This window comes from Cryptomeria japonica, chromosome 7 (genome assembly GCF_030272615.1).
Source record: "Cryptomeria japonica chromosome 7, Sugi_1.0, whole genome shotgun sequence".
NCBI lineage: Eukaryota > Viridiplantae > Streptophyta > Pinopsida > Cupressales > Cupressaceae > Cryptomeria > Cryptomeria japonica.
Genome location: NC_081411.1, coordinates 812,672,628 through 812,816,806, shown reverse-complemented (window position 1 = coordinate 812,816,806; position 144,179 = coordinate 812,672,628).

The following is a 144,179-nucleotide window of genomic DNA, read 5'->3' as shown; positions in this document are numbered from 1 at the left end:
TTACTTACGACAAATTGTGTAAGAGAGTACTGATGAGGGATGTTCACTGAAAAGGCTTTATCAGAGCACTTTTTGGAACATCCCGAGAGCAGGGGAATGAAAATACGATTCCTACGCAACAAACGGTTCGAAAATTGCATCTCCCAAACTCAAGTTATGATGAAATGAGTGAAAGAGGAAAATTAGAGTTTTGAAAATAAAGGTACAAGAATGAACGTATATACCTTGAAAGAGACACTTGCATTTGTCACTTTGTTGATTCTAAGTACTGTTCATTGCAGCAGAGCCCACATAGCTATCATCATGCCTTCATGACGACCAAAGCATCCCACGAGGGTTGAGATCCTGCGCCAGGCCGTGATTGACGACAAGCCACTGGACAAGGTGAGTTGACTGAACTTTGACTTTTGATTTTTCGCATGTTTGACTTTTTTGTGATCGTATGCAGCCCTGAAGGTTGACCCTGGGCCCACCCAGGGTGCCATGGTCCCTGTGGGGCGCCCTGGTCCCCTCAGGGCGCCATGGTCCCTGACAGGGCGCCATGGTCCCCAATCAGGGCCTGGCGAAGGGTTTTAGGGCTAGCATACGATGTGCGATAGTTTGCATTTGTGATTTTGATGATCAAGTACTGATTACGGTCATGTTTTTATGTTGCAAGGTCTTCCGTACATGAGAGAGCATACAACGGGACATATTCTTCGCAGTTTGCGAGATCAGATTCCGCGGCTGACTCAGTCAGAGAGAGACACACTATCGATTGTGGGATTGTGGTATGTGATCCTCATGCCAGCTATTCGGTTCCATCCTGTGATGCTGATGGCATTGATGGAGCGATGGGATCCTGACACATGCACTTTTCACCTTCCAGTAGGAGAGTTGACAGTCACACTCGAGGATGTGTACCGTATACTTCGTCTTCCTATCAGAGGAGCGACTGTTACATACGCGACTGATCGGTCAGCGGAGGATCATCAGAGAGAGTAGGTGTATTGCATAGGGAGAGTCATGCCGAGCGAGATGAGAGGTCTCATCATGGTCAGCTGGCTCTTACATCCTACAGGGGAGGTACCCCTTCTGAGATGCCTTATGATAGCCATCATAGCACTAGCCGTCTGCCCTAATGGGCGAGGGACGCACATGCATGGGGGCCTCACATGGTGTATCAGAGCGATGGAGAGACACAGGAGAGTGTATGCTTGGGGTCGGAGTATGCTTGCACATCTCTATCACGACCTTGAGGAGTATGTATTCGGACAGGGTTGCAGTTTGATGACATGCACACTTCTACAGGTGTGGATTTTAGAGCACTTCACATGCACCAGGCCCGTCGGCTTTCCGCTGAGTACAGCGAGCGAGCGACCTAGGGTGTTCACTTATCCACTTACCAGCGAGTGGAGATTTGGAGATTTATTATATTGGAGAGTGATTTTTGACAGACTGACAGCCGAGGTGACAGTGTGGAGACCTTACCTACGGATGCATAGATGGGATGGTATGGAGAGACAGTTAGCATGCCTACAGAGGAACCGCCTACTACGGGGATGATATGCACACATCATAGTCCCTTTCTACTTCGACCAAGTATGGAGGCAGTTCGGGCTAGAGCAGTGTGTTCCAGCCGATGTGCCCATCTATACTCGACACTCACGGGTCCTTCCCAGACCTAGAGCAGTAGCGAGACTGACGATAGATGACATCGAGACTACAGACTTAGAGGGATCTGATCAGGATGTAGTCACTGATTATTTTGCAGAGCCTGGAGCATAGAGGAGGTACATCTCATGGTTTATGAGATCATATCCAGGTCCTATCTTTCCACCAGATCATCCGACAGGCTATCCAGGCCCATGGAGACATGGAGACCAAGACGAGGACCAGGGATCCAGGTCAGAGGAGCCAGAGGAGGGAGAGGTTCATGAGGAGGCGAGAGATCCTGATCCACCTACAGGCGATCAGCCCAGTGCCGAGGAGGAGGAGGAGGATACAGATAGAGAGGAGGACGAGGGAGATGCAGGTGATGATGCAGATGAGGACGAGGATGAGGATGACGAGGAGGAGGATAGAGATGATGAGGAGGAATCAGATGCAGCTCCCCACCATTCAGGAGACGATACCATAGCTCTAGATCCACCTCTTATTCCCCAACAGGGGGAACATGAGGTGATACAAAGACCTGTTCCTAGTACCGTCCAGCCCACACCCATCGTGCACAGATTATTTGAGCAAGGGGAGCCTAGTGGTGCCCAGGCACAGATGCTACCATATCATGATCCCTACTGGCGTGAGGGAGATCCAGGTATAGTAGTTTTATATTGATTGATTAATGTTTTGATGATATAGAATGGTACTAACAAAAATCTGTTCTACTACCACAGCTAATGTGCAGGAATGGCGTTCCCTAATTCAGCAGGCAATGACAGATATTTCCATGATAGCACAGATCCCCAATTCCTCACAGATTGCCTATAGGCCTCAGGGGAACGCGGGTCGGCATGAGGATTTGTTTTTCCCATTCCGAGTACAGGTAGATATATGGAGGGAGAGAGAGAGAGTCCTATCAGAGGACCTCCAGCAGGCGCGACAGAGAGAGAGAGTCCTATCAGAGGACCTCCAGTAGGCGCGATGAGATCTAGCAGCGGCTCAGACCGAGGCTACCACCTATCGCGCGATCCTTATGGATAGGGATCAGGAGGGAGCGTCCAGTCGACACTCTCTAGCCACTAGCCCTAGGGATAGGAGATGATTTTATGATGTAAAAGAGAGGCGACATTTTGGATATACAGTGACCTATATTTGTATACGATCCACACATATATATATATATGTATATATACATGATTCTCTTTTGTCTCAAATGTGTTATCTTTAATGCTTAAAACAATGTATATTTTGTTTTGATTGAATCTAATACATCTGGTAAATGTACATGTATGTTCAGAATTTAATTTCCATGTGATTGATTTCTCAATGCTCCATGATTAAATTGATACATGTGTGACTTAATTAAATATTTAATCAAGTACTACATTGATGATAAGGAAGACATATGCATTAAGTCTAAGAATCATATAACTAATGTGATTTAATTCCGAACTTAAACACAACATGATACGATTCTACTTAACACATAAAGACACTGTATAATATACTAGCATAATGGAATGTAAATCCTTCACAATTTACATAAATGAATTCAAGACAAACTATAAAGTAAGAAGACACGCTTGTCAGGAACGAAGCAATATAGATTAAACAATATAATATTTAATTCTATTTTGCTTTAATCAAGAAACACTAACATATTATCCAATGTTGAAGAATTGAAAAGAAGATAGATGAGGGACGAAGAATTAAGCATAATATCTACGCAAGTGCATAGCATTTATAGGTTCTTTAAGAGGTGTACCATCTACATCCGCTATTTTGTAAGCACCTGATCCATAATCCTCAATAACGATGTATGGTCCAAGCCAATTAGGACTGAATTTTCCCTTTTCTGCAGGTAAGGCATTCACATTGCACTGATTCTCATAGAGGACTAAGTCACCTACTGAGAAGGAACATTGAATAACCTTATCATTATAGCTTCGTTGTAGAGTTTTGTGATACACTTGAATATGCTCAAGAGCATTTATATGCTGTTCATCAAGCATCTAAAGCTGTTGAAGTCGTTGTTCTCTATAAGTGTCATCATCTACTATACCTTTGAGAGAAACCCTAAGTGATGGAATCTCTAGCTCTAAAGGCATAATAGCGTCAGCACCATAAACAAGATTATAAGGAGTAGTTCCCATAGCAATTCGTACACTCGTTCGGTAGGCCCAAAGAGCATAGATGAGCTGGTTACTCCAATCCTTACCATGCTTATTCACGGTTTTACGAAGAATTTGTTCAATTATCTTATTGGATGATTCAGCTTGACCATTTGACTGAGGATAATATGGTGTAGAAAATCGATGTTTGATATGATACTTATCGAGGAATTTCTTCACGTCCTTGTTCTTAAACGATGTCCCATTATCTGAGATTATAGTGGAAGGTATCCCAAATCGAGAAATAATGTTTTCTAGAAGAAATTGACAAATCACTTCAGCAGTAGTAGAGCGAAGGGGAATAGCTTCTACCCACTTCATGAAGTAATCTGTTGCGGTTATAATGAAGGTGTGTCCTTGAGATGAAGGAGGGGAGATTTTTCCAATAAGATCCAAACCCCATGCGGAGAAAGGCCAAGAAGCTACTTGAGAACGAAGTTCTTGGGCAGGAGCATGAATCAGATTATTGTGTTGTTGACATTGATGACATTTTTTAACAAATGAAAAGGAATCCTTCTGCATAGTTTGCTAATAGTATCCCATATGAAGTAATCTATGAACTAAGGATTTGCCCCCAAAATGCCCCCCACAGGAACCTGAATGTGCCTCTTCAAGAGCAACAGGGATTTCCGACTTGTTAAGACAATGAAGGAGAAGACCATCATAACCCCTTCGGTAAAGGACATTAGAAAGAATGATATACCTAGCAGACAGCTTGCGGATTCTAGCCCTAGTGTTCCTATTAGCAGAATCAGGAAAGGTACCCTCGGTCAAATATCTTACGATATGCGAGAACCATTCATCTGAATCTACAAAGTCACAACATGTTACCAAGCTAGAATCATCTACAATAGCTAGAGAAATAAGGTTGTGAATAACAAATTTAAGATCAACCACAGGGTCCTCTAAAGATACAAGAGAAGCCACACATGCCATTGCATCCGCATGTCGATTATCTTTTCGAGGAATGGGTTCCATGGTATAAGAATCAAAATTTTGTAATAAAGAGATAGCAAGGTCTTTATATTGTGATAATTTGTCTTGTTTTGCTTGATACATTCCTGTTACTTGTCTTATAATCAATTGTGAATCTCCATAGATATGTATGTGTTTTATATTCAGAGCTAAGGCTGCTTTTATTCCTGCTATAAGAGCCTCATACTTAGCAATGTTATTGGTACACAGGAAATTTAGATGATAGGATAAGGGAATGGGTTTCTTTGTAGGAGAAACCAGAACAACACCTGCCCCCGATCCCGTACGACACTTAGAGCCATCAAAGTATAACTCCCAAGTTTCATCTTTCTCTATAGAAAGAATGAAGTCGTCAGGAAAGGACTCAGGGTTAGGGAAGGAGAAAGGTGAAGGGGCCTCAACTAAGTGATCGGTCAACGCTTGTCCTTTAATTGCTCTTTGTGAAACAAATTTAAGGTCAAATTCAGTTAACATCATAACCCACTTAGCTAGACGTCCTGATAAATCAGTTTTAGAGAAAAGATTCTTCAAAGGATCAAACTTTACCATGACGTGGACTTCTGAATTTAAAAGATAATGTCTCAATTTCTGAGTCGCAAACACCACGGCCAAGCATTGTCTTTCTATCGTAGAATATCGGGTCTCATAATCGAGTAAGGTACGACTTATGTAATAAACCGGACATTCCTTACCATCTTTATCATGTTGTGCCAACAATGCTGCGAGAGCATGAGAAGAAGTAGCTGTATACAGAAGGAAGGGTTTAGAAGGTTCGGCAGGTTGAAGAATAGGAGGACTAGCCAAATACACTTTTAAATCTTCAAATGCTTGCTGACAATCCTCATTCCATTGAAAAGTGATATCCTTTTTAAGAAGTTGAGTAAAAGGAAAGGTACGATCCGCAAGCTGAGACACAAACCTACGAATAGCTTGAATCTTTCCTTGTAAGCTTTTAAGTTGAGACACATTTCTAGGAGGTGGCATGTTGACAATAGCATCTATTTTCTTAGTATCCACCTCAATCCCACGATGCGAAACTATGAACCCTAATAGTTTTCCACTATCCACACCGAACACACATTTACGGGGATTCCAGCGCATGTGATATTTATGAATTCTTTCAAAGATTTGACGAAGGATTTTAACATGATCCATGCGAAGAAAGGATTTGGCCAAAATATCATCAACATAATCCTCTAAAATCTTATGCATATAATCATGAAAGATAAGGGTCATCGCTCATTGATAAGTTGCACCGGCGTTTTTAAGTCCAAAAGGCATCATTATCCAACAAAACGTACCCCAAGGAGTGGTGAAAGCAGTTTTGAATTGATCTTGAGGGTTAATAAAAATTTGATTGTAGCCTGAAAAACCATCCATGAAGGATAACAAGGCATGTCCTGCCATAGAATCAACTATCATGTCAATGTTTGGAAGAGGGAAATCATCTTTTAAAGAAGCCTTATTTAAATCCTGAAAGTCGGTACACATTCTTATTTTGTTGTCTAGTTTAGCCACAGCGACAATATTTGAAATCCATGGGGAATAGTCAATAGGGCAGATAAATCCTGCCTCCAATAATTTTTCAATCTCAGCCTTAACAAGCAGAGCCACCTTAGGATTCATTTTTCGAATCTTTTGTTTCACGGGCTTAGCATCAGAAACTAAGACAATATTATGAGTAACGATCTTAGGATCTATACCAGGCATGTCAGAATATGCCCAAGCAAAGATCTCAGGGAATTCATGCAATAGTTCTTCATACTGTTTCTGTTCCTCTTCATCCAAACATTTCCCAATTTTAATGACTTTCTCTTTATTGCAAGGATCCATCTTAACATCAGTGGTGTCACTTATGAGAAGATTACTTTATTGAGGAGTATCCTTTAATTGAGGGAATTCTTTCACAATCTCGTCATTATCAATCTCTTTTCCAAAATAGGCTTCAGTGTTCAAACAATAAGGGAGTCCCCTATTGTGATGATAACGAGGAAGAGTGTCATAGGCTCCCAAGAACTCAGCTAAAGCATCATCGGTAGGGAAGACATCCAAAGCACAGGCACACGAAGGATCCCCATCAATATACTCAGGGTGTTGCATTGATAGAGATGTAGAAATAGCATTAACACTAATGCATGGTCTTTTAGAAGCTTTAGTACGTTTGCAGGGATTAAAGCCAAGTCCAAAGGCATAATTGTGAAAATTAGTCTCTAGAGGAACTCTTATCCCTTGTTCATGAGCACCACAACCTTTTCCATGATACCCATGCTTAGCAAAAATGCGAAAACCACGACCATAACGATCAGCCATTTCAGGAAGAGAAGGTGGTTTTTCATAAGACAAAGAATCAAACTCTTCATAATTAGAGATGTGAGGAGAATAAGTTTGAGAGGTGGCCACAAAATTATTACTCATAGATTTAGGTAAGGTTGATTGATTTTTAGTTTCTCCTTTCTTTTCAACTTTAATTTCTCTAGAAGGAACCTTATATTCACCCACAAAGGTAGGATTAAAATCAAGGGATCCCCAATCGTCATCTTCGAGGATCTTCCCAGGATCAAAATCCTTCTTATGTGTAGTTTCAAGTTGAGAAGAATCTTCTCCAAGAGCTCCAGACTCATCCAAAGAATTTTGATCATCGGAGAGCGAGGATTCACCGATAGGTATCTTATTTAAAGATTCATCACTAGATGAGGACGGCTTAGAAGAACCCCCCTTAGAGGTGGATGTTTGCAAACAAGCTTGAAAATTAGTATCACCTATCAAGGTATATGTCTTATTGTTATAAATAAATTTAACTTGTCTATGCAATGTAGAAGGGACAGCTTGCATACTGTGAATCCAAGGTCTCCCCAGTAGCAAGTTGTACGTTAGATTTCCTGACATAACATGGATAGGTGTAGGCAAAGTAACAGGCCCCACTGTGATGGGTAAGGTGATAGTACCTAATGAAGTTTTAGCCACATTATCAAAGCCTCGAATAGGACAAGAGTCCGGTTCAATTAAGGATGTATCCACATTCATCTTATGCAAAAGATTAATGCTACACACATTAAGACCAGAGCCATTATCTACTAGTGTTCGCCTTATAGCAGTGTCTTTCATGATAACCACAATCATCAAGGGATCATATTGATGTTGGATTTCACTAGTAGGCAACTCATCTTGGGTAAACACAATTTGAGCTTTAGGATTCATCACAGAGTTAACCAAAGATGCTATATTACTAGATGTATTCGGTGGAGGAACATTCAAATCTTTCAAGGCATCTTGTAACATTCCATGATGAGCGGAAGAAGTTTGAATCAAATCCCAAAGGGATATCTTAGCAGGGGTAGCTTTAAGTTGTTCTATGAGATCATATTCCTTTCCAAGAACTTGTGAAATACGTGGAGCTTGTGGAAGAACCAGTTGAGGATTCGGAAGGGAAACTGGGATAACAGGAGGAGGACTAGGCTGCCTATTATTTCTGGTATGATAAGTATGGGCAACCGCATGATAACTCTCTCTAGTTATTTGTTTGGCATAATTATAAGGACTTATAGGTTTTCTTCCTTGCATAGTGATGATTGGTTTATTCGGAGTACGAAAGGAATCATGATCATACCCTCCTTGGACAGTAAGGAGAGGTGACTTAGAAACTTGAAAGGTGGGAGAAGGATAAGCTCCTTGGACTTCAAAGAGAGGCTTTTTATGCTCATTCAAGTTTATCATGTTAACTAATTTAGAAGTTTTGTTCTTGTTTAAAGATTTCGATAAAGCCACAAAGTCATCAAGAGCATCATCCAACAAAGCATGATCATATCTATTGAAGGGTTTATCTTTTGATTCAAAAGGAGACATCTCCTCATAGAGGGGATTGGTGAAAACAACCATGTTACTAGATTTAGTGGAAGAGTTGATAGGAATGTACCCTTGAGAGGACTCATTCAACTTATCTTTCTCATCACAACGAAATGGCATAGTAACAAGGTTTATGAGTTTTTGGTAAAATGAAGGTTTGGCATCTTTAGGGTTTAAAAACTCATCTAAAGCTTCATCTAATTCATCTTGGCTATACTCATAATAATCATCGAAATCATGAACATTTTGCAAATAAAAATCCGACATTTTGAAAAGATTACACAAAACTTAAACACCCAATGCAAAGAAACACACTTTGTTTTTTCTTTTTCCTTTTAATGAAAATGAAATGAAAACACACTAAATCTAGATCTAGATCTAACAAATGCAATGCAAAAGGAAGCAATGATAGATTCACATCGGGTTCACCAAAATGTGTGGTGAAAAAAAAGCGAGACTAGGTTAACATGCCCTAATCCTACCTTTTGACACACATTACGGAATACGAAAGAGCCTAGAGATATCGCACAATTGGCTACTTCTTTTGGTGAAAGAGAGAGCCACGGGATATCTATTAGGATTTCTATTCCCTTGTTGAAATTGTAAGATCAAGTAATGCAAGTTCAAACCCTAATCCCAAAATGCAAGTATGAACTAATAACAAGATTGCAGAATTGAGATTAAACAATGAACAACTGTAAATACAAGGATGAAATAAGAATGCAGATGTGTACCCGCAGTCAAAATTGGACTGAAAATGTTCAGGACGGGGGCGCGGGTGCCACTGTCTTGAAAACTGCACCAGAAACTGCTGTTCTGCACTCTGAAACACTGTCGGGAAGCTGTCTGAAAGTTGTCTGTCTGGAGGACCAGGGTGCCCAGCGCCTCTGTCCCAGGGACCAAGGCACCCAGCGCCCCTGTCCTGGCAGGACCAGGGTGCCCAGCGCCCCTATCCCAGTCTTCTGCTCTGCAATTTGATACAGAGTGCTGTCTCGACCTTCTCTCTCCGGATCTGTATCCCGCGGCGTCGTCCGAATCCCGAAACCTGCAATGATATCTGAAAAGGAGTGTATGGGCGGCTATATAGGGTTTTGCCTTAGTCAAACCCCCGCTTCGGTGATTTCCACCTCCACGAATAGCCAAGTTGTTTTGTAAAATGTATTGTGTGTGCAGACCTAGTGTGTGTGCAAGGTCCTAAAATGCAAGAAAGCAAACTAGAGCAACCTAGAAAGTAAACCCTAATTGCTTGTAAATGATAATGTAAATGCTCTAAATCAAGATGCAATGTGATCTAAAGCATGAATAAATGATGTATTGAAGCTTATGTAAAGACATGAAAACAACATGAAATCATACCCAACCCTCAAGGGAGGAGTACAAGCCAATCTTCAGTCGGTAATCTCCTATTGTTCTTCAATGTCTTCCAAGCCCTAAGTGGATGAATGAATTTGATAGATGCTTGATAGAAGGATGTTGTAAGATGTTGAAGTCTTCAAAGATCTACTCTTTCGCTGCATATGAAGTTCCTGAAAACAAAAATCGGATCCTTTCAAATGAAGAAAGAGAGCTCTTATGTATGAAACCCTAGGTCGCAATTTCGTCTTTTGGCCGACCTAGAGATTGAATATCCCGCCAATTTCTTAGGGTTAAGCTTTGTTTTATGATTGGATCGCGCTCCTAAAATTTCGGGAAAAATGTCCGGGACCGTGTGCACTCCGGGCACCACGGTCCCGACAACTTTTCACCAAATTTTCAGGACCGTCATATATGATGATTTTAGAGGGAATCCCGAAGTTACAGGTGATTTCGAGATGTTTTGACCCCCGAAATTAAGCCCCCAAGCTCAGAATAGGGCCTAATTAGGGTTTTTGATTAAGTGATGTATTGGAAGAATAAAATGAAAGGGGCACACTTTAATGAAAGGGCCCAACTTTGTGATGTGGAAAATGGTGAAATAGAACCTTTAGACCTAATTAATTCGATTAATTAAGTGCTAAAGGGGAAATGTAATGCAAAATGCAACTGCGCCAAGGCGGGTGCTAAACTAGGTGTTAAATTGTACTACTTTAGCAAGTGCGTACAATTTATGACGTTACAATAGCAGATCTATAAACCATCTCAAATAATCCAGGTAACGTGTAGAGTACACACTAGCATGATACCAGTCCATAACCTAGATAGGTATCAGACCTATTTTGGGTCCACCACATCAAAGTAGCATCTTCAAGCAATTGAAACATGATCAACGAACATCTTCAACATCTTGGTATCCATCAAGAAGTTGTACCAACACATCCTGTCATAATTCCTCAATGAAAGCTCTATTGGTAAATCCTTAAACCAGTGTCAGTAAGGGTTTACCAGTGTGTATGATAACACCCAATTACCAAGACAATACCAACTAACCACAACATGCTCATGGAGCATATAACATATGAAATCCAATATACTTCACTGATCCAAACATTTCGGAAGTGCCAATCAAATAATCTCTTTTGCCGGTAACACTAGATCTTATACCGGTAACGTGTCTACCAGTGACCAGCCATATCAACCAGTCTAAACATGTCTGTCAATAATAGCTAGTGTTGACATCAATGACAAAAAATTAATGCCACACATAATCAATTCATCCATAATGCCAACGGATGAATGAGGTATTGAAGAAATTCTTGGGTAAGTTTTTTATAGTGTACTTAGATGACATCTTGATTTTCAGTAGGACAAATGAAGAACACATGTTGCATTTGAGATACATTTTGTAGAGGTTGAGAGAGGAAAAGTTGTTGATAAACATTAAAAAGTACAGTTTCATGAGGGAAGGGTTAGTCTATTTGGGATTTGTGATATCTATGGATGGATTGAAGATGGATCCTAAGAAGGTAAGAGAAATTATTGATTGGGCTACACTGGAAAGAATTGGGGATGTAAGATCATTTCATGGATTGGCTAGTTTTTATTAGAAGCTCATTAGAAATTTCAGTTCAATTTGTAGCCCTATAACAAAAACAATGAGAGCAGATAGGAAGGATTTCAAGTGGACATCTAGAGAAAATAAGAGTTTTGAGTTGTTGAAGCCTATGTTGAAAATAAGTGGACAGAGAAACCTATGTTGGCTTTACCAGATTTTAGCAAAGTATTTCAAGTGGATTGTGATGCAAGTGGGAATGTAATTGGAGAAAAATTAAGTCAAGAGGGATGTCGGTAGCTTATTTCAGCAAAAAATTGAATGATGCGAGGAGAAGATATTTTGTGTATGATCAAGAGTTTTATGTAGTAATTCAAGAATTGAAGAAGTGGAGACATTATTTATTGACTAAGGAGTTTGTGTTGTATACCAATCATCAAGCTTTGCAATATTTGAATAGTCAAGGGAAGTTGAATCAAAGACACATGAGATGAGTGGAGTTCTTGTATAAGTATACCTTTGTTCTGAAGCATATAATGATGGTATGATGAAAGAATAAGTATCCAGTAGAATACTGAGAGGGGGGGGAGTGAATCCGTATACTGAAAAACTGATACAAACTCCTAAACTAAAAAATAAACTTATCAATAAATAACTTAGTTGAGATAATATATCAAAGATTACCAACATCAACCAACATCAACCGGTTTGACTGTTATGACAACTTAACAGTAAACAACTTCAATCTTATAAACATAAAAAAATGCTTAAGAATATGTCAACATATTCATCTCCCAATGCTTCCAGTTATCATGCAATATCATAATAGTTAAGTAGTTAATCAAATCAACAAATAAGATCATAACCATAAAAGCACTCACCACTTGACACAAATATTTATATGTGGAAAACCCAAATAGGTAAAAACCATGGTGAGATGAGACTCACAAGGATAGCTATTTGAACTATTCTGAAGTTCTCCTTATTAGGAGCCAAGCCTATTAAAGCTTTTATAATAAGTCCTTTTAAGAACTAATTCTGGTTAGGAATCACTCGGTTAAGGGATTTACAAATATGCCTTGATGAAAAGAACAATACCTTATTAGGAGTAACCTCGCTAGAGGATTTAAGAAGCCAAACTAATAGACCACCTTGTTAAAGGATTTAGAAAGTAACCAAGCTTGTTAGAGATTGATGATCTACAAAAAGGATTAGAAAATCTATTTGATGGTGTTCATGGTGAAAATGGATAACAATAATAACAATATTGAAAGGCTAAATGAATTCAACCACAAAATCCTAGCCTAACAATCAACAAAGATCTACCATAACATATGAAGATTACCTAAGACAATGCAAATCAAATGAAATCACAAAGATTATACCATCACATGTCCAATAGGGTTTGGATCTCCATTCTTCCTATCTCCATTGATCTTGCTTGATATATATTTGCTCTCAGATTTTTATATGCACAAGAGCTCAACAAAGAACGGAATGTGGTTGCAAGTAGGATCATAGTGTAGCAAGTTGCATGAAAGATCATTAGCATGAGTGATTAGATCATTAGGGTTTGACAATGAAGAAAGCATCTTCTTAAATAGAAGACACAATATGAAATGGAGGGTTAAGATTGAGAGGTGTAAAAAGGAGGTCGGCTAGGATTAGAGGGTAGGTAAAGGAAATAATACAATAATGAAAGGGGTAGGTAGTGTATGAATTAAGAATGAATGACATGTGTCATGGGTAGAAAAGGTTAATGAATTAATTAAATAAATAAAGATTTATTTAATTAATAGAAAAAGTAGGATAATTAAATAAATAAATATTTATTTAATTTAGGAAAAGGATAATTTAAATAAATAAATGTATTTATTTAAATGAGAAATAAGGCTAGAAGAGGATAAATGAATTAATTAAATAAATAAGGATTTATTTAATTAATAGAAGAATTAGGCTTAGATAATTAAATAAATAAAATATTTATTTAATTAGACTGGACAATTTTAGGTGTCTACATTTTACCCCTCTTTGAGACAATGCGGCTTGTCGCGTTGTTTCAAAGAAGATAAAATGAACTGATACAGAGTTGCCCCAGAATGGGAATGATATGCCCCCTCGAGAGATTGGATGAAAATGTCTGAAAAGATTGTAGACAATCTCTCGATAAGAAAGAGAGGCTAGAATGGAATGGTCGGATAAAGTGACAGAGTCACGGGATGAAGAAGACTGACTCGGGAAATGAAGGCAAGGGCTAGGGTAGGCTATAAGATAGACCACGGGCAAAAGACATCCTCATTGTCATATACACCCTCACGAGATCACAGTGCAGAGCGAAAAAAGAGCAGCAGCAGTCAGCAGCGATGGCCTTTGTACACAGATTCGACCGCGTTCGCCGATTTCAGAGGCCAGCAGAGGCAGGAGAGTCGGTAAGTACCACCAACTTCCTCGTACTTTGATGCATTTGCTTTTTTGTCATTAATGCATAGTAGGTAGCAATAAATGCGCTAGGAATAGGGTACCAAAAAAATGCAAAAACGTGTAACCGCGTCTGTGTCGGTGCCAGGCGCGTCTGTGTCCGACAGGCGCGTCTGTGTCGGTTCCAGGCGCGTTTACGTCTGGGACCGCATTTGCACTGAATGCGGCCGCGTCTGTGCATGTCAGACGCGTTTATGACCTGTAAGGGCGTTTAGGTTCCAAAATTGCATTTGTGCATGATGTAGGCACGTTTATGTCCAGAAGGCGCGTCTGTGTTTTTTAGGCACGCTTGTGCAGTCAATAGGCGCGTTTGTGAGTTAAAAGCGCGTATATGTCAAAAAATGCAAGGTTTTGGTCTTCTAGGTCAAATCGATAGTTCTGTGATGAACATACGCTGTCGATTGGATAAGCTGCTGAGAGGATACACTCAAGCAGGTCCTCTAGGAAGACTAGGATAGATCAAGGCACTTTGTGATGAACAGTGAGTACCAGGATAGAGTACTTTGTGATGAATAGGGAGTACCCAAAGTATGAGCAGCACTTTGTGATGAACAGGGAGTGCAAATGTGAGTAACACTTTGTGATGAACAGGGAATGTCACACACGTAGTACTTTGTGATGAACAGGGAGCACTACTAAGATAAATAGCAACACTTTGTGATGAACAGTGAGTGTCACTAGGATAGATAACCATATGCATTTAGATAGCAAGTAGCATTTTGTGATAAACAGTGAATGCCACGATAACTGACATGATTCGATTGTTTGACTGCAGGAGTATCTGCCTATGCTAGAGTCACGGGAGAGGTTCCCGTCCACACAAAGATTGCGACCAGAGTTGTCATTTGAGGACCGAGCTGCCATCGAGGAGATGGGGTTGAGACACATATTGTATGTGCCTGAGTTTCGGGCGAACATGGGATTGCTGACTGCGCTGGCGGAGAGATGGCACTCCGAGACTTGCACTTTCCACTTGCCGATGGGGGAGATGACAGTGACCCTCGAGGATGTTTATAGGATTTTGCACATACTGATCAATGGAGAGCTGATCCCATACGATCGAGATGGAGACAGAGAGGCGCTGAGATGGGTATTCCAAGATCCTGGGCTAGAGATGAGAGCAGGGCACGTGGCATGGGATACCATGACCGCTACAGGACTAGCTTTGCCAGCTGTGATCGGAGGAGCTATCAGTGGGTTCTTGTGTCCAGACAGAGCGACACGGGGGTTGGCAGTGGGCTGGGGAGGAGCACTGGAGATATTGGTGACTGAGCACACCAGATATGCATGGGGTCCATGCGTCTTGGCGCATCTATATTATGAGCTGCACCAGTTCGTTTATCATGGATCAGTGGGCTTGGGTTGCGGAGTGACACTGCTACAGGTGTGGGCATATGAGCATCTGCCGATCACATGACCTATACACTTCAGAGGCAGGGGTCACGGATGGAGCTTTGTTCACTTGTACGATATGATCACTTCACAGCCTCGGATTGGCAGGTTAGAGCACTGGAGGCGTGTGATAGATGATATTGACACAGTCATCTGGAGGCCGTACCTAGGGTGCGAGGAGTGGGAGGATGACGCCGTGGAGCTGCCATATACCTTTAGGAGCAGATATCTGATTGGGCGGACGCCCTACATATTGGAGAGGCAGCTTGTGGACAGGGTTGGCAGGCAGTTTGGCAGGATCCAGAGGATGCCACGAGGCTCGGGTATGTATGCCCGTACAGTCAGGGATCAGGCACAGTTCAGGCCATTGTTATCATATGATCAGGTCGTCACACAGCTGGCTGAGATGATGCCACTACCTTGGGATATGTGGCCGAAGGTTGAGGATGCAGGCATGGATGCAGAGTACTCCGCGTATTGGGCAGAGCATCCGTTTCCGCGGTTGACAGATCCGGGAGAGTTGCTGGAGGGAGAGGTTGGAGGGGATGATGATGATGATGGTGGAGGGGATGGAGGCCGAGGCAGACGAAGGCGGAGGGGAGCAGTGGGGGAGAGGAGGGTGGCACCTCAGAGGGAGGGGGGATAGGAGGGACCAGCACAGGTGGTGAGGGGTCGCGGTGGATTGCCCCTGCAGGTACCAGCAGCACAGGGTCCTAGAGGACAGGGACCTAGACAGGGACAGGTGCAGGTACAGGTGCAGGTTCCCAGGCATGTACAGAGATAGGTACTGGTTTAGGCACCGAGATAGGTACAGGGGCAGGCACAGGTATAGGCACCCGCAGAGGGAGAGCCATAAGCTGAGGTTGAGGGTGGAGATCCAGAGGAGGATGAGCTGATTGAGCTCAGGGAGATCTGCCAGGGCCAGGCAGACGAGATCCAGGAGTTGGAGCGGGAGAGGGATCATCTCAGGATCAGGCTCAGGGACACTGAGCGGAAGAGGGATCAGGCTATCTAGCGCTATACTGAGGCTGAGACAGCTCTGAGGGTAGGGAGGCAGGCGGCAGAGGACGCAGGGGCAGGCTACGCATATGTCTTGCGAGCCGGAGAGGAGATTGGTTACTGGAGGGACCTCTACTATGGTGCAGTGCCAGCGGATCAGCGGGCAAGGAGCTTCCATAGACCATCGCGCACAGCGACGGCTACGGGAGGGAGTCGAAGGAGGCAGGCATCTAGTGGTGGGGTCATGGGTCCTCCACCACCACTAGATAGGTAGGGTGATCCTGGAGCGAGTCCTTCTATAGCTCAGCGTCCGTCGAGGCCAGGCGGCTCCGAGGGAGGGAGTTTGTCATAGCCATAGAGGGCTCCCCTTTGTATCAGTATATGTACCATTTTTGTATTGTAGACACCTGCGGGTGATTTTTTTGTAGCCATATGATTCTTTTGACATCATTGTATCATGACACATTTGATTATATATGAGAGATGATTCACCATTTTTGCGGCAGCTATATGCATGTGTACCTATGTGATGAGATGTTCTTATGTGATGCTTATGATATGGATGCAAATATGTATATGATGCAATGCAATATATTTTTTTTCTTTTATGTTTTATATGTGATGCATGATGCAAATGTGAATAAATGTCATGCAGATGAATATGATAATGCAAATGTAAATTATGCTAACATGTGTTGTATGCAGGATGTGATGCAATTGTGATATCTATATGTATGTATGAAATGCTTATATGTGATAATGCAGGTGTAACTATATGAGATGCAAGTGTTTTTGGTGTGTCATTATACTCAGTCATGTGATAGCGGGCTACGCGGACTCGAGAAGGACGATGGAAGTCAATCAAGAAAGGGGGATGGAAGATAGAAGATATGAACGTGAAAGAGTTTCTTGTGCGTTATCATCATTGAGCTTTATTATGGCAAGTAGGTTATGACAATCGAGGCATATGTTCGACCCAGAAAGTCATTGTACCTGTTTGCATGGAGATAAGACAGTCACAAACAAGGAATGCCCCAGTTCACACTAGACTCACAGTGTCCTCATATCCTTGGACAAGTCATAGCATTACTAAGAGACAATCCACAGACAGCAAATGCAAATAGGTGACGATACCCCATCCTCGCCTTTCTAGTCAAAGACATCCTGGAGATAGAATCTCTAGTCAGAGACATCCCAGAAAAGCTAAAAGAGATGTCACCAAAAAGATAAAATCAAAAGAAAACCAAGACTCGACACCAACATCCATTGTAGTCCTCAAGTTTAGTGTCTCTTGTCACTTGTATAAGTCTTATTTGATTGTGGTCACAATGCTTACTTTCACAAAAAGGATAGATAGCACTGAACCATATGTTGTCTGAGTCTGTTGAAAGATTTGATTTGTTGAAGCCCATTGTTGTTGCTGTGTCTCATCTGAAACTGACTGAATCCATGAAACTGATACTTTATTGCAGAGAAGACGAAACTTTATTGCGGATCTGTGATGCAGATGTTGCTTTATTGCGGATTGTGCGTGAATAGACTTGAAGAAAACTGTACTCCTCGAAAAATGCGATGTCCTCAGTTCCACACCCATCACTAGACGTAGGAATTGCCTTAGCCACAGATAGGGTCTGATTTGTTATGGATGGAAAGGGATGTGAAAAGGGAGGTTTATTATGAATGGCTAACCAATCTTAGGTAGATCAATAACAAGCCATGATGGGAATGGGTAAGTTTATTATGGATGAATAGGTTGTGAGTGTGTGCAATGTGAAGGATGAAAGAGAATCCTGAAGGAGAGAGGAGCAAAGTCTCTACACATGGCGCTGGTGACCCAGTTTTCACCATGGTACTTGCCCAGGGCGCCACCAAAGTGGTTTTCACCGTTGGATGAAATTATTTCTCTTTACTTTTCTTTTTTGAATTTTTCAATTTTTTTTTGTGTCACAAGGTGCCTGTTTGCCAGGTTTTCACCAAGTAACGAATTTTTTTTTTTTTTTTTTTTTTGTATTTTTGTATTTTTGAAATTTTTTGATTTTTTTGTATTTTTGAATTAGGATATTCTGATGAGCTATGTGTAGAACTGGTGAAGGTGCATGCTGTTGATAGGATCCTCCAAAGGTTCACCTTCTGTAGTTGAGAGCTGATATGCCCCAGAGCCATATACTGCTGTGATGATGTAAGGACCCAGCCAGTTTGGTTCAAACTTGCCCTTCTTATCTCTGTCTTGCTGATTCTTGGGGTTCTCTCTGAGGACTAAGTCACCTACCTCAAATGTGCAAGGCTTGACTTTGTGATTATAGCTGCAACTCATTTGCTGTTGGTAAGTCTTAAGATGATTAAAAGCAATTTGTCTCCGTTCATCCAACAGTTTTAGTTCTTGTAAGCGAGAGACCCTGTAATCTTCATCGTTGATGATGTTTCTCAAAGAGACCCGTAAAGAAGGTAACTCGACCTCAATAGGCAAGATGGCTTCAGCACCATAGACAAGTGAGTAGGGTGTAGCTCCTATAGGTGTGCGGACACTTGTGTGGTAGGCCCAAAGTACAGGATTGAGTTGGATATGCCAGTTACGGCCAGTGTCGTCGACTGTCTTTTTGAGGATTTTAAGAATTGTTTTATTAGACGCCTCAGCTTGGCCATTACCTTGGGGGTAATATGGTGTGGAGAAACGATGAGAGATATGGAAGCGCTCACAGAGTTCACGAACATCCTGATTTTTGAAGGGACACCCGTTATCAGTGATAATGGAAGTGGGAATACCATGTCGGCAAATGATGTAGTTCAGGATGAAGGTAGCAATTTGTTTCCCAGTGACTTGTGTGAGAGGCACGGCCTCAATCCACTTTGTGAAATACTCTGTAGCTGTAATAATGAATTTATGACCATTGGAAGAAGGAGGGTGAATCTTGCCTATGAGATCGAGTCCCCACTGACAAAAGGGCCAAGGAGACGCAAGTGGTTGTAATTCTTGTGTTGGTGCATGTATTAGGTCTCCATGAATTTGACACTGTTTACATTTCTTGACAAACTGATATGAGTCTTTTTCCATATTGGGCCAGTAATATCCAGTCCTGATGAGTTTCTTGGCCAAGGTAGGACCACTAGTATGCGGACCACATATCCCTTCATGCACTTCATGTAACGCAATCTGAGCTTCGTCGCTTTCTAAACATCTAAGAAGAGTGCCATCTAGACCTCGTCGGTATAGGATATCAGCTAAAATGACATATCGAGAGGATTGACGAATGAAGGTGCGACGTTGGTTGTTTGATAGATTAGGAGGCAAGATATTATCGCGAAGGTATGTGAATATGGAACCATAGAACTGGGATTCGGGACCAACAACGCATATCATTTCAGTAGGAGTGATCTCATATGAAGGAACCAACAGGTTGTCTACCAGGAATTCATAGCAAGTTTCATTTTGAGGTAGGTCAATTAGTGAAGCAATTGTAGCCATGGCATCTGCAGCACGATTCTGCTCTCTTGGTATCTAGTCAAAATCTATCTTTATGAAGTGTTGTTTCAAATCATCTACCAGTTGTTTGTAAGGCATTAGTTTTTCATCTTTTGTTTGGTAATCACCAATTGCTTGACGGATAACCAATTGAGAATCCCCAAAAACACAAAGTTCCTGGATCTTCCACTGAACTGCAATTCTTAATCCAGTTGTTAATGCCTCATATTCCGCTATATTGTTAGTGCAAGGAAATGATAAGCGGTATGATTTTGGTATAGAGTCGCCTTGAGGAGTTATGAAGAGGATACCAGCGCCTGCCCCATGCTGTGTGTATGAGCCGTCAAAGTATAATTGCCATGGCTTTGCATGTGATATTGTTAGAATGGATTCATCTAGAAATTTTGAATTTAGAGGAGCATCATCTATCATGGGAGCATTTGCTAATTGATCCACAATTGCTTGTCCTTTTATTGCTTTTCTGTCCACATACTCAATGTCAAATTCACTCAGGATTATTACCCATTTGGCCAGTCGCCTAGTAAGTGTAGCTTTGTTGAGAAGATATTTTAGTGGATCAATTCTTGCAATCAACTTAGTCTTATGAGTGACCATATAATGGCGTAATTTCTGCGAAGCAAAGACCACAGCGAGACATGCACGCTCGATCGGTGTGTAGTTTAGCTCATATCCCACCAATGTGCGACTGATATAGTATACTGCTTTTTCCTTACCGTCAGCTATTTGTTGTGCTAGGAGTGCCCCCAGTGCTGTCGGAGTAGCTGATATGTATAGTAGCAAAGGCTGATTTGTAACTGGTGGCATTAGAACTGGCGGATTCAAAAGATAATCTTTGAGCGTCTAAAAAGCTTGTTGACAGTTATCATCCCATTTGAATTTGATATTTTTATGTAGCAGGTGTTGAAAAGGATTACACTTATCTGCAAGTTGTGCTATGAATCTTCGTATAGACTGGAGTCTCCCTTGTAAGGATCGAAGTTGACTGATATTTCTGGGTGGCGGCATGTCCAAGATAGCCTTGACTTTTGCTGGATCGGCTTCGATTCCTCTTTTAGACACAATGAATCCTAGGAGCTTCCCAGAGGTTACTCCAAAGACACATTTCTTGGGGTTTAATCTTACCTTGTATTTTTCCAACCTATCAAAGATGACTGAAAGTATGTCCAAATGTGTATCTCTGTCTATTGATTTACCCAAGAGATCATCAACATAATCTTCCACAGTTATGTGCATGAGATCATGAAAGATAGTGGTCATTGCTCTTTGATATGTAGCACCTGCATTTTTTAGCCCAAAGGGCATGACATTCCAACAGAAAGTTCCCCACGAACAAGTGAATGATGTTTTGTGTTGATCTTCGGGTGCAATCCTGATTTGATTATAACCAGAAAACCCATCCATTAAAGATAACATTTCATGACCTGCTGTGAGATCAACAATCAAGTCGATATTTGGTAATGGGAAGTCACCCTTTGGGCAAGCTTTGTTGATGTCTCTGAAATCTGTACATATTCTGATGCTGCGATCTAGTTTGCTGACAGGTACTAAATTAGAGATCCATTCGGGATAATCAATTGGGCATATGAATCCGACATCCAATAATTTCTCCAGCTCTGCTTTGACTAGTAATGCCACTTGTGGATGCATTTTCCTTAATTTCTGTTTCACTGGCTTTGCCCCTGGTTTGACTGTCAAATGATGCATTACCAAATCTGGATCTAGTTTAGGCATATCAGCGTATGACCATGCAAACTTGACTTGTCGTTCTTTGAAGAAGCTTATGAATTTTAATCTTTCGAACTCTGTCAAGGATTGAGCCAGGAATATGTTGTGTGGAATCTCTTCTGTACCAATGTTTGTCTTGATAGTCTCCTCTACCAACATAGATGATTTTTCCTCATATGATGCTGGGAGAATGTCGAGCCTTCCATCTTCGGGTGCCTCAGAGAGGTTTTCGCCCTCAGATACGTCCTTTCTTTTTACTTTTTTGGAGTCAGATAGCGCCACAGTGTGGTTTTTGCCATAAGACCCTTGTTTTGTTCTTATTTTCACATTTTTGTGACTGGAAGGTCCGGCACCCTCACCGAAATATGCCATGTTGTTGAGTTCTATGGTATATCCTGCTTTGTGGTCCCCAGGGGGAAGATCATCTCGTATGCCAAGATAGTCAATAATAGCTTCGTCATTTTGAAATGTGTCAAATTGTGCTGGTCCTTCATAATCCCAGTCAATGAGTTGGTGGTGAACAAGGGGAAGGCTTTTATTGTTTTCGAAGTTTGCAGGGCTAAGAGTGAAGATGTGGTTATATTCGGGTATATCGAGGCAATCGTCGAGGTCATCGATGGCACTCTCCTCATCAGTTTCGATCGTGAGCGAATCCAAATTGTCGTCACTATTAGCGCATTCTGGGACAGGTGTCCTCATCCTATGTGATTTCGACCTAAGACCTTGAAACGGAGACTGTGGGAAATCCTTATGAGTTGTTTCTTGACCAACTCTGAATTTTTTGTAAAATTCCTCTTCTTCTGTGGGTTCATCTGGCTCTCTGAATGTCTCAGTGAGCTCATAGTCACTGGAGGATTTTTCTGAACCCCATTCCCATTCGTTGGAATCTGTGGAATAGTAATCTTCTTGTCGAACTTTGGCACTTTGGTTTGTGATGCCTCTTCTGTCCTTTTAGTGTGGATCTTGGAAGTCAGAAAACCAAGTCCCTTTGAGCGTTCCCTTTTTACAGTCAATTCAGGTTGTAAGGGCTCCATAGTGCCTTCTTTGCGTAACCCAAGAGGGCTTTTTCCATCATACCCAAATTTTTGTAGAATCTTGAAGCCTTTGCCATATTTCTCACAGGGTATATTGATCTAATCTTGTGTGTCCTCTTCAATGTCTTCGTAAAGCATTTTGTATAAATTTTCCTCTTCCAGTTCGCCCCATCTTTGAAAGGTAGTAGGATCCCATTTGAATGCCATGATGGAGATTTGTTTGTTAGGATGTGGCCTTCCATATTCTTTTGGAGAGCTCACAACTTGTCGTAAATACATTGTCTGATTTAGAGTGTATTCTCCCATGCCTTTGTCTTGAAATTTGCCTTTAAGTTCACCTTGTTTTGATGTCGAAGGTTTCAATGACTCAGGGTCAATGTATGCCGAAGAAGGAACAGCTTCACGATTACTGGGAATGATGGTCTTAGTATGTGATCTCAGGTTATTGCAATATATGAACGGATTTGGATCACCGTTGACTGTTACCTCGACTCCATTATGAGGAAACTTAATGCATTGATGATATGTTGATGGGACTGCCCTCATTTCATGAATCCAAGGACGTCCTAGCAATATGTTGTATGTGAGATCTAGATCTAGGACTTGACAAACCACATCCTTTGTGACTGGCCCAATTCTTAGAGGTAGGGTGACTGTGCCCTTGGATGAATGCTCTTCATCATCATAGGCCTTGATGGTGATTTGATTTGTAGAATTCACAGCTTTGTCAGAATATCCCAATTGTTTAATGGTGCTCAATGTACAAATGTTTAAACCAACTCCTCCATCTATCAAGACTTGCTTTATTCGATGTTTGTGTATGAAGGCTTCAATATGTAATGGTGCATTATGTGGCTGACTTACAGATGCATCATCGGCTTCTGTGAATGTAAGGGAATGTGGAATGGAAAGGTATCCCACCATGGCTTGAAACTGGTCCATGTTCAGATCAGTAGGAACGGCGGTGTCTCTCAAGATTTTGTCAAGAATAGCTTTATGTGCGGGAGATATGCGTAATAGCTCAAGGATGGAGATGAGAGCGGGTGTCTTCTCTAACTGTTCTACAAGGTCATACTCTGGTTTGGTTGATGAAGAAGCGGCATTTTTAGTGGAAGCACCTGGCAAAGTAATCTTACCTCGATGGGTTGTAACATGACATTCAGAGGTAGACTCGGACGAAGATCCCACACCTCTTAGAACAATCTTGGGTCTCTGAGGAGGATTCTCATGATTTTTGTTCTTGATAGTAATAGTAGAGATATGATTGTCCATCGAGATGTGGTTGATAGTTGAGTCATAGTTGTAAGGTGCTCTAGTATAGTTGGCTTGATCATCTGTGGCTTTACCTTTTCCTTTGTCATGCTTTGGGAATGGTTCCTTAAACATCTCATGTTCTTGATTAGATGAATGTCCCTCAATCTCAATGTCACCTCTATCAATGAGATCTTGCACAATGTTCTTCAGTCGATGGCAATTTCCTATCTTATGACCCTTGCTCTTATGAAATTCACAATACTCATCGTCATTCCACCAATTCGGCTTAACCTTTGGTTCATATGGAGGAAAATCTGGAACTGTGATCACTTTGTTTGCCACAAGCTTTTTGAAGACTGATTCAAGTGGTTCTCCCAATGGGGTGTACTTCCTTCGTGATCTGGAAGTTGTTTGAGTATATACTTGATTGTTTGTAGAACTTGATCCCGAAAAGACGAATTTGGGTCTTACTGTGTTGGCATCAACAACACCATCATTAACTGTATTCTTGTTCTTATTCCAAAATCTTGGCTTGTCTTTTCCTTTAAAGTCCTCTTTGTTTTCTTTGAATATCTTAATGACTCCTTGTTCAATTAAGACCTTTTCTATTGCTAGGCCCTTTTCAATAACATCCTTGAATGTAGACAAACAAGCTTTCCTGAGATCATAGCCAATATCCTTGTTAACGTTTTGAGTGAACATTTCTACCATTTGTTTCTGTGGAATTTCACAAGAGCATCTGCTAGCTAGATTTCTCCATCTTTGTAAAAATGACGCAAAAGATTCTCCCTCCTTTTGCTTAGTATTGCATAGAGTAGTGACTGAGATATCTGTTTCTATATTGTAGGAGAAATGCTGAATGAATGCCTCTGCTAGATCACCCCATGACTTAATACCGGGAGGTAATTGAGAAAACCATTCCATAGCTTGATCGCCTAAGCTCTGCGGGAACAACCTCATCAAATATGTTTCTTCTGCCGCTACCTCAATGCAAGCTGTGAAAAATTGTCTTATGTGTGCCTTGGGGTTCCTTTTCCTCTATACTTGTCAAATTTTGGTGTCACAAAGTGTGCAGGAAATGGAGGCATTGGGATGCTCTTATCAAATGGATAAGGACATATATCTCTCATAGTGTATGTTGGGTTTTGGTGTACTCATGTCCTCCATTTTCTTTTGTAAATCTCTTATTTGTTGCTCCAAATTACTCTTGGGAGGAGATCTATTTCTTGTAACATACCCCGTGTTTGAAACACCCATTTGAGGAGGAGCTTGTTGCATGTATGGATGATACTGATCGTAGACATGTCCATATGGAGGTCTATATTGATGCGGCATATATGGAGCACTTGGTATAGCTTCATGTTGAGGAACCCCATATCTATTTTGTGCATGTATACCATATTCTATAGGCATGTCATGTTCTATTGTGTTGCCCCCAAATTTGACATGAGGTTTTCTTGTGTCCAAATTTTTAGTATGCCTTTGAATGTCCACTTGTTTTGATTGATCCATAGCTTGAGCATGTGATTGAGCATATCTATCTGCATAAGACTTCCATAATGGTCTTCGAAGGTAAGTATCATATGTTTGAGCATGTGTATGTGGGACTTCTGGTTTTTGAAGCAAAGCTGATGGTGATTCAGGTACCATATGTGGTCCTCTATTTCCTCCACTATTAGGTCTCCTTTGATCCATATTGGAGTGAGGTTGTTGCAAAGGTCTATGTTCCATTATTTGAGACATGTCAAAATCATGAGGTATCTTAGCTCCACTTTGTGCCATCATGTGTAAGAAGTATTGTCTATCCCTCTTCATTATCTCTTCAACCAATCTATTGAAATGAGGATTCATTATGGATTCTTCTATATCTGCTGATTGTATTGAAAAGTTGTCCACATTGTCATTGTGTGTAGCATTGTTGTTTGTAGTGTCTATGTTTTCCACATTTGGAATGTTTCTATAAACATCCATGTCAGGCAATGTAGTGTGCTCAGGATTGAAAAATAAATCATTGTCATACTCATAAGAACTCATGCTTGCAGATTCTTGAGCTTCTTTAGCTTTTCTCCTAGATTTTTGAAGGCGGGTTTCAACCATGAACTAGGTGTTTGACCAAGATGTGAGAGACTAGATGAAAAATGAAAAGAGTATGGAAGACCAAGAGTTGTATGGAATGTAAATGAATCTTGAGGTGTACTTGCAATGTCCAAAGTGTAAGACCAAGTATGTATGTAGTAGAGTAGGTGTGACTTCCAAAGAGAGGATAGTTTCTCTTGATGAGGTAAGCTGACCTTGACTCTAAGTAAGACCAAATGAAACCCAAAGGTAAGAAACCTTGATGAGGGACCACTTAGAAAAGTGTTGTTGTATGTAGTGTGTTAACAAAGTATGATGAGGACAAGCAAGTGACCTTTTGACTCAAGTTTAGACAAGTATGAATATAAAATGAGATGTGAAGCAATGATGGACTATATGAGACCCAAGGACAGGTTGAATGCTAGATGAAACCTGAAGAAACAACCTAGGAAGCTCAAGTATTCCGAAACTAATTTCTTTTGTTTGCTGGACTGTGAAATTTTCAATCCTGAACACAGACGCTTCTGTATACTTCACAGATGCGATTCCCATACACAGACATGTCTCTGTTTGACACAGACACTGTTACAGACACAGACGCTATTCTGCCCTTCACAGACGCGATTCCCAGACACAGACGTGTCTCTGTTTGACATAGACACTGTTACAGACACAGACGCTATTCTGCCCTTCACAGACGTGCTTAGATGACTCAGACGCGGTTAGAACAGACACAGACGTGTTTCTGTAAATTTCGTGCAATTTTTCCAATCTGTGAAGTTGTTTTTGCTATGACCAAATCCGACTGTTTGACTGTTTTTCGTGACAAGAGGACACAATGTTGATGAGGACTCAATGTTTGCAAAATGTTTGCAAGTGTTTAGACTCCAAAATGACTCCAAGAAAAGTGTGTTGTTTGATGTAAAATGTTTTGCATACACTTGAAAACACAAAAGACACAATGTTTTGTTGTTTGGTCTTGAATGTTTTGAATGTTTAAAATAAGTCAAGCACAATTCTTATGGCTGGCCAAGACAATAGTTGTTGATCCCACATAGGGTTTTACCCCCGAGGCTATGCTATTCAGAGCGGATACTTAGATGCTTGACCTCACTGGCTCCACCCTCGGCACTCACTTCTCGGGTCAGCCAAGCATCAGTCCCCATGAAAACTCCCCATGGCGAACTTTGTATCTCTACTAAGAACCGTATGTGTGTGGGCCGCTACCAGAGGTCCGACCTCCTGCCCCAACAACTAGAAGGATTTGGGCCTCTAAAACAAAATGGTGCTAGTAAGGGCATCCGCTCGTGTGGCCATACATGCGGCACTTTCAGCTCTGTAAATACAGAAGGCTCCCAGCTGGTAGGGGTTACGCCCTACAAATGATCAAATAAATTTGATCAAACAGGTTTATGGGGAGACATAGTGTCGGTATGAACTAATCAGCACACGTTATTCATAGTTTTCACCATGAATACATTTGATTATAGTGGCTTGGAAGAAGATGGTTTTTCTTTTGCTACCACTTGGGTTGTTCTCTTCTCACTAGTAGTCCTAATGACCACACGGGAAGACAGGCCCTCTAAAGATTAAACAAAAAGAGCCTATTGCTCAAGACACAAAAGACAATGATTCAATTTTAGTGCACCAATGTAAGTGTTTGCTAATCTATGAAAACAAGGCACACAACAAAATTACAAAACCCTAGCCAAGGCCCTACAACAAAATTTGTTAGTAGTTTGGGTTGTTTCAAATGATCACCCCTTCCTGCAAGAACACAAGTTAGGTAAATTTTAGAAGACCCAAAAAGACTTTGTGAAAAAGGGGCCTTCAACAAAAACATTTTTTTTTGCTCCCAAAACAAGCTGCACAAACTTAGTTAGCTAGATCTGCAGGGGTTAGTCCAAAAATAAACCAGATCTGAAACCCTAAGTGCGAAATCCGAAAAATTGAATCAAAGAAAAAATGAAAAATTTAAAAACAGAAAACACAGACGCAGTTATACCAGACACAGACGCGTCTGTACGACACAGACGCGGTTCTGTGATGCACAGACGTGGCCAAAATACACAGATGCCTTTCTCGGACACAGACGCGGGAAAAAACAGCGCAGACGCGGTTAGGAAACACAGACACCCCTTTCAGAAACCTGCAAAATAAAATTTGGTAGAAACACAGACGTGATTCCCGATCCCGCAGACGCTTCTGAAATTTTGAGACGCGATCCGAACGCTCGCAGACGCGGAAATACCTAAAATGTTGTCGAAAAGTGTTCGATCTGCAACTTCAAAAATGCAAAATCTGCAACAAAAATGTTAAATGCAAAGGGACAAGAGTCCCACCGGGCGTGCCAAAATGTTCATGGTGAAAATGGATAACAATAATAACAATATTGAAAGGCTAAATGAATTCAACCACAAAATCCTAGCCTAACAATCAACAAAGATCCACCATAACATATGAAGATTACCTAAGACAATGCAAATCAAATGAAATCACAAAGATTATACCATCACATGTCCAATAGGGTTTGGATCTCCATTCTTCCTATCTCCATTGATCTTGCTTGATATATATTTGCTCTCAGATTTTTATATGCACAAGAGCTCAACAAAGAACAGAATGTGGTTGCAAGTAGGATCGTAGTGTAGCAAGTTGCATGAAAGATCATTAGCATGAGTGATTAGGTCATTAGGGTTTGACAATGAAGAAAGCATCTTCTTAAATAGAAGACACAATATGAAATGGAGGGTTAAGATTGAGAGGTGTAAAAAGGAGGTCGGCTAGGATTAGAGGGTAGGTAAAGGAAATAATACAATAATGAAAGGGGTAGGTAGTGTATGAATTAAGAGATGAATGACATGTGTCATGGGTAGAAAAGGTTAATGAATTAATTAAATAAATAAAGATTTATTTAATTAATAGAAGAAGTAGGATAATTAAATAAATAAATATTTATTTAATTTAGGAAAAGGATAATTTAAATAAATAAATGTATTTATTTAAATGAGAAATAAGGCTAGAAGAGGATAAATGAATTAATTAAATAAATAAGGATTTATTTAATTAATAGAAGAATTAGGCTTAGATAATTAAATAAATAAAATATTTATTTAATTAGACTGGACAATTTTAGGTGTCTACAGATGGCAACACACACAAGAGCACAAGAAACAAACGTTAGTGTTAGCAACAAAAGATTATCCTAAATAGGCATATCAAGAGAGATATTAAGCATGAAATAGAAAGCATACAAATATAGAATAGATAAACTATACTCCTCGAAATGCTAATCAAGATGCTCATAGTTGCTCCTCCCTTGTTCCCCTCCTCTCCAAGTTCCACATGAGTGTAGCTCTCAGCTTTTAGCACTAGCCATGGATGCCATATGGAGATTCAAGATGGTTGAAAATGATAAACAAATGCTATGCAAGTGGGAGAAATTTTGGGATTTTCAATTAAAATAAAATCATTTATTTCAATTAAATGATGTAATTTTCATTTGGATAGATATTTAAATAAATATTAATTTATTTAAATGTGAATGTGAATTTTGGATTTAAATAAATCTTAATTTATTTACATGAGAAAAAGTAAGATAAAGCATTTAAATGCTTGAAGACTTTGAGGGAAACCATTAAAGGCTTAAGAAGACTCTAGAAGGAAGCCATTAAGTTTGAAAACTTTAAGGGAAATCATTAAAGTCTTAAGAAGACTATAGAAAGAAGCCATTTAGTTTGAAGACTTCAAGGGAAACCATTAAAGGCTTGAGAAGACTCTAGAAGGAAGCCATTAAGTTTGAAGACTTTAAGGGAAACCATTAAAGGTTTCAAGTGGGTGAGGATAAATAGGATTTTAAATAAATAATTTATTTAAAATAGTTGTGCAACTTGCATTTGTAGGAAAATACAAGTGGGTGGAGGATAAAGGTGATTTAAATAAATATTAATTTATTTTAAATGTGAGAGATGGGGTTTTGGGGGATTTAAATAAATATTAATTTATTTAAATGTGAGTGAAGATTTAATTAAACAAATATGATTTATTTATTTAATTAATGGTCTGAATTTGGTTAAGTGAATTAAATCAAATAAATTGAAACATTTATTTAATTAATAGGAGAAGAGGGTTAAGACGAATTAATTAAATATTAATTTAATTAATTATTGATTGATGGTTAAATAATCAAATAAATACTAAATATTCATTTAATTAAGTGGACAAATTTATGTGACTACAAAGATTACTCGGTTAGGGGATTTCAATTTCTATTGTAACTGTTAGAAAACTGTAGACACCCAAAAATGGTCAATGCTTGCGGAATCATACTTTAACATTTGCGCATTGCCTCATTTTAGGTTTTTGCGTCGCATTAACATTTCTCCTATGTCACGCACTTGGTCTTTATCATTTGCGAACATTGAGTCATTCTTCTACATTCCTCAATCATCTCGTCCTCGAATTTGGTCTTGTCGACAACATTATCCAGTCATGATTTGATCGATTTTACTCTGTCACATCAATATGCATATTCATTTGTCATCATTTTGGACATCGTCAATCCTAATTAGGGTTTTGTCCCCCTATCAATCTTATCAATCTTATCATCAATCTTATCATTTTGGACATCGTTAATCCTGATTAGGGTTTTGTCCTCTTATCAATCTTGTCGATTTATCATCAATCCTTCAATCTTGTCATTTTAACGATCGATTTGTCATCGATCGTTGTCATGTTCAATCTTGTCATCTTGCGATCAATTTGTCATTGATCATGGTCATTATCAATCTTGTCATCTTGCAATCTATTTTATCATCGATCCTCGTCCTCTTGTCAATCTTGTCATTTTGCGATCATTTCACTATCAATCATTATCTGTCTCAATTATGTCAATTTGGATCAATTTGTCATTGTTCCTCATCAATTGGCGCATCTATCAATCAAATCATTCTGTCGCATTGGTCCTTTATCAATTCAAAATCATGACATTAATTATCTCTAATCAAGACCTAACTGTCATTTTCGCATTTCTAATTCGTCTTCTAGGGTTTTATGATTTAGTCATTTAACCTAATTTGTCATTTCTTCCTTTAGGATTAAATAAATTACTTATTTATCCTAAGTCTTCTTATTACAATTAAATCTTTATTTAATTGTCTAATTATTCTTCTTTGTGAATTGATTAATAAATGAAAAATTATTAATTAATTCACTAATTCCTAAATCCTATTTTTCATCAATTTCTAATTCCAATTTCCTAATTTGTCATCAATTTCAATTTCCTAATTTTCAAATTTCTAATTCTTTTTTTTCCCTCCTATTTCATCTCCTAATTCTATGGGAGTGGCATTTCAATTTGTCATGAAATTGTCATAATTGATTAATCAATCAATTTTGACATGAAATGTGTCATAATCAATCAATCAAATTGTGCATGGAAAATGCATAATTTGTCATAATTTGTCATATTGATTTGCAATTTCTATTTGAATTGCATCATGCCAATCTTGTCATTTATCCAATTCTTCTATAAATTGGATAATTTTCTTCAATCAACCCCTTCTAATAACCCTTGAATCCCTTCAATTACTTCTTGAAATCCAAATTGCTATCAAACTATCAAATTTTAGTTCTAGTACTCTTGAGCTTTTTGCTTTCAATTGTGAGAGCACTTGTAGGTGAGATCCACAAAATTATTGAAGAGGAAAGAACAACAATGGAGCCGCATGGAAGGAGTATTCAATCTTGAATCTGGTTTGCATAATGTTTTCTTTTGAATGCTTCATTTTCATACCTTCATTGAATGTGCTTTAGAATTAGGTTCATTGCAATGAGTATTTCTTTGATTGAGCTATCATGTCTAATGTTTTGATTTGATATACTTCTGTTTTGATGATTCCTAATTTCTACGCTACATTAACTGGTGAACCCGACGTGAACATGCTTGGATCTAATATCTTTTTGAATGTTTTGTGAAGTTGCAGATTTTTTTTGTGGAGAAATTGCAGATTTTTCTTCGAAGAAAAAAATAGTCATAATCAATTGAAAACGTAAAAAAATGCATGTAGAATTAAAATAAACGATTTCTGGGTTTATTAGATCACGTTGTTATCTTTCCAGATCATTTTACGGTTTGTAATTTGGATAAATATTGAGAAAGTTATGACGTTTTTAATTATGCTGCTGTAAATGGTCAAAATTTTGAAAAAAACAAAATCATGCAACCTTCATCTAGATTAATTTAGCTTGGCAAATTAATCATGCATTCATGCAAATAATTTTTGGTGTTTTTGCTTTCTGTTTTCTATGCTTTGGATTTTGGTACTAATTATTTGTGCAGGATCTTGGCATACGCATGACAAAGACTACAAATCAAACTACTAATATGTGTTATGCAGATTCGATGGTCAAAGACAACAAATCAAACTTCTGACATGTGTTTTGCAGGTTGCCTTGGAGAAACAACCAAATTGTGTGTTTGAGTTTTTTAATTAGGCACTTAGTGATTTATAAATAGGAGGAAATGAACCCTTGTTTGCTTTGATTGTTAAGTATGACATTGGAGTAGGAGAGTATGCTCTCATCCTTCATAGGGTGATCAGAAATCCAGATCTTCGGTACCATACTTGTGTTGTTGATTGTTTGTCTCCATTAGAGGGCCTGCCTTCCCGACCACTTTGCTTTAGCAAGCAAGTGATAATCGTGAGAAGGGGACGACCCAAAGTGAGTACGGCTAGAATTCCTTGGCATTCTAACTCACTATAAAAAAATACCTGATGAGCGAAAGCTTTGAAGGAAGTGTTACGTGGGAATTGCAGTTACTTGGGAAGTGATGCCCCTTGAAACTCTTTCTCATATCAACATCTAAGTAGGGCCTCTTGGTCTAAATCGTGCTTGCACGACTACATTTGTTTGGTATCTTGATGGGCTTAATGTCTCAATCATGCTTGCATGACATCAAGGAGTAATGCTTAACAGAAATCCTTACTACACACCTTGTTTTTAGAGGCCAAAAACCCTTCTAGTTGCTTGAGAAGGACAAATTCGGATACTTGGAAGAGATACTAAGTTCGCCATGGGGAGATTCCATGGGGACTGATGCTTGGCTGCCCTGAGAAGTGAGTGCCGTGGAGGGGAGCCCGTGGGGTCAAGCATCTATGTATTCTCCTTGAATCCCATAATGAGTCTACCTCTCAAGTACCTAATGTCTTTGCCTACCCTAAGGAATGTGGAAATGAGCATGATTGTCTTGAGTCTAAGTTGTAACATCTTGTATTCTTTTATTGTCAAAAGTTGAATGTTATCCCATTTCAAAAGCAAAACACATTGATCAAAACAAGATCAAACACAAGAGACATTCATCCAACAAAAAGTTCAACAAGGTTCAAACACACCTTCAAGCATGGTTATCCAACATTGTTCAAAAACTTGTCTCAACTCTTATGTCACTTACATTTAGGTTCATCCTAGGTTGCATTTTTCAAAGTCATTGTCAAGTATCAAGGTTAGGTTTCACCTAAGTCATACTTCTTTTGCATATCAATAGAAGTCATCCATTTGCATATGTCCTCTTGCATAAGAGTAATATCATTTCATAATTAAACCTTAGGTTTCATCTTAGGTTGACATTGTCATACATTTGCATTTGCATATCCCAAGTCTCTTCATTAAGCCTAAGTCATTATCATATCATATTAAAGTCATTATCATATCATAGCAATTGTCCCTTTGCATATAGTGTCAAAACTAGGTCTTGTCATACTTGAGTAATCCAAATCTTTGATAAACCCTAAGTCATTGTTAAGAAGTCTAGACCTTGTCAATCCTTTGTCCTTTTGTCATCAATATCATTTCGTCAAACCTAGCTTAGTATCCAAGCCTATAGGGGAGACATTGTCATTTTGTCCTTTGTCCATTAAGTCCTTTTGTCCTTTGAGGTCTAGACATCATTTCAATTTCCTAAGGGTCCATCTCTTAGATTTGCATTTAAAAAGTTTGTCAAAATCTTCAAAAAAGTTTGCATTTAGTTACATATCATATATTGTCTTTGAAAAATTCCAAAAAAAATTGCATTTGCATAAGTGACATGCCTGTTGAGACAAGATCAAGATCTAAGAAGATGAGTGAACCAATGTATCAATCCATGGATAACATAGCAAATTCGCAGTTTCAAACTAGTCAAACAATGCAAGTTGAAGGTTCATCAAACACATCTCTACCACCATATGTAATGGTTCAACTTGGACCACCACCATTATATGGACCACTATTTGTACCGATGAAACCAGGAAATGCACCTTTCAATTGGAATCAGTCCAGCTTGCAACAGGAAATACAAACACTGTATGAAGAACCAACTCTATCTCAAGGATGTGATTTAAATCAAGGCATTCACCAAGAAACAAATCCAAATGTCCAACCAGACTCTTCATCAGATTTCGATGTCTCGGATGATGTTGTTATGTACCTTAAGGATCCAAAGTTGACAAAAAAGATGGATAAATTCTTGAATAAGCTCTTTAAGAGGTTCCCACAAAAATATCTTGACATGATGAGTAATGTGACCTCCTCAAGTAAGCAAATTAATGTGCAAAAACAACAAGGCGGTGAGTTGTTAGGTTTCTCTCTGCATCCAAATGAAGAACATGTGCAACAAGAAACCCAACCCACCTTGATGAGTAAACGTGCTTCAAAGGCATTGACAGTGACTATTCCTCAAAAGTCCACATTCAAAATAATAAACAATCCATTGTTTAATGCAACACCTTTAACACCAGATCAAATGAAGGCCACACAAATGTTGATGACAGGTGTCCCTCAACAAGAAGTGATTCCTCGAATACCAAAAAGTGGACCCAAATCTAAGATGCAAGAAAGCTTTATGATTGGAATGTCTGATCTTACAAATGTTCAAATTGCCTTTCCTTCATCCCAAAGCATTAATCCCTTGCCAAAATCCCCCATGCATATCCAAAGTCCAACCCCATGTCAAGAGGATAATTTAGAACATGAAGAAATGAGTCCTAAAGAAGATCAAGATCAAGATCCTAAAACCTTATCATCCCATCCAATTGTTGACCAGGACTCCATCTTCCCAAACACTCACGATGATTCCCCTATTCTTGTCCATCCTATTCAAAGTCCTATAGACACTCCATTCCCTGAGCAAGATCAAGATATCCCAGTCCATTCGATCCCAAAGGATCCCATTCCATTTAATGAGCAAAATGTCCTTTCAAATCCCATTGATATTCCACTTCCTCAGAAAGATCAAGATATCCCTTCCATTCTTTCTGACGATCCCATTGAAAGTCAAGAGCAAAGCATCTTTAAAGAAGATTCCAATGATCTTCCTCCTTGTCAAGATCAAATCATTCCTTCAGATCCTCCACAAGATCCACTTGTTCCTCCATCTCCTTGTCTTAATGCTCCATATACACTCCAAGATCTCATTCCTTTTGATGATCCCATTATTTCTCCCATTCCATCTCTTGAAGAGCCTATCATTGAACCATGTTCACTACACAATCCTAGCCCCCCTCATGATCCTAATCCCCTTCATGATTCTAATGTGCCAGTGCAAGATGTTCATGAACCCTCGACATGCACAATGGGTCCTTCCACTTTGGTGCAATCTGATCCACTTCAAGATCTAATTATTTCTCTCATACCATGTCCACCTCATAATGGACTCGCGTCTTCTTCCCAAAGAAAAGAGTATCCTACAAGTCAAGATATTCATAAAGGCAAAGGAGTAGACCTTCATAAGCAAGAATCCCTTCATGTTAAAGAGTATACTAATGGTCATGGCTATAGAGCTCACACTCAAGGCGTTGGTATCCCTTCAAAGTCAAAATCCAAATGTCCACCTTACCCATCATCGCTTCCATCCATTCTAGGTCCCTATATCCCTCCATCTCCTATGCAACATCAGCAAAGGCACACATCTTGGAGAACCTTCCATCCAACCCACATGCCTCCATATCATTCCCGTCCACACCAACATTCATTCCCTCCTCCAAGCAATTTGGATGCCAAGCATAAAAGTCATAAGTCTAGAAATCCACATGTATTCAAGGATCAACATGTCCAATCTAATCGACATGTCAAAACAAAGAGCAATATGATCTATCAAGAAAAGGAAATATCCAAAAGGCCACAAAAGCCCACTGAGCAAAATCAAGCAAAGTCAAAATATATATGGGTTCCTAAATCCCTTGTGCAAGCAATGCACTCTAAGGAACCACAAAAGTATGAAAAGTCAAAAACCATGTGGATTCCCAAGAAGCTCCTTGAAGCACAAAAAGAAACATCCAACTCGGCATCCAAAATTGTTGTTCCTCCATCAAAACCTTCCAAGTCTATTTCTCCACCACCTTCTTCATCCATTTTGGGCCCTTATGTCCCAAAATCCATAGTCGTTCCTTTATCAAAATCTCAATATCCAAAATACATTTGTCCTCCATCAGTCCATCACTCCTCAAGGTGTGTGCCAATGTCGATCTTGCCTTCATTTCCATCCACTCAAGCCCAATTCTTGCAATACCCTATCCATTATCCAATGCATATTTTCCATCCTTCCATCCCTTTGATCGAATCCTTTGCATAAATCCTTGCCTTAGTCTCATCTCATTTTCCATGTCCTTCTCCTACCAACGTCTTTGAGCATACTTTTAAAGGTCATGGTCCATTTATTTCTAGGCTACTATCCAAACAATAAGACACTTGAGTCCTTCTTCCATCCCCTATCATGTGTCCATCTTCTTCTGAAAAAGTCAAAATACAAAAAAAAAAAATTGAAAAAAGCAAAAATGAAAAAAAAAAAAAAAGACAAAAAAAGACAAAAAAAAGCAAAAAAATAAAAAATAAAGAAAAATAATTCGTCCACTGGTGAAAACCTAGCAAACAGGCGCCTTGGGCAAGTACCATGATGAAATCCTGGCAAACAGGCATCATGCATAATCTATGAACTTCTTGCATACTACACTTGGGGGCAGGTTTCCTCCTTCATATCCTATTGCCCTTCCATTATCCTATCATACCATGTCATTACTCCTCCATTATCTTATTGTCCCTCATGTCCAGTTTCCCTTTCCACCTTTGATCTTGACAAGGCTGACGATCTTCATGAGCATCACGTATCTTGTTTGCAGCTTTTAGTCTATCATAGCTTTTGGTCATTTATCCATTTGCTTATTACACCTTTCATCCATATTCCCTGTCTTATTGCAACTTTCTGCCATTATCCCGTATCCTATCCTGACCTTTAGTCCCTGTCCCTTATCCATTCTTGGTCTTGCTTATCCTATCCATATCTTATCACTATCCATACACTCTTTTTCATTCCTTGATCTTGATCTGACATAAGGACACAAAATTTAAACATGGTTTCAAAAACCTCTTGACATGTCCCTCATGCCATGTTCCTGATTTACATTGTCATATCCAGTCTCTTGTCCCATCACGCAATAGCTCTTGGAAATTGCATCTGCGTTGTCTCCATAATAAAAGGCCTTTGTCTTCCCTCTATCCACCAACATTTCAGCAAGCCTATTTATTCACCTATCATATTCCTTGCCTTGCTAGACACTGGGGGCAAAATTTGAAAAAATCATAAAAAAATCAAAAAAATGTCCTGAAATAATCCAAAAAAATTGAAAAATGTCCTGAAATAATTCATAAAAAATTGAAAAATGTCATGAAAAAGATCATAAAAAAATCAAATAATGTCCTAAAAAAATTCCATAAAAAAATCAAATAATGTCCTGAAAAAATTCCAAAAAAATCATATAAAAGTCCTGAAAAAAACGAACAAAAAAATTGTAAAACTTCAAAAACAAAACAAAACATTTTGCAATAAAGTATTCCCTTTGTGCATAGACAGATCACTGAGCATTCCTCCACTGATTTGCAATCAAACACTGTGCTTTAATGAAATCATGCGTTAATAGATGAACTTTTTCAATCAAACCAGACATTCAAACTGGTCAACATTGTCATATCAATCGAACTTCAGCATCAAAAATCAATTCGTCCTTGGCATACTATCATGGGTCTTATACAGGGTGTGGTATACTCGAAACCAGACTGTGTCCTGTCTTAGACGAGGTACCACATTTTCCTGAAACCAGACAGCATGATCATCCTATCAGCGTGTTCAACTTTTGACAATGAAGATCAAGATGTTTGTTTGATTTGCTTGAATTTGTGAGTCTTATCTTGTCTCTAGTTCTCCCTATTTGTGTGCTTCATGCGTCATACTCTTGACATAGCAATTTGTCATAGAGTTTTGTCTTGACATAGAAATGTGTCATAGAATTTGTCCAAAATTGTCATAAAATTCTTGACATAGAAATGTGTCATAGAATTTGTCATAAAATGTCATAGCAATTTGTCATAAAATCTGTCATAAGCCTCTTTGCATAGCAATTTGTCATAGATATGCTATTATTGATTTGAATTTCTATTCAAATCTCTTTCATACTAATTTGCTCATACAATTGAAAGCAAAAAAGCTCAAGAGTACTAGAAACGAAAGTTTGGTAGAAATTCGAGATTCATGAAGTAATTGAAGGGGTTATTGAAGAAAAATTATCCAATTTATAGAGAAATTGGAGAAGTGACAAGATTGGCATGATGCAATTCAAATGGAAATTGCAAATCAATATGTTAATTATGACAAATTATGCAAATTATGCACTTTCCATGCACAATTTTGATTGATTGATTATGACACATTTCATGTCAAAATTGATTGATTAAATCAATTATGACAATTTCATGACAAATTGAAATGCCACTCCCATAGAATTAGGAGATGAATTAGGAGGGAAAAAGAATTAGAAATTTGAAAATTAGGAATTTGAAATTGATGACAAATTAGGAAATTGGAATTAGAAATTGATGAAAAATAGGATTTAGGAATTAGTGAATTAATTAATAATTTTTCATTTATTAATCAATTCACAAAGAGGAATAATTAGACAATTAAATAAAGATTTAATTGTAATAAGAAGACTTAGGATAAATAAGTAATTTATTTAATCCTAAAGGAAGAAATGGCGAATTAGGTTAAATGATTGAATCATAAAACCCTAGAAGACGAATTAGAAATGCGAAAAATGACAATTAGGTCTTGATTGAAGATAATTAATGTCATGACTTGATTTTGATAAATGACCAATGCGATAAATGATTTGATTGAGAAATACGCCAATTGACATGATTTGATCCAAATTGACACAATTGAGACAGATAATGATTGATAGTGAAATGATGACAAATCGGTCGCAAAATGACAAGATTGACAAAAGGACAAGAATCGACAACAAAATGAATTGCAAGATGACAAGATCGAACATGACAACGATCGATGACAAATCGATCGTAAAACGACAAGATTAAAGGATTGATGATAAATCGACAAGATTGAAAAGAGGACAAAACCCTAATTAGGATTGACGATGTCCAAAATGATGAGATTGATGATAAGATTGATAAAAGAACAATGATTGATAAGAGGACAACGATCGATGACAAATCGATCGCAAGATTGACAGGATTGAAGGATTGATGACAAATGAATACACACATTGATGCAACAGGATAAAATTGATCAAAATCATGACTGGATAATGTTGTCGAGAAGACCAAATTTGAGGACGAGATGATTGAAGAAAGTAGAAGAATGACTCAATGTTTGCAAATGATAAAAATCAAGTGCGTGACATAGGAGAAATGTTAATGCGACGCAAAAACCTAAAATGAGGCAATGCGCAAATGTTAAAGTATGACCTCGCAAGCGTTGACCATTTTTGGGTGTCTACATTTTGCCCCTCTTTGAGACAATGCGATTCTGAGCGTTGTTTCAAAGAACAATAATGAAAATGCCCCAGATAATAACAATGACATATGCATGCCCCCTCGAGGAATTGGCCGGAAACATGCAGAAAAGAGGCCAATTGATCGATAAAAATGACAGGATCGAACGGACCGACAATCGGAGATCGGATGCATGACAGACAATCAATTTAATGTGCACAAGACCGCGACCAACATAAGATGGAGAGGATGCACGTCCATCTATGCAATGACAAAGAGCTATAAATGAGACCAAGAGGGTGAAAATGACTCATTTGCACTAGCTAAAGAGGAGGATTTGTTGCTCTGGACAAGAACACTTGCAGATAGATGGCGAACATTCCAATGGCGGATCACCTTGGAGAACGTGTACGCACATTCAGACGACCGGAGGATGCAGGAGCAGCGGTATGTATCTCGAAAACCCATGTTTTTGATTTCATGAATTTTGATGGCTTACGGGACATTGCGGGACCCACAGAAGAAACCAAAATGGACATCTGCGCTTGTGTCATCTAAACCTGCGCTTGTGTAAGGAGTTCTGCGCTTGTGTAGGAATACACAAGCGCAATTCATCTAACACAGGCGCAAGTGTCTCCAACACAGGCGCAAGTTGTCATAAAAACCCTAGTTTTGAGGTGAAAGTGCATGCAAATGACCTGACAGGGGGGGGGGAGGGTAGGATAGGGTAATGTGGATGAAAAAAACCCTGAATTGATCATGAAAATGAAGAAATGCAACCCGTAGGAGCAAACCCTAAAACTGACAAAATGATGCCCCGATTGTGATACAGAGTCGACAATATCCATTGATCGCACGGGAGAATCGACCGGACTGTTTCATGCTACGACATAGACTCAGGAGCACAGAGAGAGACACATTAGCTGGACTGGGATTGTATTACATCACATATATGCCCGAGATTAGGGCAAACACAGGATTGCTTACCGCATTGGCAGAGCGATGGCATTCGGAGACTTCCTCATTCCATTTGGCGACTGGCGAGGCGACAGTGACTCTAGAGGATGTATGGCGCATCCTCCGCATTCCTATACATGGGGAGATGATAGAGTACGACCCAGTGACAGGGAGAGACGCGTTATGCAGACTGTTTGAGTGTGACGCAGAGGATCTAGACATTGTCGAGAGGGAGATTCGGTGGGAGACTATGGCAGCCGAGTATGAGCAGCGATGTGTGGTGATAGCAGTGGTGATAGCATGTCTTCTGGCAGGTGATAGACGAGGACATGGATTCCCTATTGGTTGGGGAAGAGTATTAGAGCAGATGGTGACAGAGGGGACAGTGTACGCATGGGGACCATGTGTGTTGGCGATGTTGTATTTCCAGCTACATCAGATAGCGTATCAGGGAGTTCAGACTCTGAGCTGTGGAGTCACATTGCTTCAGGTATGGGCATTCGAGCATATTGCCATATGTCGGCCGATCACAGATAGACAGGTTGTACCACACCGACCATATGTGTATAGCTATGGTGGAGCACTGAGACAGGGTCCTTTTGGATACATATTATACTGGCGACATGAGCTAGACAGACTTAGAGAGTTCATATGGAGGCCATATCTAGATTGCCCCAGATGGTCAGATGATCATGATGAGTTACCATACTGCAGACAGGAGAGGTACTTGATTGGGCGACCAGTAAACCGTCAGAGAGTGATTGAGTTATACCTTCCAGAGAGAGTTCGGCGACAGTTTGGAGAGACACAGGATGTTCCTTGGAGGACTGCATGCTTTGCTCGATCTCACCGAGAGACGAGTCAGTGGGGTAGTATGATTCAGCCACATATAGCATATGCCGACTTTGCACAGTTACAGCAGAGACAATGGGATTGGATGTCAGATGTGGTAGATGCTGGGACTACAGAGGAGTATGAGACATGGTTCGCACAGCAACGGCCAGTGCCTTTGACCGATCCGGATATTCCAGTACCGAGGAGACAGGAGGACTTCCCACTCACAGGAGAGGAGGGAGATGATGAGGACGAGGAGGATGACGAGGCTGATGAGGATGAGGGTGATGGAGATGAGGACGGAGCTGACGGAGGTGATGGGGAGGATGAGGGAGATGATGGTGGGGAGGATGATGAGGAGCCAGACACAGCGGATCAGGAGACTTTGCAGGATATTCCCATAGAGCCAGAGATAGCTAGGACAGAGGAGATAGACATGTACCGGGCTACCATAGCGAGCCAGCAGGATTATATTGCAACATTGGAGAGACAGCATGAGCAGTTCAGAGCGGAGATAGCCAGACTCACAGAGGCTCGGGATACAGCCATAGCTCAGGCACAGCGAGAGGGACAGAGAGTCGCTGAGTTCATTGGGTCGATTAGGGATGCCAGTGCACGGGAGATGGCATAGATGCTAGTAGAGACCGGCGAGGAGAGACTGTACTGGAGGACACTATATGAGGGTGCAGTTCCACCGGAGCGGAGAGCACCTTCATATCGGGCACGATCGAGGACAGAGAGCAGGTCACGCTCTCGGAGGACATTGAGCAGCATAGGAGTGAGTGGATCGATGAGACCACCACAGCCAGGACCAGGAGGGACATCATCTGCGAGACATGGCAGGGATGAGGAGGACAGAGGGAGCACCCAGTGACAGAGGCACGTGCTCCATATGACAGACAGTGGACATCATGTAGTTTGCCATTATGTAATCAGCCTGCGGGCCATACTTAGGACAAACAGTCCGATTTTGTACTCCGACATTATGATGATATGTGATATGATAGGCATCAATATGATGGATGCAATATGTTATGACTGATGTAGTGATTTTGCTATGTATGGATGACTTATGTACTGGTTTATGATCATGTATGAATGCATTGTTTATGTATTTTTTTGAGACATTTATGAAATGAAATGGACAAAATGCTTGATGCAATATAGGTGATGGAATGCAAATGTACTAACCACATGAATGCAGGATGCAGTATATGTGCGTGGATATCGGAGCACTAGACCGAACTGACTATCCGACCGGACGGAAGAAGTGTTAGTAAGAAGAAATAAGATAGAAGACAGTTAGAGATGATGAAAATTTGCTTTCAGTAATGCACTTTGTAGGTGAGAACCTTTATTTTTATTTAGCAAAATGGATGCGTAGCATCATGGCATTGAAGGCCAGAGCTGAAATGCAACCCGATTTGCAAAAGACAGACACATCATAGACAAACGACAATCACAATCAAAAGAAAAGGATCATGAACCATCCCGATCACTCTAAATCACTCAGTGACATCATCGAGCGACATAGGAATATGATCGAAGCCAAAGATAAATCAAAAAAGAGAAGACTCACAAATTCAAGCCAATCAAACAAACATCTTGATCTTCATTGTCAAAAGTTGAACGTGCTGATAGGACGATCATGCTGTCTGGTTTCAGGAAATGCGGTACCCCGTCTAAGACAGGACACAGTCTGGTTTCGAGTATACCACACCCTGTATAAGACCCATGATAGTAGGAACAAGGACAAATGATTTTTATGTTGATATTTGATTGATAAAACAATTTTGATCAGTTTGAATGTTTGATTTTGATTGAAAAGTTCATCTGGTTAAAGCATGATTTCATTAAAGCACGATGTTGGAGTGATTGCGAGTGTCGTTGGATGAATGCTCAGTGATTTGTCTATGCATAAAGGGAATACTTTATTGCAAAAATGCGTGTTTTTGGTTTTTTTGGAATTTTACAATTTTTTTTTTGTTCTTTTTTCAGGACTTTATTTGATTTTTAGGGATTATTTCAGGACGTTATTTGATTTTTATGAATTTTTTCAGGACATTATTCAATTTTTATGATTTGTTCAGGACATTTTTCGATTTTTATGAATTTTTTCATGACATTTTTCCATTTTTATGACTTTTTTCAGGACATTTTGAGATTTTTATGAATTTTTTTTAGGACATTTTTCAAATTTTAAGATTTTCTTGAATTATTTGCCCCCAGTGTCTAGCAAGGCAAGGAATATAACAAATGGATAAATAGGCTTCCTGAAATGTTGGTGGATAGAGGGAAGACAAAGGCCTTTTATCATGGAGACAATACGGATGCAATTTTCAAGGGCTATTGCGTGATGGGACAAGAGACTGGATATGACAATGTAAAGCAGGAACATGGCATGAGGGACATGTCAAGAGGTTTTTGAAACCATGTTTAAATTTTGCATTTCACGTCCTTACGTCAGATCAAGATCAAGGAATGAAAAAGAGTGTATGGATAGTGATAAGAGATGGATAGGATAAGCAAGACCAAGAATGGATAAAGGACATGGACTGAAGGTTGGGATAGGATACATGATGGTGGCAGAAAGTCGCAATAAGCTAGGGAATATGGATGAAAGATGATAATAAGCAAATGGATAAATGACCAAAAGCTATGATGGACTAAAAGCTGCAAACAAGATGCGTGATGCTCATGATTATTCTCAGCCTTGTCAAGATCAAAGGTGGAAAGGAAAACTGGACATGAGTGACAATAGGATATGAAGGGTAATGACATGGGTTCGATAGGATAATGGAACAATGAAGGACAAAAGGATATGAAGGAGGAAATCTGCCCCCAAGTGTGGTGTGCAAGAAGTTCATAAATTACGCATGACGCCTGTTTGCCAGGTTTTCATCACGGTACTTGCCCAAGGCGCCTGTTTGCCAGGTTTTCACCAGTGGACGAATTATTTTTCTTTACTTTTTCTTTTCTTTTTTTTTGTCTTTTTTTTTTTTTTTTTCACTTTTTTGATTTTTTTGTATTTTGTCTTTTTCAGAAGAAGATGGACACATGATAGGGGATGGAAGAAGGACTCAAGCGTCTTTTTATTTGGATAGTAGCCTTGAAAAGAATGGACCATGACCTTTAAAAGTATGCTCAAAGACGTTGGTAGGATAAGGATGTGTAAAATAAGATGAAACTAAGGCGAGGATTTATGCAAAGGATTGGACGAGAGGGATGGGAGGATGGAAAATATGCATTGGATAATGGATAGAGTATTGGAAGATTTGGGCTTGAGTGGATGGAAATGAAGGCAAGATCGACATTGGCACACACCTTGAGGGGTGATGGACTGATGGAGGACAAATGTATTTTGGATATTGAGATTTGGATGGAGGAATAGCTTGGGATTTTGGGACATAAGGGCCCAAAATGGATGAAGAAGGTGATAGAGGAACAAATTTGAGAGGATTGGATGGAGGAATAGCAACTTTGGATGCCAATTTTGATGTTTCTTTAGGCTTTTGTGCTTCAAGGAGCTTCTTAGGGATCCACATGGTTTTTGATTTTTTATGCTTTTGTGGTTCCTTGGAGTGCATTGCTTGCACAAGGGATTTAGGAACCCATATATATTTTGACTTTTCTTTATTTTGCTCAGTGGGCCTTTGTGGCCTTTTGGATATTTCTTTTTCTTGATAGATCATATTGCTCTTTGTTTTGACATGTCGATTAGATTGGACATGTTGATCCTTGAATACATGTGGATTTCTAGACTTATGACTTTTATGCTTGGCATCCAAATTGCTTGGATGAGGGAAAGAATGTTGGTGTGGATGGGAATGATATGGAGGCATGTGGGATGGATGGAAGGTTCTCCAAGATGTGTGCCTTTGCTGATGTTGCATAGGAGATGGAGGGATATAGGGACCTAGAATGGATGGAAGCAATGATGGGGAAGGTGGACATTTGGATTTTGACTTTGAAGGGATACCAACGCCTTGAGTGTGAACTCTGTAGCCATGACCATTAGTATATTCTTTGATATGGAGGGGTTCTTGCTTATGAAAGTCTACCCCTTTGCCTTTATGAACATTTTGACTAATAGGACACTCTTTTCTTTGGGAAGAAGACGCGAGTCCATTATGAGGTGGACGTGATATGAGAGAAATAATGGGATCCTGAAGTGGATCGGATTGCACCAAAGTGGAAGAACCCATTATGCATGTAGGGGGTTCATGAACATCTTGCACTGACACGTTAGAATCATGAGGGGTATCAGGATCATGAGGGGGACTAGGAGTGTGTAGTGGACATGGTTCAATGACAAGCTCTTCAAGAGATGGAATGGGAGAAACAATGGGATCATCAAAAGAAATGCGATCTTGGAGTGAATATGTTGGATTAGGACTAGGAGATGGAGGAACAACAGGATCTTGCGGAGGATCTGAAGGAATGATTTGATCTTGACAAGGAGGAAGATCATTGGATTCCTCTTTAAAGGTGCTTTGCTCTGGACTTTTAATGGGATCATCGGAAAGGATAGAAGGGATATCTTGATCTTTCTTAGGAAGTGGAATGTCAATGGGATTTGAAAGGATATTGTGCTCTTGGAATGGAAGGGGATCGTTTGGGATTGGATGGACTGGGATATCTTGATCTTTCTCGGGGAATGGAGTGTCAATAGGACTTTGGATAGGATGGACAAGAATAGGGGAATCATCATGCGTGTCTGGGAAGATGAGATCTTGGTCCACAATTGGATGGGATGATAAGGTTTCAGGATCTTGATCTTGATCTATTTTAAGACACATTTCTTCATGCTCTAAATTATCCTCTTGACATGGGGTTGGACTTTGGATATGCATGGAGGATTCTGACAAGGAATCAATGCTTGAACATGAGGAAGAGGGACTTGGAATGGGGTCCTCTAAAATAGGTAATGGCAATAAAGTGGATGGTGGCATTGGGTCTTGTATTTCTGAAACATGACAAGGATGTGCATCATGAATTGGATTATCTTGGCAATCAATTATGGATAGCTCTTGGATAATTGCATCCTTGGGGGTATTGTTTGATGAAGACAATATGGAAGGTACTTGTGAAACTTTTAAAGGTGTAGGGATAGATGCCACTGGAGAGTCAATTTTCTTGCGGGGGGATGAGGCATTGCTAGACATAAGTGTATTATCTTTATCTTCCTCAAAAGACTCACTTAGTTTTTTCCTTAAGAGCATTGCAATAAGGCCACCTTTCTTTCGAGGTTTTGACATAGTTGGACTTGGAATTTGAATTTGTTTTTGATTTGATGTCATGTTTTGATTTTGGACTTGGTTCAATTGTTTTGACATGTTTGAAACTTGGGTTGGTGTGTGTTGCAACCTTTGTTTTTGAATGTTTGGTTGCAGTTGTTGACATTGATATGTTGATTGAACTTGTTGATATTCCACCATTGGTTGAACCATTTGTTGACATCGTATAGTGGGTTGGACATATTGTTGAAATTGACCCATTGATTGTGTTGGTTGCATATGTTGAACAATTGGTTGTGATGGTTGACAATCTGATTGATAGTAAACACCTTGTTCTTGTTGTGGAGGCACATAATGTTGAAATTGATGTTGTCTCCTTTTTTGTAATTGTTTCATCATCTCTATTTGGGAGAGGAGAGCTGGTATGTCTGAGCGTTCAAGAAGAGATCTTACATCAATTGGCTCAAACTTTGGATTTTGACCTGGAAATTTTTGAAACATTTTGGTCATTTGAGATCTTATCTTCTCACTGTTTATCACTTTTTGCTCCAATATCTCCTTTTCTTGAGCTAGTTTCTCCTCTAGTTTTTGTATTTGGACATTTAAATCATCATGATAAGTTTGACCAATGTTGCTTTGTTGTTGGGTTGGATAGAATTGTGATTGCCTTGGATTAAAATTTGATTGCATTGTCGGTTGATATGTCAAACTTTGTTGCATCACTGGTGCTTGGAACCTTGTTTCAATAGACATGTCACTATGCAAATGCAATATTTTTGGAATTTTTCAAGGATAATATATGATATGCAACTAAATGCAACTTAAATAGATGAAAATGCAATCTATGTTTTTGGTTGTTTTTGAAGATTTTGACAAACTTTTGAATGCAAATCTAAAAGAGACCCTTAGGAAACTGAAATGATGTCTAGACCTCAAAGGACAAAAGGACGTAATTGACAAAGGACAAGATGACAATGTCTCCCCTATATGCTTGGATACTAAGCTAGGTTTGACAAAATGATATTGATGACAAAAGGACAAAGGACTTGATGAGGTCTAGACTTCTTAACAATGACTTGGGGTTTATCAAAGATTTGGATTGCTTAAGTATGACAAGACCTAGGTTTTTGAGACTATATGCGAAGGGACAATTAATATGTATATGATCTTTAATATGATATGATAATGACTTAGGTTTAATGAAGAGACTTTGGATATGCAAATGCAGATGTATGACAATGTCCACCTAAGATGAAACCTAAGGTTTAATTATGAAATGATATTGCTCTTATACTAGAGGACTCATGTAAATGGATGACTTTTATTGATATGAAAAAGAAGTATGACTTAGATGAAACTTAACCTTGATACTTGATAATGACTTTGAAAAATGCAACCTAGGATGAACCTAAATGTAAGTGACATAAGAGTTGAGACAAGTTTTTGAACATTGTTGGATAACCATGCTTTAGGAATATGATCTTTGAATCTTGTTGAATGTTTGTTGGATGAATGTCTTTGGTGTTTGATCTTATGTTATATCAATGTGCTTGTTCTTGAAATGGTATTCAACTTTTGACAATCAAAGAATACAAGATATTGCAACTTAGACTCAAGACAATCATGCTCATTTCCACATTTCTTATGGTAGGCAAAGACATTAGGTACTTGAGAGGTAGACTCATTATGAGATTCAAGGAGAATACATAGATGCTTGACCCCACGGGCTCCCCTCCACGGCACTCACTTCTCAGGGCAGCCAAGCATCAGTCCCCATGGAACCTCCCCATGGCGAACTTAGTATCTCTTCCAAGTATCCGAATTTGTCCTTCTCAAGCAACTAGAAGGGTTTTTTGGCCTCTAAGAACAAGGTATGTAGTAAGGATTTCTGTTAAGCATTACTCCTTGATGTCATGCAAGCATGATTGAGACATTAAGCCCATCAAGATACCAAACAAATGTAGTCGCGCAAGCGCGATTTAGACCAAGAGGCCCTACTTAGATGTTGATATGAGAAAGAGTTTCAAGGGGCATCACTTCCCAAGTAACTACAATTCCCACGTAACACTTCCTTCAAAGCTTTCGCCCATCAGGTATTTTTTTATAGTGAGTTAGAATGCCAAGGAATTCTAGCCGTACTCACTTTGGGTCGTTCCCTTCTCACGATTATCACTTGCTTGCTAAAGCAAAGTGGTCGGGAAGGCAGGCCCTCTAATGGAGACAAACAATCAACAACACAAGCATGGTATTGAAGATCTGGATTTTTGATCACCCTATAAAGGATGAGAGCATACTCTCCTACTCCAATGTCATACTTAGAAAACAAAGCAAACAAGGGTTCATTTCCACCTACTTATAAAATCACTAAGTGCCTAATTAAAAACTCAAACACACGATTTGGTTGTTTCTCCAAGGCAACCTACAAAACACATGTCAGAAGTTTGATTTGTTGTCTTTGACCATCGAATCTGCATAACACATGTTAGTGGTTTGATTTGTAGTCTTTGTCATGCGTATACCAAGATCCTGCACCAACAATTAGTACCAAAATCCAAAACACAGATGATCTGATTTATAAAAACTATCAAAATTTCAGTCCACTTTGAGAAGGCATAACTTTCTCATCCTAGCTCCAAATTACAAACCGTTTAATGCATTAGAAAGGTATTCAAATAATCTAGAACCAAATTTCGGAAACATCGAAGATATCTCTTCATGTTTCCGGGCACAATATTTATCCAAAAATGCACCAAAGACCCTCAAAATTGCAATTTACTAAAACATACAAAAATTTTCAAGTAAAAACTGCATTTTTCACCTCTGTTCTGGACTTTACACAGGCGCAAAAGACATGACACAAGCGCAAGATGTCTGACACAAGCGCAGAATGTCTTGACACAGGCGCAAGACTCTTCAACATAGGCGCAAGATGCTTCACACAGGCGCAGGATGTGTCCAGAATGCACTGCACGACCCTGTTTTTGAGTTTTGACTTGCAAATCAGCTTAGAAGGACTCCAAAACACAGTAAGATGGTTAGAAGGTTAGTATTCACGTCGGGTTCACCAGTTAATGTGGCGTAAGAAATTAGGAATCATCACAAGATAAGTAAATCAATCAAAACACAAAATATGATAACATAATCAAAAGAATACTCATGAAATGAACCTAATCACAATGCACATTCAATGAAGGTATGGAAACAAAGCATTCAAAATGAAAATATCATGCAAACCATATGCTTCTTCCATGCGGCTCCATTGTTGTTCTTTCCTCTTCAATGGGTTTGTGGATCTCACCTACAAGTGCTCACACAATTGAAAGCAAAAAAGCTCAAGAGTACTAGAAACGAAAGTTTGGTAGAAATTCGAGATTCATGAAGTAATTGAAGGGGTTATTGAAGAAAAATTATCCAATTTATAGAGAAATTGGAGAAGTGACAAGATTGGCATGATGCAATTCAAATGGAAATTGCAAATCAATATGTTAATTATGACAAATTATGCAAATTATGCACTTTCCATGCACAATTTTGATTGATTGATTATGACACATTTCATGTCAAAATTGATTGATTAAATCAATTATGACAATTTCATGACAAATTGAAATGCCACTCCCATAGAATTAGGAGATGAATTAGGAGGGAAAAAGAATTAGAAATTTGAAAATTAGGAATTTGAAATTGATGACAAATTAGGAAATTGGAATTAGAAATTGATGAAAAATAGGATTTAGGAATTAGTGAATTAATTAATAATTTTTCATTTATTAATCAATTCACAAAGAGGAATAATTAGACAATTAAATAAAGATTTAATTGTAATAAGAAGACTTAGGATAAATAAGTAATTTATTTAATCCTAAAGGAAGAAATGGCGAATTAGGTTAAATGATTGAATCATAAAACCCTAGAAGACGAATTAGAAATGCGAAAAATGACAATTAGGTCTTGATTGAAGATAATTAATGTCATGACTTGATTTTGATAAATGACCAATGCGATAAATGATTTGATTGAGAAATACGCCAATTGACATGATTTGATCCAAATTGACACAATTGAGACAGATAATGATTGATAGTGAAATGATGACAAATCGGTCGCAAAATGACAAGATTGACAAAAGGACAAGAATCGACAACAAAATGAATTGCAAGATGACAAGATCGAACATGACAACGATCGATGACAAATCGATCGTAAAACGACAAGATTAAAGGATTGATGATAAATCGACAAGATTGAAAAGAGGACAAAACCCTAATTAGGATTGACGATGTCCAAAATGATGAGATTGATGATAAGATTGATAAAAGAACAATGATTGATAAGAGGACAACGATCGATGACAAATCGATCGCAAGATTGACAGGATTGAAGGATTGATGACAAATGAATACACACATTGATGCAACAGGAATATCCGGATCGGTCAAAGGCACTGGCCATTGCTGTGCGAACCATGTCTCATACTGCTCTGTAGTCCCAGCATCTACCACATCTGACATCCAATCCCACTATCTCTGCTGTAACTGTGCAAAGTCGGCATATGCTATACGTGGCTGAATCATACTACCCCACTGACTCGTCTCTCGGTGAGATCGGGCAAAGCATGCAGTCCTCCAAGGAACATCCTGTGTCTCTCCAAACTGTCGTCTGACCCTCTCTGGCAGGTATAACTCAATCACTCTCTGACGGTTTACTGGTCGCCCAATCAAGTACCTCTCCTGTCTGCAGTATGGTAACTCATCATGATCATCTGACCATCCGGGGCAATCTAGATATGGCCTCCATATGAACTCTCTAAGTCTGTCTAGCTCATGTCGCCAGTATAATATGTATCCAAAAGGACCCTGTCTCAGTGCTCCACCATAGCTGTACACATATGGTCGGTGTGGTACAACCTGTCTATCTGTGATTGGCCGACATATGGCAATATGCTCAAATGCCCATACCTGAAGCAATGTCACTCCACAACTTAGCGTCTGCACTCCCTGATATGCTATCTGATGTAGCTGGAAATATAACATAGCAAGTACACATGGTCCCCATGCATACACTGTCCCCTCTGTCACCATCTGCTCTAATACTCTTCCCCAACCAATAGGGAATCCATGTCCTCGTCTGTCACCTGCCAGAAGACATGCTATCACCACTGCTATCACCACACATCGCTGCTCATACTCGGCTGCCATAGTCTCCCACCGAATCTCCCACTCGACAATGTCTAGATCCTCTGCGTCACACTCAAATAGTCTGCATAACGCGTCTCTCCCTATCACTGGGTCGTACTCTATCATCTCCCCATGTATAGGAATGCGGAGGATGCGCCATACATCCTCTAGAGTCACTGTCGCCTCGCCAGTTGCCAAATGGAATGAGGAAGTCTCCGAATGCCATCGCTCTGCCAATGCGGTAAGCAATCCTGTATTTGCCCTAATTTCGGGCATATATGTGATGTAATACAATCCCAGTCCAGCTAATGTGTCTCTCTCTGTGCTCCTGAGTCTATGTCGTAGCATGAAATAGTCCGGTCGATTCTCCCGTGCGATCAATGGATATTGTCGACTCTGCATCACAATCGGGGCATCATTTTGTCAGTTTTTGGGTTTGTTCCTACGGGTTGAATGTCCTCATTTTCATGTCCAAATCGGGGTGTTTTTCATCTACATTGGCCTATCCTACCCATCCCCCCCCTTGTCAGGTCCTTTGCATGCCATTTCCAATCAAAAGTGAGTCATTTTTCAACTCTTGCGCTTGTGTAAGCTAAATTGCGCTTGTGTAAGGTGAATTGCACTTGTGTCTTCCTACACAAGCGCAGAACATCATACACAAGCGCAGGTTTAGATGACACAAGCGCAGATGTCCATTTTGGTGTCCCCTGTGGGTCCCGCAATGTCCCGTAAGCCATCAAAATTCATGAAATCAAACACATGGGTTTTCGCGATACATACCGCTGCTCCTGCGTCCTCCGGTCGTCTGAATGTGTGTACACATTCTCCAAGGTGACCCGCCATTGGAATGTTCACCATCTATCTGCAAGTGTTCTTGTCCAGAGCAACAAATCCTCCTCTTTAGCTAGTGCAAATGAGTCATTTCACCCTCTTGGTCTCATTTATAGCTCTTTGTCATTGCATAGATGGACGTGCATCCTCTCCATCTTATGTTGGTCGCGGTCTTGTGCACATTAAATTGATTGTCTGTCATGCATCCGATCTCCGATTGTCGGTCCGTTCGATCCTATCATTTTTATCGATCAATTGGCCTCTTTTCCGCATGTTTCCGGCCAATCCCTCGAGGGGGCATGCATATGTCATTATCATTGTCTGGGGCATTTTTTGTTATTGTTCTTTGAAACAACGCTCAGAATCGCATTGTCTCAAAGAGGGGCAAAATGTAGACACCCAAAAATGGTCAATGCTTGCGGAATCATACTTTAACATTTGCGCATTGCCTCATTTTAGGTTTTTGCGTCGCATTAACATTTCTCCTATGTCACGCACTTGTTCTTTATCATTTGCGAACATTGAGTCATTCTTCTACATTCCTCAATCATCTCGTCCTCGAATTTGGTCTTGTCGACAACATTATCCAGTCATGATTTGATCGATTTTACTCTGTCACATCAATATGCGTATTCATTTGTCATCATTTTGGACATCGTCAATCCTAATTAGGGTTTTGTCCCCCTATCAATCTTATCAATCTTATCATCAATCTTATCATTTTGGACATCGTTAATCCTGATTAGGGTTTTGTCCTCTTATCAATCTTGTCGATTTATCATCAATCCTTCAATCTTGTCATTTTAACGATCGATTTGTCATCGATCGTTGTCATGTTCAATCTTGTCATCTTGCGATCAATTTGTCATTGATCGTGGTCATTATCAATCTTGTCATCTTGCAATCTATTTTATCATCGATCCTCGTCCTCTTGTCAATCTTGTCATTTTGCGATCATTTCACTATCAATCATTATCTGTCTCAATTATGTCAATTTGGATCAATTTGTCATTGTTCCTCATCAATTGGCGCATCTATCAATCAAATCATTCTGTCGCATTGGTCCTTTATCAATTCAAAATCATGACATTAATTATCTCTAATCAAGACCTAACTGTCATTTTCGCATTTCTAATTCGTCTTCTAGGGTTTTATGATTTAGTCATTTAACCTAATTTGTCATTTCTTCCTTTAGGATTAAATAAATTACTTATTTATCCTAAGTCTTCTTATTACAATTAAATCTTTATTTAATTGTCTAATTATTCTTCTTTGTGAATTGATTAATAAATGAAAAATTATTAATTAATTCACTAATTCCTAAATCCTATTTTTCATCAATTTCTAATTCCAATTTCCTAATTTGTCATCAATTTCAATTTCCTAATTTTCAAATTTCTAATTCTTTTTTTTCCCTCCTATTTCATCTCCTAATTCTATGGGAGTGGCATTTCAATTTGTCATGAAATTGTCATAATTGATTAATCAATCAATTTTGACATGAAATGTGTCATAATCAATCAATCAAATTGTGCATGGAAAATGCATAATTTGTCATAATTTGTCATATTGATTTGCAATTTCTATTTGAATTGCATCATGCCAATCTTGTCATTTATCCAATTCTTCTATAAATTGGATAATTTTCTTCAATCAACCCCTTCTAATAACCCTTGAATCCCTTCAATTACTTCTTGAAATCCAAATTGCTATCAAACTATCAAATTTTAGTTCTAGTACTCTTGAGCTTTTTGCTTTCAATTGTGAGAGCACTTGTAGGTGAGATCCACAAAATTATTGAAGAGGAAAGAACAACAATGGAGCCGCATGGAAGGAGTATTCAATCTTGAATCTGGTTTGCATAATGTTTTCTTTTGAATGCTTCATTTTCATACCTTCATTGAATGTGCTTTAGAATTAGGTTCATTGCAATGAGTATTTCTTTGATTGAGCTATCATGTCTAATGTTTTGATTTGATATACTCTGTTTTGATGATTCCTAATTTCTACTCCACAAAAACAACCGGCTTTTTTCATCTGCCTGAATAGCACTACATTTGCTTGATTAGATCCTTCTTAATCTTTAATCTGCCTTTACTCAAACTACAGATCCATCCATGGATTAGGCAGCCACAAACTCAATTGGTTTCTCCCAATATTGTCAACTTTGCAAACTTTGCCAAATTTTCCAACTCTTAACAAAACAATATCATAGACCTTAAATACTAATCAACTAGGTCGGTAACACAACAAAAACCTAATTCTCATCATCGAGATTAAAAACAAGTTGGTACAATCTTGACCCTTAGAAATCATAACAATCTCTTCACATTAATCAAGAAAATTCCAACCACTCCATGATCACCTTTTCATCAGACTTTGTAACTCATTACGCACTATGCATTAGATGCAATCCACTTTTCTCCTTTCCAGGACAACAAAAAATGCACCAAATCAATTTGAACTAATCCTCATTCAATGATCACACATGTCTCCATCATTACCGCTCAACATTAGATGTTAAACCAACAAACTTGATCGATTAGGGTTTAACATAAAACAACTGGTAGGGTTTTCAGTTACATAACATAGAAAGGTTAACCCTTTACACCGGTTCAACTTACAAACTACCATATATTGGTTTACAACATCTTCCTTAAAGTTTATCATACCAGTTACAAGACAATAGTAATAAAAAGAATAACATCAACAATATCATGAATACCATTCAAGGGTTCAATTGATATCAATGACAACATATCATTAATGCAATCTATATGCAAAATGCCAACAATCTAAAAATGCCAACAATATCCCCCTTTGGCATTGATGGCAATACAAATATCAACGCCTCTTATTGTTGTTGTGGTTTGGTGAATAGGACTACTAGTTTACATTACCAAGTATTCACCATGCTTTGTTTGTCTTCAGTCGGTCGTTTGTTAACCTAATCAAACACATAATTCTTCTCCTTAATCACATATTCTTCTCCCCCTTTAACAACAATGCCAAATTGAAAGTAAAACATATAATTCCAAATTTCACTATGCATCAGCATACTACAACTTGATGCTTCTCTTGTGGAATACATCCACTTCCAAAATTAATCAATCCATGTAAGATTTTGTACGTAATTCAAGGACTGATGCAATCAGCATCATGCTCAACTGACTTCATGAAGAGGGACAACCCACAATTGACTTCTAAGATACTCAAAAGTGGTCTTAGGAAGAGGTTTGGTAAAGATATCTGCAAGATACTCCTGGGTAGAAAAATTCTCTAAGATAACATCTTTACTTTGAACTTTTTCCCTCAAAAAGTGATACTCCAATTCAATGTGCTTAATCGTTGCATGCAAAACATGGTTCTTAGAAATATTTATTGCACTAGTATTATAACACAAAATATTTATAGGTTCTGAGATCTTCATCTTAAAACCTTCCAAAATGTGCCTCATCCAAATAGCTTGTGTGCAATTCATGTAAGCTTCTACATACTCAGCTTCTGTAGTAGATTGTGAAGTACAACTCTACTTCTTACTACTCCATGAAACTAGCCTTCCTCCTAGAAAGAATGTTCCACCGGTAGTACTCTTTTGGTCATCAACATTTCCTACCCAATCAACATCAGTGTATGCCTTCAAATCAAAGTCTCCTCCATATGGATACCATAATCCATAGTCAACTGTTCCTTTCAGATATCTAAAAATTCTCTTGGTTGCTATCAGATGTGCTTCCTTTGGATTTTTTTGAAATCTAGCAACTATACCAGCTCCATGGGCAATATCCGGTCGAGTGTGAACAACATAGTGTAATTTGCCAATCATTGACCTATATTCCTTTTCATCTACAGACTTAGATGCATCTTCCTTGGACAATTTACAACCTGTAATCATAGGAGTTTCAACTGGTTTATAGTCACTCATGCCAAAAGTTTTCAAAACCTCTTTCACATACTTAGATTGAGTAATGAAAATACCATTCTTCATCTGTTGTATCTGTAAGCCTATGAAATGTTTTATTTCCCCTACTAATGACATCTCAAACTCATTCTTCATTTCATCTATAAAACTGTTGCTCATGACATCATTACTGTCATGCCCAATCTTTTGGGCACGAATGGGATACTTTTTTTTTTTTTTAAATCACAACTTAAAACATATAAATTTGCAAATATGAGATGTACTAGCAAGTTTGTCTTAACTATGTTCAAGTTAACTCTAACCACTAACTCAAGTAAATGAAAATAATTTAAATCAAATGCGGAACACTGAAAGAATTATTTTATTATTTCCTCAATTTTAATCAATAATTTACATTAATCAAAACTCTCTAATATAATTAACGAAGATATTATTAATCTCCAATAATCATTAATTGCTTTTAGGAACTAGTTAAATTAGTCCTAGCACTTAGTTTATAATGTCCAAAATTTATTTTAATCAATAATTAAAATGTGCTTAAATTAAATTGACTAAAGGGTTGATTAAATTCATAATGACATATGTCCTATAAAGTTTAATCTCATAAACCTATATGTAGGTGGGCTAAAATCATTTCCTATAGTCAAATAATTTACAACAGAATTAAATTTCCTAAAAGATTAAACTTCATAAGTATTTTAATTTAAAACATCTTTTTTAATTATACTCATATGTTTAATAAAACATATTAATTATAATCACTTAAGAAAATATTTTATCTCCAATTTGCCTTGATCTTTTATATTTTAAACTCTCTCTCTCTCTCTATATATATATATATTTACATAAATAGGTTTTCACATTATTAATAAATAATCATGAAAACCTTAATTTTATTATTATAAAAATGCCACTTTACCTTATTTTCATTCCTTCTTTTTTTTTTATATTATCTTTCGAATACCCTAACCCGAACTGGGTTAGGGTTTTGAATCTTTTTGTTGCAGGGCCGAATGAAAGGTATGGCGGCCATGAAAGAAGATCGACAGATTGAAGAGGAGGCGGTGGCGGGTTCTCCTCAACCGCCACTGTGTGTGCACACAATGGCGACGGTGCCCACTGTGTGACCACACAGTGGCGGGCCTTGGTGCCGCCCACTATGTGTACACATAGTGGGTTCCCCCCCAAAAAAACCCTCTCTTTTTTCTTATTTATTTGTTTTTTTAAAGTTTTATTTTATGGCTTTTTTAAAAAAAAAAAAAAAATTATATATATATATATATATGTATAGTTATAAAGAAATGTATTTATATATATCTGGTATTTTCAAATATGTATTTTGTTTTGATATTTTAGGGCACGAAATTAATATGGGAATATGCATGTTTTTTTTTTTTTAAAACTTTCTATAGATAAATAAAATGTTCAGATTTAGATCAATGTTTATATTTTTGTTTAAAATACTTGTTGCTAAAATCATAGACAGACTGTTTTCTTTAAATTTATTTTCTACAAATATTTAACTATCAGACTTAAATAAACTTATACAACAACTATATAAATAGGTTATTATTTAAAATAGATATGTCATTTAACTTTAGGTTTTAATTTTTGCAAATAGATAAAATGATAGTTTCCAATAAAATCACACAACAACTATAGAAATATGAAATTATTTAAATCAAATAGTCTATTTAACTCTAGATTTTATTTTCTGCAAATAAGCAAATGATAGAATTTAATAATTCTAAACAACAACTTTATTTATCTAGATTCATTTGAATTCAACCTTAGAGGTATGCAATAAGGAAATAGACTGAACATTTATTTTCAGAATTAACATGCAAAATAAATTTTCATTTTCAAAACTAACATGCATACTACAATATAATTTCAGTAACTATAGGAAACTCAATCCAAGAATAAACATATTTCTTTTGCAACAAATAATACCTAAGAAAATAGTGCATTTCTTTAGAGTACATTTCAAATACATAATAGCCATCAATACAAATGGGATCTCTCATTTCTATTAAAGGAGGACCTTTAATCAAAATAAATACATTTACTTTTCCAAGTAACTACAACATATAGTTTTCCATTCACGTTGCTGCAACTTAAAATATAAACTATTCTATTTCTGATTCTTTTTCTGCAACACAAAAGTCTAGCAACTTCTACTTGTCCTTTAATTTTCTTTCAACAACCTGCAAATAAATCATAGACTATGACCATGGAGTGCTCACCTCCCAGCCTAGGCTAACTAGTAGCCACCCTCGAGCTTGGAGAACCAAGGCTACACTTCACCACGCAATGTGATGTCTTTACACGGGTGGTAGTGGACCAAATACCCTGAGGAGACTGCAAGTATGGTAAAACACAAAGCCACCTCATGGCAACAAAGATATATCATAAGTATAACAACCCCACATCCTTATGCCCCCTAAGGCATTCATGCCTTATTTCCCTCCTTATGACCCCCAAATGCATAAACAAGCCATGCGACAAGGGTCACATAAATATCCCTTGAGATCACTCTCTTAATGAGAGCCTCTTACTTGAGGGTTGTCAAACTTCTACCACCCACAAGACCATCCTCTCTCCCAATAGTAGGAGGTCTTGATTACTCCCAAAACACTGAATGCATACAAGAAATAAAAGACAACGCGTAATAATTTTTACAAAAGAAAAGGGAAGAACTAGCCTTTTCTTACAAGCAAATCTTTTCAACATAACATGCAACATGAAAACAATACAAAGAGAAATTAAACCAACCTTCAACTGCCCATAGGTATGCTATTCTAGTTGAGGATGAGCAACCCAATTCCACAATCCCTGTTTCTCTACACTTAGCCAAATTTCTATACCGAATCCTTTCTTTTCAAAATTGCATTGTCTCCAAAAATGGAGAGTGGGTGATTACCTGCAAAATCTCTCATTCTTGCCTAAGAAGACCTCAGTGAGAGTTCTCACAAGTTTCTAAAATTGAAAAAGGAAAAATCAGAAAAAGATCAAAAGGGATCTCTCATCAAAAAGAGAAGTTAACTAACCTAGATGATGCCTTCTAAATTCAATTTTCGCACATCTTAGAAAACTCACTTTTTAGGGTGACTAAACAGCCACATGGGAGTTGTCACATGCCTAAAATTACTCCTAACCCTTAGGTATACCTTATGGGCTTTAGGAAACACCTTTAAACTACCCCTATGAGTCCATCTAACCTTTTTTAAACCCATATGAAGTTATTTTTAGGGTCAAACCTAAGTTGACCACCCCAAAGATTCTCTACCCAAGGAAAATATAGAACCACATTAAATTATTTGAAAAAGCTAAGGTTAAAACAACTCCCTCCAAGAGACAATTAAAAAATCAAGACATAAATCAACACGTGTCAAATGGCACAATAAAAATACTTTTACAAAATTACACATGAAATTTTGTCTCTTGTTGGATTTACACAATTTAATAAATTCAATTTAACACACATGCCACATTCACTTTCACAAATAAAATAAAATACAAATGGGGTGTTGTCTCTCCAAATAGACAAACCTTTGTTTTACGAACGTACATAGGTTTAGGTTTGGTTCTCCATAATGTTTCCATGGTCACATGGATACTTTTCCTGTGCATCTCAATTACACATTAGTAATTCCAAATAACCTCATATAATATAAAACACATGAATAAGAATACACATCAAACACTTCGCATACAAATTTACATTTAAACAAATCAATATATCTTATATCCAAATAAATCTACATAAGTATTTATCATAATCCACATACTTTTGATCCATACATAAAATATGAATTCCTATTTCTATCATCATAGTAAAGTCCTACAAATCCAATAATGATATACATCATCTCAAATTTATCCTATTCTAGAATCATATAGAGTTCTACATCATAAAGCATATAGATAAAGCATCCATATATATCAATGTTATCCAAATCATGAAATCATATAAGTTCTAAATCCATAATGCATAAAATAAAGCATCCATAATAGTCTCAACATGAAAAATACTGAAATGCTAGGATGAGTCAGGGTAGGGCCTCACAATTACCTCCAAATATAATATCATCAACAAATACTTCACTAACTTATATTTCATCTCCTTCAGACTTGAGATAAATGTTGTTGTAATCACTGGTTCTTACAAAGCCTATCTTCATCAGATGTGTATGAAGTTGTTCATACCATGCTCTGGGTGCCTGCTTTAATCCATACAAAGCTTTATGCAATATGTATACCATGTCTTCCTTATCTGTCAATGCATAACCATCAGGCTACTCTATATAAACCTCTTCTTCCAATATTGCATTCAAAAATGTAGACTTAACATCCATCTGGTATACCTTGAACTTCTTATGAGCTACAAATGAAAGTAATGTTCTAACTCCTTCCTTTATTTCTACTAGTGCAAACGTTTCTCCATAATCTTCTCCTTCTTCTTGTGCATAACCTTTTCAAACTAATCTTGCCTTATTGTGAACTACAACAACATCTTCATTTAACTTGTTTCTGAACACCCATTTAGTACCTATGACATTCCTGTACCAGGGTCCAGTGTTGTTCTTTTCAATTTGATCCAATTCGTCCTCCATTGCTTTCACCCAATGATCATCACCAAATGCCTCCTTAGCACTTCTAGGTGCAATGGTGGAGATCATGCAAGAGTTCTCTCTAATTCTCCTTCTAGTTAGTACTCCAGCATCCTTATCCCCAATAATATGCTTAGGACTGTGATTCGGTCTCACATATCTAGGAATAACATGATCATTCTCATCAGGTTCAGCTTCTTCATTGTCTTCTTCCTTTAAATTTATTTGTTCTGGTTGAACAAGTACATCAAGATTTGCTTTACCGGTTTGTGATTTAACAGTTTCAGGTTCCGAAATTAAAATGCAAGGATCTTCTTCCTTTCTTTCTGAACTGGTTCCTTCTGAAATTTTAGGACATTCATCTACACAAACAACAACACTCTCAACAATTCTCTATGTCTAGTTGTTGAAGCATTTGTAGGCCTTACTCTTGGTGGAATAGCCAAGAAATATGCCTTCATCACTCTTAGCTTCAAACTTTCTTATGTAATGATGTCTTTTAATAAAACATTTGCTACCAAATATTTTAAAATAAATACGATCAAGTGATCTTCCATACCAGTACTCATAAGGTGTCTTGTCCTTACCTCTTTTCACCAGAACTCGGTTCATTGTGTATATTGCTATACTTACAGCTTATCTCCAAAATGTTTTTGATATATTTCCTTGTATCAACATAGTTATAGCTGCTTCAACTACTGACCGATTGTTCCTCTCTGCTATACCATTCTGTTGTGGAGTCCTTGGTGTAGAAAGTTGCTGCTTGATACCATTCTCATCACAATACTTAGTGAATTCCTCAAAAGTAAATTCACCACCTTGATCTTTTCTTAGACATTTTATCTTTTTGCCACTTTTTCTCAGCAAAGGCTTTGAATGCCTTGAATTTACCAAAAGCTTCATTCTTATCCTTCAAGAATGTGACCCACATCATCCTTGAACAATCATAAATGAAGATAATGAAATATCTCTCACCTGAAATACTTCTAGTTCTTATTAGCCCACATAGATCTATATGAACCAAATCTAACAAGTGCTCTGCTGAGAAGGACTTTCTCTTGAAAGTTGAAGAAGTCATCTTTCATAACTGGCATTCTTTACAAAGAGCATCAATCAGCTTGTCTATCTGAGGTAGACCTCTTATAGTCTTATACTTTCTCACTTTAACAATGTTATCAAAGTTTATATGACAAAATCTCCTAGGCCAAATCCAGCTATCATCTATTTTTGCAATCAAATAGCTGCTATCTTTAGGATTAAGATGAAATAGATTACCTCTGGTTTGTAATCAATTCACCTTTGTTATCAAAGATTTTTTAAATATTATTTCTAAACTCTAGTGGGTATCCTCTATCATTAAGTTGTGCCATGCTTAGAAGATTGTTCTTTAGGCCTTCAACCCAATAGACATCGTCAACACTGCTCTTCTCGTTAAGAGAAATAACTCCCTTACCTTTAACCATACAGGGTGAGTCATTGCTAAATCTGACAACACCGCCATCAAATTCCTTCAAGGAAAGAAATTTTCTCTAATCACCAGTCATGTGATGTGAACAACCACTATCAATGACCCAATCATTAGAGTTATCCATCCTAGATACTTGTGCCTTTTAATCTAATATATATTCCTTAATAGCTACAAACACAATATCTTCACTAGCATCATCATTAGATTCTTCATCAACAATACCACTGTCAATAGAAAAAAGACAATCTCTCTTGCATTTACCCTTATATTTCTTAAATTTATCTCTCTTGTATTCATTTTCACCATTAGGGAAATTAGCTGCTATATGACCAATCTTATTGAAAGCAAAAAATTTCAATGGTAGCTTACTTCTGTATTTCCTAGTGCCTCTAGGCAGTCATTTTGCCAACAATGCTAGTATGTCTACTTCTTCTCAGAGATGAGTTAGAAACATAATATTTGAATGTAGATTCTAATTTCTATATACTACCATCATAGCAATTTAGTTTAAAAGCAATAAGTTTGCCAATGATAGAGTCAAGAGTTACCTTTGTTTTGTCAATGGATTTCAGCTCTTGAATAGATGCAAATCGGATAGCATAGACTAGTAGTAGGGTTCTCAGTACCTTACTAATCACTGTGGCATCTTCCACTTTCCCTCCTGCACTCTTTATTTCACCAACTATCTCTTTTATCCTTTGACCATACTGCTGGATATTCTCACCTTCAGACATTCTCATGTCATCAAACTTTCCTCTTAAACTCTCCTCTTTATAAATCTTAACATGTTCATCACCACTATTAATCTCTTCAAGTTTTTTCCATACTTAATATGCAGTTTCAAGACCATGAACATCGACATATTCAACATCAGACAAGGAACTGATAATAGCCTCTAATGCTTGATGATTCTCTTGTTGTTCTTTCTTCTGATCATCAGTCAGAGTTCCAGTAGGTCTAGTATACTTAGTTTCTATATGATCCCAATACTGACTACCAAGACTCTTAATGTAAATCTTCATTTTGTTGCTCCATATCCTATAGTTATCTTTGTTGAAATTTGGACCTTCTTTCTTCATCATGATCTACAAGATCTTTTCCTCAAGATGTTAGGCTTTTAGGTTAAAGAGGACCTGAGACACTCTGATACCAATTGATGGTATGATGAAAGAATAAGTATGTTGGCATTGTGTTGTCATTTATGTCAACCGATATAATTGTTGGCATTGGGTTGTCATTGATGTCAACCAGTATAAGATGAACACCACTAAAGGTAAGGAAGATGACCTCAAGAGTCACCAATACACAAGTTAGTGTGTGACTTGTGTGATAAGATGGAGAGGTGTTTGAGCGGTTTTTTTGTGATAAAGAGGTAGAATTTTATTTGAATCACATCAACACTGGTAGAGAAGAATGAACTGGTGTGCTATGAGGTTGCAGAACTACAAGACCCTCACCGGTTGAAGATGCAGCCATCATGAGAAGCAATGACTAAATAGTGAGTGTGTCCACACAGGATCACATGTGCTTGTTTAATGATATGGTGCACAAACAAGGAACTCACATGAGCAAATGACAAGGTGTTAGTCCACCAATTAAGTGGGGCTTATCTCCTATATGCATTGAGGCATTATAGTTTGGTGAGATAAGAGTGAAGAGGTAAAAGCAAGGACTTGAAGGATCACATTAGATCTACCAGTGAATTGAGGGAATGTCTTAAGTGCATGAGATTAGGGTTATGCATTGGACTAATAGAGAAGGTATGTTGAAGAAGAGTGATATGTTTGTCATTTAGACAAACCGGCTGAGCAGATACAATTAGAGGAGAATGGTCTGACCGATGAAGGATTCTACTAAAGGTTGATGACTAGTGTCATCAAGAGTAATAACCGGTATGTAAGCCCAATGGTAATATGAGCAAGGTATAGATGTAGATGAGCTCCACCTTGGGGAAATGAGCAAATGAGCTTTCTCAAAGAAAACATGTTTGATGATGGGTCAAGGTGTTCCACCCATAGTTCAGTAGAATGCAGACATGATGAGGTTACCGGTATAGTGTGTGATACTGACAGGAAAGAGGAACTGGTTAAGTGGCTGGTCGGTGATCCCATTTGGACCAACATGAAGTGCCAAGCTGGCAGTTAGTCGATATGGATTCCACATGGAGTCAACATGGAAAACCTGCATTTGGATAAAGATGGAATGTACATAGACAGGGTTGTTGCAGGGTTGGTCAACTTTAATGAAAGGTCACACAAATCAGGGGACATGTTGCAGAGAAATTGCAGGGGTTTGAGGCTTGAGGTCTCGAAGACAACTACGAGTCAGCTAAGACTAATTGAGAAGATCGAGGTGATGGAGGAAAGAGCACGATAGTTCTTTTGTGATTGACCAGGGGATCAACTATTAGGGTAAAAAGCAAGTTGCCAGAGATGGAAGTCATGATCCAGGAAATGCGAATATGGTGAAGTTGTGCAATCAGATGTCAGGAAGATTAGATCATGCAAGATTTGATTGGATTTCATTTGCCTTGAGGATGGTGAGGAATCCTAATCACCTAGATTTTGAATTGGTTTTTGGAGGGAAAATCGAGCTATAAGTGTGGGGCCGAAGAGAATGTTTAGTGCTGCTAAATAGTAAAATATTGTGTGATTACAAATTTGAATACTTTGGAAAGTAAGAGGAAATCAACCAAGTGCTCAACGAGCATCTATGAAGAGAGGGAGAGTGAGAGAGAACCCGGTTGAAGAGAAGAACTGATAGTATTCAAACTGACAGTGCAAAAGTGAAGGAGGTTGTAGAGAAGATAAATAGAGAACCGATAGAAAGTAGAATCGGTGCAAAACAAAGCAGTAAGGAGGAGATTCAGTGAGAAAAGTACAGAAGAGAGATAAACTGGTAAGACTTACCAGCAGAGAAGCAATAGGAGAAAAGTAGCAAAGAAGTTATCTCACCAATAGAGTAAGATATATATAATGGTTGCAAGATTCACTTGTAACAAGATAACCACTTATGTATTTGATGTTTACATTATGAACACTGAGTTGTAGCTCGGTGGAGGGGTTGTAGCTCCTTGGGTTGGTGCCCTAAAGTCAGGGGTTGGTGCTCCTTGGGTTGGTGCCCTAAACTTTGTAACTGTGTTTTATTGTGAGGTTGGATTAGAGCTATAGACTCCAGCAACATTACTCATAGATGTTTTTCCCATCTTGGGTTCTCCTCGTATATGCTAGTGTTATGTGATGTCCCCTTGTGAGTGTGTTTTCATTTAACTTAGTCTCCTCCCTAACCGATAAGTCTGCATTGAGTTAAATATAGGAACTCGTATGCTCACAAAGGACTGCAAAAGAGAAAGATATTTGAGAGCCACTGATTCACCCCCTCCCCCTCTCAGTGGTGCATTGTGTCTAACAAAGTATCTAGTATAATACTGAGAGGGGGGGTGAATTAGTATACTGAAAGATTGATACAAACTCCCAAACTCAAAAATAAACTTATCAACAAATAACTGAGTCAAGATAATATCTCAAAGATTACCAACATCAACCAACATCAACCAATTGGACTGTTATGACAACTTAACAGTAAATAACTTCAGTCTTGTAAACATAAAAAATGCTTAAATATATGTCAACATATTCATCTCTCAATGCTTCTAGTTATCATGCCAATCAGAATAGTTAACTAGATAATCAAATAAACAATTAAGATCATAACCACAAAAGCATTCACCACTTGACACAAACATTTATACGTGGAAAAACTAAATAGGTACAAACCATAGTGAGATGAGACTCACAAGGATAGCTATCTAAACTCTTCTGAAGTTCACCCTGTTAGGAGCCAAGCTTGTTAAAGCTTTTACAATAAGTCATCTTAAGAACTAATTCTGGTTAGGAGTCACCCGATTAAGGGATTTACAAATATGCCTTGATTAAAACCACAATACCCTATTAGGAGTAACCTCATTGTAGGATTTGAGAATCCAAACTAATGGACCACCTTGTTATAGGATATAGCAATTAACCATGCTTGTTAGGGCTTACCTGGTTAGGGGATTTCAATTTTTGTTGGAATTGTTAGAAAACAACAGGTTTTCTTGATCTGTCTGAATAGCATTACATCTACTTGATTAGATCCTTCTTAAGATTCAATCTGCCTTTACTCAAACTGCAAATCCATCCACCGGTTAGGAAACCACACACTCAACTGGTTTCTGCCAATCTTGTTAACTTTTCCAACTTTGCCAACTCTTAACAAAACATTATCATCGACCTTAAATACAAATCAATTATGTCGGTAACATAACAAAAACCTAATTCTCATCATCAAGATCACAAACAAGTTAGTACAATCTTGACCATTAGAAATCATAACAATCTCTTCACATTAATCAAGAAAATTCCACCCGCTCCATGATCACTACTTCATCAGACTTTGTAACTCATCATGTGCTATGCATTAGATGCAATCCACTTTTCTCCTTTCCAAGATAACAAACAAATGTGCCAAATCAATCTGAGCTAATCCTCATTCAATAATCACACATGTCTCCATTATTACCACTCAACTTTAGATATTAAACCAATAAACTTCATCGGTTAGGGTTTAACAGAAAAAAACTGGTAGGGTTTACCGATTACATAACATAGAAAGGTTTAACCCTTTACACCGGTTCAACTTACAAACTACCATATACTGGTTTACAACATCTTCCTTAAAGTTGATCATATCGGTTACAAGACAATAACAAAAACAACAATAACATCAGCAATATCATGAATACAATTCACCAGTTCAATTGACATCAATGACAACATATCATTAATGCAATCTATATGCAAAATGCCAACAATCTCCCCCTTTGGCATTGATGGCAATACAAATATCAATGCTTCTTATTGCTGTTGTGGTTTGGTGAATAGGAATCCTGGTTTAAATTACCAAGTATTCACCATATTCTGTCTGTCTCCAGTCAGTCGTTGGTTCACCTAATCAGACACATAATTCTTCTCCTCAATCATATAATTCTTCTCCCCCTTTGACAACAATGCCAAATTCAAAGTAAAACATGTAATTCCAAATTTCATTGTGCATCAACATAGGGAAACTTGATGCCCCCCCTCTGGGATACATCCACTTCCAAAAATAATCAATCCATGTAATATTATACAAGTAATTCAGGGACTGATGCAATCAGCATCATTTTCAACTAACTTAATGAAGAGGGACAACCCCTAACTGACTTCTAAGATACTCAAAAGTGGTCTTAGGTAGAGATTTGGTAAAGATATCTGCAAGCTACTCATGGGTAGAAACATGCTCTAAGATAACATCTTTACTTTGAACTTTTTCCCTCATAAAGTGATACTTCAATTCAATGTGCTTAGTCCTTGTGTGTAAAATAGGATTCTTAGAAATATTTTTTTCACTTGTATTATCACACAAAATATTTATAGGTTCTGAGATCTTCATCTTAAAACCTTCCAAAATCTGCCTCATCCAAATATCTTGTGTACAATTCATGTAAGTTGCTACATACTCAGCTTCTATAGTAGATTGTGAAGTACAACTCTATTTCGTACTACTCCATGAAACTAGCCTTTCTCTGAGAAAGAATACTCCACCGATAGTACTCTTCTGGTCATCAACATTTCCTACCCAATCAACATCAGTGTATGCCTTCAAATCAAAGTTTCCTCCATATGGATACCATAAGCCATAGTCAACTGTACCTTTCAGATATCTAAAAATTCTCTCGGTTGCTATCAGATGTTCTTCCTTTGGAATTTTTTGAAATCTAGAAACTATACCAACTGCATGGGCAATATCTAGTTGAATGTGAACAACATATTGTAATTTTCCAATCACTGACCTATATTCATTTTTATCTATAGACTTAGATACATCTTTCTTGGATAATTTACAACCTGTAATCATTGGAGTTCCAACTGGTTTATAGTCAATCATGCCAAAAGTCTTCAAAACCTCTTTCACATACTTATATTGAGTAATGAAAATACCATTCTTCATTTGTTGTATCTGCAATCCTATGAATTTTTTTATTTTCCCTACTAATGACATCTCAAACTCATTCTTCATTTCATCTGCAAAACTATTTCTCATGACATCATTACCTCCAAATATAATGTCATCAACAAATACTTCACTAACTAGGATTTCATCTCCTTCAGACTTGAGATAAATATTGTTGTCATCACTCGTTCTTGCAAGGCCTATCTTCCTAAGATGTGTATGAAGTCATTCATACCATGCTCTGGGTCCCTTCTTTAATCCATATAAAGCTTTTTGCAATTTTCATACCATATCTTCCTTATCTGTCAATGCATAACCATCAGACTACTCTATATAAACCTCTTCTTCCAATATCCCATTCAAAAATGCAAACTTAACATCCATCTGGTATACCTTGAACTTGTTAAGAGTTGCAAATGAAAGTAATGTTCTAACTCCTTCCAGTCTTGCTACTGGTGCAAAAGTTTCTCCATAATCTTCTCCTTCTTCTTGCGCACAACCTTTGCAAACTAATCTTACCTTATTATGAACTACAACACCATCTTTATTTAACTTGTTTCTGAACACCCATTTAGTACCTATGACATTCTTGTTTACCGGTCAGGGTACCAGGGTCCAAGTGTTGTTCTTCTCAATTTGATCCAATTCCTCCTCCATTTCTTTCACCCAATGATCATCACTAAATGCCTCCATAGAACTTCTAGGTTCAATGGTGGAGATCATGCAAGAGCTCTCTAATTCTCCTTCTAGTTAGTACACCAACATCCTTATTCCCAATAATCTGATCAGGACTGTGATTCAGTTCACATATCTAGGATAACATGATCATTCTCATTAGGTTCAGCTTCTTCATTGTCTTCTTCCTCTGAATTTATTTGTTCTGGTTGAACAAGTACATCAATATTTGCTTCACCGGTTTCTAATTTAATAGTTTCAAGTTCCAAAATCAAAATGCAAGGATCTTATTCCTTTCTTTCTAAACCGGTTCCTTCTGAAATTTCAGGACATTCATATAAATGAACATCAAAACTCTCAGCAATTCTTTGTGTCTGGTTGTTGAAGCATTTGTAGGCCTTACTCTTGGTGGAACAGACAAGAAATATGCCTTCATCACTCTTAGCTTACAACTTTCTTATGTAATCACCTCTTTTAATAAAACATTTGCTACCAAATATTTTAAAATAACTAACATCAGGAGATCTTCCATACCAGTACTCATAAGGTGTCTTGTCCTTACCTCTTTTCACCAAAACTCAGTTCATTGTGTAGACCGATGTACTTACAACTTCTCTCCAAAATGTTTTTGCTACATTTCCTTATATCACCATAGTTCTAGCTGCTTCAATTACTGACCGATTTTTCCTCTCTATTATACCATTATGTTGTGGAGTCCTTGGTGCAAAAAGTTTTTGCTTGATACCATTCTCATCACAATACTTGGTGAATTCCTTAGAAGTCAATTCATCGCCTTGATCTGTTCTCAGACATTTTATCTTTTTGCCACTCTCTTTCTTAGCTAAGGCTCTGAATGCCTTGAATTTACCAAAAGCTCCATTCTTATCCTTCAAGAATGTGACCCACATCATCCTTAAACAATCATTAGTGAAGATCATGAAATATCTATCACCTTAAATACTTCTAGTTCTTATTGGTCCACATAGATCTATATGAACAAAATCTGACAAGTGCTCTGCTAAGAAGGAGTTGCTCTTGAAAGTTGAAGAAGTCATCCTTCCTAAATGACATTCTTTACAAAGAGCATTAACTGGTTTGTCTATGTGAGGTAGACCTCTTACACTCTTAGACTTTCTCACTTTAACAATGTTATCATAGTTTATATGACAAAATATCCTATGCCAAAGCCAACTATCATCTATTTTTGCAATCTAAGAGTTGCTAACTTTAGGATTAAGATTAAATAGATTACCTCTGGTCTATTTCCTGGTTGTAATCACTTCACCTTTGTTGTCAAAGATTTTGCACATACCATTTATAAACTCTAGTGGGTATCATCTATCATTAAGTTGTGCCATGCTCAGAAGATTGTTCTCTAGGTCTTCAACCCAATAGACATCATTAGCACTGCTCTTCCCATTAAGATAAATAACTCCCTTACCTTTAACCATATAGAGTGAGTCATTGCCAAACTTGACAACACCACAATCAAATTCTTTCAAGGAAAGAATTTTTTTCCCCATCATTAGTCATGTGATGTGAACAACCACTATGAATGATCCAATCATCAGAGTTATCCATCTTGGATACTAGTGCCTTCTGATCTGATATCTCTTCCTTAATAGCTACAAACACAATATATTCACTAGCATCATTATCAAATTCTTCATCAGTAATACCACTATCAATAGCAACCAGACAATCTTTCTTGCCTTTACCATTATATTTATTAAATTTGTCTCTCTTGTATTCATTTTCACCATTAGGGCAATTAGCTGCTATATGACCAATCTTATTGCAAGAAAAACATTTCAACGGTATCTTACCTCTATATTTCCCAGTGCCTCTAGGCAATCATTTTGCCAATAATTCTTCAAGCTCCACTAAATTGTCTTCATCATCAACATCTCTGCTAGATCTAGATTCATATCTATGGTCGATATCTCTACTTCTTCTCACAGATGAGTTAGAAAAAAAAGCTCTAAATTCAGATTCTGATTTCTGTATACTACCATGATAACCATTTAGTTCAAAAGAAATAAGTTTGCCAATGATAGAGTCAAGAGTTACCTTTGTTTTGTCAATGGATTTTAGCTCTGGAATAGCTACAACTCATATAGCATAGACCAGTAGCAAGGCAAGTGCAAGGTAATGAGTCACAAATTCATGGAAGTCCATGCATTGGAAAACGCGCTCTTATAAACAGGGGCCCGTTTTCAAAAAATGGGGGCCCGTTTGTGCTTCGGGCTCCCGAGCCGAAAGGTAACGGGTGTCCGAAGAAAAACAAAACGGGCCCCCATTTTGTTCTAAAATGGGGGCCCGCTTTTAAACAAAACGGGCCCTTGTTTTGTTTAAAAGCAGGCCCCTGTTTCTAAATGGCATTTTTCCTTTTTTTTCTACAAGCTGCCCTTGTTTGAAAACGGGGGCCCGTTTTGTGGAAGTTGATTCCACAACTCGCCACTTGGCTCGGGATTAGGCCCGGGATAGGCCTGGGATGGCCACACCTGAGACATGGACCTGGAATTTCAAATCTCCATGAATGAAAGCACAAATATGTACTTCAGAAATAGTTTCCACGCCTCTACTCAGAGAATTTTTATACGAAATTAAAACCCATTTCAGATTATACTGTCTAGATTCTAAATATGTAAATTTATTTAAAAATTGATTATTTTAACTATTTTTCATTTAATTTATACTAAATTGGGTCCATAAATTTGAAATATTAACTAATTTTGTTAATTTAATAACTTTTTTATTTTAAAGAATTTTGGAAAAAAAATTATATGTCATCAATCTACACAAAATTCTTTTGTATTTAAAAAAAAAAAAAATCAAAAAATGTTAAGTTTACATCAAATTATGTGGGTCGTACATGTCAAATTTTTAAAACGATAATTACGGCCATTAAAAAATTAATTAAAAAAAAATATTAGAAAAAAAAATACAGAAAAATATGCTCATCAATATTCAGTGTGTTACAAACCATTTCCCAAAACAGTTTGAGAAAATAATTTTAATTGTGTCAAAAAGTGTGGGTCGTACACATGCATGGTATGGTCTTGAAACAGGCATTTTTAAAACATAGTTTTCAGAACTCCATTTAAAAAGTTATTTTTTATTATGTGGGTATTAAAATAAATTATATATTTGGAAAGTACACTCATAGGGATATCTTTTATATTACTGACTTTTTCCAAGATTCAATCTCTAAGTGTTTCAAAATTTAAGCTCAAATGAGACAAAATCTGAAAATCAGGGAAAACACTTCCACTTTTTGGCCAAAAAGTGGACTCATCTTCTTGCACTGACCTAGCAGGGTTCTCAGTACCTTACTAATCACTGTGGCATCTTCCACTTTCCCTCCTACACCCTTTATTTCACCATCTCTTTTATCCTTTGACCATACTGCTGGATATTCTCACCTTCAGACATTCTCATGTCATCAAACTTTCCTCTTAAACTCTCCTCTTTAGCAATCTTAACATGTTCATCACTGCTATAAATCTCTTCAAGTTTTTTCCATACTTCATATGTAGTTTTAAGACCATGAACATCTACATATTCAGCATCAGATAGGGAAGTGATAATAACCTCTAATGCTTGATGATTCTCTTGTTGTTCTTTCTTCTAATCATTAGTCAGAGTTCTAGCAGCTGTAGTATACTTAGTTTCTATATGATCCCAATGCTGACTACTAAGACTCTTAATGTAAATCTTCATTCTGTCACTACATACCCTATAGTTATCTTTTTTGAACTTCAGACCTCCTTTCTTCATCATGATCTATAAGATCTTTTCCTCAAGCTATTAGGATTTTAGGTTAAAGAGGACCTGAGATGCTCTGATACCAATTGATGGTATGATGAAAGAATTTGTATCTGGTAGAATACTGAGAGGGGGGTGAATCAGTATACTGAAAAACTGATACAAACTCCCAAACTCAAAAATAAACTTATCAACAAATAACTCAGTTAAGATAATATCTCAAAGATTACCAACATCAACCAACATCAACCGGTTTGACTATTATGACAACTTAACAGTAAACAAATTCAATCTTGTAAACATAAAAAATGCTTAAACATATGTCAACATATTCATCTCTCAATGCTTCCGGCTATCATGCCATATCAGAATAGTTGCGTAGTTAATCAAATCAACAAATAAGATGATAACCACAAAAGGATTCACCACTTGACACAAATATTTATACGTGGAAAACCCAAATAGGTAAAAACCAGGGTGAGATGAGACTCACAAGGATAGCTATCTTAACTCTTCTAAAGTTTGCCCTGTTAGGAGCCAAGCCTGTTAAAGCTTTTACAATAAGTCCTTTTAAGAATTAATTCCTATTAGGAATCACTAGTTTAAGGGATTTACAAATATGCTTTGATGAAAAGCACAATACCCTGTTAGGAGTAACTTTGCTGGAGGATTTGAGAGTCTAAACTAATGGACCACCTTGTTAGAGCTTACCCGGTTAGGGGATTTCAATTTCTGTTGTAATTGTTAGAAAACAAAACATTTTCTTGATCTGTCTAAAAAGCACTACATCTGCTTGATCAGATCTTTCTTAAGCTTCAATCTGCCTTTACTCAAATGGTTGATCCATCCACCTGTTAGGAAACCGCACACTCAACTAGTTTCTGCCAATCTTGCCAACTTTGCCAACTTTGTAGACATTACCAACTGTTAACAAAACAATATCATTGACCTTAAATACAAATCAACTAGGTCATTAACATAACAGAAACCTAATTCTCATCATCGAGATTACAAACAAGTCGGTACAATCTTGACCATTAGAAATCATAACAATCTCTTCACATTAATCAAGAAAATTCAAACTGCTCCATGATCACCGCTTCATCAGACTGTGTAACTCATCACGCGCTATGCATTAGATGCAATCTACTTTCCTCCTTTCCAAGATAACAAACAAATGTGCCAAATCAATCTGAACTAATCCTCATACAATGATCACACATTTCTCCATGATTACCACTCAACATTAGATCTTAAACCAACAAACTTGATCGGTTAGGGTTTAACAAAAAACAACCGGTAGGGTTTATTGGTTACATAATATAGAAAGGTTTAACCCTTTACACCGGTTCAACTTATAAATTACCATATACCGGTTTACAATATCTTCCTTAAAGTTTATCATACCTATTACAAGACAATACTAATAATAATAATAACATCAACAATATCATGAATACCATTCACCGATTCAATTGACATCAATTACAACATATCATTAATGCAATCTATATGCAAAATGGAAACAATCTAAAAATGCCAACATATAAGTTGTAAGTAAAATAAATTTGTTGATGCCTTAATTAGAAGGACGAACTTGGTGACAGAGATGAGAGTGGAAGTATTGGGTTTTGAGGAATTGAAGAACTTGTATGAGAATGACCCTGATTTTGTAGAACCTTGGAGTGCTTGCATAGAATCTGTTGTGGTGGATAGGAGTAGGTGGCTAGATTATTCCATTCAAGATGAGATGTTTTTCAGAGGAAATCAATTATGTATACCCCATATCTCTATGAAAGAAAGTCTAATAAAGGAAAAGCATAGTGGAGGACTAGCAGGACACTTTGGTGTTGATAAGACAGTAGCCTTGGTTGGTGAGCACTACTTTTGGCCTCAGATTCATAAGGATGTTAGGCAATTTGTTTAGAGCTATATAATTTGACAACTTGCAAAATGTAGTCAGAATATTGGATTGTATAAGCCTTTGATAATTCCGAAGAGACCTTGGGAGGACATAAGCATCGATTTCATACTTGGATTGCCTAAGACACAGAGAGGGAATGATTCCATATTTGTGATGGTGGAGAGATTCTTAAAGATGGTACATTTCATACCCTATAAGAAGATGATAGATGCTCTACATATAGATGACCTATTTTTAAAAGAGGTAGTGAGACTACATGGATTACCTAAGAGTATAATTTCTGACAGAGACACTAAATTTGTTGGATATTTTTGGAGAACACTTTGGAAGAAGATGAAGACAGATTTCAAATTCAATTCTACTTTTCACCAACAAGTTGATGGAGAGATAAAAGTAGTCAATAGGAGTTTGGGAAATTTATTGAGATGAATAGTCAGAGAGAAAATCGGAAGTTGGTACTTGGTTCTTCCACAAACAAATTTTTTCTACAACAATTCAGTGAACAAGAGTACCAGAAGAACATCCTTTGAGATTGTTACTAGAGTACACCCTAGAAACATATAAGAGTTGAGGGATATCAGTATTGAGGATAAAAGGAGTGCAAAAGTGGAAGTATTTGCAGAACATATGAAGACAATACATAGTTAGGTCAAACAACATTTGGAGGACATGACCAATAAGTATTACAAGAAGGCAGATGAAAAGAGGAGACACAAAGAATTTGAAGTTGGAGATGAAGTGATGGTGTATCTAAGAGAATAAATATTTCTAGATGGTACCTATAATAAGTTGAAGATGAGGAAGTTTGGACCTTGTAAGATCTTGAGGAAATTTAGTTCTAAAAATGCATATGAAGTGGAGTTACCTGATACCTTAGCTATTTCACCTATTTTCAACATTGTAGACCTACATCGGTATCATGAGGCATAATTTAGTGAAGATAGTGTAATAGACTTGGAGAAACAGATACCCCAGAAAAGTACCAAACCAGATTGAAGAGATTTTGTATAGAAGAATTGGGCATAGCACCCAAGGAAAACATTACAAAGAGTTGTTGGCATATGATGACGTCGTGACAATGTATGTTGTCATTGATGTCAATAAGTGCTCAAGCAGGTGTACCAGTATGTGGACTGGAACTGGCTATAGTCAATCAAGATGGTGTGAACCGGTGTCGGGGTTCGCAGTCAAGGTTCACTATGTGTGACTATCGGTTGGTAGTCTCTGTTCAACTCTAGGGTTTCTGGTTTAGCTTATGTGGTGCAACCGATGGTTTTGTGAACAATAAGGATAAGGATCAAGATACCATGTCAGTTATGTGCATGTGAAGGATTTCCTTGAGGATCTTGTGCATGAAGATCGAATGCGTTGAATGCCTACCTCAGGAGTGCATGATGTTCTGAGTGGTGTGTGAAGTGCACGTGATGGTTACTATTTTCTAGATGTGATGAAGATAGGAAGATGCACAATGGACTTGAGATCTATTTTAGATCATTTCATTCTATGCAATGGATTTATTGGTCAGGATTGGACTGCTTGAAATTGTAAACCTAAAATACTTAGGGTTTAGGGTTTATGCTACCGACCTAATTTTTGTCTATAAGGTCGATGATGTTTGTTATTGTTTGAGTTGGAAAAAGATGTTTTTTTGTGTCGGCATGTTGAGATACTTGCCAAACCAGAGTGTGGAATCTGTAGAGTGTGATTGCAGAGGAGAGGAGTTGAAAAGGATCTTCCTTAGCAAGTAGTGCTCTTATTAGATCAAATATTTACTTGTTGACTTCTAACCATTTTAACAGAAGGAAAATCCCTTGACTGGGTAGCTTTAACAAGCTTGTTGCAAATCCTCTAACCAGGCAACTCAAGTTCATTGAGTTCTTTAAATCCTCTAGCGAGGTAACGTTTAATAGGGTTTCAACCTTTAACAAGATTTATAGCGGTCACTTAACCAAATGATCCCTAATAGGATTGGTTCCTAACAAAACCTTATTGTAAAGTATTTAACCAGACTAGGCTCCTAACAAAGCAAACCTCAAAAGAGTTCAAAACAAGCTTGTGGGTATTCATCCCCATCATGGTTTTTCCCATTTGGGTTTTCATGTGAAAAATCTGTGTTATGGGTTCTAAGTTTTCATGTGATGATTGAGTAGTTTTTGATTAAAGTTGAATATGCATGCAGTGCTAAATGATTGTGGTATTATTGATGAAACTCATGCATGACTAAACTGGTAAAGTAGCTATCAAGATCTAAGATCTATTGAATGTTATTTTAAGTACTTTTGGTTAACCGTTTTAGCTGTCTGAGGTATTTTTGTTTAACCGGTATTGTTATGGTTAAGTACAGTGGTATAGATTACCGGTTATCTATGCTAAGAGAGTGTCAAAATATTAAAGCAAGTTTTTGTCTATACTAATTCACCCCCCCCTTTCAATACCGATTAGGGTATTAGTTGTTCATTATTATTCACCAATTGGTATCAGAGTGACTCCAGGTCCTTAGTGATATAAGCTTAACCACTTGAGGCAAAAGATCCTGCTTTAATGATGAAGAGGGAAGGCCCTAAGTTCAATAGGGAAGGAAGGAATGAAGATTTATATCAAGAGTTTGGGCGCTCAATACTGGAGCTATGTTGAGAATGCCTATGTAATCTCCACTGGCACTCTGACCAATGATCAGAAAAGAGAGATTCAAGAAAATGGGAAAGTCATGGAAACCCTTATTAGCAACCTATCTGACATTGAGTTCATTGATGTACAAGATAAGGACAATCCTAAGGATGTATGGGACACACTGGAAACCATTTATGGCAGTGCTAAGCATGTCAAGAAGGCTAAGGAAGAAATCCTTAGAGGAAAATTTGAAGACATGAGGATGGTTGAAGGTGAGACCATTCAACAATATGGCATAAGGATCAAGACTATGGTTGAAGATATCAAGAACACTGGTGGAACAATTGATGATGCCATTATTGTCAGTAAAGTTCTGATATCATTGTTACCAGTCTATGCAATCATGGTTGCCGCTATTCAAGAGTTAAGGTCTATCTATTGGCATATGTGTAGAGTATGATGACATGATGATATTGTATGTTGTCATTGATGTCAATATGCTAAAGAGTGAACCGGCATATTGAAGTAAGCAACTTGCAAGAGAACCGGTATGATGTTGTGAATCGGTATATGTGAAAAAGTGAAGTATTATGTCTATCCAAGTGAATCAGTATATGGAATGTTTTGTATCAAGGTTTCATATGGTATGACTACTAGTTGGTATTCTTAGCTTCATGGTTTCCGGATGAAGTGTTCTATGCTTGTGTGATTCAACCAATGACATCATGTGATGAGTTAGCATTGTAATGAAGAACATATTATGTTGCCATGTCAGCCTTGTGTGCGTGAAGGATCTTGCATGAAGGAGATTGATCCTATCTACCTCGAGAATGTGCGAAGTCTCTATAAATAGTGGAGAACGCATGATGGGTCATTAGCCTCCAAGAAGCGGTGAAAAATGAACAATGGAGAATGTCTTGAGATTTGTTCAAGACTATTGTAATCAATGCAATATGTTCAATGGTTAGGATTTAACCGATTGAATTGCTTAACCTAAATGTTTAGGGTTTAGGGTTTATGCTACCAACCTATCTTTCCTATAAGGTCAATGTTGTTTTTCATGTTGAAGTTGTTGGCAAATGTTGTGTGTATCTAAGTGCAGAGATACGTGATTCTTGCTAGACTAGATAAGAGAATAGATACCTGTAGAGTGTGATTGCAGAAGGAAGGAACTAAAGCGGATCTGCATTGGCATTGAAGTGCTGTTACTAGATCATTGTAATACCTGTTGACCTCTAACCACTTCAACAGTTGGAAAATCCCTTAACAGGGTAGCTTTAACCGGCTGGCTGGAAATCCTTTTATAGGGTGACTCAAAATCATTCAGTTCTTAAAATCCTCTAACAAGGTAACCTTTAACAGGGTTTAACCCTTAACCAAGTATTTTAGCCATCCCTTAACCAGGCGATCCCTAGCAGGATCAGTTCCTAACATAACCTATTATAAAGTCTTTAATCAGACTAGGCTCTTAACAGAGCGTACTTCAAAAGGGTTCAAAGAACAACTTGTGGGTATTCATCCCCAACGTGGTTTTTCCTAGTTGGGTTTCCACATGAAAAATATGTGTGTTATGTGTGATTCTTTTCATGTGATGCTTTGTTATTCTCTGTCAAGCGGTAAAGCATGTTGAATGAGTAAGTCTTTACATTTTTGTTAATGTATTACTAGTGTATGCATATGGGTGAAGTGGAAATAAGATATTAGATTGTGTGGAAAGCTAAGAGTTACTAGTTTATGTGTTTCATATTCTTACTCTGTTTAATCAGTAGTAATCTAGTTTAGACCGGTGTTATCTCTTGCCAGTCAAGTGCGGTGTTTTTAGTCAAACCGGTTCAAGGAAAATTATTTTTCTCAGTACTGATTAGAGCATGCTCTAGGTACTCTATGTTGTAAGCTTAACCGCTTGAGGTAAAGATCCCACTCTAATAATAAAGAGGGAAGGTCCAAAGTTCAATAGAGACAACTTTAAAATATGGAAGGAAAGGATGAAGATATAGATCAAAAGCATGGGTGCTCAACACTGGAGCTATGTTGAGAATGTTTATGTTATCCCTATCAGTACTCTCCTTGATGATCAAAAGAGAGATTAAGGAGAATGGGCAAGTCATGGAAGTCCTAATCAGCAGTTTATCTAACATTGAGTTTATTGATGTTCAGGATAAGGAGAACCCCGAAGAAGTATGGGATGCCCTTGAGAATATCTATGGCGGTGATGAGCATGTGAAACAAGCTAAGGAAGAAAGCCTTCAAGGAAAGTTTGAAGACATGCAGATGGTTGAAGGAGAGACCATTCAATAATATGGAATAAGAATCAAAATTGTTGTTGGAGACATCAAGAGTGCAGGTGGTATAATAGATGATTCCACTATTGTTAGCAAAGTTTTGAGATCTTTATTACCGGTCTATGCAATAAGGGTTGTTGTTGTTCAGGAGTTGAGGTTTGTAGACAAGACAAAGGTATCCCTGGACTCCATCATTGCAAAGTTAACAACTTATGAGCTAAATAATTATGATGGCAGTATTCAGAATACTGAATCAACCTTTAGAGGATCTGCTGCACCATCTAGAAAAGGCAAAGAAGCTAGTACTAGTGGTGAACCAAGACAAAGTAGAGAAATGGATGATGAGGAGATCCTGATGGAATTTGAAGCTCTTCTTGCTAGGAGACTTCCCAAGGGAATCGGTAAATACAGAGCTAAGCTTCCTTTGTAATGCCTGTCTTGTAACTGGATAGGACACATTGTTGTAAACTGACCTAATGGTGACAACAAGGACAAACTAGAGAGGTTCAAGAAGTTAAAAGGAGGAAACCGGAGAAACTGTTTTGTAGTAGTTGATGAAGGTGTCACTGATGAGGAATCAAAAGATGAAGAAAATGAAGATATTATGTTTGTAGTAGTCAAGGAAGATGTGTCAAACAAGAAGGCTCTTGTCTCCCACTTTGAAAATTCCAATGAGTGGATTATTGACAGTGGTTGTTCTCACCATATGACTGGTGATTGGAGTAAGTTTCTATCTCTTGAAGAGTATGATGGTGGTGTGGTTCATTTTGGTAATGATGCACCATGTATGGTAAAAGGTAGAGGGTCCATCTCTCTGAATGGAAGAAGCAGTGCTGACAATGTGTATTGGGTAGAAGGTCTTAGACACAACCTTTTGAGTGTTGCTCAATTGAATGATAATGGACTCACTTTGGAATTCAAAAATGGAGTGCAACATCAAAGGAAAGAATGGTGAATTGATGGCTATTGGTATGCAGACCAAAGGTAACCTATTTCAGCTAAATGCTAATGTCAGTATATGTCTAATGGCTAAGTTTGAGGATAGCTGGATATGGCATAGGAGACTCTGCCATGTAAACTTTGATAATATTGTGAAGGCTAGTAAGATCAAGGCAGTTAAAGGATTGCCTATGTTGAGAAAACCAGAGAATCCTTTGTGTAGAGAGTGTCAATTGGGGAAAATTTCTTCCTCAACCTTCAAAGGTAAACCTTTCACTATAGACAATTTACTTGATCTTGTGCATATTGATTTGTGTCATCCTATGAAAACTAGGAGAGTGTAGGGAGATAGGTATTTTATGATTCTTACTGATGATTTCTCAAGAATGATGTGGGTCACATTCTTGAAGGACAAATCTAAAGGTTTTGGAAAGTTCAAAGCCTTCAGAGCACTAGTTGAAAAAGAAAGTAGTAAGAGGATTAAGTGCTTAAGAACTGATCAAGGAGGAGAATTCACTTCTGGTGAATTAAACAAATACTGTGAAGAGAATGGCATCAAGAGGCAACTGTCTACCCCCCGGACACCACAATAGAATTGCCTAGCAGAAGGAACAACTGGACTATGGTTGAAGCAACTAGAACTATGTTGATCCAAGGGAAGGTTTCTCACACCTTTTGGAGAGAAGCGGTGAGCACTGTAGTCTACAGAATGAACCGGGTACTCATAAAAAAGGGTAAGGATAAAAAATCTTATGAGTATTAGACCGGTAAGACACCAGTGGTAAGCTACTTTAGAGTGTTTGGTAGTAAATGTTATATCAAGAGGAGTGAACATCAGAGCAAGTTTGATGCTAAATGTGATGAAGGAATATTCCTAGGGTACTCCACAAAGAGCAAAGCTCTCAAATGTTTCAACAATAGGACTCAAAGAATTGTTGAAAGCATCAATGTTAGATTTGATAAAACCTTTGATAAATCTAAGGAAACTGATAGTGAGAAAGTAGGAGATGAATTGGTAGTAATCTTCTGGGAACCGGTTGCAAAACAACCTAGCACTAGTAGTAGTGCTCCTACACCGGTAGATGTTGATGTTGATGAATATGAGGATGAAGAAGAAAAGAAAGAGGAAACAACTAAGACCATTCCTAAGTATGTAAAGTTGAATCATGATCCAAAGCAGATCATAGGAGATAAGGATGTAGGAATTCTTAAAAGAAGAAAGGTCAGAGAAAACTCTTGCATGATCTCTAAATTTGAGCCTAAAACATTCAAAGAGGCACATAAAGATGAATACTAGATCAAGGTAATGGAAGAGGAACTTGACCATATAGAAAATAATGGTACATGGTCTCTGGTACCCAGACCTAAGCATAAAAATGTTATAGGCACCAAATGGATTTTCAGAAATAAGCTGAATGAAGATGGTACAGTGGTAAGAAACAAAGCCAAACTAGTGTGCAAAGGATGTGCTCAAGAAGAAGGAGAAGACTATGGAGAAACCTTTTCTCTAGTAGCTAGATTGGAAGGAGTTTATATGCTTCTTACATATGCAGCATTCAAGGGATTCAAATTATATCAAATGGATGTAAAGTTTGCATTCCTAAATGGAATACTAGAAGAGGAGGTGTTTATAGAGCAACCAAAAGGGTTTGCCCTATCAAAAGATAGTGACATGGTGTGTAGGCTACATAAGGCCTTTTATGGACTAAAGCAGGCACCTAGAGCATGGTATGAATGCTTGCACTCCCATCTTGTGAAGATCAGATTTGAGAGAACAAGTGAGGATAGTAATATCTACTTGAAGTCAAAAGGAGATCAGATTCTAATCTGTGAGGTATTTGTTGATGACATAGTTTTTGGAGGAGATGACAAGATGAGTCATGACTTTGCAGATTAGATGAAAAAAGAATTTGAGATGTCACTTATAGGGGAGATTAAGTTCTTCATTGGACTATAGATTCAATAAATGAAAGATGGAATCTTTATGACTCTATCCAAATATGTCAAAGAGGTGCTGAAGACCTTTGGCATGGAAGACAACAAATCGGTTGGTACACCGATGGTGACCGGTTGTAAATTATCAAAAGAGGATGACTCAGGGTTGGTAAATGAGAAGGAATACTGATCAATGATTGGTAAATTGGACTATGTAGTACATAGCAGACTGAACATTGCACATTCAGTGGGCATTACTTCACGGTTCTAGAAAAGCCCAAGAGAATCCCACTTGGTAGAAGTCAAGCAAATTTTGACATATATGAAGGGAACTATTGAATATGGATTATGGTATCCATACAGTAATGATTTCAACCTAAAAGTGTTTACAGATGCTGATTGGGCTGGTCATGTGGACTACCGAAAGAGCACAATTGGTGGTGCATTCTTTCTTGGTGGCAGACTAGTCTTGTGGATGAGTAAGAAGCAGAGTTGTATCTCTCAGTCTACAATAGAAGCGGAGTACGTTTCAACATTTATGAACTGCACCTAGACACTTTGGATGAAGCATGTATTAAATAGCTTGAAAGTTCCTATATCAGAACTGGTAAGTATATTTTGTGACTACACAAGTGCGATCAACATCTCCAAGAATCTGGTTTTACATGATAGAACCAAGCACTTCAAGCTCAAGTATAATTTATTGAGGGATAAGGTTCAGAACAAAGAAGTTATACTGGAACATGTTTCTAGCAAGGAGCAGTTAGTAGACATATTCACCAAGCCTCTATCAAAGGCTACCTTTACCTATTTGAGAGGTGAATTAGGGGTGCTTCCCCTTCAAGAGGTGAACTAATGGTGTGTGCTCCACATCAGTCAAGACTTACATTGATATATCTCTTTCAGGATTGGTGTGTTGAAGGATGCTACTCCTTAGGGGGAGCAGCATAGTAGAACATAGATGTATATGCCTCCACTTTGGCATTGTTGTCAAAGGGAGAGAAGATGTGAAGTGGAGAAGATATCTACAGTATTGGGGGAGAAGATGTGAAGCAGAGAGAAATCTTTGTATATTGCCATCAATGCCAAAGGGGGAGATTGTTGGCATATGTGCAGAGTATGATCACATGATGATATTGTATGTTGTCATTGATGTCAATATGCTGAAGAGTGAACTGGTATATTGAAGTAATCAACTTGCAAGAGAACCGGTATGATGTTGTGAACCGATATATGTGAAAAAGTGAAGCAGTATGTTTGTCCAAGTGAACCGGTATATGGAATGTTTTGTATAAAGGTTTCATATGGTATGACTACCAGTTGGCAGTCTTAGCTTCAGGGTTTCTAGTTGAAGTGTTCTATGCCTATGTGATTCAACTGATGACATCATGTGATGAGTTAGCATTGTAATGAAGAATAGATTGTGTTGCCACATTAGCCTTGTGTGCGTGAAGGATCTTGCATGAAGGAGATTGATCTTAGCTACCTCAGGAATGTGCGAAGTCTCTGTAAACGGTGGAGAATGTGTGATGGGTTATCGACCTCCAAGAAGCGGTGAAGAACAAATGATGGAGAACATCTTGAGATCTATTCAAGACTGTTGTAATCAATGCAATATGTTCAATGGTTAGGATTGAACCGACTGAATTGCTTAACCTAAATGTTTAGGGTTTAGGGCTTATGATACTGACCTATCTTTCCTATAAGGTCAATGTTGTTTTTCATGTTGAAGTTGTTGGAAAATGTTGTGTGTGTATCTAAGTGCAGAGATATGTGATTCTTGCCAGACTAGATAAGAGAATAGATACCTGCAGAGTGTGATTGCAGAAGAAAGGAACTAAAGCGAATTTGCATTAGCATTGACGTGTTGTTACCAAATCATTGTAATACCTGTTGACCTCTAACCACTTCAATAGTTGGAAAATCCCTTAACAGGGTAGCTTTAACTGGCTTGCTATAAATCCTTTAATAGGGTGACTCAAAATCATTGAGTTCTTAAAATCCTCTAACAAGGTAACCTTTAATAGGGTTTAACCCTTAATTGGGTATTTTAGCCATCCCTTAACCGAGTGATCCCTAGCAGGATCGGTTCCTAATAGAACCTATTGTAAAGTCTTTAATTGGACTAGGCTTCTAACAGAGCAGACTTCAAAAGGGTTCAAAGAATAGCTTGTGGGTATTCATCCCCACCATGGTTTTTCCTAGTTGGGTTTCCACGTGAAAAATATGTGTGTTATGTGTCATGCTTTTCATGTGATGCTTTGTTATTCTCTGTCAAGCAGTAAAGCATATTGAACCAGTAAATCTTTACATTTCTGTTGATGTATTACTAGTGTATGCATATGGGTGAAGGGGAAATAAGATTTTAGATTGTGTGGAAAGCTAAGAGTTATCAGTTTATGTGTTTCATATTCTTACTGTGTTTAAGCGGTAGTAATCTGGTTTAGACCAGTGTTATTACTTGCAAGTCAAGTGCAGGGTTTTCAGTCAAACTTGTTCAAGGAAAAGTGTTTTTCTTAGTACTAGTTTGGTACTAACTGATCATCATTGAATCATCACTATCTACAAGACAAAGTATCTCTAGACTCTATCATTGCAAAGTTGACTGCATATGAATTGAATAGCTATGATGGTAGTATTCAGAAGACAGAGTCAACCTTTAAAGAATCTATTTCCTCTACACCGACTAGAAAAGTAAGGAAGTCAACACCAGTTATGAATCTAGGCCAAGTAGAGACATGGATGATGAGGAGATTCTGATGAAGTTTGAAGCTCTTCTTGCCAAGAGACTTCCAAAAGGCACTAGAAAATAAAGAGGTAAGCTTCCTCTAAAATATTTTTCCTGCAATAAGATAGGACATATAGTTGTTAACTATCCTAACAATGATAATATTGATAAATCAGAAAGGTTTAGAAAGTATAAAGCATGAGGTAGGAGAAATTGTCTTGTTGTAGTGGATGAAGGTGTTACTGATGAAGAATCTGAGGATGAAGAGAATGAGGACATAGTGTTTGTAGCTGTAAAGGAAGAGGTGTCTAATCACAAAGCCCTTGTCTCTTGCATTGACAACTATAATGAGTGGATCATTGATAGCGGGTGTTCTCACCACATGACCAGTGACCGAAGAAAGTTTTTGTCTCTGGAAGAATATGATGGAGGTGTTGTCTGGTTTGGCAATGATGCACCTTGCATGGTGAAAGGAAAAGGATCCATCTCATTGAATGGAAAGAGAAGTGTGGATGATGTCTACTGGGTGGAAGGCCTTAAGCACAACCTTTTGAGTGTTGCTCAGTTGAATGACAAAGGACTCATTCTAGAGTTCAAAGGTGGAGTCTGTAGAATAATTGGAAAGAGTGGTGAACTTATTGCCACCGGTAAGTAGACTAGAGGAAACCTGTTTTAGTTGAATGCCAAGATTAGTCAATGCCTGATGGAGAATTTTGATGACAGTTGGATATGGCATAGGAGACTTTGTCATATGAATTTTGATAATATTGTAAAGGCTAGTAAGATCAAGGCAGTAAGATGATTTCCTTTGCCAAACAAACCAGAGAATGCTTTATGTAAAGAATGTCAACTTGGGAAGATGTCTTCCTCAACATTCAAAGGTAAGCCTTTTTCAGCAGAGAACTTATTTGATCTAGTGCACACTGATTTGTGTGGTCTGATGAAAACTAGAAGCATTCAGGGAGATCGGTATTTTATGATTCTTACCGATGATTGCTCAAGAATGATGTGGGTCACATTTTTTAAAGACAAGTCTAAGGCATTTGGAAAGTTCAAAGCCTTTAGAGGATTGGTGGAAAAGGAGAGCGGCAAAAGAATAAAATGCCTAAGAACTGATCAGGGAGGTGAATTCCCTTTTGATGAATTCAACAAGTACTATGAAGAGAACGACATCAAGAGGCAATTGTCTTCCCCAAGGACACCACATCAGAATGGCATAGCATAAAGGAATAACAAGACTGTAGTTGAAGTGGCCAGAACTATGCTGATCCAAGGAAAGGTAGCTCACACTTTTTGGAGAGAAGAGGTTAGCACTGCAGTCTATAATATGAACCAGGTACTCATCAAGAAAGGTAAATAAAAAACCCCCTATGAGTACTAGAATAGGAGAACTCCTAGTGTGAGTTATTTTAAAGTGTTTGGTAGTAAGTGCAATATCAAGAGAGGTGAGCATCTGAGAAAGTTTGATGCTATATGTGATGAAGGGTTATTTCTGGGATATTCCACTAAAAGAAAAGCTCTCAAATGCTACAACAAAAGGACTCAGAAAATTGTTGAGAGTATCAATGTTAGGGTTGATGAATCCACTGAGGAGCCTAAGGAAACCTGGAGCAAGCAAGCAAAAGATGAGCCAGGTGTAGCCTTCTGGGAAATGATTAAGAAGGAAACAAGTTGCAAATAGCAGAAAGACCTCAGTGTTCCTATATTGGTAGAACTTGCAGAAGGTGAAGGAGAAGATGAAGTGGAAGAAGAAGAGGAAAAGGTAGCAGAACTAGCTATCAATCCGAAGAAGATCATAGGAGACAAAGATGGAAGGATACTCACAAGGAGAAAGGTGAAAGAAGACTCTTGGATGATTTCAGAATTTGAGCCTAAGACCACTAGAGAGGCACTTACCGATGAAGACTGGATAAAGGCAATGGAAGAGGAGCCGGACTAGATAGAAAAGAATGCAACATGGTCCTTGGTACCCAAACTGGAACACAAGAATGTAATAGGTACCAAATGGGTCTTCAGGAATAAGCTGAATGAAGAAGGCACAGTGGTAAGGAACAAAGTAAGACTTGTATGCAAGGGATATGCTCAGGAAGAGGGAGAAGACTTTGGAGAAACCTTTGCCCCAGTGCCTAGACTAGAAGGTGTTCAAATGCTACTTGTATTCATAGCATTCAAGGGATTCAAGGTATACGAGATGGATGTGAAGTCTGCATTCCTGAATGGAATCCTATAAGAAGAAGTGTATATTGAGTAACCAGATGGGCTTGCTTTGTCAGAAGATAGTAAGATGGTGTGTAGATTACATAAGGCCCTATATGGATTGAAACAAGCACCAAGGGCATGGTATGAATGGTTACACCCTCATCTTGTGAAGAGAAGATTTTAGAAAACAAGTAAGGACAACAACATCTACCTGAAATCTGAAGGTGATCAGATTCTGATCTGTGAAGTATTTATAGATGACATAATCTTCAGAGGAGATGATGAAATGAGCCATGCATTCATAGATGAAATGAAGAAAGAGTTTAAGATGTCTCTAATTGTAGAGATAAAGTTCTTCATTGGTCTAGAGCTTCAACAGATGAAGGACGGTATCTTTATTACCCAGTCCAAGTATATTCAAAGAGGTACTAAAGACCTTTGGCATGGAGGAGAGAAAGCCTGTTGGAACATCGATGGTGACCGGCTGCAAACTAACAAAGGAAGATGATACAGCATTGGTGGATGAGAAGGAGTACTGGTCAATGATCAGTAAGTTGCACTATGTGGTGCACAACAGACCAGATATTGCTCATGCAATGGGAATTGTTGTTCTCAAAATCTGATTCACTTCAACATCCTTTTAATAATATGATTACTCTATGCAGAAGAGGTATTAAAGAGAAGGAAGCTTCCAGGATAACATATGAAAAGGTTTTATTTAACCTTGTACACTTCGGACCTACTCTAAGTCCAGGCGGGTATACCTTTGTGAACTAAATTCACACTTTTAAAAGATAAATCCACAACAAACCAGTCTAGAAAACTACTGGATCTAATCACCTTAAAACTTACTAAAACAAAGGAATGAAAATTGTACTCATATTCAATATTTGACCTACAAAATATGTAATAAACAACCTTGATCTATACTAGTGCCTTGTCCAAGGTCACAGAGTCATCTAAATTCAAACAATACTCCCCCAATCAAAATATCTCTACACATCCCATTGCCTCGGCTTCTATAGATCCCTATATATCCCTGACACACATAAGAATTTATTCATACCACATCAAACTATGCTCATCAAGATTCAAAGTATCCTATAGAGAATTTACTAGTAGAAGTGATTCCTGCATATTTAATTCCCCTCTTGAAGAGAAAAGCTAAGAAACATATCTACTGAAGATTGCCTTACAACCTCTATTCAAATAAAATAACCTTGGATTATTTAGAGTGAAATAGTAAACACTTGCAAACACATTTGAAGATAACACAAAGTTTTTTACTCGAAACCAATGGTCTGTATATTGATATTTTCTTCAAAAATGTATTACAAGAAACCTTCAAATATTCTCCATTAAAACTTGGAAAAGCTTAGATAAATTTCTGCAGCGTTTTCTTACAATTCTTTGCAATCATTTCTCTACTAGTCATGCTATCCATTTATAAAAATATGGATGCACATAGCTTTGGACTTTCATAGGAAAATTGGTTACAATCATATCTTCTCAAGAAGAAGTTACAAAGATCTTTTACAAGAATGGTTACAAGTCTTTTTCAACCTCCGTGGCTTCTTCTACTTGTTGCTCCATTGCAACCTCTTCTAACTGTTCTGCATCCTGAATGGCATATTTTCTTGTCCACTCATTATACACATCATCAATTGGCCATGTGAAATTAATCACTTTTGCCTTTGCCTTGGTTAACCTTTGCCAAGAACTTCTCATCTTGTTGACCTCTAAATTGAGAAAACCATAATGAGATTTGATTCTCTCTATCTCCTGAATTGTTACAACAAAAAAACAAGCATCATCTAAGTCAACAATTCCTTTTATTCTAGCTAACTATTTGGCCTCTAATTCTTTAAGCCACACTTGTTTGTCCTTCAATTGATTTGGGCTGACAAAAACTCCTAGGAGCAATTCAAAAACCTGATCAGTCTACTCCTTCTTGTACAAGTTGATTTTCCTATCAGCATTGTTTATCCCTTCTACTAATTTTATTAGATCCTTTGTGGTGTCACAAGTGGATTTGATGATAGGATCAACCCCTGCTTGATAATAAGATACACAAATAAGCTCCAACTCTTGCTCTCTAGGCTTCCACTTGTCAAAAATAAGCATCAAAATGCCCTTATCTCCATTAAGCTCATTCCACACATCTAAAATCTTGTTTATGTTGTTATATAATAGTGAGGACCCCATGGCGTCTGCAAAACTTGAAATGGTAGCCCTTACTCTTTCTTCATACTTCTTTGCATACAAGGCCTGAGCCTGTTTTAAATTCTCCAATTCTTGGGGAGTGATTTCAACCATTTGAGAACTAGAAGGTGCTGGAGATGGTGGGAACTCAATAATGGGGCTGGTAGGTTGAGGTCTTGTAGGAGAAGAGGAGATCATCAGTGTTGAAGACTCACCTTGATGGTACTATCTTGTCAACTGGCTTTGCAGCATAGCAATGATGCTATCTTTACCCCTTACCTCTTCCTTAGCACTATTGTAAGCTTTCAAAATTGTCTCCAACTTAACTTGGAGGTCTGCCTTTTCCTTAGCCTCCTTTTCTGCTACTGCAACACTAAACTTTGCAGTCACTAGCACAGTGCTAGCAGCTTCCACTACCCCTGTGTTCTACACTCTTTTCACTATCATTCCACCAAGGTAACTTAACCCTGGGGTGTCCTTACTTCTCTTATTCTCATCTCTCTTAAGAGACCACATGACTAGTGTAGCATTGTCTTTGCTAAAAGTAACTCCCTCCATGGGTTTGGTTTCTTTTTTCACTACCTCCAATACCAAGGCATCTGCTATGTCCCACTCAGGGAGAATGAGTACTCCAGCTTGTGCCACCATATCTCTTCCTTGCTCAAGAGTGATGGTCTTAAAATCATCTATCATTTCTTGCTTTATTTCCTCCTCAACCATAGCTAGATCTTTAAGAGGTTGCTTACCTTTTCTCTTTTCACACCTTGCATTGTATTTGTCAATGTTTTGTTTCCACACAAATTGCATGAATGCTCCTGATGTAACGAAGTTGTTGTCAGCCAAGAAGTCCTCACTGGCCTGCTTGATCTCAGGATCCCACTCTTGAACCTTAAACTCATTGGTAGTGATGTTCATCTTAGCAACAAGGGGCTCTTCTGGCATTCCCTCTTCTACTTCATCATATGTGTAAGCTATTTCTCCCAGACTGCCTAACTGTATCAGTTGTTTAGCTACTGCCTGTTCATCTCCTATGTGAATAGGGGATTGAGATGGAGAGTACAAGGGTGTATCAGATTGTATTTCTTTTCCTACTCTCTTCTTCTTTCGGCTATCTTGGATGTCAGTGACATCTTGTATCTTCCTCCTTCCTTTAGAGGTAGAGGGCTCCCCTATTGTAGGCATCAACACACTATAATTAGACTTCTTGTGCAACATATAGTCACCAGGAGGGATTTCTCTAATGGAGGAAGACCTACTTAGAACCATTCTCTCTTTTTCAGGGTTGTTTTTAATTACAACCTCCCTCTTTTCTTTCAAAGTCTGCATTACATCCTCAAAGAAAAGAATTAGGAACTTTATTTTCTCCTCAAAAGGGTGAAAGCTAGACAATGGGTCATAGCTGGTATCAAACTAATGTACAAAGTTTAAGGCCTTTTTATAAGCCACCCACTTTTCCTTCCTCAGCTCCTGCTCATCTAGATCAAACTCATTTCTAATGAGGTCTTTAGGAAATTGAAATTGATGGGGCCTACCTTTGCATATTGCCCTCTTTCTAAACATGCCATTGAAGAAATCTTTGGGATCGACACACCTGGACACTAAAGTTGAAAAATGATAAGGTTTAAGAAAATCCTCAAAATAATTCCAACCTCCCTTGGTTATTACAAATTGGTGGGCTATAGTAACCATAGGGAAAATAGTCCCTTTACCCCTGCCTGTTAGCTCTGCCTCTTGCACACTACCAATTTGTTTGAGGATTTATGCAGTTCCCACTTTGAGAGGGACCTAATAGGGCAATAAAAATGGAGTGCCTCTAAAACCAAATACTCTGAAAACTATGGAGATAGGGTATAAGTAAATATCACCCCAATTATGGACAATTTTTATATTTTTTGCAAATTCTTTTGGTCTAATGAATTCCAAAAGAATTTTGGGGACTCTTGGATTTTCTAAATAGAGGAGAGTCCTAATCTTTGATGCAAAACATTTATCAAACTTTAAGAAACTAGCATCATTTTTGTGCCATGATAGCACTGTACTCCATAATTGCACTGACATTTTTTCTCCATCTTTCTCTTTTTTAAGGTCTATTCCATTTGCAAATAAATCACCACCTTTGAATAAAAATAGATGCATGAGGAGGGAATACCATCCAAAAGGCCTATCAACCTTCCCATTCTTTATTCCTATCAACCCTTCATGGATAGCATCAGTGATAAAGGAGGCATAATCAAAGGTTATTGCAAGAGAAGGATTCAAAATCTGAGCAATCATTAGCATGTAATGATTGGGCATATTTGGCTCAACATCCTCTCCTAAAATCTGGCAAAGTGATCAATACAATCCATTAGCCCTAAGGGTGAACAGATTCAATGAGAAGGGCTCTTTAGTGTTGGGTCCTACAACTATCAACCCACCTATCTTCACAAAGAATTCCTTAAGAGGCCCATTTCTAAGGTGATTCCTCTGTGCACTATATACTTGAGCTAATGATTTCATATTAATAGGTTCTAGAAAATTAGTAAACTCATTAAGCCCAAAAGCACTTCTGAATTCCTCATTATTTATTTCAATGAGGGCTTTCCCATTTATATCCCTAATGCTCCTTGTGACTGGATCATAATTATGTGCAATCTGAGTTAGGAGATCCATATCCATGAATACTCTTGGAACTACCAATTTTCCCACATCTAACTCCTAGATGCTATTCTGCGGGGCTGGGGAATTTCTCATTTCAAATCCAACTTTGAACAACCCCAACCCAGACAACCTAACCTATGGATATCTCAACCAATTACCCTTATAATATAACCCCTCTCCTATTTTCAAATGTGGATCTGTTGGCACTAATTCTTTCACCTTTGATGCCTGATTAGTTGACAATGTCAACTATTCAAGAAAATCATTACAAATGGCCCTTTCCTGGTAATTAACTTTCCCTGAAAATTCTCTCTTAGGTGCCATCTTAAAATATGCAAGCAATTTAATTATTACCCCTAATTGGTTCTGCTACAAATCAAGACCTCAATTAAAACACACCGGTAAGAAATTGCCAAAAAAGAGTACAAGAAAACCTGTTTTTAGCTTGAAGGAATATGTTCTGCAACTGAATGAATTTGCTCTGTATTTGAAGAAAATAGCTCTGGAACCGCTTTCTCTGCAACAATTCTTTAGAATGATACCTTCATCCAATTGATATGAAATCATATATGGTACTCAGGCTCTTAACTGCGACATTGATACTGCATGCTTCGGCCGTCCCTTCAGAATTGAATTCATGAGAGAATTCAAAATTTTGGCTCCAACAGATCACAACATGCCTGCACATTTTTCCTTTTCCCTCTTTCACCATTTCGTAAAGCATAACCTTTGAGCAATTTTGTTAAACGAAATCATGCCCACCGTCCAATCAAATGAAACTTGATTGATCTTTACATCAACTTAATAGCTTTGCCTTAGCATTGGGCCCCACCCCCTTTTTGTCATTTCGTGGGCTTTATCCTTCGAGCACTTTTCTTTCGCAAAGCTGCACCAGGTGTTAGATGGAACTTTAACTGCTCAGCGTTTAGCTCTTGCCAGGACCGTCAGTTTCTTCATTAACCACACCTCTATCTTGACGGCTAGCAGTCTTTCGCTATTTCGCATAGCTTAAATCACTTTCACCTTTGGGCCAAGAAACAATGCGAACCATTGGATCAAATTGGAGATGACCATCCTTTAAGGGAGACCTTTATGCTTGCTTCACTTACGCCACTTTTTCATTGGTTACCAAACACCACGTGGCACTCAACCATTAGCTTTTGAAAACTGTTCAAGTTTAGTTCAAAGTCAGCCACGTGTCTTTCCCTTATAACTGTCGGTTAAACCTTGGTGGGCCCTCAATTTCTTCTGAAACCACATGTCAATCAACACGTCACCATCTAGCATTACACTTGGATGAATCTTTTCCTCCTTTCACCATTTCACGAAGCATATCCCTCGGTTGGTTCGCAGCTGCGAAACAATGCAAACCCTTGGATTAAATCGAAGTTGATCCCTTTTTAACTTCATGCTTTATCTGTCCTTGGGGCCTCAAAACCTTTTCGCTATTTCACTGGTTTTAAAACACGAGCACTTTACCATTGTGAACTCACGTGGGTCGTTAGATTATATTTGACTTGCTTGATGCTTAACAACTTAACTGAATTCGGCAAATGTGGGTCCTCTGACTCAACTCCATCCACCTGGTATCTAGCCACTTTCAAACTGACATGTCAACCTTTCATTTGCTGAAAGAAAAAATGGGATTCCACCTTACCCTTTGCCACCTACATCTGCCAGGTCAGTTCTTAACCCGCGGCATGACTCACCTCTGGGACCCACCTTTTTAATCCTTAGATCCGACTTGCTGACTATTTTGACCTTATGCCACATGCCATCATCTTACTCACCATCTCAACCAACTGGACTGCCTGCTTGGAGCACCACGTCATTTTGCTAATTCATGAAAGCTAACTATCAAGCATCTTCCTCCTGTGAAGCTAGGCTAACCGTTAGATGAAATGAGACTTGCGCATCTGTTATGCTCTTATAAAAACTCTCTTTTCATGGGCCCAAAAACCTTTTCGCTTTTTCGTAGGACATAACCTTCGAGCACCTACCAGCCATGAAACAACGTGAACCGTCAATCTCTCTTGAACCTGATCACCTTTTAGCCACTTGAAAATTCCTCGCTATAGGGTCTCACCAAACCTTTTTGCCATTTTGTGAAAAGTATTTCACTTGCAAGTTTCGGCTGTGAAATAACACCAGCCGTTAGATCTTGAATGAGATGGAGCCTTTTTAAACCGGACCAAATGCGCACCATTGAACACACTTTTCCCTTTCGCCATTTCACGAGCCTTAAACCACATGTAACTTCACCTAATGAAATAGCGAAAACCATAGATCCCTCTAAGAGTTGTGTGCAACTTACTACACTCGACAACATTAGGTAGAAAAGACATAAGGCATAGATTTTTACGATTAATTCAATAACTGCCTAGGCAAATTACATGGGGGGACACCTCATACGACCCCAAGACCCATTACTTAAGTGGATAAAGTAATGTAGGAATAGAAACTAGAGGGTTTTTGATTATACATTGGGTGATTTAAAATTAAAACCCTAAACCCTTAAGACCTAACATAGACTTGAAGCAGTTGATAATGTGTTTGATTCAAAATTTCAAAAACTTAGCCAATTATGGGAATAGAAGACCCATTTGTTAAATAGTGATAACAACGGCTCTGACTGGGGATGGTTGATCACAAGGTCAAGACATGAAAACTCACAAACTCTAGAGAATAGACCAAAACAGTAGGAAAGAAACAAAATATATACAAACAAAGGACCTACTATGCATGGACATCAAGAGAAATAATGTTTCAAGAATTGTCCATGCACTGGAAATTCTTGTACTTCATCATTCATATTTTTCACAAAATAAGAATCCTTTCCATTTAGATCACAGACCACAAAAGGGCCAATCCATAATGATTCAAATTTTTTATGCTTCCCTTTGTCCTATCCTCTTGCATTCCACTAAAGAACAATATCATCAATTTGAAACTTCCTTAATGATGTCCTTTTATCAAAAAGGTATTTGGACTGCAATTGGATCTTCTGATTTCTTTTATGAGCTAAAGTTTTGAGCTCTTCCACCTCCACAATTTGGATCATTTTGTTTTCCATAGGTTCAGATAGCTCCATGTCCTCATCTTGCAAGAATTTATAAACTGGAAGAAGATTATTCATTGGCAATCTGATTTGTGTACCATAAACTAGTTCAAAAGGTGACATTCCAATGGCCTTCTTGACTGTTATTCTATCTGCCCACAAAGCTAATTTCAATTTTTGATCCCAAGATCTCTTATTTTCTTCCAAGATTTTCTTGATGATGTTCAAAAGGCTTTTATTGCTAGATTCTGCTTTCCCATTCCCCTGAGGGTGATAGGGTGAAAAGTAAGACATGAATATTCCATGACTAGTACAAAATCCTACAAACTCTTCCGACCTAAAACTCATCGCATTATCCATTACTAATATTGTAGGTATTCCAAATCTAGTTATTACATTATCCATTGGGAAATCAATGACAACCTTACTTGTAGCTCTTCTTGTAGGAATAGCTTCAATCCATTTAGTAAAATAGTTAGTGGCTACTATGATCCATCTATGACCTCTTCCTGATCCCTCAACAATTTCTCCAATAAAATCAATGCCCCACTAGACAAAAGGGGCTTCCACTGTGACTGGATTTAGGGGCAAAGCTCCTTCATACTTTAGCTTGGATGAAAACTTTTGACATGGGTCACATTTCCGCACATGTGCATGAGCATCTTTGAATAAGGTAGGCCAATAATATCCAGCCCGAATTATCTTACCAGCAGTTGTCTTAGTATAGTAATGGCCCCCACATACTCCATCATGCATTTCAGTCAATACCCATTTAGCCTAGAATTCATCCAAACAAATTAGCAATTCTCCGTCTCTTTTTCTCCAAAAAAGATCACCTTGAATGAGAACATATTTTTGTGACTTGAGTTTTAGAGTTCTTCTCTGATTATGTGTCATTCCTTCTGAGAATTCAGCATCTCTTATAAATCAAACTACCTCTGAATACCAAGGTTGCCTTTCAATACTAGTGACTAAAATAATTTGACTTCAACATTATGTATTTCAACATTCAGAAGATTAGACTTAGTCATGAGCTTAGCCAAACCTAAACCCCTCACCAATTTGGTGATCTTTATTTCCAAGTCAAATTCTTGGATTCTATTAATCCATCTGCATCTTTTCCCTGTAACCTCAGACTGGGACAAGATATCCTTAACTGCAGCATGTGGGACATAAGCAATGATATTTGCATTTACCAGATATGGCCTAAAAGCCTTGACAACTTTAACTAAAGCATAATCTTGTTTCTCCATGGTTTCATATTTTAATTCCACTGCTTGCAAAGACTTGTTGTAGAAAGCTATAGGATGTTCATATCCCTCATCATCCTTTTGTAACAATACTACAACTACTGTATGATATGAAGCAAAAGAAAACAGAGAGAAGGGCTTACTGTAATTAGGAGACTTCAGTACTGTTGCTTCTTGAATGGCCCTTTTAATTTCAACAAAATCCTCTAAGGCTTCTTGATCCCAACAAAAATTGGTATCCTTCTTGAGCAACTTGACAATGGGCTTCACTATCTTTGCAAAGTTTGCAATGAATCTCCTAACAAAATTCACTTTGCCTAGAAAGGATTGAATACCTTTTACATTCTTTGGTTCAAACACTTTGTTTATTGCTTCAATTCTTTCAGGGTCTATCCTTACCCCTTCCTTGGAAACAATGTGTCCCAATAATTTTCCTTCAGTGACCCCAAAATGACATTTCTTAGGATTTAATGACACGCTAAATTCCAAGGCTTTATTGAACACCTTTTCCAAATGTCCACAATGATCATCAGCCTTTTTAGAGAAACAAGTTAGATCATCTTGATAAACCACCATGATAATATTAATGAATTCTTTGAAGGCTACATCCATGGCTCTCTAGAATGTAGCTCCAGCATTTTTCAGTCCGAATGGCATTCTCACATAGACATATGTTCCCCATAGAGTAGTGAAAGCAGTTTTAAACTGTTCAGACTCCTTCACTAACACTTGATTGTATCCTGAAAAACCATCCATCATGGATAAAATATCACAACCTGTTACTCTCTGTAGCATAGCTTCCATATTTGGAGAAGAGTAATTGTCCTTTAAAGAAGCAACATTTAGATTTCTAAAATCCACAAACAATCTAATGTCCCCATTTTTCTTTCTTACTAGGACCAGATTGGAGACCCATGAAGAATGCCTTATAGGTTTAATAATCACCCCTTCTCTTAACTTAGTCAACTCTTGCTGCATCTTAGTTTTCAATAGGGGGTTAATAGGTCTTTGTTTTTGTCTGAAAGGCTTAGCATCTGGAAGTAGAGGAACTTCATGCTGAAAAAGATCTTGTCTATATGCCTTTAGGTCTTCATAAGACCAAGCAAAAACATCTTTATATCTCTTCAATAAATTAATAAGATTAGTCCTGACATGAGGGGATAATTTCTTCCCAATGTATACTAACTTAGGGGATGATTCAGTCCCTAGGTTTACCTCCTCTAATTCTTCCAACTTGGTGGTAGACTTCTGATGTAAGTGACTGTCATTATAACTGAACATGCTTTCCAGCTCTACCAGCCCTTTAGGTATTTCATTGGTTTCCAACTGGACCAAGTCATTTCCAAACACTATTTCCTTATTGTCAACCACCTCCACCAGTGCATTGCAATCAATCTTCTATCCATCATAATCATCAACACATTGGATGAACCTAAGAATATCTTCATCATCAGCAAAGACTTGCCAATTGTACACATTATCAGGGATAGCAAGCATAGATTTTATTTCCACAGTGGAAATACCGGTTAGTGTTGCATCATCATTTTTCAAGGCAACATTAGCTAGGAAATCTGCCATAATATTCTTTGATCGCTCTATCCAATTAATAGAAAATGCACTAAAATGCTCAATAACATCCCAAACTGCATGTTTATATCTCTTTAATCTGTCATTCTTAGATGCATATTTGGATCTTACCTAAGAGACAACCAATTTTGAATCCCCTAACACTGTCAATAGCTGGATTCCATGCTTTTTTGCAACCTCAAGCCCCAACAATAGAGCTTCATACTCTATAGTATTATTTGTGCATTGGAAAGCCAATAAGAAAGAATACTTAAAAGTTATACCTGATGGGGATACAAAAAGAACCCCTACCCCAGATCCTTCTTTGGAGCAAGCTCCATCAAAATACATCTACCATAAACCATACTGTTGTGATTCTAATTCAACCACAATGGGGTCAATATTCTTTAACTGGGGTAAAATTGGTTGTAATATGAAATTGTCAAGATCTACATCAATCATACAATTGAGCATATTAGGGTCTACATTTTCAATTACCCTAGGAGCACATGGCTCTCTGTACAATTTGACCTAATTTCCATTGATTGGAATGGTGGCATAAGATAAATCCAGTTGAACATTTCCTCCTATTGTTGCTGCCCATTGCTTGGATAACAACATACCATAATGGGGCTTGGTATTAGTAACAATAACATCCATTTTATAAGTTGCCTCAGGGAATGCTGTTATTTTTACTTCAACATCTTTCATTGTACCTAACAGGTACTTCCCTATTATCCATAGCATAGCATTTTCCATACACAGTGGTTACTGACAGTCCTAATTATTTCATAACACCATAAGGCATAACATTGGCAGCAGCTCCTGAATCTATCATGCAGTTTTTTATCAACCAGTTATTTACTAACAAAGTAACATAAAAAGGATCTACTTGTGAAGGCTCTTGAGTGATAGTGGTTCCAACATAAACCTCTGGGGTTTGGAGTTCTTGATCCTTTCCAATTCTAGCTGAACCGGCGGGTAGGGTTGTGTCACTATTAGATATACTAGAAAACAAAGACAAAGCTGCATCCCTATGTTCTTTAATTTTCAATAATTCAACTAATGGGACAGTGACCTTCATTTGTGTAAGAGCTTGAGCCATGTCAAATGTAGAACTATTGCTTATTTTAGTATTAGCTCTAACTCTTTCTACCTTGAATTAACTTTCCCTTTTTGTTGTGGTAGCTCCTTGTATATCACTGGTATTTTTATCATCTGTACTCAGTACTCACCTCGATGGTACTGTCCTATCAACTGGCTTTGTAGCGTAGTAATGATGCTATCTTTACCCCTTGCCTCTTCCTTAGCACTATTGTAAGCTTTCAAAATTGTCTCCAACTTAACTTGGAGGTCTACCTTTTCCTTAGCCTCCCTTTCTACTACTGCAACACTAAACTTTGCAGTCTCTAGCATAGTGCTAGTAGCTTCCACTACCCCTATGTTCTGCACTCTTTTCACTATCATTCAACCAAGGTAACTTGACCCTGAGGTGTCCTTACTTCTCTTATTCTCATCTCTCTTAAGAGACCACGTGACTAGTGCAACATTGTCTTTGCTAAAAGTAACTCCCTCCACGGGTTTCGTTTCTTTTCTCACTACCTCCAATAGCAAGGCATCTACTATGTCCCACTTAGGGAGAATGAGTACTCCAGCTTGTGCCACCATATCTCTTCTTTTCTCAGGAGTGATGGTCTTAAACTCATTTATCATTTCTTGCTTTATTTCCTCCTCAACCACAACTGGATCTTTAAGAGGCTGCTCACCTTTTCTCTTTTCACACCTTCCATTGTATTTGTCAATGTTCTATTTCCACACAAATTGCATGAATTCTCCTGATGTAACAAAGTTGTTGTCAGCCAAGAAGTCCTCACTAGCCTACTTGATCTTAGGATCCCACTCCTGGCCCTTAAACTCAGTGGTAGTGATGTTCATCTCAGTAGCAAGGGGCTCTTCTAGCATTCCCTCTTCTACTTCATCATATGTGTAAGCTATTTCTCCCAGACTGCCTAACTATATCAGTTGTTCAGCTACTGCCTGTTCATCTCCTATGTGAATAGGGGATTGAGATGGAGAGTACAAGGGTGTATCAGATTGTATTTCTTTTCCTACTCTCTGCTTCTTTGGGCTAGCTTGGATGTCAGTGACATCTTATATCTTCTTCTTTCCTTTAAAGGTAAAGGGCTCCCCTATTGTAGGCATCATTACACTATAATTAGACTTCTTGTGCAACGTATATTTTCTAGAAAGGATTGCTCTAGTGGAGGCAAACCTACTTAGAACCATTCTTTCATTTTTCAGGGTTGTTTTTAATTACAACCTCCCTCTTTTCTTTCAAAGCCTGCATTACATCCTCAAAGCAAATAATTAGGAACTTTATTTTCTCCTCAAAAGGGTGAAAGCTAGACAATGGGTCATAGCTGGTATCAAACTAATGTACAAAGTCTAAGGCCTTTTTATAAGCCACCCACTTTTCCTTCCTCAACTCCTGCTCATCTAGATCAAACTCATTTCTAATGAGGTCTTGAGGAAACTAAAATTGATGGGGCCTACCTTTGCATATTGCCCTCTTTCTAAACATGCCATTGAAGAAATCTTCGGGATCGACACACCTAGACACTGCAGTTGAAAAATGATAAGGTTTAAGAAAATCCTCAAAACAGTTCCAACTTCCCTTGGTTATTACAAATTGGTGGGCTATAGTAACCATAGGGAAAATAGTCCCTTTACCCCTGCTTGTTAGCTCTGCCTCTTGCACACCACTAATTTGTTTGAGGATTTCTACAGTTCCCACTTTGAGAGGGACCTGATAAGGCAATAAAAATGGAGTGCCTCTGAAACCAAATACTCTGAAAACTGTGGAGACAGGGTATAAGTAAATATCACCCCAATTATGGACAATTTTTATATTTTCTGCAAATTCTTTTGGCCTAATGAATTCCAAAAGAACCTTGGGGACTCTTTGATTTTCTAAATAGAGGAGATTCCTAATCTTTGATGCAAAATATTTATCAAACTTTAGGAAACTAGCATCATTTTTGTCCCATGACAGCACTGTACTCCATAATTACACTGGTATTTTTCTCCATCTTTCTCTTTTGTAATGTCCATTCCATTTGCAAAATAATCACCACCTTTGAATAAAAATAGATGCATGAGGAGGGAATACCATCCAAAAGGCTTATCAACCTTCCCATTCTTTATTCCTATCAACGCTTGATGGCTAGTATCAGTGAGAAAGGAGGCATAATCAAAGGTTACTGCAAGAGAAGGATTCAAAATCTGAGCAATCATTAGCATGTAATGATTGGGCATATTTTCCTCAGCATCCTCTCCTAAAATCTGGCAAAGTGACCAATACAATCACTTAGCCCTAAGGGTGAACATATTCAATGAGAAGGGCTCTTTAGTGTTGGGTCCTACAACTGTCAACCCACCTATCTTCACAAAGAATTCCTTAAGAGGCCCATTTCTAAGGTGATTTCTCTGTGCACTATATACTTGAGCTAATGATTTGATATTAATAGGTTCTAGAAAATTAGTAAACTTATTAAGCCCAAAAGCACTTCTGAATTCCTCATTATTTATTTCAATGAGGGCTTTCCCATTTATATCCCTAATGCTCCTTGTGACTGGATCATAATTATGTGTAATCTAAGTTAGGAGATCCATATCCATGAATACTCTTGGAACTACCAATTTTCCCACATCTAACTCCTAGATGCTATTCTGCGAGGTTGGGGAATTTCTCATGCCAAATCCAACTTTGAACAACCTGAACCCAGACAACCCAACCTATGGATCTCTCAACCAATTGCCCTTATCATATAACCCCTCTCCTATTTTCAAACAAGGAGCTCTTGGCACTAATTCTTTCACCTTTGATGCCTGATTAGTTGACAATGTCAATTGTTCAAGAAAATCATCACAAATGGCCCTTTCTTGGTAATTAACTTTCCCTGAAAATTCTCTCTTAGGTGCCATCTTAAAATATGCAAGCAATTTAATTATTACCCCCAATTGGTTCTGTTACAAATCAAGACCTCAATTAAAACACACTGGTAAGAAATTGCCAAACAAGAGTACAAAAAACCTATTTTTAGCTTGAAGGAATCCATTCTGCAACTGAATGAATTTTCTCTGTATTTGAAGAAAATAGCTCTGCAACCACTTTCTCTACAACAATTCTTTAGAATGATACCTTGATCTGATTGATATGAAATGATATATGTTACTCAGGCTCTTAACTGTGACATTGATACCGCATGCTTTAGCCATCCCTTTAGAATTGAATTCATGATAGAATTCAAAATTTTCACTCCAACAAGTCACAACATGCCTACACATTTTTCCTTTTCGCTCTTTGGCCATTTCACAAAGCATAACCTTCGAGCAATTTCGTTAAGTGAAATCACGCCCACTATTTGATCAAATGAAACTTGATCGGTCTTTACATCGACTTAACAACTTTGCCTTAGCACTGGGCCCCACCTCCTTTTCACCATTTTGTGGGCTTTATCCTCCGAGCACTTTTCTTTCGCGAAGCTGCGCCAGGTGTTAGATGGAACTTTAATTGCTTGGTGTTTAACTCTTTCCAAGATTGACAACTTCTTCATTAACTGCACCTCTATCTTGACGGCTAGCGGTCTTTCACTATTTCGCATAGCTTAAACCGCTTTCAACTTTGGGCCATGAAACAATGCGAAGCATTGGATCAAATCGGATATGACCATCCTTTAAGGGAGACCTTTATGCTTGCTTCACTTACACCACTTTTTCATTGGTTACCAAACACCACGTGGCACTCAACCATTAGCTTTTGAAAACTGTTCGAGTTTAGTTCAAAGTCAACCACGTGTCTTTCCCTTATAACCACCGGTTACACCTTGGCGGACCCTCAATTTCTTCTGAAACCATGTGTCAATCAACATGTCACCATCTAGCATTACACCTGGATGAATCTTCTCCTCCTTTTGCCATTTCACGAAGCATAGCCCTCGGTTGGTTCGCAGCTGTGAAAAAATGTGAGCCCTTGGATTAAATCAGAGTTGATCCCTTTTTAACTTCATGCTTTATCTATCCTTGGGGCCTCAAAACCTTTTTGTTCTTTCACTGGTTTTAAAACATGAGCACTTTACCATTGCGAACTCATGCGGGCCATTAGATTATAATTTACTTGCTGGATGCTTAACAACTTAACTGAATTCGGCAGATGTGGGCTCTCTGACTCAACTCCATCCACCTGGCATCTAGTCACTTTGAAACTGACATGTCAACCTTTCATTTGCTGAGAGAAAACATGGGATTCCACCTTACCCTTTGCCACCTGCATCTACCAGGTCACTTCTTAACCCGCAGCATGACTCACCTCTGGGACCCACCTTTTTAATCCTTAGATCTGACTTGCTGACTATTTTGACCTTATGCCACGTGCCATCATCTTACTCACCATCTTGACCAACTGGATTGCCTGCTTGGAGCACCACGTCATTTTGCTACTTTGTGAAAGTTAACTGTCGAGCATCTTCTTCCTGGGAAGCTGCGCTAATCATTAGATTAAATGAGACTTGCGCATCTGTTATGCTCTTATAAAAACTTCCTTTTTGTGGGCCAAAAAACCTTTTCGCTATTTCACAGGGCATAATCTTCGAGCAGCTACTAGCCACGAAACAACACGAACCATCGATCTCTCTTGAACCTGATCACTTTTTAGCCACTTGAAAAGTCCTCACTACAGGGTCTCGCCAAACCTTTTTGCCATTTTGCGAAAGGTATTTCACTTGTAAGTTTCAGCTACGAAATAACACCAGCCATTAGATCTTGAATGAAATGGAGCCTTTTTAAACCAGACCAAATGCGCACCATTGAACACACTTTTCCCTTTCACCATTTCATGAGCCTTAAACCATGCGCAACTTTGCCTAATGAAATAGCGAAAACCATTGATCCCTCTGAGATCTGCGTGCAACTTATTGGGCCCGACAACATTAGGGAGAAAAGACATAAGGCATAGATTTTTACGATTAATTCAACAACCGCCTAGGCAAATTACATGGGGGGACACCTCATACAACCCCAAGACCCATTCCCTTAAGTGGATAAAGTAATGCAGGAATACAAACTAGAGGGATTTTGATCAAACATTGGGCGATTTAAAATTAAAAGCCTAAACCCTTAAGACCTAACACAAACTTGAAGCAGTTGATAATGTGTCTGATTCAAAATTTCAAAAACTTAGCCAATTATGGGAATAGAAAACCCATTTCTTAAAGAGTGATAATAGGCATAGTAGCCCATTTTTAGAAGAGTCCAAGAGAATCCCACTTGGTAGCAGTAAAAAGGATTCTTAGATACCTAAAAGGGATAGTTGATTATGGATTATGGTATCCATAGAATGGCAACTTTGGTCTCAAAGTATTTATTGATTCAGATTGGGCAAGTAATGTGGACGACCGGAAGAGCACAACCAGTGGAGTGTTCTTCCTTGGTGGAAGACTAGTCTCATAGACAAGAAAGAAGCAGGGCTATATTTCTTGATCTATAGCTAAAGAAGAGTATGTGGCAGCATTTATGAACTGCATTCAGGCAATCTGGATGAAGCATGTACTGAATGGCTTCAAAGTTCCTATATCTGAACTGGTGAGTATTTTCTATGATAATAATAGTGCAATCAATAGTTCCAAAAATCTGGTATTGCATGCAAGGACAAAGCACATTGAGCTCAAGTATCATTTCTTAAGAGAAAAGGTTTAGAATAAAGAGGTTGTATTAGAACATGTTTCTAGTAAGGAGTAGCTAGCAGACATATTCACTAAGCCCTTACCAAAGACTACATTTACCTATTTGAGAGGTGAATTAGGGGTTTTACCCCTTCATGAATTAAATTAAAAATGTGTGCTTCACATTAGTTAGGTACTACATTGACAAATCTTATAGGATTGATGTGTTGAAGGATGCTACTCCACAGGGGGAGTAGCATAGTGGAGCTTGGAAGCTCTTGCCTCCACTTTGGCATTATTTCCGAAGGGGGAGAAGATATCTGATGATGAAGATATATGGGGGAGAAGACATATGGTAGAGTGGACACTGACCAATCCAGATGGTGGTGATGGTGATCATTTGAAATTGACCCAGTATATGTTACTAAGCAATGATACAATGAGTATTGCCATCAATGCTAATGGAGGAGATTGTTTGCATATGATGAAGCGGTGACAATGTATGTTGTCATTGATGTCAATAGGTTCTCAAGCAGGTGTACTGGTATGAAGACTGGAAGAGGCTATAGTCAACTGGGATGGTGTGAACTGGTGTCGGGGTTCGCAGTTAGGATTCAATAAGTGTGACTATCGGTTGGTAGTCTTTGTTCATCTCTAGGGTTTCTGGTTTTGCTTATGCGGTGCAGCCGATGGTGTTTTGTGAACAATAAGGATAAGGATCTGGATACCATGTCAGTTATGTGCATGTGAAGGATTTCCTTGAGGATATTTCGCGTGAAGATTGAATGCATTGAATGCCTACCTTAGGAATGCGTGATGTTCTAAGCAGTGTGTGAAGTGCGTGTGATGGGTTACTATTTTCCAGATGCGGTGAAGATTAGACGATGCAGAATGGACTTGAGATTTGTTTTAGATCATTTCATTCTATGCAATGGATTTAATAGTTAGGATTGGACCGCTTGAAATTGTGTTATTATTGATGCAACTCATGCATGACTAAACTGGTAAAGTAGCTATCAAGATCTGACATCTGTTGAATATTGTTTTAAGTACTTTTGGTTAACCATTTTAGCTGTCTGAAGAATTTCTGTTTAACCAGTATTGCTATGGTTAAGTACAGTGGTATAGATTACCGATTATCTGTGGTAAGAGAGTGTCAAAATATTGAAGCAATTTTTTGTCTGTACTGATTCACCCCCCCTCTCAGTACTAATTAGGGTATTAGTTGTTCATCATTATTCATCAAGAGCATCTTGTGAAGTGGAAGGATAGGCTAGTTGAACACTCATCATGGATTTCTCATGTTGAGGTTGACCATCTTGGTTTTCCTCTAGCCCCAATAAAGTGAGGGACTCGCTTTTTTTTATCAACCCAAAATGTATGATGCAGGAGCATCACTAGTTGTTGGCAATCTTGCATCAACCAAAAACATTTACATTTCAGTTTGTTTTCTGTTTAGTTTGGCTTTGCAGTTTTAACATTCTATTCTGCGTTTTTCCACATTTATTCATTGGATCTTGTGGAGATAGATTTTGTTCATGGACATGCTCATCTATCTTATCCTAGGTCCACAGGTCATTTGGATTGTTTTTTAGCAAATTATTGCTTCCAGAATGTGGGATAGTTTTCTGACCTTTGCGCTAGAGCTTCTTGGCCCTATTTGCTAATGGAGAATCTTGTGAATAATTTTCGTAGCTTGCAAAGCTTAATTTTGTACCCTCCAATGTTTCTTGGTTCTTGGCCAACCTTTCCTTAGGTTCATACCTAATTCTATGTTGTTTCTAAAGGAATTCTTTTTGCAGAAGCCAACTTAGTTGGTCTACATATTACATCTGTTAGGACCCGGAAGAAAACTGAGAGGGGGTGGGGTGAATCCGTTGACTATGAATTTCAACCCAAATATAACTTAATAAAACTTGATACTTAATGTTGTGCTCTGTGAAGTGTACCTATACCTGCAACCAAAATGCACTCAATAAATCATTGCAAGCATGGTTAGTAAATTGAAATAATGAAATGAAAAACCATAGCTAATCGACTTATTGCCTCCTAGTAAATGCGAGTACGAAAAATGCTCTCAGATCGGATTATGTAAAATTCAGTGACTTGACTACACTTAGATGGAGGATTTGAATACTGAAAATGCAAGATCTAGCAAGAATAGCATGATTAAGCTACATGAATGATTGATCTAGTATGATTGAAGCTAAGATTTAAGCTAAAATTGAGCATGATAACATTGTTAAAACTAATAAACTAGAAGCTAGATGCCTATAATAACAATGCTTAAGCTATGAATGAGATGGGATCCATACTACTCAAAATGAGGTCTATTTATAGGATTTTCCAAGGCTAGGGGTGAGTTAGCATGAATCAACGGTGGAGATTGATCTGAAGATATCAATGGTTAAATTGGAGAAGGTTGGCAAAGGGGGTTGGATTAAAGGGAAAAATTAGTGACAAGTGTCACAAAGGTTATAGAAGATGTTGGATGAAAGGGGACATGGTGGTAGGTAGAATGGGTTAGGTTTAGGAGTGGTAGAAGTTAGGAGAATTTGAATTTAAAAATTCAAATATTAGGAAAAGGATAATTAATCTCAACAACTCATTGATTTGATTTGTTTTAATTAATTAGGATTAGAAGAAATGAATTTGCATGGAGGGAATTAATTAATTAAAGGAGTGAAATGAACCTATTAAATAAATCCTTAGATTTATTAATAAGTAGATGAATGAGAGATTTAATCAAATTGCTTAGTGAATTCAATTGAATTGGGGAGGAGGGATTAATTAAATAATTGCTTATTTAATTAATTATCTTCAGACCATTTTTAGGTGTATACACTTAATACTGATAAACCAAACTTAATATCGATAAAAGGATTAATAGTTAATATCAATATCGGTGAAACTTAATGCATGAAATAGAAAGAGAAACAACATCCACAACACAAACACAAAGATTTTAACGTGGAAACTGTTAGATTCAATGACAGTCCCAAAGACACTGCGAAGGGGGGGGGGGAGTGAATCAGTGTCCAATTGGTTGAATGAATATTGAAACTTATTTATAACTTTGCAACCCAAAATAATGTACCGATAAACAAGAATTAATGCAGTATACAGAAATAACAGAGACAACATAGAAACACACCATAACACAAGATATTTTTTAATGAGGAAACCTAGTGTGGGAAAAACCTCGATAGGATTTGTGACCCACAATATTTACTCACTGGCAAATGAATAAATACTACTTACAATAGGGGCATGCACATCAAGGAAGCCAACAACCTAGAGCTCACTGCTCAATGAAGAGTCTCATTGACTACAAAATGGATAATTAAATCTAATACAATGTACTGCTCAAAATAGCATCTCTAATGCTAGGTTCAGTATTGGTTTAAACTCAAATAGATACCTTAAACAAAAACCTTCACTACCACTAAACAACTATCTTCTACCATACATATCATATCAAAATGATCTATAAGATCTCATACATATATGAGTCTTTTACAATAAACCAAGTCAGCTTACAAAAGATAATTATATTACAATAAACAAAAGTTCATCCCATGTCATCCTGAGTGCCGGTATGATTTGTTGTCGATGTAATCTAATTGCCGATGTAAGCACCTATGGGTGCCGGTGTCTATCGATGCATGAAGTTTGTGATGTTGGTGCATGTAGAAACCTATTGCCGATTGGTTGCCATCAATGATAACATCAACTATTCTCATATGAGCATAGAATGCCAAAAGAAACCCTGTAAGGGGAAAAACCATGGTGGGAAACCTTACCCACAATCAGATGATACTACTGCAGATAGTATGTGTATACAAATGGGGTTTGCACATGCAGAAAGGCCAACCGCCTAGAGCACACTGCTCAAATGAGAGTCGCAATGACTACAATAGGATAGTTAAATCCTAGAATAATGTACTACTCAAAATAGCATTTCCATTGTTGGATTCAGTACCGGTTAAGCTCTGATAATCACCTTCAAACCTTCCTTGAACTTTATCTATGGTATACTCATATGATCTTCAATATTCGCACATACCATGCCACAATATCACAACCTTACATACCTTGTCCCATATCCTATATCTCATCAATTGAGATCTTACATATATACAAAACCTAAGACCAAATGTGTAGGTCTTCTCACTAAGAATATTACAATAAAATCAATTACAAACAAGTTAAGATATGATGCATCATGTCGGCTCAATACATTTACAACAATATCCAATCAAAAAATCATCTCCATAATGTGTCATGCTAATCTGGAATAGATAATGCATATCGGTCCATAACCGAGACCAATTTTCGGGTAACAACAAATATGTCAACCCAATTAGACCATTAACCAAAATATCAAAACCAAGTATCCAAACCATTTATTTGACATAACCAAGTGATCTCTAGATGATAACAAGTCATCCTCAGTGTCGGTGAACAATATAACCTGCCGGTGAACAATATACTAATGATTGTGCATAAGTCACTGAACTTGTCAGTGAACACAATGTGTCAGTTCAACAGAACCAAAGATCTTCAGAAGGATAAGTGTTGACATCAATGAAAAAACTAATGCAACATCCATAATACCAAAAATCTCCTCCTTTAGCATTGATGGCAACATAAGATGGAAAAACATCTAAGTGCCAAAACAGAATACCAAAAACCAAAAACCAACAATCTCCAGAATAGATCAATGTTAAGATTGATGATAGTCCCAAAGATACTGAGAGGGGGGTGAATCAATATCTAACCGATCAACAGAACATTTGACCTTATTAAGTATTTTGCATTCCAAAATAGTGTACCAGTAAACAAGAATTAATGCAGTAAATAAGAACAATAAAGACAACATAGAAAGCACACCATAACACAAGATGTTTAACGAAGAAAATTGGTGTGGGAAAAAACTCAGTGGGATTTGCGACCCACAATATTCACTCACTGACCAATGAATGGATATTACTTATAAAAGGGGCCTGCACATGCAGGAAGGCCAACTACCTAGAGCTCACTGCTCAATTACAAAAGGAAGTCTCACTGACTTACAAAATGGATTATGAAAATCTAATATAATGTACTAGTACAAAATAGCATCTGCTATGCCAGGTTCAGTACCAGTGTAAGCTCATATAATAACCATAAACCCTTCTAGAAACTCCGCCTTATTATTCACTCTACATATCCATCATATATATCCTCTATCATGTATCTCAAAATGTTCTAAAATATCTTATACTTATATATGAGTCTTATTACAATATGCCATGTCGGCTTACAAAAAGATATTACAATTAAATACAAAATACAATAATCAAAATCCTGTCGGCTGAGATGTCGATAAATATTATTGTCGCTGCCAGTGAATTTTCTACCGATGTAGAGTCTGTTGGTGCCATAAGATTGCAAGGTTGCCATCAATGACAACACCTTCAATCACCTTCAATTCTCATTGGAGTGTGCAATGCCAACAATCTCCCCCTTTGTCATTGATGGCAACACTCATGAGAAAAATCAAAAATTATCTCCAAAATTGTAGTCCAAAAATCTTACCAAAAATGTGTGCTCCCCCTAAGCAAATGATCTCTTCTGACAATCATTTTTCTCAGTACTACTACTCCCCCTTTGATATCAATGACAAAGGTTGTCAAAATTGTCAAATGAGTGCAGTTTTTAACTAGAACCTTGTAACCGGTTGGTTACAATCTTGAATAAGTCTACTAAGACCAAGTTCAAACTCTGAGTAAACCTATTGCTATCCTTCAAAGCTACCTCTGTTCTTTGAATAGTACTGGTGAGATGATTCATTTTCTCTTCTGGTGTCTTCTGCCCTTAAATACGTGCTTCAGAGATCTCTTTCCGTAGAGAGATGAGGTTATCCAACTTTGGATTGAGTCTGCATTTAAGCTCTTTTTCTTTTCCCTTTAATCTTTCCTTTTCCTTCTCTAACTTCTCAAGTTTCTCTTCAAATCCAACAATTTCTTGTTCAATAACTGATATAGGTTCAGATGAACCAATGATATTATCAGCTATGTCATTAATCTCCTTTTGCACTTTGTTGATTTCCTTATCAATATCCACTATTAATAGATTTGTCTTACAAGTGTCTCTGTACAGTTCCTTGAACTCCATAATTATTTTATTCAGTGCTAGTAAAAGAGTTGCAATGTGTTCCATGCACTTATTTTTTGTTTCACCAAAGAATTTCTCTTTTTTCCTGTCCATTTTCTCCTTAAATGTTTCTTCATTTATTTGATCTACAGTCAGTATATTGCCGGTGATGTATTTAGACAATGTGTCTAACTGACTCAAAGAATCCTTATTATCTACATTACACTTGGGTGCAATCAATTTAAGAATAGGAATTGTATCATCTATAGCCTTATAGGCTAATGCATTACAATCAGTAATTTTCTTAATTGAATCCAATAGTACTTCAGTCATATTGGTTGGTCTGAATTCTATCATAGAAATACTAGATTGTTGGCAAATTGTGAGGCCTCACCTCAACTCAGTCTGACATTTAGTGGATTTTATATTTTAGACTATTATGGATACTTTATTTTGATGCATTTTGAGACTTAGAACTTATATGATTTCAGGATTTGGATAACATTGCTATGATTTGATGATTCACTTACATGCTTTATGAGATAGAACACTACATGATTGTTAGATAGGATGATATTGCAATGATAGATGTCGTTATTGAATTTGCAGGACTTTACTCTGAATATAGAACTATGATGTATGTTTAGTTTATGTGAATTGGGATGAAATTGCTTATGTGAATTTGCTTGATAAAAGATGTATTCAATCTATGCAGATGAAAATTGTATGCAAGTAATGATGTGTATTGTTATATTATTGAATTATATTATATATGGATATTTGGGAGTACTAATGTGTAAATTGAGATGCGCAGGAAATTTACCATGTGACCATGGAAAATTATGGAGAATCAAAACCTAGACTTATGTATGTTCATAAGCCAGGGGTTGTCTATTTGGAGAGACAACACCCCGTTTGTGTTGTATTTTATTCGTAACAGTATATGCTGCATGAGTGTTAAGTGTTATTTAAATTTATTGTGTAAAAACCACAAGAGACAATTCCATGTTTTATTTTTGTAAAAGTGTTTTATTTGTGTCACTTGACACATGTGGATTTAAATTTAAATGTTTTATTTGTGTCTCTTGGTGGGGAAGTGTTTAATTATAGTTCTTCTTAAATAAAATAATGTGTTGTCATAAATACTTTGGAATATAATATTTGGGGTGGTCAACTTATGTTTGACCCGAAAATAAACTTCAGAGGGGTTTAAAATGGGTTAAATGAACACCTAGGGGTAGTTTAATAGGGTTTCCTAAAGCCCATAAGGTATACCTAGGGGTTAGGGGTAATTTTAGGCAAGTTTCTACTTTATAATGATCTTTTTAACGCTTTAAAAATTGGCTTTTCTGAGTTGAGCGAAAATTGAAAATTAGAAGTTAAATCTAATCAGGATTTTTCCTTTTGGAATGAGAGTCTTTTTGCATTTTTGCTTTCTTCTTCTTTTTTTTTTTTTTTTTTTTTTTCGGTTTTTTTTAGAATCTTGTGAGAACTCTGTGAGTGAGCTTCTTAAGCAAGATTTTTGAGAATTGGAGGGTAATCACCCACTCTCCATTTTTGGAGACAGAAGAAAATCTGAAAGGAAAATAATGTTATGGAATAGAAAAATTGATTAAGGGTAGAAGGAAAAAGATTTGTGGATTGGGCAGCTCTTCATCAAATATCATAATACCTTTGGGCAGATTAAGGTTGGTTTCAGTTATTCTTTTAAATGTCTTCTTCTTGTTTATGTCTGGAAATTGTTGGTGTAAGAAATCTGTGTTCTTGAAAGTTTGTGTTAGAAAATCTTTTGGTATTTTTGCTTTATGAATTGTTGTGATTTGGGAGTTTTCTCAAGATCTCTTACTCTTGGGAGAGAAGAGGATCTTGAGGGTGGTAGCAGTGACAACCCTCGAGTGAGAGACTCTCTTTGAGAGCGATCACAAGGGAACTTTGTTGTGACCCTTGTTGCATGACCTATTTGTGCAATGGGGGTCATAAGGAGGGATATAAGGCTAGAATGCCTTTGGGGGGCATAAGGAATAAGGGGTTGAGATTCTTGATATTATTATTGTGCCATGAGGTGGCTTCTTGTTTATTTCATACTTGCAGTTCTCCTCAGGGATTTGGTCCACTACCACCCATTGAAAATGTTCATCACCAAAGTGTGGTGCTGTGAAAGCCAAGTTGGGAATGTGTCTGGAATATCTGTATGCATTGCTTTCTATGTGTTTGCCTGTTTGTTACCCGTCTAGGAATTGGTTCTCCGAGCTCGGGGGTGGCTACCAGTTAGCCTAGGCTGGGAGGTGAGCACTCCGTGGTCATATTGTGTTTATCTATTATGTAGGAAAGTCAGGAGAAAGAGAATAGGATCCATGAGAAAGATACAGAAGATTATTATTTGAAGATACTTAAATCCAGTTGTAGATAATTGTTTAAATTTGTTATAAAAGTATGTCTCATTCAAAGAAAAGAGAAGCAAGTTGTAAATTATTGAAAATAGACTTGAATTTTTACTGTTGTGGCTATTCAAGAAACATCCTGTAAATTGGTAGTATATCTTAGAGCTGTTAAAGAAAGAAAAAGAAAAGCTTGTTTTATTCCTACTTCTGGTTTTTAGTAAAAGAAAAGTTATTTTGAGTTGCATGCAAAAGCTTCTTTGTATTATGGAGAAAAAGAATAGATTTCATTTAAATTTTATCTATATTTTACTTGTGGCAAAATAGAAGTTTATTTATGCTGAAAGATCTTAAGTAGTTTAAAGAAAAAAGATGTTTTATGTAAATATTGTATTAGAGGAAAAAAAAATCAATGAAATTCTTTTTATTCCAGAAAACTATATTGTATTTTAGTTAGCATTGATTTAAAAGCTTAATATATATATATATATATATATATATATATTTCTAAATAAACTTAATGCTTTTTCCCTTTATTATATTAGTTTAAAATCTTTGCATGTAAATCTCCTTTTAAAAAAAATATATATATATATTTATTGAAATATTTTCACCCTTTTAAACTATGATTATAAATTTTATATAAATATAAATATATATATATATATATAAATATATATACATATATATATAAATATATATATATATATATATATATATTTATATATAATATATTTAAAAAAATATATATAAATTAAAATTAAAAAAAAAAATGGGGAAATGTTTTTGGGTCCACGCGGACCCCACTGTGTGTACGCACAGTGAGGGCCGCGCGGCGCCCACTGTGTACACACACAGTGGACAGCCGCGGTCGCCAGTGTGTGGCCACACAGTGGGGAGCCGCTAGCAGCGCCCACTGTGTGGACACACAGTGGTGCTGCGGCACCCACTGTGCGCCCACACAATGGCGCCATGGCTCTCCCCGCCTCCAACATCCGAAACCTGCAATAAACAAAAAAAAACATGGCCGCCCTTAGGGTCTTCGGCCCAGCATGAAAATTTCTCTGTAAAAAAATAAGGGTTAAACCCTAGCCCAGGTGGGGCTAGGGTAGATGGATTTTTAAAAAAAAATATGATAATTAGATTTGAAAATACATATATGGGAAAATAGAACCCTAATTAGGGTTGGAGAAATATGGATTAATATTTAGAAAGATATTATGTTTTTGAATTAGAATTAAAATATTTAAAATATATGTAATATATATATATATATATGTAACTATATATATATACGGATATATATATATTTATATGTATATATATAAATTCTGGTCATAATTTTGGATTAAGTATTTAATTGTAAATATATATATATATGTATATATAAATATATATATATATATATATATTATTATAATTCTGGTTATAATTTGAAGCAAGTAAAGCGAAATAAATAGATTATCGGAGGAAGCCTAGCTTTTATAATTTTAAATGTATTTAATAATGTCCCATGTAATTTAGTTAGAGTATTTAAAATTTAAATTGGATGTTTTGACCATATGTCTTATTGGAGATTAAATTAATTTTTCCTCTCCTATTCCTTTAGCGTGATTGATTTAATAAGCCTAATGGCTAGGTATCTTGAGGAGATAAAATTTAAACCAGTTAATTTTCCGCAAATAATATTTAACAAACTATCGAAGCTTGGTTCATCTCAGAACTAGCTCGAATTTAATAATGGAAATTTCAATAACGCTTGTCGTGTGAGCGAACTTGTTAATTAAATTAGTATGTTTTAAAAATAAAAAAAATTTTCCGTTTTTGCCCTCAATTTTGGGCATGACACAAATGCACACTCCAATGAGAAATTGTATGTGATTGAAGGTATTGTCATTGATGGCAACCTTACAATCATGTGATATCGACAGGAAAGCATAGGCATTGACATCAACATACAAATCGCTGACACCCAAAAGGAAGATTGTTGGCACCATGGCCAATAGGAATTTTGTATAAAAGTATTTTGTAATTAATTGTAAAATCTTTTGTAAGCCAACATGGAGGATTGTAATATGACTCTTATATGTATGAGATCATAGTAGACCTAATGTGTGAACTATTACAATAAGGGTTTATGTATATTGTAGAGCTTAAACTAGTATTGAATCTAGCATAGCAGATGTTGTTCTGAAGCAATACAAGACATTGGATTAGTATAATCCATTTTTGTAAGTCAGTGTGACTTCTTTTGTAACTGAGTAGTAAGATCTAGGCACTTGGCCTTCCTTTATGTATAGGTCCCTATTGTAAATAGTAATATTCTCTTATTGGCCAGTAAGTGAATATTGTGGGTCACAAATCCCACCGAGGTTTTTCTAGCACTGGGTTTCCTCGTTAAAATATTGTGTTATGGTGTTCTTTTCATGTTGTGGTTGTTGTTCTTATTCGCTACATTATTTCTGGTTTACTGGTACATAGTTTTAATATGTTTTTCATGTTATAAGTTAAGAATATTATCTAACCAGTTAGATACTGATTCACCCCCCCTCCCCCCCTCTCAGCATCTTTGGGAATCCTAATAATTGGTATTAGAGCCTGGTCTTCTATTTTCAAAAGCCTAATAGCTTGAGGAAGATCTTGACACCGGTAGAGATGGAAAACTTGAGAAAGAAGTTGGAAACAACTCTTTCAGACTATGATGTAGAAAAGGTGAATAATATCAAACTTGAAGATGATCTGAAGGCTGCTCAAGATATTATTCGAGGACTTCAATAAAATTTCACTATAGCAAGGAATAAAAGAAGAGAACTTTGTGAAAAGATGTAGAATGAGGAAGATGAAAAGGAAACTCTTAACGATCTGGTGAACCAACTGAGACAAGATAACTATACAATGAAAAATGAGATGCAAGATATGACTATGAGATTTTGTAAAGACATTGAAGATAGAAAGAAGAATGAAGATGATTTGGTCAGAAGACTAAATGATGCTGGAAATGAAAACACAAGACTCAGTCATGAAAATGATATGTTGAAGACAGACTTGATGCATACACCAAATGACAGAACTGAACTCATGAGACAAAAAGGAATCTTGGAGAATGAACTGACTGCTACAAATCAACACAAGGAGAAATTCAAGAAAAGTTCAGAAGAACTTGTTCACAAGCTGAAGAATCAGAAACCTAATGGTGATACAAATGGCCTTGGCTTTAAAGTTGGTAAAAGCTCCAGTACTACAAACAAACATGATCATAGCAAACTGGTAAGACAACCTAATGCTTACAAATTTAATGGGAAATGCTTTAATTGTAACAAGTATGGTCATAGAGCAAATCAATGTAGATCTAGAAATTATCAGAACACTAATACACCCATCAATCCATGTTCAAAATGCAACAAAGTTGGTCATAACTCAGAAAATTGCAGAATGAACGTAAGATGTTATGTTTGTGGAAGATTTGGACACCTATCTAATCAATGCAGAACACATACTAGCATAGGATATGGGAAAGCTATTCAACAAAACAATGTGAGTTATTATGCTTGTAACAAGATTGGACTTATTGATGAATAAATGATGAACAATTAGTACCAAACCGGTATTGAGAGGGGTGGCTGAGTCAGTGCAGGCAAAAAACACTTTTCTTGAACCGATTTGACTACAAACACTGCACTTTGATTGATAAGCACTAACACCGGTCTAAACCAAATTACTACCAGTAAAACACAGTGAGAATGTGAAAGACATAACCGGTAACCCTTAGCTTTCCATACAATCTAATACCTAATTTCCACTTCACCCTTATGCATAAACAAGTAATCTATCATCAAAAATATAATGACTGCTAGTTCAACATATTTTACCAGTTTGACATAAAGCACTAAACCATCACATGAAAGGCATCACACATGAAACACTGATTTTTCACATGGAAACCCAACTAGGAAAAAACACGATGGGGATGAATACCCACAATCTATTCTTGAACTCTTTTGAAGTCCGCTTTGTTAGGAGCCTAGTCTGGTTAAAGACTATTACAATAGGTTATGCTAGGAACCGATCCTGCTAGGGATCACATGGTTAAGGGATGGCTAAATACCCGGTTAAAGGTTAGAACCCTGTTAAAGGTTACCTCGCAAGAGGATTTGAAGAACTCATTGAATTGAGTCACCCTGTTAAAGGATTTACATAAAAGCCTGTTAAAGCTACCTGGTTAAGGGATTTTCCATCTACTGAAATGGTTAGAAGTCAACAAGTAATACACTTATTTGATAACAACACTCAATGCCAAGGCAAATCCACTTTAGCTCCTTTTCTTTTGCAATCACACTCTGCAGGTATCAACACACTTCTTTGGTCTAGCAAGAATCAAGTATCACTCATTGGGATACACACATACCATTTGCCAACAACTTCAAAATGAAAAACATCATCGAACTTATAGGAAATAGATAGGTCAGTAGCATAAACCCTATACCATAAACATTTGGGTTTTACAATCTAGTCGGTTCAATCCCGATTGTTAACCACACTGCATCGAATACAACAGTCTTGAATAAATCTCAAGACATTCTCCAACGTTCATTCTTTCCCACTTTAGGAAGCTAATAACTTATCACACGCTTTCCATCATTTACAGAGACTTTGCACATTCCTGAGGTAGATAGGATCAATCTCCATCCAAGATCCTCAAGGAAATCCTTCATGTGCACAAGGTTGACATGACGACACTTATCTAGTCTTCATTACAATGCTAACTCATCACAAGATGTCATTGGTTGAATTGCACAATCTTGGAATGCATCAACCGGAAACCCTGAAGCTGAGACTACCAACCGGTAGTCATGCCAAATGAAATCCTGATAGAAAACTTCCATTTACCAGTTCTCATTCCAACATACTGGTTCACCTTGAACAAACATATCGCTTCACATTTTCACAAATACCGGTTTACATAATCATACCAGTTCTCTTGCTAGTTTTCTTACTACAACATACTGGTTCATACTTCAGCATATTGACATCAATGACAACATACAATATCATCATGTCATCATGCTCTGTACATATGCCAACAATCTCCCCCTTTGGCATTGATGACAATATACAAATATATCTTTCTGCTTCTGCTTTACATCTTCTCCCCAATATGGCAAATATCTTTTCCACTTCACATCTTCTCCCCCTTTGACAATAATGCCAAAGTGGAGGCATACACATCTATGTTCCACTATGTTGCTCCCCCTAAGGAGTAGAATCCTTCAACACACCAATCCTGAAAAAGATATATCAATGTAGGACCTGATTGATGTGGAGCACACACCTTTAGTTCACCTCTTGAAAGGGTGGCACCCCTAATTCACCTCTCAAATAGGTAAAGGTAGCCTTCAGTAGAGGCTTGGTGAATATGTCTACTAACTGCTCCTTACTGGAAACATGTTCCAGTACAACCTCTTTGTTCTGAACCTTCTCCCTCAAGAAATGATACTTGAGCTTGAAGTGCTTGGTTCTAGCATATAAAACTAGATTCTTGGAGATGTTAATTGCACTTGTGTTGTCACAAAATATACTTACCGGTTCAGATACAGGAACTTTGAAGCCATTTAATACATGCTTCATCCAGATTGTCTGGGTGCAGTTCATAAATGCTACAACATACTCCACTTCTACTGTAGACTGAGAGATACAACTCTACTTCTTACTCATCCATAAGACTAGTCTACCACCAAGAAAAAATGCACTACCGGTTGTGCTCTTTTGATCATCCACATTACCAGCCCAATCAGCATCTGTAAACACTTTCAGGTTGAAATCATTACTATATGGATACAATAATCCATAGTCAATAGTTCCCTTCAGATATCTCAGAATCTAATTGACTGCTACCAAGTGGGATTCTCTTGGGATTTTTTGGAACCGTGTAGTAATGCCCACTGCATGTGCAATGTCTGGTCTGCTATGTACTACAATGCAATTTGTGTGTGTGAAAAGTGGACCTGTATTTGTATCTACAATACACAACACTTCAATCAAGTCATTACATGCATGGTTAGACATATATAAACATGACTATTAGAACCATAACAAATCGACCCATTACCTTTTAAAAGATGCAAGTATAAGATTGCTCTCAGATTATAAGAAATACCAGTGACTAGACAACATCAAGAAGAAGGATTTCATCTATATGAGCATGATGAATGCTAGATGGATGCAGTATTAATCTAACAAGATCTTTGCAATATTAAGCTAAATGATTTAATTGATATGAAATAATTAATATGCAATATTCAATGCGTCTAGAGCAAAAATAGTATAATCACAATGTATTCTCCAGCCTTCTTTGAATGAGAGATGAGCCTGAATTTATAGAAAATTCAGAAAGAAACCAATGGCTAAGATCAAATGATGATGAGCGGTCAAGATTTTCCAAGAGGAAGCACAATCTAGGTGAATTGATGTGATTGGATGCTTTTCTCAGTTCTAAAGGAAATTGAACTAAAATTAAGATAAAATCAGAAAAAACTGATTTATTCTCTATTTCATTCAAATTTAATATTTAATTGTTTTAATTGCTTTCTTTGAGATTATTCATCAATTTTTAATTTATTTTTCAAGATTATCTCCAATTGATTTCTTTTCTCAATTTTTAATTCTTTCTTGGTTAATTAATTCCTTTTTTGATTTATTTCTTTTTTTGAAGATTTGTGCTCAATTGATTTATTTAATTAAATTCCTCTTTTTGATGATTTAATGGCAAATTGATTTACTTAATTAAATATGCTAGGATATTTAATAAAATAAATAAGATAATTGTTTAAAAATGATTTACTTGGAATGGTTTAATTAATTAAATAAATATTTAATTAATATTGATCGATTAATTTGCCATGTGACATTGATGATTAAAGAATTAATTGTGTGCTCAAGATTGATTTAATTACCTTTGGTTAGGACCTTGGTGATGTTGTCGAGATTAGGGTGTCATGCTTGAAATTTAGGGCAAAAACGGAATGATTTTTTTTTTTTAAATACTAATTAATTAACAAAGTTCGCTAACTCGACATGCATTAACATGTTTGCCACATCAATATTCGAGCTAACACTGATACTAACTAAGTAACGAAATTAATTAAAAATTTTATTGCAAAAAACTAAATGATTTAATTTATTTTCTCATCAACATAGTCAATAGTTTAATTAAAACAAACTCATTAAAACTAGAAGATGAAGATAAATTTAGTCTCCATTAAGACTATATTGTCTGAAATCCATTTTTAAATCCATAACTAAAATAATTGTGTAAAGTGTCACTTAATTTAGATAACTTAATTTACACGGGCAAAATTAATTACGGGTAGCTATTAATTGACTTGGAAAGCTAATTAAAAATTATTTTTCTAGCATCGATTCTAACCTCAAAATGAAAGGTGTTTAAATTAATCCCTTTTAAATCCAAACTTAAAATTTAATGCTCTAATTAAATTAACTAGGGCATGATTAAGTATCTATCACACTAAATACATTTAAAAATATAAGATTAGGCTTTGTTCTTTAAATTTTATTTTTTTTCAACTTCCTATTTGTATATCATATAGGGGTATTTAAATATTTAAATCTCTATATAAATACATACCCAAATATATATATATATATATAAAAAATCTTATAAAAGATTTTCCAACTTAATAGCAATTAAGCCCTTCAAACCCTAATTAGGGATTTTCAATTATAAAATGACCCTAATCTAAATGGGTTACCATTTTATTTGATTTATTTATTACCCTAGCCCTACCTGGGTTAGGGTTTAATATATATTTTTTTATTAGCATTTTGATGCAGGGCCGAAACCCATTGAGCGGCGGCCATGGTAATTTTCGCAAGTTTAAGGGAGCGACGAGGGCGCTACTGGTGTGCCCACACAGTGGTGGCGCGGCAACACTGTGTGTCCACACAGTGGGAGCTGCAGCGGCCCACACCACTATGTGTCCACACAATGGCGGCCGTGGCCGACACTGTGTGTCCACATAGTGGGAGCCGTTGCAGCCCACACTGTGTGACCACACAGTGGAAGCCACGACCCACACTATGTGTTCACATAGTGGAAGCCAGGAGGTCGACCATTGTGTGTACACACAGTGGGGTCTGCGGCCCAAAAAAAAAAACTTTTTTTTTTTTTTAAAGTTATAAAAAAAATTATTTTTATGTATTTTTTGTTTTAAATAGATATATCTATATATATATATATACAACGCATTTTATTTTATTTTAATTTTTAATATTTTTTTTTTAAAAACATAGTTATAATGATATACATGCAAACTGCCTTAATACTATATTTGTATGAATTTATAAATTTCATGAGGCATCCAATTAAAATAAATAGGCTCTAGTATTTTGATTTAGATGAAGAGGATATAGATGGGATAATGATTTTCAAAACTTCATTATACTATATTGCTTTTACAGGAAACAAAAATAATTTATTTATTTTTCGATATACAATATGCATGCAAATCTAACTTATGCCTTTTTATTTAATTTTATTTTGAATGCCTAAAAATGAAATAAATTTCCTGCTAAACTATACATCATAGCACTTCGAATAAAGTTTATTTCTAAACTTAGGGAATACTAATTTAGGAATTCATTATTCTTTTCTGCAATAAATACATTTACTGATTCTGCAATTTTCTACGGCAAGTGACTAGATATTTTTATTAAAATCTAACAACAACTACAACTCATATTTTCTGCAATTAAAATGAAGACAAATTCACAGATGAAAGAAAAGCTAAAAATTTAAATAAAACTAATTTTCATATTTCAAAGACTATTGCATGCAATTCAAAAGTAACTCTTTTCAAATAGAAATAGGAATATATCTAGCTTTTTACAATATTAAAGATATTCTGCAAAGCTTACAAGATGTTTCTTTATTTAAATACAATCACTAATCTCATGTCTATATTTTGAATTTACATTTAACCTTTCATTCCAACGAATGAGGGTGTATTTCTCCTATTAAAACTAATAACTACAAATGAAATTAGATTTCTTCAAGCACTAATCTTCTACAACTTTTCACTTGTCCTATTCATTTCTCCTGACAATCCTACATAATAAATCACAAATATGACCATGGAGTGCTCACCTCCCAACCTAGGCTAACTGGTAGCCACCCACGAGCTTGGAGAACCAATCCCTAGACGGGTAACAAACATGCAAACACATAGAAGGCAGGAAACACATAGATTTCAATTACACTCCCAACTTGGCTACACTGCACCACACTTTGATGATGACATTTTCAAGGGTGGTAGTGGACCAATACCCTGAGGAGAACTACAAGTATGGAAAACATGTAGCCACCTCATGGCACAACAAATACATCAAGAAATTTCAACCCCTTATTCCTTATGCTCCCCAAGGCATTCTAGCCTTATATCCCTCCTTATGACCCACATTGCACAAACAGGCCATGCAGCAAGGGTCACACAAAAATCCCTTGTGATCGCTCTCAAAATAAGAGTCTCTCACTCGAGGGTTGTCACTGCTACCACCCACAAGATCCTCCTCTCTCCCAAGAGTAAGAGGTCTTGAAAAACTCCAAAAAAAAATACAGACACAAACATAATGCAAAATACCAAATGAAATTCCCAAAAAGGACATAAAAAAAACAGATTTCTTACACCAACATACTTTCAGACACATGCAAAGAAAGAGTCATTTTAAAGAAGAATGTGACCAACCTTAATCTACCCAAAGGTAGGATAGTATTTGAGGAAGAGCTGCCCAAATCCACAGATCTTCTTCTTCTACCCTTAGCCAAATTTTCTATTCAAATCTATTCTATTCTTTTCAAAAAAATTCTCTTGTCTCCAAAAATGGAGAGTGGGTGATTACCCTCAAATTTTCAACTTTTTGCTTAAGAAGCTCATTCTCTCAGTTCTCACAAGTTTCTAAAAATTAAAGAGGAAGGTAAGACAGACTAGGAAAGAGAACTCTCATTCGAAAAGGAAAGTTTACTACTAGGTTGAAATTTCTAATTTCAATTTTCGCACAACTCAGAAAAGCCCAATTTTAGAATGTCAAAAAGGTCACTTAGGAGTAGAAACTTGCCTAAAATTACCCCTAACCCTTAGGTATACCTTATGGGCTTTAGGAAACCCTATTAAACTACCCCTAGGTGTTCATTTAACCCATTTTAAACCCCTCTGAAGTTTATTTTCGGGTCAAACATATGTTGACTTCTCCAAAAATTCCTTTCCCAAGGTATTTATGACATCACGTTATATTAAATGAAAAAGCTATAGTTGAACACTTTCCCACCAAGAGACAACAAAAGAAATTTAAACCTAAATCCACACATGTGTCAAGTGACACAAAGAAAACACTTATACAATTTAAAACATGACAACGTCTCTTATGGATTTTACACAATAAATTTAAATAACACTTAACACACAAGCAGCATATACTGTTACGAATAAAATACAATACAAATGGGGTGTTGTCTCTCCAAATAGATAACCCCTGGCTTACGAACATACATAAGTCTAGGTTTGGTTCTCCGTAAATTTTCCATGGTCACATGGATAACTTCCTGCACATCTCAATTTACACATTAGTACTTTCAAATATCCACATATAATATAATTCAAAGGAATAACAATACACATCATCACTTGCATACAATTTACATCCGAACAGATTAAATATATCTTTTATCAAGCAATTTCATCCTAATTCACATAAACTAATCCATACATCATAATTATATTATCATAGTAAAGTCTTGCAAATTCAATAAAGACATCTATCATCGCAATATCATCTTATCTAACAATCATGTATTGTTCTATCTCATAAAGCATATAAGTAAATCATCAAAATATAGCAATGTTATCCAAATCCTAAAACCATATCAATACTAAGTTTCAATATGCATCAAAATAAAGTATCCATGATAGTCAATATATAAAAAACATTGAAATGTCAGACTGAGTCAAGGTGAGGCCTCACACCCTCCCCCTCTTGGCATGAACTTCCTCCTGGAGTTCATAAAAGAGGTGGGGGTACTCTGATCTCATATGTGCTGCATCCTCCCATGAAGTCATAACCTCATCATAGCAATCCCACTAGACCCTAACCTGGTCCAGCTCTCAACCTCAAAGGGCCAGTGTCTGGCATGCCAAAATGCGAATGGGCTCCAAAGCTAGCTGCCCATCCAAATCTACCTGCAAGGCATCCCAATCTAAAATGTGAGGCTCATCATAGATATATTTTCTCAAAACTGATACATGAAACACATCGTGGATGCATGACAGGCTAGGTGGCAATGCTAAATGGTAGGCAATTGGGCCTATCCTCTCAAGAATTTCAAAAGGTCCTACAAAGCGAGGTGCGAGCTTAGAACCCTTTCCATAATAGATTGGACTCTTATGCGGTCGCACTCTCAAGAAGACTCTATCTCCAACCAAGTAGCTATGATCTATCCTCTTTGCATCGGCATATTTCTTCCGTCTATCCTGAGCCTCTCTGAGACGCTGCCTAATCAAATCCACCTGCTGTTCCATATCCTGAACTATCTCAGGACCAATAGCAACTCTGTCCTCTATGCGATCCCAACTCAAGGGCATCCTGCAAGGCCTACCGTATAATGCCTGATAGGGTGACATCCCCAAAGAAGTGTGATTCCCATTTTTATAGGCAAACTCCACTAAGGGAAGATACTCCTCCCACCGGGTCTAATGATCCATGATGTACATGTGAAGCATATCCTCTAACATCTGATTGACCCTCTCTGTCTGACCATCTATTTTCGGGTGATAGGCTGTACTGAAATTGAGCTTAGTGCCCATAGCTTCCTGTAATGACTTCCAAAAGGAAGAAGTGAAAAGAGAATCCTTGTCAAAAATAATCTTGCGGGGCACACCATGAAGTCTAACAATGTCTCACAAGAACACCTGTGCTACTGCGAGAGCTGTGAAAGTAGTACGGACTGGTGAAAAGTGAGCTACTTTGGTCAACTTGTCAACTATCACCAAGATAGCATCATGGCAATGAGAAGACATAGGAAGACCAATGATGAAATCCATGGATATAGTATCCCACTTCCACTCTGGTATAGCATGATACTGGAGCAACCCACCTGGATGGCGGTGCTCTGCCTTTACTCTCTGACACTCGAGGCATCGAGCTATTATCTCAGCAATGAGCTGCCGCATTCCCGGCCAATGATATAATTGCCTCAAGTTAACATGCAACTTTTTAACCCCAGGATGCACTGCATAAGGAGCTCTATGAGCCTCCATGACAATGAACTCTCATAGCCCTCTAGAGGAAGGTACATAAATGTGCCCTCTGTGGCATAACAGTCCATCGGACTTCAAAGAATAATCCACATATTTCCCCTCTAGAGTAACCTGAGATCGTATTACCTGACGAACCTCTACATACCATCCATCCTCTGGCAAGTGCTATAGTATACGGTCTCTCAAATCCGTGCCCATAGATATGGTGTAAACCTCATGACGTCTCCTACTCAAAGCATCTGCAACTATGTTTTCCTTTCCTTTGATGTAGTGAACGTCAAAATCATATTCGCACAAGAACTCCATCCATCTTCTCTGACGTACATTAAGGTTCGGCTGAGTGAAGATGTACTAAGGACTCTAATGATCTGAATGCAACTCAAAGTGATGTCCTAAAAGGAATTTTCTCCACCTCACAAGTGCATGCACTACTGTTGCAAGCTCAAGGTCGTGAGTGGGATAATTAAGTTCATGAGTCTTAAGTTTCCTAGACTCGAAAGCTATGGCCCTACCATCCTGCATAAGAACTACTCCTAAACCTTCTAGTTAAGCATCTGTACAAACCATGAAGTCAGCTATGGGATCTAGTACAACAAGGATAGGAGTGCTAGTAAGTGCCTTCTTGAGTTCCTGAAAGGCCTTCTCGCACTTCTCTGTCCACTCAAATTTCTTCCCTTTACGCTAAAGAGAAGTAATAGGGTGTCCGACTCTGGAGAATCCCTCGACAAAACACCGGTAATACCCTGCTAAGCCCATGAAACTCCTGACCTCTGTCACACTGGTTGGTGCTGGCCAATCCATAATAGCCCTAATCTTTGATGGGTCAACTGAGATCCCATCACTGGATATAACGTGCCCAAGGTATTTGACCTTTGACCGGAAGAAAGCACACTTTGACAAACTGCCAAACAACTGGTTATCCCGCAAACACTGCAATACCTATTTCAGGTGCTCCTCATGCTCTTTCTCATTCTGAGAATATATCAGTATATCATCGAGAAACACAATAACAACACAGTCTAGAAATGTATGGAACACCCCATTCGTGAGGCTCATAAAAACTGTTGGGGCATTCGTAAGTCCAAATGGGACTACGGTGAACTCATAGTGATCATATCTAGTGCGAAATGTGGTCTTATGGATATCACTCTCCACTATTCTCAGCTAATGGTATCCTGACTTCAGATCTATTTTGGAAAAGACTTTGGCACCCTGAAGCTGGTCAAATAAATCATCAATTCTGGGCAAAGGATATCGGTTTTTGATAGTTACTTTATTTAGTTTCCGATAATCCATACATAATTGGAGAGATCCATCCTTCTTCTTAACAAAGATGACTAGTGCACCCCAAGGGGATACACTAGGACGAATATGGCCCTTCTCAAGGAGTTCCTCAAGCTGTATTTTGAGTTCATTTAGCTCATTTGTGGTCATCCTATAAGGTGCTCTAGAAACTGGCTCGACTCCTGGTACTAGATCGATATGAAAATCAATCTCTCTACATGGCGGCATTCCTGGTAACTCTGAAGGAAATATATCTGAATATCCCTTAAGGATAGGATGGTCGTCAAGTGATGTTTCTTTTTCTTCCTCTTCTCCTCTATTACTGATAGTGATAGAAAATAGCTGACATCCCTTTCGCATGCTCCACTTAAGCTACATTGCGGAGATCATATGAAGAGACATGGGCCTCTGAATCCTGGTGATAACTATGGGAAAACCATGATCATCCTCACACTCGATCTTTTTCAGGCGGCAATCCATCTTAGCTCTATGGGCATAAAGCCAATCCATGCCAAGTACGATTCTGTAAGATCCAAGTGGGGTCACTCTAAGGTCTACTAAAGTGGTGGTCTTGCCAGTCTGCAGCTGACATGCCCTAACCTCTGATTCCACTGACACTCTAGCCCTTGAAGCTAATTCCACTTCCCAACTGACACCCTATCTAGTTGCCACTAGCCCGCAATGCTCCACAACCAATGGAGATATAATGGAGTCAGTAGCTCCTGAATCAAACAAAATAGATACATTGTTACCTTTGATCATACCTGTAGATTTGATAACCGTGGCCTGATGCTCAGCCTGGCGGTTGTCAACCGCTGCGAATGCTCTATGGGACCTGCCCATATCACCAACTGTCAGCTCTGAAGTGGCTATCCACTGATTCCCTGCCACCTAACCCTAAGGGCAATCCCTCTCCATATGGCCCATGGCTCCATATGTAAAGCAAACACCCTGTGCCTGAAACTAGGTGCCCTGAGGCCTAGAGAAAGCCTGACCTCCTATCCTACTAGATCTGCTATACCCAACCTTGGAGGACTGCTGAGTCCTCATCGGCAGTGTGTACTGCCCCTGTGCTCTCTGATCACGTCTCTGTCCCTGAGTCTACCATTGTTTGGGCTTGGAACCCAGCTGATACTATGGAGGCTTCTGCCTCTGGTTCTGTGGTGTCTTTTGCAGAGGAGGGGGTTTGGAGAACCCTTGAGAATTTTGGTTGTTTCCTTTCCAATGTGGTTTCTAGAATCCATAAGTCTGAGGTGCGGGATTTTGATTCTGAAACCGATCCCTATTGTCCTGTGGTCTGACTTGAATTTCCTCGGCAATCAGTGCCTTCTCCATAGCAACTCGAAGGCTCTCTAGAGCAGACATCCTAACAGGCCCAGCTATACCAGCATTTAACCCTCTAATGAAGCAGTTTACAAGAAGTTTCTCATCCTTTAAATAATCTACATAAGGCAACAGCTCAAAGAATTTTCTTTCATATTGGGTTACTGACAAGCCTTTTTGTTGGAGATCGTGAAATTTGTCTATACGATGCTATCTGAAGTGTTCTGATAGGTACCTCTTATGGAATCTCTCTGTGAATATCTCCCAAGTGAGAGTATCAGGAACTAATCTACATTTGTACTCTTCCTGTCTCCACCAAGTGGAGGCCAACCCTCTCAGAAGATGAACTGCGACACGTGCTTTTAGGTTGCTCTCGTAAGAACGCAATGCAAAACACCTCTCAAGACTCAAAAGCCATGCCTCAGCCTCTACCCTATTGGTAGACCCTCCGAAGGATGGTGGCTAGAGGCGCATGACCTCCCTGATAAGATCCTCTGGATCCCGATGAGCTCTCTCAAAATAAACTGGTTCCACCGCTGGAGGTGGTCCTGGCATATGCACAAACTTTGGCTCATTTCCACCCTGACTCTCTATAGGAATGGAAGTTGGGATCCTTCTTCGTTCTCTATCAACAGATCTATGACTCCCAGAGTCATGACTTTTAACCTGAGGGTTCTCTGCTGGGTTCCTTTCCTAAACTATGCCAACAAGATTCTGTATTGCTGCTAAGAGGTCTTGGTTAGGCTCATTTGGCTGTTTGGGAGGTGCTCTTGGGTTCTCTTCTGGAACTGATGCCTCCCTCACTACCTCTTTGCGTGCTATGCGCACACATCTAGGACCCCGTCCGCGGTTGCGAGCTTGTCGCGTTGTCGGAGGCATCCTAAGAGGAAAATAAGGCAAATTAATTAATTAATTTCTTTCAGAATAATATTAATTCAATTAAATTTAAAAGTCTGATAAAATCAATTTAACAAAATAATTTAAATAATCTAAGGCGAAACGTAAGTGGAGTAAGGTTCCTAGTGTGGAAACCTTGCTCTGATACCAAAATGTCATGCGCAAAATTTAGGGCAAAAACGGAATGATTTTTTTTTTTTTTAAAACTAATTAATTAACAAAGTTCGCTAACTCGACATGCATTAACATGTTTGCCACATCAATATTCGAGCTAACTCTGATACTAACTAAGTAACGAAATTAATTAAAAATTTTATTGTGGAAAACTAAATTTTATTTTCTCATCAACATAGTCAATAGTTTAATTAAAACAAACTCATTAAAACTAGAAGATGAAGATAAATTTAGTCTCCATTAAGACTATATTGTCTAAAATCCATTTTTAGATCCATAACTAAAATAATTGTTTAAAGTGTCACTTAATTTAGATAATTTAATTTAGACGGGCAAAATTAATTATGGGTAGCTATTAATCGATTTGGAAAGCTAATTAAAAATTATTTTTCTAGCATCCATTCTAACTTCAAAATGAAAGGTGTTTAAATTAATCCCTTTTAAATCCAAACTTAAAATTTAATACTCTAATTAAATTAACTAGGGCATGATTAAGTATCTATCACACTAAATACATGTAAAAATATAAGATTAGGCTTTATTGTTTAAATTTTTTTTTTTCAACTTCCTATTTGTATATCATATAGGGGTATTTAAATATTTAAATCTCTATATAAATACATACCCATATATATATATATATATATATATATATATATATATATATATATATATATATATATATATATATCTTATAAAAGATTTTCCAATTTAATAGCAATTAAGCCCTTCAAACCCTAATTAGGGATTTTCAATTATAAAATGACCCTAATCTAAATGGGTTACCATTTTATTTGATTTATTTATTACCCTAGCCCTACTCGGGCTAGGGTTTAATATATATTTTTTTATTAGCATTTTGATGCAGGGCCGAAACCCATCGAGCGGCGGCCATGGTAATTTTTGTAGGTTTAAGGGGACGACGGGGGAGCCATTGGTGTGCCCACACAGTGGCGGCACGTTGCCACTATGTGTCCACACAATGGGAGCCACAGTGGCCCACACCACTGTGTGTCCACACAGTGGCGACCGTGGCCGACACTATGTGTCCACACAGTGGGAGCCACTGCGGCCCACAATGTGTGACCACACTATGGAAGCCACGGCCCACACTGTGTGTTCACACATTGGAAGCCACGAGGCCGACCACTGTGTGTACACACAGTGGGGACCGCGGCCCAAAAAAAAAAAATTTTTTTTTTTTTAAAGTTATAAAAAAATTTATTTTTATGTATTTTATGTTTTAAATATATATATATATATATATATATATATATCTTTTTTATATTTAGATATACTCATATCTATTTATAAATATATATATATACAACGCATTTTATTTTATTCTAATTTTTTTTAAAAAAAAAAAAAAAACATAGTTATAATGATATACATGCAAACTGCCTTAATACTATATTTGTATGAATTTATAAATTTCATGAGGCATCCAATTAAAATAAATAGGCTCTAGCATTTTGATTTAGATGAAGAGGATATAGATGGGATAATGATTTTCAAAACTTCATTTTACTATATTGCTTTTACAGGAAACATAAATAATTAATTTTTTTTTTGATATACAACATGCATGCAAATCTAACTTATGCCTTTTTATTTAATTTTATTTTGAATGCCTAAAAATGAAATAAATTTCCTGCTAAACTATACATCATAGCATTTCGAATAAAGTTTATTTCTGAACTTAGGGAATACTAATTTAGGAATTCATTATTCTTTTCTGCAATAAATAGATTTACTGATTCTGCAATTTTCTACAGCAACTGACTAGATATTTTTATTAAAATCTAACAACAACTACAACTCATATTTTCTCCAATTAAAATGAAGACAAATTCATAGATGAAAGAAAAGCTCAGAATTTAAATAAAACTAATTTTCATATTTCAAACACTTTTGCATGTAATTCAAAAGTAACTCTTTTCAAATAGAAATAGGAATATATCTAGCTTTTTACAATATTAAAGATATTCTGCAAAGCTTACAAGATGTTTCTTTATTTAAATACAATCACTAATCTCATGTCTATATTTCAAATTTACATTTAGCCTCTCATTCCAATGAATGAGGGTGTATTTGTCCTATTAAAACTAATAACTACAAATGAAATTAGATTTCTTCAAGCACTAATCTTCTGCACTTGTCTTATTTTTTTCTCCCGACAATCCTACATAATAAATCACAAATATGACCATGGAGTGCTCACCTCCCAGCCTAGGCTAACTGGTAGCCACCCCCGAGCTCGGAGAACCAAGCCCTAGATGGGTAACAAACATGCAAACACATAGATTTCAAACACACTCTAAACTTGGCTACACTGCACCACACTTTGGTGATGACTTTTTCAAGGGTGGTAGTGGACCAATACCCTTAGGAGAACTGCAAGTATGGAAAACATGTAGCCACCTCATGGCACAACAAATACATCAAGAAATTTCAACCCCTTATTCCTTATGCCCCCCAAGGCATTCTAGCCTTATATCCCTCCTTATGACCCACATTGCACAAACAGGCCATGCAGCAAGGGTCACACAAAAATCCCTTGTGATCGCTCTCAAAAAAAGAGTCTCTCACTCAAGGGTTGTCACTGCTACCACCCACAAGATCCTCCTCTCTCCCAAGAGTAAGAGGTCTTGAAAAACTCCAAAAAAAAAAATAGACACAAACATAATGCAAAATACCAAATGAAATTCCCAAAAAGGACATACAAGAAAACAGATTTCTTACACCAATATACTTTCAGACACATGCAAAGAAAGAGTCATTTTAAAGAAGAATGTGACCAACCTTAATCTGTGCAAAGGTAGGATAGTATTTGAGGAAGAGCTGCCCAAATCCATGAATCTTCTTCTTCTACCCTTAGCCAAATTTTCTATTCAAATCTATTCTATTCTTTTCAAAAAAATTCTCTTGTCTCCAAAAATGGAGAGTGGGTGATTACCCTCAAATTTTCAAATTTTTGCTTAAGAAGCTCATTCTCTCAGTTCTCACAAGTTTCTAAAAACTAAAGAGGAAGGTAAGACAGAATGGGAAAGAGAACTCTCATTCGAAAAGGAAAGTTTACTACTAGGTTGAAATTTCTAATTTCAATTTTCGCACAACTCAGAAAAGTCCAATTTTAGAATGTCAAAAAGGTCACTTAGGAGTAGAAACTTGCCTAAAATTACCCCTAACCCTTAGGTATACCTTATGGGCTTTAGGAAACCCTATTAAACTACCCCTAGGTGTTCATTTAACCCATTTTAAACCCCTCTGAAGTTTATTTTCGGGTCAAACATATGTTGACTTCTACAAAAATTCCTTTCCCAAGGTATTTATGACATCACGTTACATTAAATGAAAAAACTATAGTTGAACACTTTCCCACCAAAAGACAACAAAAGAAATTTAAACCTAAATCCACACGTGTCAAGTGACACAAAGAAAACACTTGTACAATTTAAAATATGACAACGTCTCTTGTGGATTTTACACAATAAATTTAAATAACACTTAACACACAAGCAGCATATACTGTTACGAATAAAATACAATACAAATGGGGTGTTATCTCTCCAAATAGATGACCCCTGGCTTATGAACATACATAAGTCTAGGTTTGGTTCTCCGTAAATTTTCCATGGTCACATGGATAACTTCCTGCGCATCTCAATTTACACATTAGTACTTTCAAATATCCACATATAATATAATTCAAAGGAATAACAATACACATCATCACTTGCATACAATTTACATCCGAATAGATTAAATACATCTTTTATCAAGCAATTTCATCCTAATTCACATAAACTAATCCATACATCATAATTCTATTATCATAGTAAAGTCCTGCAAATTCAATAATGACATCTATCATTGCAATATCATCTTATCTAACAATCATATAGTGTTCTATCTCATAAAGCATATAAGTAAATCATCAAAATATAGCAATGTTATCCAAATCCTGAAACCATGTCAGTACTAAGTTTCAATATGTATCAAAATAAAGTATCCATGATAATCAATATATAAAAATCATTGAAATGTTAGACTGAGTCGAGGTGAGGCCTCACATAGGGGCCCATTGTTTAGATGACCATTTTTAGTGTATTACATTTGCCCCTCTTTGAATTAATGTGCAAGAAACATGTTAGTTCAAAGAAAATTTGATGTCTAGGAGACGCTAGTTCAGAACTTGATTGATCACGAACTAGATTAAAAGCGAGGTGTTTAGCTTGATTCGAAGCAACAAAGTTGAATGAAGTTTGCTTAAAGTGATACCGATCCCAAACTTGATTGAACTAGGAACAATAGAAAAAAAAGATACCGAACTTGAACTTGATTGATCAAGAAGCGGATCTTACTGATCTAGAACTTGATTGAGCTAGACACAGCAAGTGATGATAAAAATCGATCTTGAACTTGATTGATCAAGATACGATAAAGATAAACTGTTCAACTTGATCAAGAAATGAATACTAAACACCTGCTTAGATTTAGTGTGATCAAAGATACTCTTTAAACCCTTGATTGAGTTTAAATGAATAATCAGCTTGATGAAAAGCGATGAAGCTGATTAACATTAAGAGAATGATTCAGACAAAAGATAAATATTAGTTTGATTTGAAGCAATGAAACTAATATTGCCCTAGTGATTGATTCGATTCAGAAATCTCAACTTGATATAAAGCAATGAAGTTGAGATTCCCCTAGCCATGAGGTCTTATTTGATTGATTTTCTTTAGTTGAAAAAGATTTTTTTGCTCGACTTTCGATGAAGATTTGAAAATTTTCTTGACATTGAAGAATGTGAGGTCATAAGGTCACGAGTATGCCCTCTCAGGAGTGAAATTGAAAAATAGCAAGGGTACATGACGATTAGGCAATTTTTAGCGATGATAAGTTGTTTGAGCACAAATTAATTTGGAGAAATTTTTGAAAATTTTGTAAGAAATTAAGTGCAAAGTTTATTTGCAGAAATTAAATTGAGATTCAGCGTTGAAATTGAGTGCAATTTAAAGAAAGAATGAGCTTTGAATGAAAAGAGCACTAAGTGGTCCAAATTCTGAAATTGACTAACAAAATGATCTCAAATATCAATTTCGATCCTGAAAATGGAATCAGGACGGTCAAATTAGCTAAGGGTACAATTTTCGTGTCCATCGGAGCAAGTTGAAAAATTATGTTTTTGGCTATATATGGGACAAAAGTGTCATTTTCAATTCATTTTGACCCTCCAAGTTTGAAAATTCAAAAAGCCTTATGCAAAGAAAATGGTGGTCCCTACTCGTCAACATTGATTCGAGCACCAGAGGAGACATAATTGACCTTAAAACTATGAGCCAGCGGTAAGTGATTGATCTTAAGCCTGTTTGTGTTTCCAATTTTAAATTTTTTTATGCATTTTTCAAGTTTTTCACGGGTTTTGGGTCGGGTGTCTCAGTTTATCGTGCGAGACAAGATCCTGTCTCGTATAAGAAACTGGTAAAAAGTCTTTTTTCATTTGAGCCTATTAGTTTTGTCGTTCAGGGGGTACCCATGTGTTGTACAACATGTCTGTAAAAAGACCATTTTGTCGTGCGAAGTCCAATAAATTGTCATTTTAGATTGTTTTATCGTACGACACCTATTCTTGACTCATACGAGATGCTTCTTCTCTATGTTTTGTCATACGAAAGACAGTGAGCATTTTTTAGGGTGTAAATGTGAAAATTTGATTTTGCATTTAACTTAGTTGGATTTGCGTGATGTTTTGCTTCTCATGTAGGCTCATTTGGAATGTTTTCTGATACTTCATTGCTGGATTGTTGTAGGTGCGCTTACCTCCCGTGCTCTTTAGATGCATGTATCCTCCCACTATGGCATTAGTTCTAGATTTATCTGAGGTTGAGCAGGCTCATGTTGATATGTACGACTTGACTCATCTGTTGAGGTTACCTGATATCCGTGTGAACCATGGGATGCTCACAACATTGGTAGAGTGATTTCATTCAAAGCATAATACATTTCATTTGCCAGTTGGGGAGTTGACTATCACTCCCAAGGATGTGTACATGATCCTTCATATCCCTTTTGCTGGGGATAAGGTGGATTATGATACCACATTGTTACCTGGACTGTAGGCAGTGAGCAACGTATTCAGGGATCTAGACATTGACTCGTTCCATGAGTTGGGACATACTTATAAGTAGATACAGTGAGGTATCCCCTGGCATGTGTTCTAGAAGGGTTCATCAGGTGCTTTTTGATGTCGGATAGGGGCCAGCAGGGTTTCCAAAGTGGATGGGTCTGAATGCTAGAGAGGTTGATAGAGACCCCTCAGAGACTTGGCTGGGGCTCTTGTTTATTGGCCCACATGTATTGGGAGATGCATGAGATTGTATACAAAGATAGGTGGAGCATGGCCGTGGGTGTGTACATTTTACAGGTGTGGGCTTGGGAGCACCTTCATGTTTGTCAACCCATAGTAGTAGACATCAGAGAGCTTGGGCAGCCAATCATTTATAGGTATGTTGGATATATCACACAGCCCCATCTAGGCAAGACAAACTTCTGGAGATGGCAACTCGATGACCTCATAGCTATCGTATGGAGACCATATAGAGAGTTGGAATCATAGGATGATTGGCGGAAAGTTTGCAGGGACCTATTTGTTACACGCCCACTGATTGGGATGTCACAGACTATTTTGGAGCGATTTGTTGTTTCACGAGTGATGACGCAATAGGGCCTGCCCTAGGGGATCTTGCAAGAGTATACAATGTATGCTCGATATGCAGATGAGGAGAGATAGGGATGGTCTCCGTTGTTATCATACGCATTGGTGATGCAGGAGTTGATAGGGTTGCACCGCCTAAGGTGGGATTACCTAGATGATGTAGCAGATGTGGGGGTATTGCCCCAGCAGAGAGATCATTTTTAGCAACATCCATTCCCACATTTTATAGACCCGGGTGAGCAAACTCCTCATCTTGAGGATGTTGAGGAGGATGCCCCCGCACCAGCATAGGGACAGGGCCAAAGGTAGGGTCAGGCATAGAGAGCTAAGGCTTCACGATGAGGTAGTGGTGATCTAGGTGCTAGCAATAGCAAGGTACCAGCTGAGGGTGGGTAGCAGAGGGGTGAGGGTGGGGATCCCTAGGGCGAGTGGGTGGGATGGAGGAGGAGCGAGCAGCTCCTAAACAGGTGCGACAGCGGAGAGAGGAGCAGGGTGGAGGTCGGGGTGGAGGTGGATGGGGTGGAGATGGAGATGGGGGTGGAGATGGGGGGCCTATGAGAGAGTAGGGGATAGATACTGGACGGTCAATGAGGGCACGTCTTGCAGAGCTGCAGTCATAGTTGACAGTGGCATAGACTCAGCTAGCAGAGCGAGACCAATAGCTGGCCGAGGTGAGGGCTGAGTGAGATCGCCAGATCATAGCATTGAGAGAAGAGTCGAGAGCAGAGATAGAGTTTCTATGATAGGAGGTCCTTCTCCAGAGCAGTAGGGTAGCATATTACGTAGCAGCGTATAGTGTTGTAGTTCCTATTGTACAATAGGTGCAACCCTATTCACAGTATATGGCCCAATCAGAGGGAGCACAAGAACCTCGACAGGATCTTGGGCATTAGGCTCCTCCTCCTCCACCAGGCGATGAGGGGGAGGGTGCGAGCTAGATTATTCCTTTTTGTGTAGCTCAGATATTTTTTTGTAGACACACCCATTTTTTGTAGCCTATACGATTCTTTCTCCGATGGGAGTTTGTATATGCTATTTGACATCACTTTGTACTCTTATACTTTACATGATATATATACGAGATCTGATTTGACTTCATCATACTTGTGTTGATTTGCTTATGAGATGTCTTTATATACTTTATTCTAGATGTATGCATTTCTTTTCAGCATGAATGTATGAATGCAAATAGAATATGGATGTCTATTTTTGTTTCTTTTCATATGCAAATAAATGATAATGCAAATGAGAAATATGAATGATGCAATTTGTTTTTCTTTTTTTAATGCAATAAGATGAATGCAAATGAGTAATAATGAATGTATGAATCTATATAATATGCCCATGTATGCAGCTAACATCTCAATACACAAGTACTCAATCAGAGAAACGATGATAAAAAAGAGACCACTTAGCTGAGAAATGATGACACTCCAACTCTCATTCAAAAGATAAAGAGAAAGTATTGTTACTATACCGAAATCACTCAAAATTCATGAGATGCAAAATGAAATGCAAAATGAGATGCAAAATGAGATGCAACCTAAACCTAGTCACTGGATTTGAATAGCTTAATTTTCATCATTGAGTGCTTTACAACCACAATAGGTAGATTAGAGTTCCTTGCCTTTCATGTGCAATATTAATTATCTTGCCCGCAATGACCCTTTTTTCTCGTTCATATCCTTGGATAGATTATGCATGGACACGGATTGCACAATGAAGAAATTCCCTCAAAATAGACAAAGAAATGATGTGGAACCTCCTTGTAATATTCAAATAAGTGGAGTCGAGGTATGTGAGGTGATTTCACCTTGATGTGAAGGCTCTTATCACAGACGCCCAGCTAATTTAGATGTTTCCAGATCATTGGGAATAATTCCTACAAGCAAAAAACAAAAAAAATATTATGCCCCCAATCCTTGCTCCTCTTAGTCAAGATAGACCTCCTCAAGTTACTCAGAGGGATAATAACTGAAAACCAATATAAAAGATAGCACACAAAGAAAATTTAATGCATATCTCAAACATTCTAATGATTGTTTTCCATTTTGTTGTTTTGCTTGTTAACTCAGTGATAAAACTCTTCAGTAGTTAGGAGATAGGTGACTGACTCGAAGTGGATGACCAGGCTTCACTGACATAAGATTGACTTGGTTGACATTGCTTAGGACATGTAATGTGCTCTTTCGATTAACCTAAGACTAGGATAATGCTAGGTTTCAAGCCATGAGGGTTCCAATGAACTAGGATGTCACGAAAGCGACTGAAATATGTACAAGCGAAAGAAAATATGCACGAAAGCGGGAATGCCAATGTTGCATAGATAGATGGAGCACTTGAGTACAAGAGGTGCTTGTTTACCAGATTTTCACCTACTTGGCAGAGATTCATTCATTTTTTTTTATACCAAGGTGCCTATTTACCAGGTTTTCACCAAGGCATTTTCTCTCTTTTTTCCTTTTTTTCTTCTGTTTTTCTTTTTCTCGTTTTTTTTTTCTTCTGTTTTTCTTTTTATCTTTTTTTTTGAATTTATTCAAGACTTTTTTTTATTTTTATGATTTCTTCAAGACTTTTTCTAATTTTTTATGATTTCTTCAAGACTTTTTCTGATTTTTAGGATTTTTTTCAAGACTTTTTCACCGTATAGGCTGCTGGAGCAGAGAATATTTAGGTAAAGAATTTCTTCAGATGGATGGTTTTGATCGGCTCGCAGAGCTATTTTCCTTCTGATGTTGAGATTTGATAGGCACCTGAGCCAAAAGCTATAGTAACGATATAGGGAGCCAGCCAGTTGAGTTCAAACTTCCCTTTGTTGTCTCGAAACTATTGATTTTTAGGATTCTCTTTTAGAACTAAGTCACCAACCTAAAATTCGCGATGTCAAACTTTCTTGTTATATCCTTTGGACATTCTCTTTTAATACACTCTGAGATGATCAAATGCCACTTGTCGACGCTCATCTAGCAATTCGAGCTCTTGCAATCTAGATATTTTATAGTCTTCATTAGTAACAAGACCTTGCAATGAAACTCTTAGAGATGGTATTTCCACTGCAATAGGAAGTATTGCCTCAAACCCATACACCAATGAGAAAGGTGTAGCCCCAGTAGGTGTTCTGATACTCATTCTATAAGCCCATAGTGTAGGATTGACCTGCAGATACCAATCCTTCCCGGATTTGTTCACTATTTTGTGCAAGATAGTCAGTAGATTTTTGTTACATTCCTCTACTTGTCCATTACCTTGAGGGTAATATACTAAAGACCAGTGTTGTTTGATTTTAAATTTCTCACAAAGGTCATCCAGATCTTTGTTCTTGAATTGTCCTCCATTGTCAGTTATGATGGATGAAGGTATACAATACCTGTAGATGATATAATTAAGAATAGAGAGAGCTACTTGTTTGCATGTGGCTTTGATGAGTGGAATCGCTTCTATGCACTTAGTGAAGTATTCAGTGGCAGTGATAATGAATTTGTGGCTATTAGATGATGCAGGATATATTTGACCAATTAGATCAAATGTCCACTGCTAAAAGAGCCAATGTGTCACAAAGGGTATGAGATCCCTTGCTAGAGCATGAATAAGGTGCCCATGTAGTTGACACTTTTCACAGGTTTTAGCAAATTTTATAGCATCTTTCTCCATGTCTGGCCAGTAGTAGCCAGCCCTTAGTAGTTTTCATGCTAAAGTTAGACCGTTTGAATGGGATCCACAAACACTTTCATGAACCTCAAATAGTGCACGTTGAGACTCTTCGATTTCTAAACATCTAAGCAAAGTATTATCTAAACCTCGCATGAATAGGTTGTTAGCGATGATGACGTACCGTGACACGTTTCAGATTAGGTTCCATTTTTCATTTCAGGAAAGATTGGCAGGGACAACTTGGTCACATAGGTAAGAGTAAATGTGGCTATAACAAGATGAGTCATGTCCAATAATAGAACAGGCTACCTAGGATTCAGGAGAATCATAGGCAGGGTAATGTAACTCTTCCACGAGGAATTCAAAATGAAAGTTAGACTCTTGTAGCTGTGGTATGGATGCCAGAGTGGCCATTGCATCCGCTACTCTATTTGTTGTTCTAAGGATCTGCTGAAATGATACAAAAGTAAAGTATTTCTTGAGATCATCCACCATTCTCTTATAAGGCATCATTTTCTCATCTCTTTTCTGATATAGGTCATTGATTTGGTTGATGATGAGTTGTGAATCTCCATAGATGTGTAATTCAACAATCTTCCATTTGATGGCCAGCTTGATCCTATTTACCAAAGCTTCATATTCTGCAATGTTGTTTGTACAAGGGAAGAGAATCTTGTTTGCTTTTGGAACTGAGTATTTTTAGGGAGTAATAAAAAGTATCCCGATGCTAGAACCATGTTGAGTGAAGGACCAATCAAAGAACATCTTCCAAGATTGTTTCGTAAGGTGCATGATAGATTCATCTGGGAATTCTATATGCAGAGGTTGATTATCTTCAAGTGGAGCATCAGCAAGTTGGTCTACAATAACCCATCCTTTGATGGCTGTATGTTCCACATATTCGATAAAAAATTCAGTAAGAACCATGACCCATTTAGCCAGTCTTCCTGTAAGCATTGCTTTACTGAGAAGATATTTGAGTGGATCAATCTTAGCTACTAGCTTAATAGAGTGTGCCAACATATAGTGCCTTAATTTTTGTGATGCAAAGACCAATGTTAAGAATTCCTTCTCTATTATAGTGTAGTTCATTTCATATGACACTAATGTTCTGTTGATGTAATTGTTAGGCCCCGGAGACAACTGAAAGGGGGGGGTGAATTAGTTGTCTAATAAATTCAAACCAAAAACCACTTAACCAACTTAATGTTTAATACCGGTAAACCAATTAAGTATGTTGATAGACAGTGTTAACAGTAAATTGCTATACTGGTAAAGATTAATGCATGAAACATAAATACAAAGTCATCCACAACACATAACACCAGTATTTGTATGTGGAAACCCTGTAAGGGGAAAAACCATGATGGGAAACCTAACCCACAATCAGATGATACTACTGCAGATAGTAAGTGTACATAAATGGGGTCTGCACATGCAAAAAGGCCAATAGCCTAGAGCTCACTACTCAATCACAAAATGGGAGTCATACTGACTACAATTGGATGGTTAAATCCAATAAGAATGTACTGCACAAAATAGCATCTTCATATGCTAGATTCAGTACTGGTGTAATGCTGATATGCTTTCACAAAAACCTAGCTTCACCTTCAAATGATGTCTTCATGTATACCTCTACTTAATCTCACATATACCTTCACACAATTCTTTTTTGCATTCCACATTTGATCTTACAAATAAGATCTTACATTTATACCATAACCTAGGACCAATTTTAGTAGCTCAGCTCTACAAGATATTACAATAAAAACATTTTACAATCAATATAATATCCGATGCAATAACCAATTAAACATGTCGGCTTAATGCATTTAAAACAATAATAAATCATCTTCATAGTGTGCCATGCTGATCTAGAAAAGATAAACCTGTCGGTGAAACCCTAGATAAACCTGGACCTATTTGTCAGTAAAAGCAAATATGAAAGTATGAATATACCAATGATTAATTCTTCAAAACAAAGTGTCCACATGATGTCTTCAACATTACCAGGTGTCTTCCATATCATTCCAACTGTCGGTGATCATTATATCCTGTCGGTGAACCATATACCAGTAACTATGCAATAGTTACTTGCTTGCCGGTGAATGTTGTTGGATCTCCAGAGTACTAGTGTTTTAGTAGGTGTTGACATCAATGACAAAACCATACCAAAATACCAACAGTAATAAATAGTTCATTCTTTTTTATTGTTATCCTGTTGTGCTAGAAGTGCCCCCAGTGAAGTATCTGTAGCTGATATGTATAGGATCAATGGCTTACCTTGAATTGGTGGCATTAATATGGGTGGATTAGAAAGATATTCTTTGATTTTTTGTAAATGTCATTCACAATCTTTATCCCACTTGTATTGAATCCCTTTCCTTAATACCTTTGTAAAGGGTTGAGCTTTGTTCGCTAGCTGAGATATAAAATGCCTTATGGACTAAAGATGGCCTTGTAGACTTCTCATTTGACTGATATTCTTGGGTGGAGGCATTTCCATTATAGCTTGGACCTTTTCAGGGTCAACCTTAATTCCCTTTTTTGAAATTATGTAACCAAGCAATTTTCCTGATGTTACTCCAAATGCCCATTTTTAAGGATTTAATCAGAGATTCAATCTTTCCATTCTATCTAGTATGAGGCCTAGCTCTTGAATATGCATAGATCTCTTCATAGTCTTTACTAGGGTGTCATCAACATAATCTTCCATGTTTTTATGCATCATATCATGGAAGATAGTGGTTACTACTCTTTTGTAAGTTGCTCCTACGTTCTTTAGACCAAATGGCATAACATTCCAGCTGAAGGTTCCCCATGCACATGTGAAAACTGCCTTTTCCTGATCTTTGGGTGCTATCTTGATTTGATTGTAACCAGAGAATCCATCCATTAATGAATACATCTCATATCCAATAGTCATATCTACTATCATGTCAATGTTGGGCAATGGAAAATCATCTTTCGGACATGCCTTGTTGAGATCCCTGAAATCCGTGTAAGCTCTAATAGATTTGTCTGCTTTTGATATAGGCACTATATTTGATATCCATTCTACGTAATCTATAGCTCTGATAAACCCATCTTTTAACAACTTCTCTAATTTAGCCTTGACTAGCAGTGCCACATTGGGATGCATCTTCCAGAGTTTTTTCTTGACTAGTTTAACTCCTGGTGTAATAAAGAGATGATGCATGATGAGATTAGGATCAAGTCCTGGCATATCTGAGTATGTCCATGCAAAGTTGATCTTCTTTTCTAAAAAAAGATTCCTGAAATGTTTTAACTCTTCTGCTGACAGTGATTGAGCTAAATGAATGATATGTGGTATCTCTTGACTCCCAATGTTCACTGGCTAAGTTGGCTCAATCAATATGGAAGATCTCTCCTAGAAGTGACTTGGCAGTATATCAAGTATCTCACCTTCAAGTGCCTCAGAGATGTTTTCACCTTTGGGTACGTCCTTTATTTTCTCTTTTTTAGAGTCTGACACCACCACAATGTGGTTTTTACCATAAGATCTTTTATTCTTATTTTTCTTGTTTTTGCGACTAAGATACTTGATATCTGCTTCAGTCATGTTCTCATTCTATTCATTGGTGGAAGAGCACATGGGTTCAACTACATTGAGATAGTAGGCTAATGTATAGTCATTGGCAAAGGTAGGGACATTCAAGGGTTGGTTATAAAGAGTACAATCAATCAGTTCTAGATGTATTAAAGATAAGGTTGGAACAGGCTCAAGGGAGTGCACCATACTATCATCATGACTTTGGACCGACTAGTCGAGTTCTAGAAGGCTACCTTGCATATGTGTCTCAAGACCAGGAAGAGTTATGACACTATTAACGAAATTCATGTTAGTATTTATTGGACCTAACCCAACTGACCTACTTCTAGCATCGTCACCTACTTCAAACTG